The sequence below is a fragment of the Lampetra planeri genome, chromosome 2 (assembly GCF_965212315.1).
Source record: "Lampetra planeri chromosome 2, kcLamPlan1.2.h2, whole genome shotgun sequence".
Taxonomy (NCBI): Eukaryota; Metazoa; Chordata; class Hyperoartia; order Petromyzontiformes; family Petromyzontidae; genus Lampetra; species Lampetra planeri.
In genome coordinates, this window is record NC_136108.1 from 11,160,209 (window position 1) to 11,280,402 (window position 120,194).

The following is a 120,194-nucleotide window of genomic DNA, read 5'->3' on the forward strand; positions in this document are numbered from 1 at the left end:
CCGGCAAGAGCCGACGCATGGCCGAAGGCACTAAAGACCTCCCTCATTTATTTGAGAGAGGCCCGCCAAGCAGCCGAGGCCGCATCGGCCGCGAGCCAAGAGAGTAATGTACGGATACGGGAGAGGACAGTGACAGCCAAGCCCTTTAAAGTTGGGGACCAGGCATGGCTACACTGTCCTCAGGTGCCGGTTGGCCTCTCACCAAAGCTGCACCGACCCTGGAAAGGGCCGGTCGAGGTCATCAAAGCACTCCGACCGCAGTGCGTCCAGGTCCAACTGGGTAAGCGACGATGGTTTGTACACCCCACCCGCCTTAAGCCATACATCTCTCCACCGTCATCTTCACCAACATCACCACCAACATCACTGCCAACATCATCATCATCCCTACCCAGGCCAAGGTCGCCGACCACCACGCGCCGACCGGCAGGGGGTTCGGTGCCCTGTGTTCCCTTGTCACCTACAGCACCCCATGTGAGGCCTGACGGAGCGGCGGCACGAGCGGGGGCCGGAGAGACAGCGGCGCCAGGCAAGGCGACACCGGCACCACCGAACCAGGGACCGCGACGAGAGGGCCTTCGAAGGAGGGGGCCGCCACGGTCATCTGCTGCCTGTGGATGTCCGGGCTGTTACGGGATGCTGGCTGGAGACCTGGGCAGGCCGCGCAATTGATTTGTTGTGTTATATTGCATTGTAGGGTTGTGGGGGGGGGTAAGGGCTGTCGTCACTGTCAGTGGTGGGAGGCATGGGGAGACTTAAATGGTCCATGGGGGAGGCAGAACCGAGGACGGTTATTTTTTCTCCGGGGGGGGGGGGTGATGTAGGGGTGTCAGGGGAAGGATTCCCACCAATAGATGGGTTAGGGGGAGGGGTGATCGAGGTGATATAAGGGGAGAACGGGCGGGAAAGGGGGGCCTTTGGCGGGAACGGGATTGGGACGGCTGGCGACAGGTGTGAATGGAAGGAAAGGAATAAAGGACGAGACCCCTGCAATCTCGTGTCGGCTCCTCTCTACACTTGCTTGCGTGCTTTCTTGCTTGCGTGCTTGCTTGCTTGCTTAGGACCGTAAGAATCTTTCGCTCGTTTTTTAACCCACTTCCCGTGATCCAATCGAGATGACATTTTCCACACAGACTCGTTGTGACAGACAATTCATGTTCGTGAAAATAAATTCCCAAAATTTTACACTTTTTAGGCAAAAAAAAAATATTTTACATATATTCAAATATAACTCATTCATCGCTTTGGCTGAACGTCACAGTATAAGAGCCCAGAGCGTAACCCCTCCACAGGCCGTGGCGGAGTAGCGCAGTTGGTAGCGCCTTTGCTTCCCATGCCAAAGGTCGCGAGAACGATCCCCGCGTCCTCCACAGGCGAATATATTTTTAAATCCTTTATATTAAGTTCGCTGCCACGCATATAAAGGATTTATAGTGAAAAACTTTGTTTTTACGGGTTTACTTGTTTTTAGTCTGTTGATGGTTGGCGATGCGGCAATCGACTCATCTCGACGAGATGTACACGATGAACTATTCAAAGTTGAAAATTTCGATAACAGATTTTTTAATGCTAATGTTTGAAGTTTCGACATCGCGGAGTAGCACTGATTTCGGATTGATTGTTACCCCAGTCGAGGGAATTAAGTACACCCCTGGAAAAATTAGTGTCCCAGAAATAAAATATTTAATTGCCTCGGCCATTTTGTATGATTTGGTACCCCGGGGTACCACCAGAAGGATCACTTCATCCCCCTCCTTACTCGACACAATTCCTCTTCTCTCTTTCCCATACTTATCGCTCCCTCTCCCACTACTCCTCATGTTTCCTCCCCAACTCGTTCTCTCTTCTCTGCTTCCCTCCCTATTCTGCAAATAAACCTTCGCGATACAGGCCTACAGGTCTCTCTACCCAGCGACCTTTCAGCAGGCTACTTGTCTTGCTTCTACTCCTTCTAGGTGAAATAGAAGGTAACCCGGGGCCTATACCGCTTCTTCCTACCTCTTTATCATTTGATACTTCTGAATTTACTATCTATTCTAGTCTGGATATTCTTCATCTGCACATCCATAGTCTCTCAAAAATAGCAAAACAATCTCAAAATTAATATTTACAACCCCCACCCGGATATTGTCCATGTTACTGAAGCCTGGCTCTCGCACACACACACACACAAAACATGAACTCACTTGGTATAAATTTCGATTTAAAGCTTTCGTGACTGCAGCGATTCATCTTCTTGGTTCTTTCGGTAAAGTCACGTAGATTGGAAATAATAAAATAATAAAAATAAAACATAATAAAATCACTTGGTATAAATAACTTAAATTCCTTCCAACTTGACAGACTCCCCAAGAAAGGCAGTGGCATCCTCATGATGTCCAGAGTTTTTCATTCCCAAAACCATCTCGAAGCCCTCTCACCGAGAATCAACCTCCCTGGCAACCAACAAAATCATCCTCATGTGCTGTTGTTATTGACCGGCGAAAAGCCGTAGCTCTGAGTCACCGCCAACTCCTGTCGGTGCTCCATCTCAGCCCTACCTGATAGGGAGCCGATTATCACTGGCGACTTAAAATGGCTCTGGGACAATCCTCCAGCTGAAGCCGAAGCGCTCACTGACAAATTCGACACATCAAAGCAATTAACTTATTCAAATCCGAACTAAAGGCGTATTTTTGTCCAGGCATACGCTGGATAATAGGCATTTATATTATAGTCCAACTGGCTCGTAACTTTTTGGCCACTCCACCACCCCTCCTGTGAAAGTTCCCCTAATTCTGGCGAAATGTTGGGATTGTGGTGTGGGGTATGGAGACCGAAATTATTTATTTATTTTAATACATTTTCTCTGTGATGATAATTTTCTTGTTACGTGCATTTTTTCTCGTAATTTATGTATTCAGATTGGCTAAGTAGTGGAGTATTATTTTGTATCATCTGTGTAAGGGACTGGCTAATTGATGTGCAGGAATGGCACGAATGACGCGATATAAAATGAAGTTATTATTACATTCAACATCTCCCAACTCATCTGCTCGCTGATGCAGCCCAACTTGAAAAATACAGATCAATATTCAATTCTCAATGTTATTATTTTATCAAATGCTTCTGAAAAGTTTGTGACAGTGGTGTACTGGGAAACTACCTTCATGACCGTTCAATTGTATGTGGTACCGGACACTCAAAGTACCTGAACTTCCACATAAAATTTTCTTAAAATGTTCCTTGAAATAGTTTTGCTCATCATGATCCCAAACGTTTCTGTAAAGCCACAAAGACCGTTAAAGGATAAAATTTCTGACTATGGAGTACCATCGAGGCTCTGCCTTACTGATGAAGTTACAATTACGAATGGGTTTATTTATGTATGTATGTTGAACTTTTTATGCACCGTACATACCCAACCGTGCTAATCGGAAGTGTTTAACTCACGCTTTGCATCTGCAGCCCATATTCCAGATCAATGTACCCCTTTTGACCTTCCAAACACCCCCCCCCCCCCCAAGTAAATTGATATTTAAATTCCTACCAATCTCAGCCCTTGAAGTCTTCACGATGCTCTTCTCATTAAAACGTCTCCTGATGATGGTGCCAATAGCCTGCCTCTCTTTGCCCTCTATCATGCGACAGAACCTCATGGCAGAAACCTCTAGCCCATATATTTAACCTTCCATTCTTGAGGCATCCATTCCTCTTGAATGGCAAACAGCCTTGGTACGCCTGCTGCACAGAGGTGGTGCTACGTATGACCCAAATAACTACCGCCCCCATCTCAATCCTCTCTCCTCTCCTGAAAATATTTGAAAAGATGTTTTAAATTGCTAAATCACCAACTGCATTTTGAACAATGACCTATTCATTCCCAAGCAATCTGGCTTACGAGAAAAAAACACGGCACAATATCTACAGTACTCTAAACACTTTAACTAATCTTCACCAGTCTTGAATCTCGTAGCCAATATACAATTCTGTTCCTCGACCTGTCCACAGCATTTGATACTGTAGCTCATGATATACTATTACAAATGTTAAATGCTTACATTTTTCAAAGTGTGCAATCAACTGGATCCTCAGCTACTTGTCTGACCAGTTCCAATATGAATATGAATTCTGAAAAGACCCCCTTTGTTAAAGGGGTGCCGTGCTTGGTCCTCTCCTGCTCTCCGTGTTCATCAACAATCTTGGTATCTCAAACTTACACGCTGCCATTAATCCATTTGCCAATTATACCGGCTTGATGGTCTCGGGGAAGTTCATGGATAATTTACAGCTACAGCAGACCTTTGATAATTTACAACCCCATCTTAATTCCTTAAAGATAGTCCTCAGTGCTGTAAAGATCAAAGTCATACTGTTCTCTGGCTACTCCACACCTAGCTTGGGCTTCCTGTGCTTTGTGTCTCTGGTCTCACACCCCATTGAACAGGTCGATAACTCGAAGTATCTATGTGTCATCATGGACTCAAAACTATCCTTCAAGTCCCACATCGATTATATGGCCAATAAGATAATATATATAAAAAACAATTGGATTATATTCTTTGTTCTTTGGGTCTTTCGGTAAAATCACGTAGATAAGGTCGAATTAATAAAAGTAAAATAAACAAAAAACTACGACGTTTCGATCGCAACACAAGTGGTCGTCATCAGGCGGAGTTAAAAGCGGGGTAAGCCTCTAAATGCAACTGTTTACAAAGGTTTACAAGTGGGCGTAGCCCAAGTGTCAGAACGGAGTGGGCGGGGCACAAGAGTCTAGGTCAGCAGTAAATAGAGCATCCTATAGAGATGGAGTCTAGGCCATGATAGAGCAAAAGATATAGAGATGGAGCCTAGGCCTGCAGTTGATAGAGCAAGCTATAGCCAGTAGTCTAGGCCAGCAGTGGATAGAGCATCCTATAGAGATGGAGTCTAGGCCATGATAGAGCAAAAGATATAGAGATGGAGCCTAGGCCAGCAGTGGATAGAGCAAGCTATAGACGTAGTAATAAGCACAGCATCCCACCTCGCCTCCAACTCGATATAGTAAAAGCCGCCATCCTCCAAATCTTTGACGATTTCGACATCATCGACGCCGACAACGACTTGTTACATTTTCTCGCTCGGCCCCCGCTTTGCTCTGGCCGCCCCCCTTCAAAACGCATCATTGCAACGTCGACGTCACCTCCGATTCGTCCTCCCTGAACATCATGAAAGTTCTTTAAAACAAACTCGCCAAATATCTAAAGGACCTTATAAATTCTGCTAATTCCCGGCCGCAACCTCAGGGAGTGCCTCCTCCCTATTCCGACTAAAAATACCCGCTGTTAAAACTCGCTTTGGCTTCATGTCCTTCCGCGTTGCTGCCCCCCATTACTGGAATGCCTTCGCCTCTCAGCTTCGTATTCTTAGGTTTTTTCGGTAAAGTCACGTAGGTAAAAAAAATTAATTAATAAAAGTAAAATTAATAAAAGAAACGTCGTGATTTTTTTATTTTGTTTTATTTCACTTTTATTAATTAAACAAATTTTTACCTACGTGACTTTACCGAAAAAATCTAAGAATATGAATCCTTGCAGTCACGAAAGCTTCAAATCTAGAATCTCAGCTTCGTCTTGGCTCCCTCCCCTCCCTCCTTCCACTTCCCAGATCAGAATGCACAGTTCGGCTGCACCTGCACCTGCTCGTTTGCAGTTACTTGTCGCATTGCCGTGATGGTTGTTGTTTCATTTGCTTGATCGGTTTGTTTCGCCTCACTGTCATATCCCGTCAAAGCGTTAATACCTTGCCCTTCTTGTTGGTGCAATATGCTTGTTCACGGTATATTGCTAACATTATTCCGAAAGAAGCAAAGAGTAAATATTATTCTTGTTTGTTCTCTGCCGTGATTTTTGCCTGTATCTCCCACGCTTCATGTGTTGATGTTGCCTGTCCCTCTGCACAGATCACTTTCAGAATCAGAATATTTATTTCGACTGGAGGAATCCGATGAACTATGAAGCTCTTTTTCACAGATGTCTAGGAGAGTGTTGTTGCAGTTGCTCTGTGCCCATCCGCAATGGGTCTCCCTGGCAAACTACCTGGTTAACTGGCTAAGCGGGAGTTTCCGTTGAACAAATAAATACTGAGTTGAATTGCTAATTTGCGCAGCGTCTTAAGATGCAGTTGCTTTGAGACTCTTAATCAATGCAAATTCTACCTATGCGACTGTGGTCTTTGGAATGAATATATGTTTGCTCTTGCTGCAGCTCAGTAGCACATGCACCACTTCATTTTTTATTGGAACTGCTTAACAATAACAAAACACAGATTGAAGAGCCAGCACAACCCCAAGTGTGTGTATGCTTCGAGTGAACGGCACACAATGAAGTGAGCATATTTTACAGCCACTTAATAAAAGTCCCATCCTAAGCTGTTTACAGAGCAAGCCATTTTAAAATATGTAGGCCGGTCTGTGGTGCATAATATTTATGTGTACGTGTTACAATTTGCTGAACATTTCTCAATGTATATATTGTAAAGTGGTGCATTATTCCCCTTGGGATCGACGCCGGTCTAAAGTTATTCAATCATCAAAATCTATTTTATTTTGCCTCTTATAGCTTGACACACGACTTTTTAATCATCGGATTAACAGTTGCCTGAGTAATGTGTCAGTGTTGGTTAACAACAGGATGAATTAGGTTTACAATTATATGTTTCATTACCATCCATTTCAGGCCGCTATAGATTAAGTCAATAAAATCAATGGCACAATTACACATCTATATGTGGAGCGCTCCCATTAATTTGCAGGGTTGGGACCCCTCAAGAATCAACAGGGCATGAAAATTATCAGTGGAAAGTAATTAAATAACCAAACAGAAAACCTGAGCAAAAAAATACAAAACACATTTCATCTGTGGCCATTTGCCAGAGCGCGTGCGTGTGTACTTGAATATTATATTGACAATCGTAAATCATGCTGTGAGTAGATGATGTTCTTTAAGATCATGGTAATCTAAGATGTTATTATTTTTCAGCCTCATGTGGGAAATCCTGCATTTGTGTTTATTTTTATTGGCACTGTATTGCGTTTAAGGTTCCTCATTTTCTGTATCTCTAAACTTCTGCTGCCCCTGATTGGGTATCGTTTACGGTGTGTACTTAAAACAGACTTGTTATTTTTATATTCCCACAATGCATATTCCCATGTTTCTCTCTCAAAAAGGACGATGCTACCTGCATGCATTGCAGATTCCCCTTCTTTTTTCAACACCAATCAAGTGATTAACTCGTGCATTGTACAGCTTGAACACCTGTAAAGTGCTTGTTCACATATCATCGCAAGTAACTTAAGCCAGAACTCATTTTAAAATGATTGCTTATTTTTTACATGGATAATTTCTGGCATGTGTTGGGTCCACAAGTCGGAGCATCTAATAAGACCCTCAGACATTATTACTAAATGGTATATTTATTGAGGGAAGTTTTAAAAACATTTTTAATAAAACGCATAATTTTACAGCCGATGTGAGTATATTGCAAGCTGTAAATAGAGCCACATTACTTTTCCCAACACATTTTTGTTCCAACTTTCACAAATTATCAGGACACACTTGGTCATGTGGGTTGGGGGTTGCTCATCGCATCCGCATGTACACATGACAAGAGCCTCATCACATGCCTCAATCATGTGATCGGGTCACTTTCAAGATCACGTGGCACGTAGCATCCAGGATTATGGGGCGATGTAATGAAATGTCAGCCCAGATTTGAGTAATAACCACAGCAATATTCTTCTGTTTGGGGTCCCAGGAGCGCACTGGGAATAGACCTTTTCCACTGTTTATCCAGCGCTGCCTGAAATTAAACGATGTTGGTTTGCGAGCGCCGCGCGGTGCCATCTGGCGCCTCTCTCCTTGCCCAAAGCGTATGTTTAGCAGACGCGTATTACACGCCGTGAGCAAGGCCCCCATATGTGTGCAATTTTGTCCCTGCTTCGGCCCGCCGATGGACAGCCTCTGACTTTTTTTTGATTGTCCAATGCTATCCCTCTTTGCCCCCGTCAGTGTGCAGAAATTCTCGCTGCCCACACTGACGCAAGTCGGTGAAAACCAACGATGCGATTACATCACACGCGGTCGCACACTTCGCGATGCCGTTAAAGTACATGTAGTAAAGTAGAGTTCAAGTTCGTACAAGATGGATTTTGTCGACTAAAACCGCAACAGTATGTATCAATCTCTCAATAGCGCGCATATTCCTAAAATGACCCCTGCACATGAGCACATTTTTACAGCATCCATAAACATTGGTAAATTTTTATCGCGTCAAATTTCCACAATGTTTCAGGCTGAATCTGCGTCTGTACTTTGTAAAATGAAAGAAATCGCAAGGGCTTTATGGCCTGAAAATTTACTCTCATAAATACCATGTTTACGCTGTGAATACGTGTGATGTTATGACAGTGTACATTAATGGTTGAGGCTTGAATGACTCCTACTAAGCTTTAAGCTGATCTGTGCTGGATAACATTAGTCACCCTGTTTGCCTTGGCTCTAAGCGAGGAGCTTTGCGTTAAAGAGACACCGTACGATCTAGTTATCTCCACAGGGAGGGCTGCTCACCATTGGATGGAATTAATTGCATGGCACAAGCCAAGCACAGAATTACCCGTGTGGTGTATGAATTTTACTTTAAACCATTGCGAACCTTTTTATAATATTTTTTTACATTTTATTTTAGGCACCAACGCTTATGAGTATTAAAAATGTACCCTTGCAAATAATCCATTATATTTGCTAAAATTACATTTGAAACTTGACGTAAAGCACATGTTGTTGTAATCGCATTCTGTGGGCTTAAAATCAATACGTAATTGGACATTATCCATTTTTCCCACGATATTTTAGGAGGTTAGCATTTCCCTGACTTACTGAAATGTAGAGTTGTGATGGTGTCATTCTATTTTTACCTAATTGTTCGTTTTAAATTCTGATTTAATTACGCATGGTTTGATGGTGTTGCTTTACTCTGTAATAACTTTACATTAGAACTTTAATAAAAATGTATTCTTTTTAATATCTATATTTTACTTGGGAGTGGTGGCAGAGTGGTTACCTCACTGGACTATAAACTAGGTGACGTGAGTTCGCTTCTCAATCCCAGATGGCATCAGCAGCATGTGGCGTCTAAACGTGCCATGCGCTGCCTCGTTCACCAACGTGCACTGACCAGCATGGTGAAGTATGTTGACTAAGCATGTGGACGCCTTCAGCAATAGATAGACAAGTTATAATTATTTTAACTTTGTATCAGATCCTACACGTAAGTCATTACTTATATCTCATATTTTAATGTATTTTCTTACATCATCCATTGACCCAGTTTTCAAAAAAATTGGGATAAAAAAAAATAGTGGAACATTTTCAAGTGCACAGCATGAACGAAACATTGGCCTTATATGATAATAATATTATTTGTCAATGACCTTCATTTTGTTTTCCATCAATTAATTCAACACTCGCTGCGTGACGGATGAGAAGTCGGAGCACCAAACTTTGCTCTCACTTTGGGCAGCACAGACTTAGCCCGTAAATTCACATTTTATCATTCGCTTCAGCCTGCGAGAGCACGCACACACACACACAGGTGTGAGTGAGAAAACCCTCCTCTCCCCCTCAGGTCCTCTCCATGGCCCGGTGATGTAGTGCCGTCCGGATTAGCAAGTTAAATATGGCGGTAATCTATCGCCGCTCCTTATGAAAAGGACCTAATTAATTCCAACTCTCGCACTTTATGGGGGCATTTCATTAAACGCCTGCCTGCAGTAGGCTCCTAAATGGGGGCTCCAGGGAACGGGCTAGAATCGCTAATTTATTACCCGACCGCATGCTTCTTTGTCAGCCGCTGGTGCCCGGTGGAATCTACTGCGCGTTCTGCCGGCCGTGGGCGATGAATCTGCCGCGTGCTGCATCATGTGTATAAGGGCGGTGCTCTCTTTACGTTTGCGGCATTTAAGAGTGCACCGCAATCCAGCATGAGTAACTGCCGCATCATAAATGCAAAAAGAAATGCATTCTTTTAATATTTTCTGCAGGTGACTGCGGTTCTTTTCATAGCAGGGAGGCCATTTCTGTGCAAAATAATAATCGCGAGCACTTAACATCGCCACTCGTAAAAGAAAAATTATGTGATTTGATTAAATGCAACCGTAATTAAACCTCCCTCCTATTACAGGAGTTGATTGTCGCTCCGTTTGGAACGTGTTGAGGTTGTGCACAATAGGCACATGCCGTGCATTCTTACCTTGCAGCAGTTATTCTTATATTCATTAGGCACATCTGGCTCAGGGACATATGGAACGTAATTACACATCCTCTCGTAGCAGGTGATGATTTTAAAGTTGACTAAGAGCCGCATATCTTTGTTTTTACCGCCCGCGGTGGACGCATAGGAAAAACAGCAGTTGATGACAACTTATGAGCGCGGCGTAAAAAATGCTGAACTCTGATTGTGCACACCACTTAGCAGCCATAGATAAGTTTAGAATAATAACGAGGATTTTATAAACGATGTACTGAAGAGGGGGGGGGGGCGGGGTGAGGAGGGGGGAGAAGAATATGGGAGGCACAATCATGTTCACAATTTTGCAGATGAACCGTTGGCAGTGCCTTAACCTTTCTGACGGCCTTTTATAAAACGGTGTGTGTTTTCGCATATTTATTTTTCATTATTAAGTCTAGGGCAGTTGAGGAATGGCTGACATTTTGGGACCGGCACATTAGGCGATCAAATCGTGCAGTAGCTGGCTGCGAGCACGGGCGTTGTGTTCTGCACCATCCGTCGCGCCAGCCGCCACGCGCTCGCAGGGGTTCGCGTTGCCACCGGCGAACTCCAGAAACAACAATGCAGCAGCAGCGGCGGCAGCAGCGGCGGCAGTAGCAGCGGCAGCAGCAGCAGCGGCAGCGCCAAACGGCGTCAGCTCCCGTGCGTTTGAAACCCACAGAGTAGGCACAGCGAGAGATTTACAGACAATGGCCATGTGGCTCAGAAGGGGGCTAACTCCCGTGTCACGGAACTCCGTCGGCACCGATGAGCTCCCCGGGCTCCGGGCTGGGACGAGCATAAATTGGCACAGCTGCCCCCAGGGTCAGAGGGGTTCTCAGCGCGCTAAAGCGATGATGACTGTAGAGAGAGAAAAAATACATAGCGTTGATATTTGCATTTCATTCAGCCGCACTCTGAAGGAACAAAAGAGACATCGGAGACGCAGCTAAATAGGTTTTACAGCTTAGGTGCACCTTCTGCAGGGCAGGTAAATGGTGTCTGGGTGGACCAAAGGTTTCTGGAGATCTTCCAAGTGTTATGTTTGCTGGTCTGTGACCCAGTTTGAGTCTTCACCTTAGCCTTCTTGATAATACGCTGCAGGAATAGCATGCAATCAGCTGGCCTTCCTGCCGTCTTATGGACATCCCATTTGGTCACTGGTATTTGTGGAAGATTCTATGGTATTTACTGTAAGCCTAGAAGATTGGGCACGAGCGGCTCACCCGACTACAACCCTTAGGGGGGGGGGGGTTACAATTGTTTCTCCAATGTTGTACAAAGTCACTCAATTTGGGAAGCAAATTTATTTCATATAAAATATGTTTTCATGATGTACCAAATAAATGTATCTCAAATGGACTAAATATCAAGAATGATAAACGATATGTATTCACAATTTTACATTCATAGTAATAGGTTTTTACCCTTTCAACTGGTACAAAACTGACACCTTTATACAAGGCATCATGTTTGCAATAACCAATGGAGACTAGGCTCTAAGAAAAGCTTGCTCGGGTGTGGACCAATCAACTTCAAGGACAGTGCATATCATTATCATCATCAGAGTTGTTTCTTTTTGTTTGCATTTTGACTGCTTGTGTTGTGGTTATTGCAAACATGATGCCTTGTATAAAGGTGTCAGTTTTGTACCAGTTGAAATGGTAAAAACCTATTACTATATTTTGCCACTGGTAAAGGAGGTCTCATAATTTTACATTCGTTGAACATGTCTTTGACGAACAAAGGCCCTTTAAACACTTCCGTGGTGGGGCAACTGTGCCGCTGCTTTTCCTCGTGAGTGCAGCTCTGTTGGGCACCATTTTCTCTGCTCGTGTGGTCTGTGTGCAGCGAGTCTCACGATCCTATGGTACAAAGGAATATCAAAAGTAACTTCTCCTTAACTTGCTTTCAAGGATCACGTGTCAAAGTCGCGCAAGATCGTGTCGTCCAATCGACATCAAAGGCAAGGTAAAGGTTCTCACTGTGAGTGGAAACAGTTTCAACAAATTTGACAGAGAGGCCAATACAATAGGGGCATTGTGCAAGTCACTGTGCACACATTGCTGAAATATTATAGCCCGGTGTGAGCCGTGACAAAAGAAGCACAGACCAACGTTACGAACATGTGACGGAGACGGTGACGGTGGGGACATCATCAGCGTTAATGGTGCGTTACGTTCCTCGACATGTCCTTAAGCCGGCATTTCCTGAAATTCATTCTCATTGGACATGATAATGACTTTGTCATCAGAAAATCTGAAATGGTTTATTGATAAACACATTCCTGCGGAGGGAGCTGGTAGGAACGTTGGGTTGCTCGGTCAATGGCCAGGGTCAACGGCGGCGTGGTCTATTCCGCAAATATGCCCGACTGTGAGGGCGGGCACAAGCCGGCGTGAGTAGGTTAAACGTTGAGTTTTATAAGGGTACCACGGGGTGACCAGCCCCTCCCCACCCAGCCTCATCCCTCCCACCCCCCACCCAGTCCCACACTCCCCACCCAGCCCCTCCCCACCGTCCCCACCAAGCCCCTCCCCACCCTCCCCACCCAGCCCCTCCCCACCCTCCCCTCTCCACCCAGCCCCACCCCTCCCATTTTTGGATGCACGACGAACGAACACAATAATCCCCTGTGGGCTGGTGTAACCAGGAGGTTCCTACCAGTATAATTGATAACAAAGAGGGTTATAAAGTTGGGCCCAGGATAAATACGAGCGAGCCAAAGGTGGTGCATAAAAAGTTCGCTAAACAACTGGAAAACAGAGCAGAGTATGTGTACAGTACCTGGGACAGCAATTAAATGCGGACTTGAATCAAGACTGAAAGAGAGACGTGGACGAGAGCAGATTGGAGTGCTTTGGGAAAGCTGAGCTTGATGATGAAAAGCAACACACCAATCTGCCTAGAGATTAAAGCGAATAATCAACATGTACTACCTGTCTTCTTGGTTCTTTCGGTAAAGTCACGTAGAAGGGAAGTAATAAAATAATTAAAATAAAACATAATATTTTTATTATTTTATTACTTCCCTTCTACGTGACTTTACCGAAAGAACCAAGAACATGAATCCCTGCAGTCACGAAAGCTTTAAATCGAAATGTACTACCTGCTATGATGTATATGAATCATAAACATGGACATGAATGAGGCAATTAAGAACTAACATAAAAACAAGTGCAATGAAGCGTAAAGGAATGCAGACTTGGAATTACTCGTGCCAGAAAGAGTAGCGTGTGGATTAGAGCAGGGGACCCCAACCCCCGGGCCGCGGACCGGTACTGGTGACCGCGGCCTGTTTGGAACCGGTCCGCACAGCAGCAGGAGGTGAGAGCGGTAAGTCCGCGCGTGGAACCCGCCCCCATCGTTTTATTATTGACCACTTCCGTCCGCGCCTCTTTCCCGCACTGCGCACTGGTCACAGTGTTGGTAAGCCCACAAGCTGCTAACCCCTAGTAGCCACAATGAGTAAAAAACAAACGTCGCTGGAGAGCTTCTTTGAAAAGGGGGAAAGACCCAATGATGAAGCCCCCCCCCCTCCCCCCAGTCCGTGAAAAAATTGTCTTCCACGAAACCGGTCCCTGGTGCCAAAAAGGTTTGGGACCGCTGGGTTAGAGGACATACGCAAGTTAAATGCACAACACCAACGGTTAGGGAAAGTAAGTGGGTTTGGGCATCACCAGTCACTGGCAGAGATAATGACCGATGGTCAAGGGGAATGGGAGAGTGGCAGCACGCTCATCGATGAGTTGGATCTATTAAATCAGCTCGTGTGCAACGTGGATTGTTACGTAACAATCCACGTGCAACGTGAATTGGATCATGAGAGGTGGCGGTGGTGAGTCCGCTTCATCCAACAGTGGATTGATCATGGCTGACTGATGATGTAAGTATTATACATTTATAAAAAAAATATGCCCATTATTGCGCACGAAAATTTTGTCTGTCAGTATGTACAACGTGTGGTTATCAAATGTTCCTCAGTGTTTCTGTCAAGTTAACTTGCATGATAAAGTCCCGTCTGATCGTTACAAATACGGTCATTGAATATTATACAGAACTCCAATTGAAACCATCGTGTGCGTGATACTATGTTTTAATGACAATACATCCCTCGGTTGTCAAAGGTATTCTCTTCATGCATCTAATTGTGATAATTATAGAGCGTTGTGTGCGTAAATGGAGACACTCAATCCTGTCGGCGTTTGTGTGGCGTTTAGTAAAGTGGAAGAGTCTACTAAAAGATGTCTATACAGTATAAATATACGTGGAAATGTAATTCCATCAGAAACAATATTGTGTCGATTTCCAGATAACAGGTAAACTCAGCGGTCACCCACTTTGCGATGCAGAGATGCGTCTTGAAGAAAAGATTAACCCTTGACATACTGTACTTTCAGTTAGATAAAATAAATAACCCGCTTCAAGACTGCAAAGGAATGTTTCTTGTTTATTCTGTACAATCTTAACACTCTACTCTCCACTTATCGACCAATGTTCTTATTGCCTGTTTTATTTCACGAAATAAACACATTTATGAGCATCCCTTTAATATCATTCACAGCCACGTTTCAGCAAAGGTTGCCTTTTCTCCCTGTCAAGGGTTTAAAGGAAAATTGTGACATTGGCAAAGGTGAAAATAACACTGCAAGATTTAGCCAGGAAATATGCTACAGGGCACTGAAGCCGTGACTCTGGGATGGCACCACCACTTGAACGGTGCGTTACCAGACACGCAGCTTAATTTCCGCCTTAAAATGACCCACCAGCCATTGCTCCAATTGTCATCGCCGTTTGCTGTAGCGCAGCTGTACTCGGGCACAGAAGACTCCACTTGCCAATTGGCCCGGGAACATAATATCGCGTCGAGTGTCGGGTGTTGTGTCTGGCATCACGCTCGCACACTACGACATGGGTCTTCTAGTCGGCACTGCGTGAGAGCGAGCACTCCGTGGAATGGAGTTGTATGACACGCGGTGTAATCTGTGGCTAAAGCTAATGGCGAATGTGAGTAGCAACCTGCCCCAGGGCGGAAAGTTGTAATGATACAGACTTTTACAAGGACATCTGATGCAATGGCAAGCCCACAGCTCATGATAATGATGAAACTACAATAGATCACAATACATATAAAATGTATACATTAAAATGTAACATGCGCAAGGACAACTGTAACTTAATATGCCGAAAGTTTAAACAATGCAACTTATATTCCGTGCATTTCACTGCCGAAAGTCGCCGATGTTGACTAAACACAAAAAAATAATATTAAAAACAAACTTTAAAAAAACACGCTTTAATGAAATGTACCGTACTAGTAATGGAATAACTCCACGACTCCAGGAAGTGGCCCAGACGCTTGCCATAACGTAAGTGGCCGTGGTGATTTACAGCCAACGTCAGTTGAGCGTGGACAATTAGACCCAAGCCGAAACATAACATGTTAAAAATAATGTTTAAAAATATATATTTTTTTTATTTTTAATTATATAATATAGTATTATCATCAGTATGACATAAGTATACCAAGTTTGCAGTCGATACCACATTGGGAAGTGGGTAAAAATTTGAGTTACAAGATTTGAGGATACAACAGACAGAGTGAGTTCATAAAAAGCGTGTAAATAAATCATAAAAAGAGATGCCAATTAACGAGGCCCGGTTGTGTGCAATCATGCTGAGCGTGGTTGCCTACGTACGGCGCGAAAGAAGTTCGACTTGCATTCAATTGATCCCACAGTTCGGGCACCGCCCGGCGAGATGCAAGGGGCTTCGTCACAATCACGGCAGGCCCCTTCCAGGGCCCCTTTCGTCGCACGATTCCGACAATGAGCTGCGAAAGTAATCGGAGGGCATCACATTTGGGCATCGATAGGTCGCTTTGCGTTGGACAATCATTTCTTATTCCTTGCCCAATTGAGTCAATTTGGACATTTTTACCGCATGTTCAATAGCCGCTGCTGCTGCTGTGTAAACATCTGCTGTTGGCAACACAGAGAAGTCAAAACAGTTTATGAACACTGATGCCTGAAAATAACATCCTCCTCATATTCTTTACTTAATTACAATTTTTAACTGCCGTTACAATATTGCAATGTGTACTTTTCGAATGAAAACAAAGATTGCCATATTGTCAATTCATGCCACAATTGGCACAACTCCGGCAAAGAACCCATCAACCGACATGATAAGGCTTGCTGTGTTAAATAAAATAGTATCCGTTGCCTAAGAGGATTTCTCATTGCGCAGATAGGGCCAACAGAGCCTTCTAACCGGCATCACCATGTGGAGCAAGCATCAGCCCCTGTAACGCCGCTTATTTATTTTGACAAATTATGTATTTAATCATCCGCGCTGGCAATGAACGGAATCCCCGGTGGGCTGATTTGAGTAAAAGCGTTAGCACCGCAATTAACCCCCCGGCATAACAGGCGGGGGGGGGGGGGGAGAATCGCTGCAGAAACAGCTGCCACAGTACGAACCCTGCGATATTCTGCAGCGGCAAGTGTGAGAAGAGGCGCGTGCGCTCGCGCGCCCGGCCAGACGCGGGCGGGCTGGGGGGGGGGTGCAGCCTCACAGCTTATTTACGCACATGTCAGGAATATAAACCTATTTCGCTAACTTGCGTCAGGTTCTTGTGGTTTTTTTTCTTCTTCACTTTCACGCACCTATGCACGGCACTCACGTCTGTGGAATTAACGCCCGCGTTCCAATTTTGACAATTGGTGTAGAATTATTTTAGTCCGGATTTATTGTGCATGTTTGTGTAGATAGGATAGATATGCGGCCATGGCGTAATGGCTAACACACTGGGTTTTATCTTCCGATCTGGCAGTTTAAACAGGTAGTTAACATTTTGCCACGGTGTTGAGATGTTAAATATCTCGCCAGGTATACAGGAGGTTATGGGTTCAATCTCGATCCTGACACCTGCATATTTGGAGTTTGCATGTTCTCCCCGTAGTCGCGTGGATTTTTTTTCCTGGTCTTCGTTTTTTTCCCCTCAACATTTATAAACATGCATTTTGAGTATTTGACTGCGAGATATGTCCACGTTGAGCTATCATCTGTGGCCAGGCTGCTGCTGAAAAAAGAGTTATATGGCTGAGTGGGCCTTACCTGGTACAATAAAAACAATTGTTTGGTTGAGTTTAATGGGACAAGTTTTTGTTAAAGATCAAAAGCTCTGTCCACCCAGCAGCATAACTGTGTACACCACGGCTGAATGGCAGGCTGCACGTGGTGGGGTAAAGTGTGGGTACTTCCATATGGCCAGTGGTGAAGAGGTGCGCTAGAACTCTCTCTAGTAGAAGCCCTACTGCCAGCAGCAGCGTGAGTAAGCACTGGCACGACTGCATCCCGATGTTTAATCCCACTTCTATGTACCATCGCCTCCTTCCCTTGCCAAGTCATGACGAAGGAATCATTTTTGATTTATTGTGTATCATATGCATAATATTACCCTAACATTTTGAGGAATAAAACACATTTTAGAATGTATATTTAACCAATTCCAAAGATCACTATTACAAAATAAATACATCTCAAGATGCTGGGCATCATGGTTAAAAAGGAGGCTGATTTTTTTTTATGCAAAGACTTAGTTAAGGCAAAAAAGTTGAAGATCATGATGTTCAGGGCCAGGGAGTCGAGAGCGTGGACGGCTTGGAGAAGGAATTTTCAGACCTCTAGAGCAGCAGAGGAGAATGAGCGACCTCACACGGAGCGAGCCTTGGTCACTGCAGTGGAGGTTCCGTGAAGATGAGCCGAGTGGGATAAGTAACGAGAGTTTTTAGTTAATTCGCAAATTCACATTTCCTCAACATAATGTGCTTCCATTACAGCCACATTTCCCCGTTCCGGGAAAGGTTTTTTTTGTCTCGTCAAAAAGCGTATTCACATGTATCAAACCACATTCATTGAGGTAGCCAGAAGACAGAAGCAGAACAGCAATGGATTATTTAATCTATACAATGTAAAGCTTTGAGTGAAACCCCCGCCCCTTATATGTGTGAGTTTACACAAGATACCACACTTTTCTTTCCCATACTAAGCATTCAATAATTAAAGGAGTGCCCAAACATCCATTGCAAGACCCTCCTGCAAAAAATATATGTATGAAGACTTGGTGAGGCTTTCCTGGGTAATGGGACTGAATATTATTATAAAGTGCATCCCTGCCTTATAATGAGCTATGGGCAGTGCTCATCTCTCCAGACATCCTTCAACCAGTGGTGGAAAGTCCAATTTCCCAAGACAAGATTCAGTCCTCTCCACATGACAATTGTTGACATCTCACAAAGGTACATATTTCATTGACCATTGAGAATAATGGTGCCGAATCGACCCCACGATCTGGATGTGAACTTGTAACCTTCTCATTTGCAAGTCCACCACTGCCACGGTCCTTGCCAGCACAGCTGATCGAATCGAATTCCCAGCAGCCCTTCCCTTTTGTCCGTCAGATCCCCTCCTTCAGTCATTGTTGTTTGCCTCCCAAAATTTCTGCTCTCACCTGGATCCCATTGTCCGCTTACCTCCCCCCTCTCTCTCTCTCTCGCTGCCTCTCCCTTCCTCCCTCTCTGTGTAGCACCAGGAGCCAACCCTCCTCCCTGTCTCCTTTTCCCTGGGTCCCCCCCGATCACCCCCCCCCCCGCCACCACCACCACCCACAATGACCCTCGACGCTCCCCACCCCCTGAAGCGGACGGCACTGCTGCCCCAAGCCGTGACACCGTCATAGATCTTCCTGACGGCGGCTGTCTCTCCCACTCATGACGTGGGACAGACAGCCGGGACCCCCGGGGACACGGCCTGACAGTGAGCCTCATGCTGACGGACAGGGCAATAATGAAGGTGGCTGGCCGCACGCCTCCCCTCGCTTGCGCCACCCTCTGCACCCCCCTCTCCTCCTTCCCTCCGCGGCCGTGCAGGGACTCATGCTGCTGTTTAACCCCACATCAACCGCGCAGAGTCCCCCTCCCACGCTTAACTATTATCATTGCCTTGGGGACGTTCAATCTACTTCGCCGAGGAGGCACCGAAAATACAGGGCCATTTCCAGGCACTCTTCTGAATTTTTTGCCCACGCTTTCTGAACGCCTTCTGCAAGCGTCGTTAAGTTGATGAGGCATCGCTGAGTTTTCCCCACACCGAGACACTTTTGAAGCACTAATTAATAGCCTTTTAAAAAGGCCTGGCCGTGGAACGAAGTATATATCGCGTAAATGTTGACTCCGTTGCAGTCGAATTTAAGTGGGCGTTGGCTGCGCACGTGTTATTATGTGGTTGGTCAATTTTCGTCCGATTATTCTATTTTCATCGGGCGAACACTGGTCGAGACAAGACGTTGACTACACGTAAATCCCTCTTCTGTGCTGCCAAGCTCACAGGCCCGGCCACGAACACAGGTTACAAGCCCTGTCGCCTGACGTGATAAATCACTTACCGAGGCAGCCAGAGCAACCCATACCCGACAAGGGATTTGCCTTCACTCTTCATTGCAGGGTGCCGAGCAGAGAGGCGCAGTTGATATTCAGTCGCTTCGTGTACGGTGCAGCAAGGAACATTTCTGAAAGAAAAAACCTGTTTGAAACAAGGCAGATGTAACGTAATCATTGCCCAGTGGCTTCATGGAGTCGAGCTGATAGCCCAATGCAAAAGCTTCGTGCATTACATCACTGCCGTGTGCTCCTTTGTGTGTGGTGTGTGTGTGTGGATGTATGCTTGCTGTACAGGATGATGATTGTGTACTAGACACTGAAACAGAATATGCGTTGCTGATAAATAGTCTAACTGTCTAATTTTATGTGAATGCACCGTTTATAATATATCACGAGCACAGCAGGCCCAAAGATCCTAAACACCAAGTGACTCGCCACACGCAGCGCCATTGAAGGTGTAATAGGAAAGCGTTTAATACATTTATTGAATTGAGCATGGTTACTTTAAGAGCTTGAGAAAAGAGATGACAGGAGGGAATTTCGAAATCGAGTTGTGCAAGGTAAGATGCAGAGAAAATTGTATTGACCGGCAGTGTGCTGGGTGAACACAGTGTGCATGAGATCAAACAATGTGTGATTGTTGAACTTCTTTCGCACCGCACATAGCCCACCGTGCTAATCGTAAGTGCGAAATAAAAAGTCTGGAAGACAGAGAGTCCTCAACATGGGTTGAGGAGTCAATGAGTTAAGTACACAGAAACAGTAACCATGGTGGTAGCAATAGAAGAGTTGATAAAGATACAATTGATCAACGGTGAGCGAACAACTGTTGAGTGAATCAGCGAGTGCTGGATCAATCAACATTACTGCATTACGCTCGGTCAGGGTACAGCGACGAAGGCAGGAGTTGCTCCGCCACAGATATGACGACTGGAGTCCAACTTCGGCAGAATTTTTGCAGTAAAAATTGTTCAGAGTTTAAGAAGACCTCGGCTGTGTTTACATCCTCACGAGGCACTCATCCTCGCCACACGCACAAACACACATTCGCTCTCTATCCACGTGCTGCCAATTCCACTCACATCGTTTACAATTGACCACATGGACCAAGATATTTGCTCAACCACTTACTCTGCAACTCTGTACCGGGCCAGTACCTGTGAAGTGGCAGCCTGCACCCGTTCCTCCTCTCGTGCTGTCCCCACAAATCACCATATACAGATTCATCCACCCTGCGATTCTACCAATTGTCACGATTAGGGGGTCACAATTGGATTTGGGACTGTTTTCACTTTCCTCCCGCTTTTGCCATCTCATTTGTATTGTTTTTCTATTTTCCGTTTCATTTGAACGGTTTTGCGAACGGAGTGGTCATGATTGTTACATTAACATGTAATTTGCATACAATTAGTATTTATAATTAACAATTGCTACTTACACACACCATTTTACGCAATATTTCGTGAGCATCAGAATGGATTTTAATCAATGAATCATGCATCGTTGTATGCTGTGTCCCTATACTTTGCAAATTCTGCAATGCACTTCCATGACAGTGTGCATACTTGCAACGCAGAACATTGGTCATTTAGAAGCCACACAGAAGGTTACGAAACAAAAGTAAAAATACCGATTGTCTTTTTAAAAAAATCTCACGTGAAATATATTACGCATTGAACAATGCATTGACCCATCTTAAGCGTATGATACATGTGTAGTGTAATAGCGCCGGCTGGTGGACCGCAGCGGCAACTGTGGTGGACAGACAGCACACACGCCGGTGAGGGTGTGCATGGTGTGTGGGCAGAGAGGAGGAACTGGGACAAGGGTCACGGAGGACCCCGTCTGGAGACCCCTGGAACCTGCTAGCGGGTTCGAGAAGGGAGGCGCGGTCAGGGCGGGGCCAGGCCGCGCTGCGAGCATAAAAGGAGCTGAGAGCAGGGGCTCGAGGCCTGCGGTTTCTGGAGTGGACTCATCGTTGCTGTTGTCTCGTCGCCGTCGTCGCTAAACGTCTCCGCTAGATATTGCGCTACAAGATAGTAGTTGGCTAACTCAGTCAGGGCCGTCAGTGTTAGACGGCGAGTGTAATGTACAGGCTAGGTTGAGCTACTGTGGAGAGTGTGTGGACGAGACCGTGAAAGTTGTTCATAAAGAAAGTGCCTCCTCGAAACTCTGTCTCTGAATCATTAACACTACGCATGCATCGAATCCTGCCAGAGAACCAATTTTAATGTGACACAAATTAAATGCTGTCCTAATAATGCTAACAGAGTGGACAATACTTTACAGACGAGACTAATCCACAGAAGGAAAAAATAAAATAAGATGGCAACAGAAGCGAGATATAAAAATAATTTACTTTTGAATTGAACCTCAACCCACGTCTTTACAATTTACTGGATCAGCACGGTGTGGTTTTTTACATGACCTTGCAGGGACAATTGCGGTGGAACGCATGTGTACGCTGACAATTTAGTTCCCCAGTTGAATTCCCCCTTTTCCTCTTCTCCAATGGTTAAAAAGGTAATGATTTATAATCACAGCTAATTTATCTTCCTGAAAACGCAACAAGTATGTAACCCCTTGGTGTCTATACCTCTAACCCTGCCCTCTCTCTTTAAATAGCGGCCGTGACAGACAGCACCCCAACTGCTCACAGGCTTCACAGGCTCCACAAATACCGGTGTTGTCTCTCCATTCAAATCTGAAATTTGGGGGTGGGGTGGGGTTATGCACTGCCTCTTTCTTGTTATGGCAACCACCATAAGTTGAGCCCTGTCTGAGTGTGAAGCAACCCATGCTATACATCCATGTTGTGTCTATAGATTGCAATTTTAACTCCTCAAGTTAACTTTTCCATTTCAGTAATTAATTCAACTGCATATTTAACAAATTTAACTTCGTGGGGGGAAAAAACAGCCACTCCATGAAACTATTGATAAAAAAACACGTTTAAACATCACAGTATCACAAATACAGTAATACTAATTTAATTACATGATTCAACAGATGCATCTGCAAGTTATAAGAAAAAAACATGGCAGCCCCGTAGAGAGGCTTGCAATGTTTCTCCTGTGATTCTCAAAGTTTTTAAGGAGGCAGCAATACAGCTAATAGGGTTACTGGCCTGTCCGTGACAAGTTTCAGTGATATTTTCTCATATTTGCGGGTTTTCTTCAGGCACTCCAATTTTGTTCGCAAAGTAAAGTAATCAAAACAGAACTGGCCAAAACATCCCAAAGCCAGTCCCCCTCAAAGAGACTCAGCGAGACGTCGCTGGGTAAACAAATACGTTGTGGTAAAGTGTGCAGGAATCTGGATTTATTGTGACGAAAGTTTTCACATTTTGCCTACATCAAAATCACCGTTGATGCAGCCAATCCCGTTGAATCTCGGAGACTTGGGAGGATCAAGTCTGGTGAGCACTTGGATGAATGACCACCAGGGCTTGCCAAGTGTTGTGAGAAGGGGAACTGCAAGGTTGCCAGGATAATTCGGCGTTGAATGTCATCCCTTAGTAATATCCAGGTTTGCTCCCGCATGATATCAAACACGCATTTATGGCATTACCCAAACATCCCGATGCAAAATAGTCATGAAAACTCAGTGGGGCTTATTGTTATCCCCCCCCCCCCCCCATTGTATACATGCAGCAATGTGCAAGTGTAATCTGGCAATGTCGTGTAACAACTCACACCGATAAATCATACGCAAGAAATGCTCAAGTTGCACGCGCCAACACAAGACGATATTGGAGAAGTGAAGTAAGCCTCATGGTCCCCCAAAATGTCACGATATTGGAGACCACGCATTACCACCAAGTCTCCTCATCCTCCTGGTGGGTACAAACACAACGTGGTGCAAAGATCGGGAGTCCTGCTACTAGCTTAATTAAAACTACACAGACAGAGATTTCATAACACTGAGCAGCACTCACTATTCTCTGACCTAGATGTACCAGTTGTCCGTCCTTTTCCTGTCAGCTGTTCTATTCCCGGCAGCGAACGTGGCTTTGTTGCTCAATGCGTTTGGTAACGAGCAGTGAAGTGCTCTCTTTGAAAGGGGCATTTTTTTAGCACAGGCTTAAATAACAAAACGTTTTTGAATACACCTATAAAATACAGAATGTGCATTCGATGACCGTGCATCCCTCCCCCTCCCCCCCCCAGTTTACATAAGCGAACGGATGTAATGCCAGCGGCACACTTTGGGTTTATTTTCATTTATTTCCCGAGGGCTTGCTCAGCAGCTTATTTCAGCGTGATTACAAACTTTACATTACCATGCACGCCATCAGTCTATCTCCCTTTTTACTCCACAGCATGCTCACCTCCCCCAACCCTGCCTTGCCTCTAAGCGGTGTTACTGGGGCGCCTTATGACAGAGGTTAGAGCAGGTGATAGAATGATGGATGGCAGGCACCAAAATTTCCCTTTATCCAAAGCCTTCATCTGAATATTAAGAGCCGCACACTTCTGTGAGTGATGCATCAGGTATGAAGGGATGCAAGTTTAAGGATGGGTTGCTTTGTGCATTGGTATTTTTGGAGCATTGCGTACGCCTTTGTCTCCCTTCCCCTTTTCCCGGCACGTGTTAATGGCGAGACGCGGCGCGGCAGAGAGACCGGTGCAGCCACATCAACGCGGCCAAGATCGCCCGCGCTTGTCAACGTGGGGGCACACAAAGCCGCCACTCCGCGCCCGTGCCTGCCCCCCCCTGTACGTTGCGAGTCCTCGCTCATTCAAGACGATGCATCGGCTCTCCCCGCTGTGGGTCTGGCTCCTGCGGCGCACGTGCCGAATTTAGAGAGAGAATATGAATGTAACTTTTTTTTGGGAGGGGGGTGTTTTACCCCACCCCTCCCCCCCCGCCAGTCTAATTAATTTCACGGCAAAAATAACGACTGGAGGATGGGAAAGTTTTCGGTGTAAAAATAACGTTTACATTTTTTTTTCTCCGAAAAAATCTCTACATTTCCTGTGTGAGTTACCCACGGTAGTTCACACTTTGATTGATTAAATTAACAGGAGGCATTTTGTCGGCGCTGTTTCCCCCAGGTAAAACATGAGCCTCACGCCGAATTACACGTACATCATTTTCAGAGCCCTAATGATTCCCCTCACCCTTACCCTCCCACGGTACCTGGCCTCCACTAATTAAGACAAAGCGGTGCTTCTGATGGCCCAGTGGTATGCAAATAGACCGTCTGCTGGTGAGCACCCCCCCCCCCAAATTAACGGCTTCTTTGAGTAGGTGGCACAGCGCAAGGACAGGCAAATGAATGGAAAACGGGCTACAATGCCCCGCATCGATGATAGTACGCAGTCCAGTGTGTGTGCATGAGCTCTCTGAGAGCAACTGGATAAAAAAAATCCTGTGTGAGGGTGTAATCCATTTTACCCACAATGAGGGTTTCAGGTAAAAGTTCTAACGTTCTATTTTAGGTCCTCCACACGCACTGATCGTTTGAGTAAACTGTCTCCTAGTCGATTAGGAATGTTCTCATTTTTCACGGCACATGCATGCACATGTTCCATTCAGATTGAAACCCTGAACTCTGACAAATAAAAAAAAATACAATCATAAATATTTTAATTTAATTTAGAATTCTATTCAATCCTCACATTTTAATAAAATGTGTTAAGATTAATTCTCTTTTGGTAAAATATCACGGATGCAACCGTTACAGTTAAATTCTCAGTCTTTCTAACAAAAAAACTATTCATGAATAAGGCAAAGACAACCATAAACTACGGCACGCCTATATAAGAAATCTGGATAATTGAATGGTTTTATATTTTTTATTAAAATTATTCAAATACTTCATGCGAATTTAGTTCTCTGAAAATAATTATGAATCCCCTATTGGATAAAGACCTGTCCACAGCAGAACGGTCATCAGGATCGTTCGACCATACTTGACCATAATGGTCAGTGTGAATCAGTAAACGGGGAGGGGGGTGGTCGTGACCAGTTCAGATATATTGTCACTCATGTCAGCTGTGGTCAGGAATTGAACTTGGGTCACCAGGTTCATAATGTAATGCACCAGCGCTCTCCTTTGTCAGAAATAACCATTGTGAAAGAACGCTTGCTAGCTTTTTCATTGAATCAAGGTACTCAGAATGGAGAGCTAGCATACACATGAATAAAATGAATACATTTTTCAAAAAATGAGTCTACAATGTAGACATGTAGGAGTAGGAGCCTAAATGGAGAAATTTAAACCGGAATTGATAAATCCCAAAATGTCAGGCATGTCTCTGTCTTCAGTAAATAAGGATCAGATAAATAGCTCCTGGACCAGTTTAACACGTAGGCTTTCGCGACCAGTATTACTCATGATAAAGGTGTTTGGGTGGATTCACTCTTTAAACACACCGATGGGCTGAAGAAGTAACTTATTGGCGTTTTCTTAACGTGACACATTCCTTACTGATTGGCCGTGTCGGGTGGTGGAGGGTTGCAACACATTTATACTTAGGCGATCTAACCAAAAACCTTTATTATGAGCTCCTGGACCAGGTGGAATAACTGTGGACACAATAAACATAGCGGAATCAGCTGTTGAAACACAATCGATTGCACTTTTTTTCAATGAAGACCGATCCGGATAAAAGCTACAAAATAAAGAGAACAAGAGCAGGGTGGAGTGACTTTGGAGCATCGAAAACGATCATGAAAATGAGCAGAACAATCTTTCAGAAAAATATCGTTTTCAAAAAGCGCATACAGCCACCTGTAACTGGCAAAGAAAATAGAACAAAAGTGAACATGCTTGAAATGATACTCAGAGAGACACAATAGAAACACCTAAATCAGAGAACAAACACAAATCAGACGTCGTATTGACATTCAAGAATAGGCTTGGGCAGTGAATGGGCTTGGGCAGGACACATTGGCGCGTCGGGATGACGGCCGATGGACGAGATTGGTGATGGAATGATGTCCACGCCAGAGAACGCGCCCAGGAGGACGAGAGATGAGATCAGTTCTTGCGTAGGAGTGAGACGGATGGAAGCAGCACTGGGTTGTGAGGGTCAGTGATGGCATGGGGAGGCCTTCATCCAGCAGTGGATAAGTAGTGACCGCCGCCACTGCTGATTATGATGATGGAGGCAATGCTACTAAACCCACCTGTTTACACACGGCGAAAAAAGCATGTAAATGCCTTATGTTCTGGAAGATGTAAAAGGGGATAAAAAAAACAATCTGGCCTGCTTATTCGATAGGGCTTCTTTAAATAATTGGATTTTAGCCCAAGCCATCGGATTATTCATTACATGTAAAGTGGCGTGTTTTACAATTGGCGGAGCAAACATAGATGCATTGTGTGCGCCCCTCCCTTACTCTTAATATCCTTTTGTTTGACTTTAATCATTTTGGGCTTTCATTGGATCGGACAGGAAACGCCGGATTTGTTAAAACTAATATTCAGTTGAGTCTTTGCATTTTGCACGGTTTGTGATGTGACACCACATATAAAATTTCGGACCCTCTAATCCAGCAGAAATTGTGGAGATTTCATATTCATTAATTTCTGTTGTTGGCTTTTTTTTTGTTTAAAAATTGTGTAATCTAAATGATGAGCTGGGTCTTTTATTGAAGACCATTAATGTTTGGCAATAGCACGTAATTTTCGAAAGTAAATTAAACATGTAAACTACATCACGAGCATCGAATAACACGTAGAGCCCCTTTTTAATCCACTGCTCGATGAGAGCCACCTCACACCATATGAAGCATGGGAGCGATATGACCATAATTCACCACACTGATGGGTGCATAGAAGCACAGTCCGACCATGGATGTTGCTGAATTGCCCTCTGCTACCCGCAAATGTAGCTTAGCGTCATAATTTGTAAAATAGTTGCTTTCCAGCTTAGGAAATATCTGATTAATATTGATATTTCCAAACAAACAATCCTGTTACAAACGTAATTCTTGACGCACTGTGATAACAGGTGCAAACTTAAAAAACCGCGGCAATAAATCATGCAACACTGAATTAGATACAACGGCAGCAGTGCCTTCATCCTCAAGAATGAGATGCACATTTAAACACGCATAGGCCCTGACCGTGTCACGGGATATTAATTGTCTCCAAAAATGCAAGTGTCAACTCTGCAGTAACAGACAACGGCAAAAAGTGTGCAACCAGTCACGTAGGTAGGAGGGGGCTGATTCATGCAGACTCAAGGGGGTGATGGTGGGGGTGCAACAGAAAAGAAAAGGGGTGATAAATAAAAAAACGGCCTTAGCACCAAGAAGGCTCATGTTTCATACCTGTCAGCGTCTTACGATTAATTTTTGGATGAAGAACGGCGAGCTCCTTTTTTTTGGGGGGGGGGGATGCATTTCATAGCCCAGTGGCCACATATTGTTGTGTCTGATTGAGCCTTTGGCCAAGGAAGTGGCCTCTCGGTTAGGAAGGAGGGGAAAATAAAACCACTGCCATTCACGCTTGCGTAATTGCAACATTTTGAGGCGCCGATCGCCGCTCACCGCCACCATCCGTCATCTCGGAAAAAGGAACCGTGGCACGACGGTGCACTGTAATTATCTGTAAGTCATCCTTTGCGCCAGGGCTCTGTTATACGCAGATGAGAAATTCCACAACTTTTAAATACAAATGAACGCATTCAAGGAGAAAAATGGATTGTCTTTTTTTTACTATAGCCCCCATCCGTCCTCCCCCCAGGATCTATGAGTGAGAAGATGGGAATATGACTTGCATGTGTTTTAATTGCCTCTTCTCTAAATCGGCAATAACGGGTGCCGCCTTTGTATATGCATCCGCCAGGTGCCATCACAATGGCAGGTCTGGTGAATTTAGGCAATTACTGCACTTTTTACAAATGCTACTTTCTGATGTCCCAAGTTCAAAAAAAATTATCGGAGAGGAAATTTCAATGCATCAAATGTATTCAAATTATGTATGCCCGTACTATCTGTTATATCCAAGCGATATTGATTTCACGTGTTGTGTTTCTGAGCGGGTTATGAAACTCTCACGAATAAAAAAAAACTCGCACTGACCAGCGTGGTAAAATTTGGTAAAAACAACCCCGGTGACTGACATGTTCATAATTTACATCTAGAAAAACAAACGGTGGAAAAGTAATGTGCAGTGACTGCTGATATGCACAACATCACACCACAACAAAATATCTCTGCATATAAGGGTATTTCCAATTACAGTAGAAACTCACATCTTAAATTTGCTGTCCATTTATTCGAGCATTATTCAAGCAGAATAAATGTATTTTTGTGTTTCCGCTACGTTCTTGCAAGTGTTTCACGCATCATAATACAGTTCTCTTAAAACGCAGTCATCCTGACGTATCACATCGGGCGGTGTTTTTTCTGAAGGGTTTCTACTGAAATGAACTGGTCCACGTGGACTTTTAATGGATTAAATGAATTATATATATTAAAAGAAGATGCATCTAATTTACCTCGCTTTAAGTCCTTGTTACACCTCCGTCCTAGAAAGTATACGACGTCACATTTGTCAAAAGCTGGTTTGAAGACAGGAAAAATAATTAAAATGCATAGCTGGACGGTGCCTTTTTATAGGATATTGGTCATTTGGAAAGAAGAGTAGGATAAATGGAATAATTTTAGCATTATAAATGTTTTTATAATATATTTTTAAAAGGTATGCATTAGTGGAAAAAAAACTGAATAAATTTTCTGTTGATATGTATACAATATTTATCATTTACAACCTTGTCATTCCAATGGATATTGTTATTCTGAAAATTACAATTTTGGCATTGCATTACATTACCGCATTACCGTCCACCTTCTTGCTGTTAACTTGCTACGTTTCAAAAGTAGCGTCTGAAATCGCACGCTGCTCGGCTTGGCGAGCAGTGGTATTGTCATCGGCCGAGCGGTCAGCCCTCTCACCTCCTCCCGTGCCCCAGTGTCACCGTAGGTGAGCTGCCAGGAGTATTAGTTGAGAGTGGCCAGGGTGCGTGACGGCACAAAAATGAGCTCAAAGTGGCTGCCTTCACTTCGCGCAGGACGCACGTGGTGTGCGTGCCATGGGCAGTGACGGCATTTCTGAGTTTTCAATTATTCCGGGTCATTGACAGGTGTTGCTGGGTGCAGATCGCGATGGTAAAGGTTTTGCACGATCCGCAGCCAATATTACATTCTCTTGGCTGATGCGGCGTGCCTTCATATGGCCGGGCTTTTTCCATCACAGCTTTTCACTTTGCAATCCACTACCTCAACATGCCCTTTGAGCTCAAAAGAATGTTACCAAATTTTTAGACATCGTTTTAATATTAACATTATTAAACCATAAATATACATACGCATACAAGTAAAAATATAATCATCGGCATCGTTAATATCAGCAGCGGCAGCAGCAATGCTCTGTCTGATCCTGGATGAAGACCTCTCCTATAGTCGCAACTCCCCAGAGTCCCTCGATGCCAGAAACATCTCACTCCTGCACACGGGCTAAGCTCATGGCTCCAGTTCCACGGTAGTCATCCTCTTGGGTGCAATCCCTCCCCTGGCTGCTACTCCGTTCCCAATCACAAGCCGATTTACTTTTCTTCATTGCTAATATGATGCCTCTAGTTCACATTCCCTGTCTGGTCCATGTGTTCCTCTTCCTGCTTCTTAATTTAATTCCCAGCGTGCATCTCTACCATGCTTCCGACTGTTTCTGCTTTTGTTCCATTTCCCTTTTCGTTGTCCATGTTTCTTATATATTTGTCATTTTTGTCAACTTTCTTCTTTGGAAATATTGTTACGTTGCTTCTGATTAACATCATCATGTTCAATCTTCCAAAAAGTGATGCAAACCTTCCTTCGCACTTTTCTCCATTTCATAAATTTGTTTCCTAAATTTACTTTTCTTCTCTTGTGCTTTCCAGTAATGTCCCTCTAACATTTTCTTTCATCACTTTTGTTCAGGTCATATTTATCTTTAGCATACGTATAATGACCCTTGTCAACAAGCCTGAGATGTATAATCTTTTCTACATTTATGCCGAAGCCTTTAATTCTGCAGTACAATAATCAGAAAATATCTTCTGTCACTGTCAATTACCTTGGTGAGATCGTATCTACTTGCGTGACTCCACTTCTGATTTTTTATTTTGTAAAATTCTTCACGCAAGCTCAGCGTAGCTGTGTCATCTTCATAAATGGTTTCATAATTTTTTATACACTTTAATTTATTTAAGACCTTTGTTTGTGAGAGATTGGATGATTGCGTCGGGTTTCCATTGAATCATGCCTTTTTGTGAACTGAAAAAGACAGGCATAGTGGTATTTGATATTAATCTGTATTATCTATAATCTGATCAATCGTATGGGGTTAGTCTAAGAAAGAAAAAAACAATTCGAATTCCAGCTTGTTCCCGTGGCTGTCTACATCAGTAGTTCTCAACCTTTGTGTTTGCCTTTATACTTTGCCTGTGCAGTCCATTATAATGCGACTTACCTCACTATTTACAGCACTTGGTGACATCTCATTCATCAGTTTGCCTCTAGAGGGATGTGGATATTACTTCGAACCAGTCTAGATTCTCATTCCCCTTGAACTACATCGTGTTTTATGCATCAAACCATCAAACTTTTCCCTGTAATTGTCCGTGCACTCTCATTGTCTATGATCGAACTTGCATTTCACCACCCGTGACCACTTCCTGCGTGGAATGAACTAAAGACAAATACGTCACGTGTCATGCCTTCATATGGACTCCTCCACGTCCGTTACTTGGATCTATTTTGAAAGAGGTGTCCGTTGTCATTGTGTCGCTGCTTTCTACGAACTCGTAGGCTTTAATGCAATGTACGTACAACGAGCAGAGATGAGAAGATGTCAACACATGGCAGTGCATTTGTCTAAATGCTCTGGCGAGAATTACTGGAATAATATGAACGCAGTTGCAGCAAAGCTGCATTGCACCGGCTGTACTCACAATATAAACGTGGGCACGTGCACACACGTACAACGCTTTGCCACAGTGGTCATCTGTGTTGAGGTCAGTACGATTAACTCTTGATTATTCATGGCAAGATTATCTGGGGTTCAGATTAGCCATGCTTGTGTAAAAACAATCCGTTGAAATGTTTCAATGCACACCGGTTTCACTCGTCGAGGGTCAGTGACCCAGTGCACGTGAAGAAAACACCAGCAACTAAACCGATTAGTCTACATCTTCCCCTCCATTTAAAATATTGAAATAATAAGTGTTGTCTAGCCTAATTTACATGTTTTGCATTAATATTTCTTTGTTTTATTTTTCAAGACCCCCCCCCCCACACACACACAATCCCAGATAATCAGTGCTGGTTGTTTTTACTTTTGCTGTAGATGTCAGTGCATCACGTTACGAATTTTAAAACATTACAAAAGTCAACACGATTGCAATGTCAAACATATTTTAAACGTACCTCATTTCAGATAGTCTCATTTGCTTTTGAATAACATGGCGTTTCTGTGTCAATAACTGCAATATGGAGCCCTGTGTAAGTTTTATGAGCACTGATTGAAAAATCAATAGACTTGCGTGTGGCTTTCTTTGAAGGCAATGGACGCATTGCTTGGGGACTTTTGTTTTGTATTCACACACTGGTATAAAGGAGGGGGGGGGGTTAATATGTCACAGTGTATTAAGTGCTACACGTATTTATCTGCATGGGTTTAAACCAATTCCAAGCTCAAAAAGAGAGCAAGGCTGCAGCACACAGGGATCTCAGTGCACGCGGTCCGGCTGTAAGCAGAACGCATTACACAATCATTTATTCTGTACGCATTATTTCCTCATTTTAGATGTATTAATAGAGTCAAAATGACACGATTAATCCTATTTTTCAGAACACAATTTATCCCCTCTGAGCCACATGGATTTGAAATGCCTTACAAAGCCATTTAATCCAAACCATTTGTTTTTCTCTCTCCCCCCCCCCTGCTCAGCTTTCCGGTATCTCTCATCCCAGCTATGTCCCTGGGTCTTTGTGTGCCACTGACAGATTATGTAAAATAAAAAAAGGGATTTTTTTTTATTTAATAGGTGCGGCTACAGTGGGGTGGGGACGGATGGAGAAGTGTGCATGGCAGTGTAACAACGCGGGATTATGGAAATTCTCGGCCAGCCAAGCGTGGCGTGTTGGGTGCCGGTGAGCCCCCGCGGACGAGCGAGGCGTCACCGCCAGCCCCGCGATTGAAATGCAAATGGTGACGTGGGGGGCTGGCGGGTGCCGTGCCACTCAGAAATTGAAAAACGGGCTTTATCTATGCAAATGCATGCGGCGTAATTGAAGTTAATCAATCAACGCCGGGCGCCGTGCCGAAAAACCGGTGAGCATGATTGAATAAAGTAATTATCGCGCTGTGGAAAATGATGAAGTTGTCGACAGCGCGGACCTGATTAAAGGAGGGGTTGGAGGCGTGGGAGCCTTTATTTAACTAATCAAAAGACGGCGAGCCGTGGCGAGGCCTGACAAACGCGGGCCCGGGCGGAGATTTGTCTTGGTGCCGTGTCACAACGCGGCACCGCGGATTAGTAACACGTGGCCTATCAGATGCAGATAGGTGCCACCCGTTACCGTTTAAACAGCTGCAACCCAAACTGAATTGTCTCTCATTTGCCAAGTGACAAATGAAATTTTCAGGATTTTTTTTGCAATACCAGTCCATCATTACTGCTAAAAAGTTTGACACTGTCTCTCCCTAGGTTAAATAAAGTATTTTTTTTTATCCTTATTAAATCAGTTTTTTTTTATCAGTTCGCAAGATGTGTACCGTGTGTCACGTAGATGTGGAGATGGGTAATTAAACACAAAAAAACCTTCAAAAGTCAACGCGTGCAGCAAGGCGCCAAATGGCTCGTAAATTGCTTGGCATAAAAACATTTCACATGTTGGCATTCTAATTTTTTTTATATACAAAACCAGACGTAAAACTTTCATATTTGATAAAGTTACAAAATAAATTGAAATTCCAAAAGGTATGGCTTCAAAGCAATTTTTTTTATTTTAAAAGATATACCGGAGTGATAAAATATTTGTATGTACAACCAAAGGCATAGCGCTCTTTCACATAAAAATATTTTTTCAATAAATAGTTTGTGTGCAAACAAAACCAGAAAGTGCTTATCTCGCACCTTTCAAGTAATGGCTATTTGTTACTCCAAGGCTGAATATGACCACAATTACAATAAAGTGCTTGGAACGCACCTTTTGATTAATGCCCACTTACTTTATGCAAAATACGCTGAACAGGATGCAAAATGCTATCCAACGCACCTTTTTTAAGCATCGGTCCTAATAAATTATACCCTTGTCTTAACTGCCGCACGCCTCCACTCCTCGTGCTGTATTTTCCTGACACGACAGATAATAATGCAGGCGTCACAGTGCTATTAGGAGTCCGACTGAAATTAGCTTGGGATTAGGGTTGGCTTTTTGGCACAGTAATGTTAATTATAGGGTATGTTTGATTGTAGACATAAGATCTTCTCCCCTAGATATTTATATTTGAGCTCAGGACAAAGGTGTATAATTGTTTTACGGAGGGGTGCACACAATGATTTAGTAATATGTAGTTTGCGTGCGTTTTTATCGGACAAAATATGTAGACTAAATGTGAATTTGACAAAAATGTGTTTTATATTTCCGATCCACACGCAGGAACTTGGAATCAAGGAGTCAACGCATATGTACAGCCATTTATGTCAATCCACTGCTGGATTAGAGTCTCCCCAAGCTTGTGCAGGTCACTGGAGTTGATTTGCTTATAATTCATGACCGTGGTCAGTTGGTTGGTGAAAGCATAGAAGTATAGTACAACAATGGGGTTTGCTGCAATGCTTTGCACGCGCTCACCACGTAGACATGCATTCCGATGGAAACCTGTTTGTGCGTGAGTAGTCAACCCATCCAAAACTATCCAGGCTCAACTTAATTTGGCTTCCATGATCTGGTGAGATGAGGTGAGCATATCCTGGGTGATTCGCTGTGGGCAACAAGACACAGGGCCCATCATTAAACTGGTCAACAATATTCCCCCGAAAAAGTTAAAATATCTGATACATTTTCAACATTGCAACAACAAAAAAGTTGTGATACTTTGCTGACTGGTGGTGCACAAGCGCAAATCAGCAACAAGAAAACAAAGACATTCGTCAATAGCACTGCCCAAACAATGACGTACAAGCGCTGACGTTACGGGCAACGAACTTGCGTGGTGCCATTACCCAAAAACGTCGCATTTGATATAACTTTACTGTTTAGAGCAGTGTCGTTGACGAAGGTGTTCAATATTCTAAGTAATGCGTGTTCAGAGTAAGGAGCGTATTTGTAAATGCAGTACTGTATTGCTTTTGGCGATAAAATGACAGTCTCCCAAGAGAAGAGCAGAGAGGAAATGTGTTGTCACGGTGACAAACCAGAACACTCGACAGACATCCGCAAGCCCAAGCCTGCCCTATTGTTTGGTGTGTGTTGGCCTTCCAAAAGTTGTTATTTTCTTTCTCTGTACACATGTCGACGAGCTGCACGCTTACACTGTGAAATTCTTTGAGTCGTAATTGTTAGCCACAGAACTCAATTTCACTGCTTGGGAACAGTTTACATTTATTTAGCAATTTTGGGCCGATTGCCTATTTAGAGGGGATTTATCGTGGAAAAATAAACTTGGTTCTTACAATTGAAATAGAATGTTACATAATATAATCACAAACTCATGCTTCTATTTACCAAACAAGGCTGTAGCTCTGGAAATGCAACAAATCAACCTCAGCCAATTCCCTTCCCAGATGTACAACCTCGTATAAATGTGTAACAACCAGACTTTATGCAATGCTACCACAGTATTTGTTTTCATCATGCTTTTTTGCGATTCGTGAGAACTGCTACAATGAGAGCTCATAACAATTCTGATTGCCAAAATGTCATTACAATTAGGACCAACCTGTGAATACAATTTATTAAAATACAATGTTCTAAAATAAAAGGATATATCCTAGATATATATTAATGAGATCATTGCCTTACGTAGAATTGGTCAAGTTGCCTCATAATATTAACATTTAGTGAGGGCACATGAAAGCTAAATTGCATTAAAACTCGCAACCATGGCAACGTGTAGAGGGGTAGTGCACTCTAACAAATCAAGATGCCTGCATTTGGCAACAACTTCAGATTACATTTAAATATGGAAAATTAAACCCCTTAATGGGCATGTATAGTCAATTGTGTCAGTCCCCACTGTTTGATGAGGGCCTTGCCATCCTATGAGTCGTGGATGTAAAATAACCATACTTTACCACGTTTGTAAGTGCAGGTTGGTGAACGCGGGGAGCAGATATTGTATTCGGGTACTGCGATGGATTGATCGGCACTGCCCTATCACATACGGCAAATTATTCGTGCGCTTCACATATAATTCTAAAATCAAAGCACAATGCCCACTGCACATATGAAATAAAATACAGTAATTTACACATGAATTGGTACGAATTAGCAAACTATTCCACTGAAAATATGAAAATATACATAAAGTAGTAGCCCTTGAACATTAAGATAAAAGGGACACAGGAATGAAATGTGTGCAAATATTGAATCATCTGGAAGCAATCGGGAGATCATACATTGTTAAACAGAGAAAGGGTGACCACGTAACAATCGTTGCTGATGACGCTGGTCAAGCATTTTACTGAATAAAACTGGGCTTGAGTTACGTTCAGCCTGTATACATGTATTCCTAGATTTACGAACATTCAGTTAACGAATTTTCACGTAAACACAATTGAAAAACTATAGACACTTTTCGATTAACGAAATCGAATTTCCGCACGGATGAAATCTCACACGGCCGAAATTTCACACGGCATGCACCACATGAAACAAGAAGCATTCGGGAGGCCTGCATCATCCATCCACGAGTGCCACAGTATCCCTGCAGTGCAACAGGAACGCCTCCACATCGCCTTTCCAGTCATTTTGGTGAGTTCCCTGAAAAGTTGAATGTCATTTTATTTTAATACATTTGTATACAATCGCAAAAATAGTTCCTTATTATTTTTTAGTGAAATTGTTTGCTTAGGAGTAGGGTTGGAATGACTGTCCGAAACACATCCCTAATTTTGTATTAAATTAATGGGAAAAATCATTCCGATTTACGAAAATTAGTTTTACGCGTGTTTTTTGAAGAACGCATCCCTTTCGTAAATCGAGGGACACCTGAATTCATGGGCAGCCGTCGACACGCTCCTTATGAATAGTACAGGAGTGCGCCACCTGGTGTCTGCATCCAGAAATCTATGCTCACACAAGGACCCTCACCGGGGCATCATCGCATTACCGTCGTATACGCAACAGCTCTGTCACGTGAGCCCATAAAATCACTATCCTAGCCACCAATCACCTTGGGTCACTGAAACTCGCGCATTGAAAACAAACACCCCATAATACCTCATGACGCCCCACAAACCATCAACAGGGCCAAAGTCCATCAAGAACGTGAACAAATGTCTTCATCTACACCAACACTACCCACCCAGATGAAGCGTTTTTACAAAGAAGCTGGTAGGGAATGAAGCGTGTTAACAGTCACCTCCAAAAGTCGGGCGTGACGTAAGTGACTAAAGCCCAGGTTTTCTTACGATGCTCCTCAATATGCTCCTCATGACGAATGGGACCAGTGCCAAAGCCAATATACCACTTGAGACAAAAACCAAACACAACCGAGATTAATCTATTTGATTACTTCAAGTAGATTAATCTCGGTACCGCCGTGGGAGAGAATCACGATTCCAACACAGCCACCCTGACAACCCACTGTCAAGTTTGTAATGTTTTGTGAATGTATGCGACAAGCCTTCACACTGCCACTCGACAGATGTCCTCCAAGAATACGCCGGACCTGCTTGCCCAAGACACTGCCGTGGCTCTGGTGAAATAGAGGCTGCACCTGCTAATCCGACCATGACCTCTGCTTCCTGGATACACTCTCGTACACATCAGGCAATGTGCTGCTTAGAAGCCGGATCCCCCATCTTTATCAATCAGCACAGAATATAAATCGGATCCTACTTGCGCCATGCCTTAGTCAGCCAGAGGTAAAAGGAACGTGCCCTCATTCGATTGAAGCAATGCAAGCTGGCTTCTACCGAATACCAGCAAGGATTCGGGCAAAAGGCCTGAAATCTCACGTACCCTTCTCACCGATGTAATGGCCACACGACTGCCTCGATGGTCAGCAGCTTCTCAGAACAAGTAGCCAATAGTTCATGCGACGGCCTGCAGAGTATTGAAAACTGTGCTGGTTCTAACAGCCTTTGCTGCTTAATTCCCAAGCAAACCTTGCCATTATTCATAAAGGACCGATCACCATTCCTTTAAACTGCAGAAAGCCGATATGGCTGAGGCCCTCACTTTCAGGATGGCCAAAGAGAGGTCCCTCTGCCACTAAAAACACAGTCCACAATTGTTTTAATAGGATACATCAAACAAATGTCTCTCAGCACATCATACAACAAAACCCTTCCTGGTACAGTTATAAAAGCACCAGAGGATATCCACCACTTCAGAATCAAACCTTGCACCTCTCATAGTGGCCCTAAATTATTGAAATCTAAACTCGCCCTTTCAACTGCCGTTAGGCAATCAAACTTAGAATCTGAATTCATTGATATCAGACGAAGAGGCCAATACTCATCCTCGAAGAGAACCATGGGATCTGATACTCAAGGCGTCCTGCCTTAGTTTAGAGTGATGAGGATTGCTCGTGCCCCTTCCATAGTCAAGTTTCTCCAGGACCTTGGGGATCAATGAAACTTGAAGGAACATGTACCACATGGGGAAATCAAGGAATTCGTCACAAACACCCTGAAGTGGAAGAGCCAATAAACGAACTAAGATATTTTCACGTTGTCTCTTTGATGGGAACCAGTTAATTAGTGACTATTTGAACTTGGAAACAATGTGAGCAAAGGTTTTTGGATGCAAGTCCACTCACCTGGGTTTACCTTCTCCCGTCGATCAAATCTGCCATGCAATTACACTGGTCAACAAAAAAAACATTTTTTTCTGGCCTGGACTTTTGCAGCTGTTTTAGACTAATTTCAGGGTGCTGATTCCAAATTTGATCACAGGTTTGCTCTATCACATCTCATTTTTATGCTATCGGCATACCCCATTTTCATTGATTTTACCCGAAATTAACACTTAACACTTATGATTGCAAGTTGTTGCGAGTCAGTGACTGCTTTAGTGTTAAAATATGGTGCTGTATTTTTAGGATAGTGTGTTTATAATATGATTTTATGTAGACATCCACATTTATTTAATATTTTTTCTGCAGCTTTTATTGAAAATGCAATATTTGATATCTCAAAAACCTGATTTGATAGACAAAAACTGATGCCAGATTTGGAATCAGCACCCCAAAATGACCTTAAAACCGTTGGAATACCTACCTTATGCCAGAAAAAGTGTGTTGACCAGTGTTATCCACCCATACCATATGTCTTGCCTTGAATCGAACGTCGTGGCTCACCACCCACCAGTCACCACCACTACGGCCATACTGACATACTGGACAAAAACATAATTTCCTACCATCACTGCGTGGCCAACTATTGTAAAACCAACATGATGGAGCTGTGCTCCAGCATATTGATGCATGAGCTGTCCTCTGCTTGGAATCACTGGCCTTGAAGCACAACCCATTCACAATGGGCCTACTAAACTGAAAAGACCTGCATCCATTTCTATCCACACCTATTCTCAGAAAAAGATTAAGGGTTTCCTTTTGAAATACGCATCCACGACACCAACCACCGTCTCCCATGGCCACCTGATACATTGTCTAATGTATCAATTTTTTCTAAATGTTTGGAAAAATAAGCTTTTTAGAAGTCAGAGATAAGTTAACAAAGTAATGAAGGAAAAAAACTAGGGGTCATGATGCCCTTGTTAACGCAAAATAAAGTAAAAACAGGCAGGTGACATCTTGAGAACAACGAGAGATGAACAAAGCTATGGAGCGGATATCAAGATGGAGCAAAAGAAGCAGAGTAAGACATGAGATTATATCAAAGAATTTAGAGGCCACTGGTGAACAAGACTCAGAATCGGATTGGAGGAAATTGGAAGGAGGCTTTTCGCCTGTGAGCAGTGGGGAGCTACTGACTGATAACTGGTCGAACAGACACCACTTTAGTCCCCTCATGTGCAAACACACCCAAGACACCATCTCTACCAAGACGGCCTTGTGATGAGCTACCAGGTAGGTCTTTATTCGCCCACCATCTCGAGACAATAAACACGTTCCTTCGGAGTGGGCAGGTAGGAACTTGGTTGGACAGCGCATTCGTGCACGACACAAAGTTCGCGGTCACGTGACGCACTTCAAACAATCCGGGAGCGTACATGTTTGGGAGGGGCTATGCACGACAGACAAATAATCCCTGGTGGGCAGTGTGGAACTGTTGTTCCTACCTTTAAAACTGCTTTGCCCAGTCTGTCATCCTACTTTGGTGACCGAAATGCCTTCCCTTGCCAAAGTGTCTTCGACAGCACCCAGGGGCATAGTCCATCCAGGTGTTATCAGACAGATGGCCCCATGAGCACACTGGCCCTGTTTTGATCCAGACTGGTGTCGAAGGGCGTAGAGGCCCAACAATCGAAGCATTGCAGAGGGTAGTTTTTTCCGATGTCACGTGATGGGGCTGTTGTGTCTCAGGGAAGCCCGTGCATGTTGTACATATTTCTGGGCGCGTGCAACAGGTGACGTTTTAATCTACTCTTCATGAGAAGTGTGATGGCAGTTGTAATAACATCTGATATCGCCGACCTGCACTGTGTGAAGTTCATAATAATAAGTGAATCTTGTAACACGCACAGTATTGGCTCACTCTCAAAGAATTACTCAGAGGCGTGAGAAACCATAGACAAGCAGTAAGGCAGCAACGTGGTTAACCGGCACCAACAATCGACCAAGCTTTAGTCCTTGATATGTGTTTTCAGCCGAGTGTGTACGTGTACAGAAACCAGTGCACCGACAGAAACTCCAGATGTGAGGGGGAAACCCTTCCATATAGATGAAACAGATGGAGACGAGCCCACTAAAATATCAGATTATTTTACCTAGCCTAACACTGAAATATAATTTTATTTAAATATATTCTTTGGGTCTTTCGGTAAAGCCACGTAGATAGGTAACAAATAACACTTGTTTTCAGTTCCAAAATCAGTTTAGGCATTTCTTAGCCAAAATAAGTTAATGTCATAAGGAAATTGTATCCGTAATTATACATGCAACAAATTGTGCAGCTATAAGACACAGCATGGAAATGCTTGTTTTATTTTAGAACAATAACAAAACCAACTGCATACAGTAGATAATTCGGCTGAAATACAGCGCAAAATTAGTTTCATGCAAAAAATCAGCGATGAATGTAGCAGTAGCCGAGACCCTCTCACCCAGTGTATTTTCCTTGAGCAATAGCTGGCGTAGTGCTGCAGACACCATGCACTCGCGCGTCACTGTATGTTCACGCAACATCCTGAGCGCTCAATCAGGAGCAGGATTCTGCCAAGCCATCCAAATCCTTCGCTCCTTAAGCTGGAACCCACCTGTGCTGAAGCTGGATGTCAGGCACGTTGTGCCACACCACAGTTCACGTCTTATCTCACCAGACTGCATTCACTTATTTTACAAAGAGCGGATTCTCAGCCAAGTGAAGCAGAATGATTCCTCTGGCTAAAGCAAACACAACACGAAGACTGACGTGAGATCAAAACGGCTCTCTACGAGTGGTTTGCCTGCAATACAAATGGGTTGATCGTATTTCCATGCTCAACTGTTCTCACGTCGTGCACTACAGACGAGAGACGTGGACATATTTGGATGAAAGAAATGCACTCGGTGAATGTAATAGAAGCAAAAGTGAGCCTCAAAAGCATTACAGCAGACAATCATGCATTCAGCACTCAGTCCTAATCAATCATAAATCAAGTTATGCAGTGCTTAGAAAAGTTATAAAATCATAAATGAAAAACAATCAATGGAAATATATTCATTTGTTCAGGCATTCTCTTGTGCGTTTTGTTGCTATGGCACGTGAAATGTATGAATGAGCAATTGAAATTGCATATAATCTGGCAACTCTATATCAATATATTATTACATTGAGATGAATAGATACCCAACCCTAAAATATCATAAAAACAAAAACATAAACTACTTTAAGCAAAATGAAATATTCCAAGCAAAGAGTTTAAGACTTTGTACCTTCATGCAAATAAACCTCAATAGCCACAGCTTGAAACCATCAGATGAAAGTGAACCAATGTCCGCAAAGAAAACTGCGCAGTGTAACCAATGATCTTCTGATAACGTACATGCATCACACACATGCACACGAAGATATTCTTATGGCACTGTCAACATATGAACAATTTTGGCACCACGTCTGGCGTTGGCCATGCAAACAATGAGCACTAAAGAAAGGCCCATTGCAGCAGATGCGACAATGCTACTAAATTGGTCACCAGAGCGAACGGGGACTGCAAAGAGGCACTGCATATGCCAATTTCATCGTCAAGTAAAGCTGCCTTATAGTCGGTGTGTGCGCAATTTGAGAGACTCAGAAGAAAATTGTGGTGATGACACAGACTAGAGTCCACCTCCGCTCCGGGCCACGGGGATGGCTTCTCTCTGCGGCTTGTGCTGCTGTTCTGCTCCCGAGAAATTCTCTGCCAGCTTCATCAGAGTGGCCAACCTGCTCTCCGATACCGAGCCCATCTTGACCGCACTCATCAGCTGTACAGTCGGGGCGGGGAGGGACACAGAGAGCTATTAAAGAGGTACAGGGCTACTAATGGCCATCAGCATAGATTTGAAGCTTTCGTGACTGCAAGGATTCATACTCTTAGGTTTTATCTGTAAAGTCACGTAGGCAAAAAATAAAATATTACATTTTAATTAATAAAAGTAAAATAAAAATCACGACGTTTCGGAGGTCACAGCACGCTTGCTGTGACGGTTCCACCTGAAGACGGAAGCTTGTGTTGCCTCCGAAACGTTGTGATTTTTATTTTACTTTTATGAATTTAAAATTTATTTTTTATTTTTTACCTATGTGACTTTACCGAAAAAACCTAAGAGTATGGCCATCAGTATTACTGAGCGTGTATGGTATGTGCGATTTGTAGGTAATTACTGCACATAGACGAGTAGAATTTAATTCAAAAAAATATTCACATTAGGGAGTTGTGAATGCAATGCTCATTTCATGACAATATCATAATTAAAATGTTAAGCGGATTTCTTGTATTTGATTTAGAAATACATCCCATTGTCATTCGACTTCATATTTTTGATGATGGGAATATTACGATCTATTGAATGACATTCATAAAATGCATAAGCACACGTGTTAATTTTTGGTAAATGCAAAAACAGATTTTTTTATTGTTTTTATTTTACATATGAGAACCTGAATAGTATCCAGGTTTTCCTTGCATAAGAGAAATTGGTTTGCACTGGATTCCATGCACGATGCATACAACGGGGTAGGGAACTATGATTTATTTTTTACTTTAACCTTTGGCCGTTGGTGGGTTAATAAGGGGCAATCGCTCACCTGAAGGAACTCATTCAGCTCCACTTGCCCATTCTTGTTCAGATCCACTTCGTTCAATATATCGTGCAGTGTGTTTTCATCAATCTGGTCACCGGCACTCTGAAGATGGCAATGAGAACACTTAAGCTCTCTCTCTGCCTTGAGTGACAACTCTAACAAGCACTTCTGCAGACCTCTACATCTCAACACAAAACTCATTGGAGACTTTTGTTTTATGCAGATTCTGGATGTGTAAAAAAAAAATTAACCTAAAAATATTGGCTAAATTGCTGCGATTATCATCGCAACAAAAGGAAAGGTAATCAAACACAGGCCAGTCGATTACAAAGTGTATCAAATTTCATCCGCAACACAGATAATTGAAGTAAATAATTATAATTTTAAAAAAAATTCCCGTTACAAATGTCTTCAGCCATTGTTCAGATAAAGGATAAAGACAAAAATGCAGTTTGTGGAGTGAAATTCAACGCGAACAAGAATGTTACATTCACGGAAATATCCACATCCAGACAGCGAGCAGCTCCCCAGAGCCACTATGCAGTGAATGTGTGATGTGAAAGAGGGGAGAAAACTACTCCGTGATAGGAGAGAGAGATATTTCATTCAGCATGTTACACAATACACCATACAACTTCTGCTGCATATTAGAACACCGCACAACCTTTGGTTCACAACTCACTCGACTCACTTCTTTCTTCAAACGTGCCGATCGTAACAACGCCCCATACATAATTATGGGAAGCAATTATATTCACCATAAATGCTTCTTCTCCTTCTATAACTGTGCAGCATCTTGAGATAATGTATTTCGATGTAATATATCTTACACATTGTGTTAAAGTATCCTGTGTGGCCATGTTGCTATTATGAGAATACACATGTAATAACCAAGCCTATGAAGCAAACTCTAATCTGCCTCTGATTATGCAGGACAAAAGAATTGTGGAGATTAAAAGGGACAAATGAACTGGCGATATTAAGGCAAAGAGATTTGACAGAAATGCTCAGCCGTGTCTACAATTTGGTTATTTGCAGAGCGTATAATTAAAGCTCAACACTAGAGAAATAATTTACACACCATTTCTATGATGTGGATGTTCACAATTTTGGCCAAGAAAACGTTTTCAGGAGTGAAGCTTAAGTTACCGTTCTTGTGTACCCGGTATAAACGTGTGACGCTGATGCATGCCTGTGGTTAAGAAGCAAATGCCACCACAATCGGACAAGGAAGATGCAATGTGGGACAACAGCACAGGGTGCACTTACTTCCAGAACTGCCTGCAAATCTACGGTGGTGATGAAGCCCTTATTTTCTTTGTCAAACTTTAAAAATCTTTTCTTGTATCTGAACGCATCACAAAGCAAATATGAAAATACAATTTGGTAAACGCAAGCAATGGCAGCAAAATAAAACGAATAACAAAACATATTTAAAAAATAGCAGTGGTGGAAAATTATAAGCGTACAAATTAATTAAAAAACGATAAAGCGCATTACCGGTCGATTTCGGCTGGGTTGAGGTTTATTTCGGAGGTGTCTGTCAGTTGCTCCCAGCGTGCCTTGTAACCCATCTCAGTGTAGAGAAACGTCTTGGCAGTTTCAAGCTCCTCCTGAAATTCAAATGAAGGAAGAATAACAGCAGCATCAAAATCTGAACAGAGATTTATCCTCGAGAAATCCGATGAGCTATAAAGCTCTTTTTCACAGATGTTCAGTAGACAGGGAACAGAGTAACAGCAACAATATAACAAAAAAAACGATAGGAGTGCAACGTATAGGAAAGGTAAGCAAGTACATCATCACATATCCGACCATCAATAATGATCTGCCCTGATCAATTACCCACCCACAACCGAGGGTGGTTTTGTGCAAGGTGTGACTGCCATTGTTTAAAGATATTTATTACCAATCCGTCCTTTCCAATCACAGTCATGTGTCCCTCTTCTTGCATTACATATTCGCTCACTTCTAAAGCACAGTCAAGCTCCTTGCCCACAATCTCGACGCTTTATCCTTGTTCACTAACCTACGTGTACACAATGGTGTAAAACTGCCACTTTCGATAGGTGTTCACGTGATCTTTTCACATATTTTCATACATCTCAGTCCTCCCAGTGAGTCAGCTATGCAACATATTACTGTAATTAAGTAAGAACAGTGGCACGCTAATAGATGGATGGGCTAAAAGGCTGCGCGGATGCCCTCTGCACTGGACCTCCCAACCCCCCGGGGGGTCCTCCCGCCACCCCACCCCACCCTCCCTCCCATCCCCTCCTCCCACCTGCTTGCGCTTTTCGCTCCAGTTCAGCTCCTTGCCCATGATCTCGATGACGCGCGGCAGGGCCTCGTCCGCCGCCTGCACGTTGAGGAAGGCCAGGCGCGTGCGGCGTGCGATCACGTCCGTGGCCGTGCACGCGTACTCCTGGATGGCGAACTTCACCTGCCCGGGCGTCACGTGGGGAAAACTCGTGTGAGCGTCCTCTCCGACTTCACACATTACAGAACGAGCACAACAGCACCGCACGCCCACCCCCCCCCCCTCCCATGCTAACACGACACCAGGAATATGTTTATACTGGTTTGTGTCTTACTCTGCGATGTGTTTTCAGGTTGTGCCGCGTGTTGTTCGGCATTATTGTCGATGTTTTGCTCCATGTGCTGGTGGGAGCTTGTTCAGGAACTGGTGGCTTTCCTCGCGAGTTCGAGCTGGGCCATGAAATGTCTGCGTCTTCTTATTTACTCATCTTCCAATGTACGACACTTAGAAGATTTTACTTGTCTTTACGGGAATTAAAAATTATCAACGTGCGTCCACATACCCATACAAGCGTCGGGGCGGTACTCATTGCCGTTGCTTGTCCTTGGCCAGTGGTGGAAATGCCACACTGATAAGGCAGGGAACGAGTCTGATCCTATTTCATTCGCACCTCCGATTAGCACGGTTGGCTAACGTGCGAAAGAATCTAAACATACATTCATGTACCCAGAAAAGCCTCACCAAATCTCGAGAGACGTCTTTTCAGGGGAGTCTTGGATTGGGATGCTCGGCTAATTCTGTTAATGAGTGCTCGACTTTGTGTGGGGAGGAAACCGGAGAAAACCCCAACACCCAAGAGGGTGACACTCAACACTGCCACCTCTGAGTCACCACACACTCCCCATGCCTACATCTGGTAAACCATAGTGGTCACCCATCCAAATAGTAACCATGCGACAACTTGCTTAGCGTCTGAGATCGAGAGGACAACTACTTGTTAATTTCCCCCAAAATGGCAGTCATTACATGACCCCAGACAAAATATCAACTGATTCAACTCTTACATGTGATTAAAATTCACAACCTTCCAATTGTAAGACTTGTACTTTACCACTGTGTCACATAGCCAGATAATGAAATTAAAATGTAGTCGACATTTAATGTTACATTTGCAACAATAGTAAGTCAATTGAATGGCTGGAAAGATAGCTAGTTCACCCTTTGATATCGGTGTTTATGTCACTTAATCGTATGGAATGATACATTAAGAGACAGAGGCCCATTGCCATTGGATTTTAATAAAAAATATTTTGAGCAATTGAAATTCAATGTGGATAAAGCAAAATACGCGTACAGGCTTTTGTCAATCCACGGGTCTGTGCTGGTCACAAGGGTTATATGGCCATGCTATCATTATGGTGGTCAGGGCTGTTTGGTGAAGGCAGGCAACATAGCCATGAAAGCATAGAAGTACAGTAATATGTTTATTTTTCTTCAATACCCTCTACTACTCACCACAAAACCCCTATATGATAACCTGTTTGTGCAGGATGGTCACCCATCCATGCGCTATCCAAACTCAAACCTGCTTAGCTTTTGGGATTTTTCAAGATTGGGTGCGTTCTGCGTGATTTGGCCACAGGCGCGCATTTAAAAAAAACACTTCAAAGCCTTTTCAGGCTGAAAACGAAACATTACATTCTTGTATTGAAAACCCAAAGTTTATATTTCATTAATTTGAGAGTAAAAAAAACACGAAATGCTTCCTAAAATGTTAAGCAGCCATTTGTGACCACACATACATACAATCATGAACACATCAACTTGTACATACACAGGTGAGTGCCCTGTGAGACCAAGTCTCCCTTGCAAAGGAGACAGAACACAATACCTCAGCCTCGATGTACGGGAACTCCGAGACGAGCCTCTTGCCGACGATGGGCCACCGCTTCCCGGTCACCTTTGCCATCTTGGCGATTTGAAAAGCTTTGTCCCCATAGCTGGAGGCCAGGTGCATTGCCACCTGCACACGAGCCAGAGGCAGGACGCGTCATCGTCCGGTCTCGGCCAACGCCCGGCGCAAAAGGTGTTGTTGTTCGCACGGCGAGCTGACGATGTCTGTTAAAGATCCAATCTCGTCAATTAAATTTTGATGGGGTTTTGCAAAAAAGAATTAAGACTCGGGGAAAAAAATCACGGCGCACGCTCCCCTCTGCATGGAGGTCGTTCGCACTCAGCGGACAAAGGCTGAACAGTGTTATTAATACTACTCTCCCCTCTTGAGTGTTCCCTTCCAAATCACATAGGCGGAGAGCAATCACAAGACCCGGGTACGTCAGAGCTGGGCAACCCCGAGCGTATCAATGTCAGGCGAGGAGAAGGGCAACCATGGGCGATAAACATAGCGGTGTGGGGAGAGCACGCCCGGGCGCACGAGTTTCCCCAGGAATGTACACGTATGCACCACGTGGCCTGGGTGGCGTGATTGGCAACTGATGCTAAGGCACCGCCGGTCGGATAACCATAGCGGTCGACTGTGTGCTGGCTTCAGAGGCGGAGTTGAGAAGGGGCTTCGTGGCGACTGGTCTCGTGCAGGGAGTCACAAGTCACATGCCTATAAATATACGCACGTGACAGAGCGCAGCTCGGGAGATGCTCTAACTCGACAAGGTATTTTTGGAGCGCGACATTATTTATAGGAGCTGTGTTTCATATTCACATATTATCGATGGTTGCTGTGCTAATTTTATCATTTACGAAACAGGGGAGGGAAAGTACTTGTATTGTCGCACACTGCGTATAAGCCACGAGATTGTTGTCTCCGTGTGTTCAATCATCACTCTCTTTATGTACGCTGTACCTTTGGCGGCAGTGCAATTAAAACGCTACACTAATTGCGTGCGCCATGAAAACCATTACGAAATAAATGCAATTATAGCATCATAAATACAGTGCACCAGCGATGCAACCATAATCCCATACTTAATGGCATTCTTTAAGGGGCTTTTGCATTTTATTTTTTGTTTGACAATGATTCATGCAATGATTTAATTCCACATAAACATATTTTAACATGCGAGTAGACGGATGGGTCTAGATGCTTTAAAACAAAACAGTGTACCACGTGTGTGCAAAAAAGCGACTTGAAATCACGATTTGAAATGAGCCCAAATCAGGTCCAACTCTACTGTACATGAACATATGCTAAAATTGCAAGTGATTAACATGTCTGACTGACAGATGCTGTGTTTAGCAGCGGAACCATTATTAGAAGCGCAAATTTGTTACGTCTGTCATCTATAAAATCTAAATCTGGTTAACAGTGCTGTAAAATATGAGCCCGTTTTAGAGCTGCAGAGAAATGAAGCGATATGTTAAAACGTAAACAAAATTCATTAAATGTCTGCAAATTAAGTGTTATACATTTAACCTTCTGGCGGAACATGAGTGCGGTTTGATGCATTCAACGGCAAATGTTTACTAGTGAAGACACAGCACATGCAACTTGGTTCACGTGTGTAACTATGACGGCACATGCGCTCAGCGGATATGGAAGAGTCCCACTTTTGCAGAGAAAAAAGCAACAAAGAATATCAGCGACAGTCATTACAATAAATCGTCGTTGTTACGCTCCAATGCCAATATCAACTCTGCAACGCATTCAGAGATTCTATACGATCAATGCCACGTCTGTGATACTCGCTTAAAACTGAGCCACGTAACACATAAGCAAATCCTTGCAGCAAGCCATCACCCTACCTCCCAGGTCATTACCACAATCAAGTCCATTAAAACTTGGCTTGTTGAACCGAAACCAAGCCTCGGTCCGTGTCAACGCAAGCTCCACACAGCTTCTTTTGTGTCAGGAGCTAACTTGTGTTGATCTGCCAGGAACTTCAAAATCGTTTCTCATCTCAAGATTTCTCAGCAGTGATAAAACAAAGGTGCTTTCCTTTGAAGAGCACCACTAACGTCAGGGCTGACGCAGACGACGGGCTGGATATCTCCCCAACGAACACATTCAACACCCTGCCAAGAGCTGGCAAAGCTCTCGGTGACATCGTCCAAGCATTGTGAAGTTGTTAAAATTAGCCAACAACACGTGCCGGCAAAAGCTCATTGTCAACAGCTGATAATACGGAGTCACGTCGAAAAGTTTTACGGTGCCGAACGCAAGAGGTGACCCACACATCTGAGCAAATATGCCCCCCCTCCCATTTCTATGCTGCATGCCGTTTGAGTTCAATATGACACATGCCACCGTCGCAGCAGCCTGCAGTAGGTAAACGACCCTCTTAAAGCTTCCACACCGTCTGGTCCCATGACTCCGTACTTTCATCTTATCTCAAGCTGAAGGACAGCCTCTGAGGACATATCAAGTTATGAGAGAACGGAGCCTCAAAGAGATGTCCAGCAACAGAAAGACGAGCACCAGAAGGGATGGATTATACTGGCAAACCGAACCCAACCGGGCGGCACACGTGTGCATCCACGAGGGGGGAAATCCTTTTTTTAAAACGAACATCTAGGGGAGGTGACCGGGTGGCCCAGGGGGGATGATGATGCCTGTGTTAGAGAGTTGGGCCCAGCTACCGTGGCTTCAATTAAACCAGGTTACCAAGTGAGGCGAGTTCACTGTCTCAGCGCAGTAGGCGATGCGTGTGCACAGAAGCATGCCAATTTAATTATTCACTTAATAAGCCTGATAAATGTAAGCGTAGTCGCTTGCGTAATTTTCTTTCGCACAATGGACATTCGACCGATCACTCTTAGCACAGCATGTTCTCCTAAAACACGGAAGTTGCGATCCTGAAGAATACCGCGTCATGAAAAAAATCGAGTTATAATAAATAATATAGGGTAAAGCAAAGTCCGCGATAACACGCGAGATGTGTATGCGGGCCGAACAAAGACTTGAGGAGCGTGTGTAGCAATCTAGAAGCATCCAGCAGCATCCCGCCTTGTGATGCTACGCCAAGGCAGTCGTACGAGCACTTATTCCTACTCGCACGACGTTGTTCCGTTCACTGAATAACGTAACATCCAATTCGCGTCCGCGTTAGAAAAAATGTGTTCCCTTATATATTCATCGCGTTATGTCAAAATTCGCGTTACAAACAACACCACGCGTTATAGGAGACTCTATGTGTCTAGTTTGCTGGTGACAATATTACACACAAAACAGAGAAGTGTTCTATGCTCAAATAAGCAATGGGATGGCAAATCCTCTCTGCTCACATACCGGAGGTACATTAGCATAGTCGGGGTGGGGAGGGGAGGTGGAAGGCAAAGTGGTTCCAAAAGGATGACCGAGACTGACTTTGCACAAAGTGGCACTCATTTTAATAACCCCAGAGGGATAAGATCTGATATCAATGCCCATGTTATGCGAGTTTTTTTTTCTGCAGGGGTAAATTCAATGTACATGTGTGCACCCTGTGCATTAACTCACACCTGGGATCGTCAAAGTGAAACATCATCAGTGCTAGCAGCCGTGTTCTCTCCACTGTTGGACGAGTGACTAACATTATACTTGCCACTCCACAGGGTTCCATGATGCCTCGATCCATCTCACTGCCACACATTAATAGCATATGTGTGTGATGAGAGGCTAATTCTGCAAATTAGTTTTATCTCCCTATTTTGAATAGGATGATGAGGAATCGTTCCAGATTGAGGTACTTCTTTTCTGTCGAAAATATGAAAAGGTCCACTAATTTTGATTCAACAGTTAGGCCTCATTCTTTCATGATATACACAGGTGTTAAGCATCTGGTTCAGAAAGGTTCCTTTTATTGATATCGAATTATTTGACAACTGGTGGTGTAAACCCACAAATATGAAAACATCATTTGAATGACACCCCCACGGCACATGTGATGTGCTGTTTTAATTGCTTACATTAGTTGCAGAATATGCTGAAGCAGCCTGTTAATATCCTGTCAGGAGGGAACAGTATGAGCCCTGTCGCATCATCTGCCACACACCCCCTTCCCCGTGCCCGCCCATCTCACCACCAAACATAGTCAAGAATAAGTGAGCTAACTTTAGACCATATCATGTAACAATAATACAGATCATGATGAGTTTTAGAAACACTGATCTCGACATTTTAAATTAGCTCGTGTGCAGGTGCTAGGCGGGTTATTACATCGTAGGGCCATGAGAGATGATGGCAGGCTTGGGGAGGGCCTTCATCCATCAGTGGATTGACCATGGCTGATGATGATTACAAAATGTATATTCTTTGGGTCTTTCGTTAAAGTCACGTAGATAGGTTCAAAGAAAATAACAAAAAATTTACAATGTTTCCATCGCAATGCAAGCGGTCGTCATCAGGCTGATGATGACCGCGAATATGAATTCCTGCAGTCACGAAAGCTTTAAGTCAAGAATTACAAAACGTCTTTTATAAACCCAAATTTGACAATTTTCTTTCAAACAGGAAATGCTTTAAATAAATGTGGGTAATGATGCATTGTACATTTCCATTTAAAAACCGTGAGCAGCCTGCACGTCCTCTGGACGTGTCCTCCTGTCCAGTCGAATGGATGGCCAGCCAGCCAGTAAAACTTGTCTATTATAGTATGAAGTATGATGGTACAATTTAATATCCCGCACATATGCGTGGGATACATGGCCGTGGTGGAGGGTCGGTAGACGGGAGAGGTGTGATGTCAGCGCCACGCGAACATCAACCCAACTCCATGCTGTGGTATGTGGGTGATGTGATCGAGCAGATGTGCGTGGTGACATCATCACCGCGCACGTGCATGTGACCGCCAGCCAGGAATCCAGCCAGAAACACCTTTTTTCGAAAATAGCTTTTTGATAATCATGGGACTTTTCAAAACATTTGGTGTAAGCGAGGGACAAGCTGGTTCCTGAAGACATTTTAGAATGTACCGTTCTCATCAGCCGCGTGAGCCCTGTTCCCCATATTTAGTGAATGTCTTCACACCGAGCAGGGAGAGCAGCAAAGTTGTGCGCGATCGTGACAGACTGTGCGCGGAGGTGGTGGCGGTGCGTGCCCCACCTCGCTCTCCAGCCCGTAGTCCTGCACGAGGCGGATGAAGAGGGTGGGGGTCCAGCCGTGCGCCCCCTCCAGCAGCAGCCCCACGGTGCGGCACGGCGACGTGGCCCGCAGGCCGTGCGCCGCGATCGCCGCGTTCAGAGTGTCCTCCGCCATCGAGCGGTACGTCGTCCACTTGCCACCTTCACCCGGGTGGACAGGGCTTGTGAGATACCATCTTTACCGACGGTCACCCCCCCCCCCTCAGGGCAGCGACTGTAAACATCCCAAGCCTTATAGGTAATATACTCTTGTTTACGCCGGTCGGGGATGGATTCCTGGAAGGTGCAACGGCGAATATCAAAACGACGTAAATCAAACGATTCACTGGGAAGCAGGTGGAGGCAAAGGCCGAGGCGACGGAAGGACGGATGATGCTGTCGGTGACGTAAGTGTGGGTTGAGGCGACACAAATCAGGTAGCGGTGTTAATAAAGTGACGACATATCTGCAAAACGACGTAAATCGGGGTATTACTGTATGTCGAAGATTGAGAAGGACCTGCACCAGAGGGAGTTCTGGAGAGCCATTCTAAAGGGTATTTGGCTGATTCTTTCACACTGGCCGGACACCTTGGAAGGTGTGGGTAACCACACTTTATTGCATCACATGCGACCTGCCGATCGACTGACTTATAATGGTTTTTAAATAAAAGCCCAATAGTCGAAATATTTTTCCAAATTGGCTGTTTTTTTATGAATACATATTGGTGGGAACGGCAATTAAGCCAATGCAGGTGTTAGTTCCTTGTTTCTTCAAATGGATCCACTGTAAATACTGTATATGAGAATAATAGAATATGTAAAGGAATACTCAAAGAGAGGTACTATCATGAACCACGAGTAAAACAAAATAATGAAAGTTAAATATTTAAACTGTGCCACATTGAAAGTAGGTCTCAGCCTTCTATATATATGTAAAATAACATATCCAAACAAACTTTGACAAAATAAAAATGTCAAGAAGAAAGAGGGACTATCAACTGCTGCATAACGTAAACGTAGTTGCAAAGCACAGACCATTTGTTTGCAAAAAAAAAGACCGTTAAATGTTTGGCCTCACATTTTGCACGCACAGTATTAACTTTAGTTCCCTTCCAGACGCCACGTACATTTGTGCACGACAGCCATGTGTTGGTGAAATGACTGTGCGTTTTTAGTGCACCTTTTGCCATTCAGCACCCAAAATGATGCCACGTGATGATCAGTGCGAGCACAAAGTTTGCTGAGGATGGGTTTGGGAAAACAGTGAGTGAGGTGTGAGTCGCTGGAAGGCCCCGGCTCTCTGTGCACTGCTGGGTTCATTAACTCCGCTTTATTCCCTAATCCGGGCAATCTGTTCCCTATGCCCCCCAGACTCTCGTCCCATCTGGCCGCGGCGCGAGCCAGTTTGCGTGCATTCCGGATGCATTAACTACTGCCCATCTGCGGTGCAAGTGATCCAAGCGGGGCGAAAACCCTCCTCGAGAACCAACAGGGTCAAATTCCAAAAACCGCTAAACGAAGTTTTTTCGTGAACAGCGTTGCACGAAAACAGACCTGGATGGCCGGCCTACCATGCCAGCCCCAACAGGTGGAGTGCGTTTAGTGCAGTTCCTACTCCTGCGGTGAACGCATGTTATTCCATCAATTCTGACATCGGTCATTTGTAAAATTGAAGCTATTAAATCAAACAAATATTGAAATATCATAACAATGTGTCTCTACCACAGAATGTATAACGTTCATCTCGCAATTAAATAATCAGAATGATAATTGAATTAATTCTCTTCACGCGTTAGAATTAAGGAAGCAGAGAAACATTGTCCAAATCATAGGTGCCCGTGTTAACTTTTAACATTTAGAATAAAATAGCTAACAATCAACACTGCCAATGTCCTGTTGGATTCCCTGCCCCTAGCTACCGCTACCGCTAGGGGCAGTGGTAAACAACAACTTTGGCGCTACCACCAAAGGACACACTGCACAAGAATCCACTACAGAATTAAACATGCAGCATATGCTTTGGTGCGATTATACGGCGGATTGTTAACATAAATCCTGATGTACTTAACAAGCCCAGTATAGCGTTCGTAGTTTGTATTTGCAACGGGTATATATTTTTTCAGCAAAGACAAAATGACTGAAAGACAAATGCTGAAAGCTACTCCGTGATATTTGTCAATATAATGCACTTAAAAAAATTATCAAAATACCCTCGTGGAAAGTTGTAGCATCTGTGTTGATTCCACGGCTGTTTTGTTTGCAGACACTCACCGGCAATGGTGACCATGCCACTCTCGCTGATGTGCACTACGTGGTTGCGGGAGATGGACTGCGTGTCCTTTGAGTTAGGGTCTGTCACTAGAGGGCGAATCCCACTCCAGGCCGCTAAAACGTCTCCTCGACGAACTGCAAGACAAGCGCCCGGACAAGCAAAATCACTGAAGCAGCCCTCACGAGACGGCTGGGGCCATTCTGAAGATCAATGGCAGTGACACCAGACACCACAAATGAGTGCTGCAACAATTTCGGTCAGAAGAACAGACTGATGGTCAGCACGCTCACCGCTGATGCCATTCAAGCATAGAGGAGCCAATGAATCGAATCCTGTAATAACTGCATGCAGACGTTACCAAAGCACACAGCTCCTGTCGCACTGCGAAAACTACATCGCAAAAACGCAACCCACCGTTCACAAATGTAAACCACTGTGCGCCAATGTCATAATCAAAAACCCATGTCTTAAAATCAAACCCGATAAAAAAAAGTGTATTCTTTTAATCCATAATTTCCAGTCCTCCATTGCAAAATATAAGAAACGTCAATGGGTTCCCAATGGTTAAGGTAGAGCACTGCTAGCAATCCACTCTCAAGGGTAATATTGGCCTACTCTTCCACGTTGGTCATACATTTTGGAATAAGAAGCATGACCCAATATTTCCAGCAATACACATGACCTACCATTCGGCTCATTGTGGTGTTACGTTGGATGGACAGAGTCGGGGGAAACTTGCCCATTGTTATCAACTGCCGTACTGGCAGATCTACGCCAGGAGATCGAATCGTATCGGCGACCTCTGGATCGCAAGTCCAGTGCGCAGACTCATTACACACCACGGCAGCATCTTCAACGTAAAGCACACCGGTTCAACGCATCTCGCTTATCACACAGGACAAACGGCGTCCCTTTGCCCCCCATCCCCACACCTTCCACGTCGGGGCTGAGGTAGTTCCGGACTTCGTTGAGGATGAACTGGATGTCCTCCTCGCGTGGGGAGGGCGTGTCCGTGATTTCAGTGGGCGTGTCGGTGGTTCCCGCCACCGTCGTCCTCTCCCACGGCAGGAAGAAGATGACCCGGCCATCGCTGGTGGCAGGGTCCAGCAGACCCATCTTATCTGGGCTACAGGGAAAACGTGGAGAAGGGTGCACTCGTCACCGGACGGACGTAACCAGGAAACGTTTTCACGTCGTTTCACCTACGATGTTGACTTTCGTAGTGGCGCTGTACTATTACGTGCGCTGCTCCATTCAGTTCCAGAAGAAGCTTCCAGCACGTAGAGGGAAACGTCGGACATCGTGCCGAACAAAACACGCGATGCAACGCGGACAGACGTCAGAGCTACACTTTACCACTGAGAAAAAAAAAAATTGTTAATGGCTGGGCAGTGAAATTATTTGAGTTCCGTCCTTAAGAATTCAAACTTAACAGAAGCACAATGTGTGTGCATGTTATAACAAATTTATGAAAGCAATATTAATCACCTTTGAATTGCATTATTTTCTAGAATCCTGCTCATATTTAGCAAATCAAGCGGATGCACGATGCTCCAATTGAACATTGCACTAATCATACGCATAAACATTTGATTTGCATGCAGCCATGCATTGATATTCCGGATGTAATAATTCGGCAAGTAAAAGCATAACCGTGAACACCCAATGCACAATAGAAGTGCCTCCACTTCGGCAGCACTGTATGGGCATGCAGCCACATTGTGCAAACACGGGTCCCCCTGAGATGGAATTTCAGGCTGTAACGTTAGCCCGAGCACTCTGTTGGAAACCAGCGACCTTCACAAGTCCGCTAAGAGTGCTGCAGACGTAACTGAATCGAGGGACAAAAGAAGGACAGGTCTGGCCCTATTTTAAAATCGCACTATTTTCGGGTTATTTTTGTTTTCCTTTACCTGTAATAGCCGGGCATTATTATATGGACACCAGCACTTGGCTGACAAATTTTCGGGGTATCTTTGTTGTCCATCTGGCGCAGTATGTCTGTGAAAGGACCCGTTGCATTGATAACGCACTTGGCGCGAACATCAAATTCCTTTCCTGCAACAACAAAAAAACGTACAAGAACATTTACAAAAAATTCTAACGCGACTACTGATAATTAAAATATTATACCACGCAAATTTGTATTTGTATTATAACACTGCAAAAAGTAATCACTCGTTCAAAATTATGACACTGTATTTTCCACACCCCACTTAATACTCGTTAAAATTATACACTAAACGAATTTGGAATTCAATGAGCAGTCTTGCCACAGCCCGTGGTGCACAGGGAATGACTCCAATTTCTGACACTATAGTTCCTCCTGCGATTGCTGATCACCATGAACCTCTTGAATAACATTGAGCGTTTGGTCTGATATTCACAAAGTCAAGGCAAGCAGCGTGGACCACAACTAGGCATATTAATGATGCTTGATTCATCAATTAAAGTCAATTCCTACTCTTACAATACATGCATCTAATTTTATGCATGAGATTTGATTTACGACTTCAGCCCATGATATGCAAATTATATGTTACATTTAACATAATGGGATGCATAATACTACATAATAAATAGAAACAAAAATCATAAACAATACAAATGAGAGTAAAAAGAGAATAGTGGCGATTTAATCAATCACTGGGTAGGTGATTTAATAAATTAACATGCCGAATACAAATGGAAGCATACACATTTATATCTGTTAAGTGGCATGAATCTTACAGAAATGAACCATGTGTCTTCTGCGGGTAGTGGGTTATGATATGCCCCCTCTACAGGAATGACCCTACCTGAACCCATCATAGGGCTCTGCCTTTCCAACCTGCCTGGCCTGCCCTTGGATGGTGACTTTGGCAAATTCCTGCCAAAACTTTTCCTTGCATGCCCAAGTGAGCATTCCCACTAACCACAACTCCTCGTGTCCACAATTTAGGGGGGTTTTGGGCTTCCACTAATGCTAATTGCAAACATGGGTATTTCTCCCGTTCGTCCATGTGAGCAGAACACGAGTGTTACTGGACTGAGACAGGGAAGCCAGCACGGCACTCAATGCTCAATATCAGTCGAGTGCTAATGTGGCTTGCTTCTGTGGGTGTATCTTTCTGCATATTTTACGTTTCCTGGCATTAACAGCAAGCAAATCATCAGCACAAGTGGTGAGAAGAAAAATGAGCCACACACGAAGCAGCCAAAAAATCCACCGCGTCACGTACATGCAATGAGTATTATCGGATTACCAAGCAGTATCTTTTATATATTTGAATGCCAATGACGAGGGCAAGAATTGATGTCATCCACGAGATGGGCAACACAAACATTTACACTTGCTTTCTCATACATTTTACAAAAAAATATCAAACGCAAAGCCACCTGTATAACCAACACCATGCTATCGTGCCATCTAATGTGTGGGCAGAGAAACAATGCAGGGCCCTTCTTATAAATACTTAGAGTAATTGAGGGTATGGGATAAAATTGCACGATGCACCTCAATAACAACCCAGACCATACGTCACAGGCCTGTAACGCAACACCTACGTGCCTCTACCCAGATAAAGGCTTCCCCGCGGCCCTAGCAGATTGGTTACCGTCGATAACAGTGCACGTTAATGCAATGCCTAAGTAATGAGTAGTGTGGCATACACTCATGGTCGGAGAGAGATGTGAGCTCCTGAGACCTGACGGTCTTCAATTTCTTAATATACCTCCATGCAAATTATACCTGCCAGGCCGTGTTCAGTTATTATTTATTGAGCCCGTCATAGAAAACACTGCACGCCTATATCACGCTACTTTTACAGTGTTTAGTGTGTGTTTTGTTAATGAAAGAATGTGATGACTACAATATTGTCCAGCTCTCCTTTTTTTTGGGATGACAGAATTACATTTGAACACATTCTCACATGCGCTTCAGTTGCCGAGTTTTGGAAAGAATATCCAGTACGAATAACAGCATACCGAACATGATCAACATTATGAATACTGAATATAAGCAGGGAAAGTGAAATGTATCGAATTCAAATTCCAATAGCCATTTTGACTAAAACATTAATTTTATATTGTAACCTAAATGAGTACAAAATATGGGGTTAAGGTACGCCACTCACCACTGTAAATGCAAGTCTCCACTCGCATGCATTACATTTACCTTGATTTAAAATCCCAACGATTTGCAGCAATAGACTCCCAGTTGTGTCGACGTTTACCATTGTGTAATGCATTTCCCCCTGAAACGTCCCCCTGGCATTCTACTTCCAGGACCCTATGTACACAACGTATCTCCCCAAGAGATTATTTAATTCTCTTCGGGTTCATGCCAGATCGCCCTTGCTAATGAAGACTTGTCTCAATGCACTTTCTCTGCTGGTTATCAAACAACACCCTTTGCTGTTCTCTTCCACTGGCATCGCAACTCTGCTTGGGTCGACAACAATGACTGCTGAGCAGACGGTTCAACAACGCTGGCCACATCGTCAAGGAGTCCCCAGCAGAATACTTCAGGAATAGAATGTGGAGAACCAGAACCTAAACCTGAACCTAAACCTGAACCTGAACTGGAAAGGGAAGAAGCAGTCACAACGGAGGCTGCTAATGAGGAAGATGAAATTAGACAATCCCATCGGCGTGCAAACTCCGATGCCAACACATGACCCACAACCCTCCGAGCATGTCCGCACAACACGACCACAAATAGAGCAAATAAATCATTAAAGGACACAAGCCAACATCTTCCAATTCCATTTGGAACACGCCAGGTCACGACACACGTGCTAGACCTAGACACGGCCGCACGATGTACGGCTTTGCTTCACGTTGGCACAAATATACGTCCGGCCGACAGACAATGGTCACCGAAAAAGGCCATGAGCAGTGACAAATGAGAATAAATAATGGGAGTCGAAAGTGTAAATAAAGGTCTTTATAGAAGAAATATGCGAGAGCATTCACGCAAGTAATTGGCAAATATGAAAGCGTTAAATATGTTGGATTTCCATAATTTACTGCAAATCTGTCCTGTACCACAGGACATTTAGCATATCATTATTTGAAAACGCGATGGTCTAATGTTATTTTCATGTTAATTGGGGTGAAATTTCACACATTGTGTGCTCGTGCACAAAAAAAGACAACTAACCCCCATATAGCATTAAAGACGAACGGGGAAAGTGGCTTTTCGTGATCCATCAAGGCCGACACGTCGCACAAGGAGTAGGTCTGGCCAGCACCACGCCTTTGTTTCCACACAGTGCTGATGTTTGAACATTGCACCAGGCACTTGTGTAAGATTGAGACGACCTAAGGGAGGCCCAGGACAGGTTCGAATTTCATACTCTGCACTGATTTTAGCCATGTCCTGAATTCAAAGTCATGTCATTGGGTTCGTAACACTCGTGGCGCAGATTCACAACAGCACCCCTTCCCCACTCGTACGCCCGTAGGCGAAATTCTCGCAAGGGGAGCCATACCAGTCAAGTTGTCGCGGCATCTTGCGCCACAGATTTTCTCCTTGCCCGTCTCTGGGTCTGCAATTTTGAGCAGTTGCATCACCTCCGTGTGATTGGCCACGGCCGCCCCATACCGTGCGGCCGTCAGAGCGATGGCGATGTTCATCCGCGCGTCGTTGTGCTGCCCTACAGACACAGGAAAGGAAACGGACAGCGCAAAAAGATACCAGGTGGATGTTTGACCTTGCATTTTGTGGGGTTAGAACCATGTTCCAATAATACTGGAAAAACATTAACTTCCTGCTTTACTTGATAGCACAGATATATTTTTGGAATCATAAGTAGCATAAAAAATACACGGTAATAGTATACAATTGAAATAGATGGAAAGTTTCCCTTTAAGATTGGACTTGTATGTGATGGTAGCAGAATTAATTATATGCATTTATAGAGATGTCATTTCAATCAAATATCCTAGTTAGCTGCACTGATGACTGATTATCGTAAAGCAATCAATGACCATAATTGTGTCATCACATTGCGTCTTTTTCGTTTTTTTGGCAGCATACTTTCAAAGCCAAGTACGGTAAAAAAATGGCAGCAGTAGCAAAAACAAGAGGATGAGAAATTAACGATTGGACACAGCTGGTGATGAAGAGCAGCAAGTGTACCTGGGCTGCCAACAGCCCCTCAAGGTGCCCGTAATGTGCCAGGACAAGATGCTCGTTGAGACTGGCCAGCAGGGAGTACTAGTGCCATGGCAATTTGGGCAGAGTCGCCTTGACGGGTGGAGGATCAGCACCCCCCTCCCATGCGGGAGCATAGTGGTTTCTGCTCGCCGCACTTGCCGATCACCCCACTGTGAAACCCGGCATTGCAGAGTAAGAAATGTAACAGAAGCACAGATGCCATGTGGCCACAAGCAGTGATTGCCCACATTGAATTCTAAATAAAATTGCGTGGAGAAGTTGAACTTACAAATTTTGAGGCTAATTAGTTGGGTTTTTTTCTTTCAAAAGTGAATGATTCTGTCTGATCTGGTGAAATATGACAGCGTTATTTATTTTCTGCCAGAATTTTTCTAAGAAAAAAAGCCATTTTGGCTAAAACCAGAGTCATTGGGCGATTTCACTCCAAATGGTGTTGAAAACTATTTCAGCCAACACACATATAAGGCGCAACATATTTTCTCTGCCTTTTGAACAAACTAAAATATTAAACTGGTATTTATCACTTGGTGCGTAGTGATATAAAATATGGAACATGTCGAAGGAAACACATTCATTTCAATAGTATAAAAGAAACACGGAAATAATTGAAATATACAAAATAATCCATGGGAAAATGACGCAATGTGAAGCGACAGCAATCATTTAATAACAAAAAACATTTACACAAATTTAACAAGAAAAAAGATTGTCAAAAATAAAAATTAGTAGTAGGGCAAGGAGAGTGGAATGTCAGGACATGGGACGGGCTTAGTGAAGGTAGGGTTATCATCAGATAGAACTCGCAGCATGTGCACCTGTCACGAGTCATCAGTAGCAGGGGGACACAGAACAGCAAGATCCAAGTGGGGGGGGAGAGCCACTGCCTGTCGGCTCCCATTCCCCCTCAAATGCCCACACTCGTTCTATAGAGAAAACCCCTCCGTGGCTCTTACAGGCACACTTATCGGTGAATGTTTTGTAGAAATGGAGTGAATATAGTGAGATGCATGAAAACACCTTTGAAGGCTTACGCTAGCTCTAGCTATAAGCAAAAAAAAAGCACGTCATTTCAATACATTAAAGAGTAACCCTCCTTGGAAACATCAGACAGACAAGCTGCATTGTCGTGATTTTTGCTAGTTTTTTTTTTAAACAATAAACTCTTCCGTGTATCTTTTACCACCCATTCTACTGCCTATTAGTATGTGTGCATTGGCCACTGCCCTCTCATCTAACAAATCCCCCAAAGACAGCAGGGGACCGGCGGAAGAGTCGCCCGGGGTTACAGTAATCAGAAGTGATGTGCTGGCACAAGCACGGGTTGGGGGGGGGGTGCGGTTTACTGGCTGGCTGGCCGGCCGGCTGGATGCCTGGATGGCTGGATGGATGGCTGGATGGATGGCTCAAGGCTCGGCTACGGCTCACTGCGCTGGATGCATTCCCATGCAACCACTGGCCCCTGGTCACCCTCACCTCCCCGTAGCCGGCTCCACATCACACCGACAGCACGACCGAACTGAGGGTCACCCAGACCTCGCCCTCCCACTGCCTGGAGGCATCGTCTCATGTGCAATCGAGAGCCTGAAATTTCGCTGCAGGGATGTAGACCTGACTCTCAGGAGGCCGCCACAAAAGCGTTATCACGTAACTTACATTGCTGCACAACCGCCGTACGACCGAAGTAACTCAGTGTAAGAGAGCATTTCTATTTCCGAATCTGTGCAAGTGGCCGTGGGGTGGCACAGCGGTTGTCGCACTGTGCCAAGACCCGGATAACCTGAGATAGGTTCTTGGCCACTGTTAACACAATTGTTGATACATCTGCACCAGTCCTGGGCACCACGATCACACCAATCCGCACTCAACAGCATTGTGAGGTATGTTTACACAATCCGTATGGGTGTGGGGAGACCTTCAACCAGCAGTGGATTGACAAATGGCTCTAAATCATTACATTTTCATGTATTTTAATGAAAAGCAGCATACCGATGTGGCTAAGGAAGGACTTTTAATCAGTTAATATCACCTGCTCTAAGATATGAATCAGAAACATGAACATTGACAAGGAAATTGAAACAAGAGCTCAAGCGTCCAAAGAAGCATGGAGAGATGCATACACATCGCACAAGTAAGTGGGCTTGGGTAGGACACGTCTCTCGAAGGGTTGATGGCCGATGGGCAACATTAACGATAGAGTGGCAGTCAGAGGACGGAACACACCTGACAGTACATCCACCGCAAAGATGGGGAGTGATAAAATCAGCTCGTTTGCAGCTGCTAGGTGGATCACTAATAACTGCAGGACCATAAGAGATGGTGATGGCTGAGGGATGCATTCATCCAGCAGTGGATTACTAATGGCTGAAGCTGATGATGATGGTGAGCATTGTGCCAGAATATTCGCACAACAGTTTAAAGATACACCCGATTCATTACCACTGATTTCAAGCACACATACATACATGAACAAATGCAGCTTGATCTGTGCTACATTCCAAGCAAGAATCAAGGCAAACCCATGGCGAAGGTGCAGACCTGCAGTAATAGATTAATTGCGGACAAGTTGCAGGCACACACACACGCACAAAGGGACAAACGTGCCCAACAACAAATTGGAAGGGTTTGGCAGCGGTCTTGCGGCACCATGGCAATTTAAAACAAACTTTGAAATGGAATCTGCAAATGCACGATTGTGTGTTTCACAGACAGCCACTGAGAGAGCTTGTTGTTTAACAAAAAATATATACAGATATTTGGGTGCTCATTGTACTCAAGTTATCTCCAAGAATGTATGAAAATAAAAAGATGTTCTGCTATTTAAAAGTAATATGTAAACAAATGTTGTGTACAGTCCACTCTTATTTAGACTTATGGGATAGTCCATAGTCTAGCATAATACAATGATGATTTGGTTCACAGCTCTTTATCAATCCACTGCTGCATGAAGGTCTTCTCCAGGATGTGTTTGGTCGTGGCAAGTGTTTGTCCAGACTTCATCAGGGTGGTGAAAGGAAACTAGCACCGTTTCTAGACATAATTGGACACTAATTTTAGCCATGGCCGGGAATCAAACTCAAGTCACCGGATTCACGGCACAGCGTGCTCTTCACTCGGCGAATGCTCCACCCGCTGCCAGAATAAACCTTCGACAAACTTGCAAACTCCTTGCCAATGGAAAATATTAACTTAACTCGTTCGGAGCTGGACTAACACCATAATTCCCTCAAAATGGAATTTGTTGAGATTCATTCTAATTGTGGGGCACCTACTCTCTAATCCTCTACAGTCTACACCAACAATGCAAATGCCGTCACAGCAAAATTGCTGTGACGGTTTTACCTGAAGACGGAAGCTTGTGTTGCCTCCGAAACGTCGTGATTGAATTTATTTGTTTTCTTTTTTAACCTACGTGACTTTACCGAAAAAAACAAAGAGTATGAATCCTTGCAGTCACGAAAGCTTCAAATCTAGAATTAATGCAAATGCGGATCTAGCCTTACACACAAAACGCATGCAAAACTATACAAAACTTTCTCAATACATTTTCAGAGCATTTATGCAAGTTTTTAAATAGATTTTAATGCCTGTAAATGCTAAAACAAAAATACACCAAACCCTTGCCTATTGCGAGGGTTACGTTCTTGAAAGTAGCCGTAATCAGAAAATCCGTGAAACGCAAACTGAAAGGCGAACGGGAAACTAGGGTTTGGTTCATGGTTCGTAATACGACAACCCCCACCTTTTGTATTGCCCTACATTAACCAAAAGTAGAAACTGGAAGTATCGTTCATGTAAAATGAGGAATTTGTTCTAAAGTGTTAAATATAACTTATATACAATAAATGTATAGTGGGAAAAATATTATGTAGAAAGAAATATTGCGGGCGGCTAAACCTCACTGCCTCCTCACTGGACACTGGGAACAACACGTGACGACCTGGGCGTGTGGATTCTTCAACAGCAGCATCATCGCGAGCAATGTGCAGTTAGAGTACCTGTACGGTACTTATTTATGATGCGTACTATACAAGAATCTCGCGCTCAACCGCGACTTGTCGAACCACTTGGGCAAGATCGGTAAATTGTACTGCAATAGATTTGGCACAATTGGTCAAATCCGCGATGGGAAAACCCATGATGGGTGAGGTTTTGGTGTATATGCAATATATTAGAGGTATATAAAGTGTTGCCGCCCTGGTGATTCTATTCATTATCACGATTCAGGGTCGTTATTCGCTATTTCAATTCGGCATGTTATTCTGATTGGTGTGTGTAACCCCTGCAATGAGTGAGTAGTCATTGTCTGTCCGTGTTAATTATTTCAAATATATTTAGAACATTTTATTATAAACTATATTAAATCACTTTCCATCATAAAACAAAAACTAAAAAACCTTGCAATAAGATGTAATTCTGATCTCCAAAGTAATCCGAGTGAAATTTACGCCGATTATGAACATCACATGAATATACATTTATACAAAATCCGATTATAAAATATATAATCAGTGTGACGGGAAAACAGAAAGGGATTGCAATAAATCAAAAGAATAGTCAACCGGATAATGGCAAATAGGGGGGGGGGGGGGAGTAAGTGAAGGGGGAATTATGACAGAAACCAAGCAATGGCAGCGGCGCACGTGCAGACACCAACGGCACCACATTTGGTCAATGACTCGCCAGTGTGCTCGGAAGCGCTCTCGCTCAGTGGGCATCCTGCTAAATCACAGCACGGAGCCTGTAGGACAGCCATTGGCAGTGGAAGGGCAGGGGGAGAAATGCCAACAATGATGTGGGGGGAGAAGAACCATACAGGAAGGGAAAGAAAGAAAACCCCGTATAGTATGTACATATTGGAGATGGCACGAGCCTCATTATTCCTAGAATGTGTTTACGATTGCATTCATCGAATCAAATACAATTCCCTAACGGTATCATGGGATCAATTCCCCAACGGTATCATGGGATCACCGGAATCATAGAATCGAGGAGGAGCCAAGACGTGGAGCCCAATGTGGTGTTCAGGTAAGATTGAAGAGCCTGTGGCGGCCTTGCCAGGCCTCATGGAATTGCCATTGAAACATAAAAAGGCTGTTGCCTATGCAGTTTGTTCTATGGCGACTATGGTCTATACTGGCCAGCTAATATGACGGTCGATTCCAGCCGGCCAGTACCGCCGCCAGAATCGCCACTGGAATATACGACTTTGTCCTTAGCTATGCTAAGCATGGCCGAAGCTTAGCTAAGCCAGATTCGCAACAAAATCAAAAAATAATCCTATTCTACTTTTCAACGCTTCCATCACAGAATCCCTGAATGGTGGAATCACAAAGTATCGAACAAGATTCGTGTATATTCATCCACTTCACATTTGTATCACAGGATTCGGATACAATTCTGGATGGAATCACCCAGCTCTGAGATACATACGCTGCAATACGTGTCCCTATGTACACGTTTGAGGCCAAGACGATGTGAATGTACGTAGGGTGGCTGTCTCAGTGGAAGCGAGGAGGAACGGCGGTCCCCTCGTGCGAAGGGGCCGGCCGCACCAGCAAGCCTCCACGGGGAGCGCAGTAATGGGGACGTGCCAGCGAGCTAACCACTGGTGTCAGTTCCCTCATTAGGCGCGTCCCTCACGCGTCAACCCCAATCAATTTTACCGACACAAACTGTGCGCCCTTGCTCCCAAACTTGAAAACCACGCTCCGGGGATATAGGACCCTCCGACTCAGTTTGGATAATTGGCTCTTACTCTCGTATTGACATTTTTTGTTATTTTTAGAGGCAACGCTGATAAATCTTTTATAGGTAGGCAAAAGGTACGCTTGCTACCTTCAGAAGACCAGAATTTGCATGAAATTGAGCTGGATCGTTTTTAAACGTGATCATAAACTGTTTCATTCTTGTAAATTCATAATAAACGTTTTTGGGTTAGATCGCGTTATTTATAAATGTGCCGTAAATTGTCTTCCCCTGCCAACGCAGACCTCGAAGTGCAATCCTTATCAACATGCATTTACTCAGCAGGTGAACGTATGGCCATGCATTGACACATGGTAAGACCACTTTAAAAATATATATATAAACACTGTTGACCAATTGTCAACATAGTTTTAATATCATGCACATGATCATTGCAATCACTTGTTTGCATATTCCAGTTGATAACAGATTGTGGAAAAATATCATGTGAATGTGGCAATGACTTAATTTCAAGAACCAACTGCAAATTAACTTCATATGTATACCATCTTTGTCTTTTTAAATATTGATATATTATGAACAATAAAATATGCACTTTTTAGCCACAGTAAAAAAAAGCTTCATAAGCCTCGACCTTAACCTTTTCTCAGGCCTCCAATTAACATTCATTAACAAGAAAACTAGCAACATAAAAAACTTCCCTCGACAAAAGAGCGGGGGAAGAGAAAAAGGGGGAAAAAAAATACCACACAACAGAAACACAGGGACCACTGGGGAATGATCGCTCTATGGGCACATCCCTCCACTCTCGCTGCCCTGCCTTTCGCCAGCCACTGGGGAGAAACGCAGCCGACCACTGTCGCAAGAAATCTGTCCCTAGCCCAGCGGCTTCTGTTAAGTGGGGTGGGCTTGGCAGGCTGCCCAGTGTGGAAAGAATAACAGAATGGATTGGCGGTGGTCGTTTGGTTACGTTGTGCGGGGCCAGTGGTAGGGAATGCGCAGTCAGGTTGGGGTGCCTGGCGATGGAGAGAGGTGGCATCCGTAATGATTACCATCGACAGTCTTGATGCAACTTTTCTCGACAAAAACGTGTGTTCACATGCAAATCACAGAGCAGAACCAAATGCAATGCTCGTGCCCTTCCTTTAATTTGCATTCATCTGGAATCATATTTCTCCGATTCAATGTTCAGAAATGTGTCTTCAGTGTCACTGTGAATACCTTTGGTGTGAGTGCATCTCTTTTCTTGACTCTTGTGAATTGTATTTTAATACTTAATGCAATCTCTGTGTAGCTGTTCTATCTTTATAAATAGTTTTGATTAGATCTATAGATTTGCTTTTATTAAGGTCTCGGTTTGTGAAAGCTGGGATAACTCCAGCAGCTTCCACTGAATCAAATGCCTTTTTAGAGACAAAAAAAATCCAGACAGTGCCATTTGATATGCTTGTATTTTCAACCACCGGATTGCTCATATGTGGTCAATGGTAGAATAATTAGTTTTTAGAGCACTTACGTTTTGTAACATTTCATTCTCGCATGTGTCACTGCCACTCTCACCAATCCCATACAACGAATTTTGTGTCAAGTGCCACGAAGCGTGGGGAGCAGAGGAGACGGCTTGGTCCTGCACTCCTGGAGAAACTCACTCCTCCCTCTGCACTTTTCTGACCTTCCACATTGACTCCACCTCAAGGGCCTCGAATGTTCTCCTGAGCCTCGAAGTTGCTGGGGAGGTGGACTTCAAAACCTCCATTGTTTTCTGCTTAAATTTGTATGTTGAACTTCTTTCGCACCATACGCAGCCAACCATGCTAATCGGAGGTGCGGATTTCACCCACGCAGGAGACGTATATACGCATCTCATGAGCATATGTATTGCTAGCTTACCCTTTAAAGGCCGTCTAGATGTTTAAAAAAACACATGCGGCATACCAATCAACTGTCATTTATATTGCTGGGTGCAGACAAGAGGTGGGGGAATATAAGAAACTTGAACCAGGAGATCGGACCAGCGACCTCAGCGTTACAAGTCCAGTGTGCACATCATTACATACCACGGCAGCATCATCAAACTTTATAACATATACCCTTTTCCGTTATTAACACCTTACTTATATTTTCATGTATGCCAACAGACAGGGTGTGATATGGAGAGCGGCCTTCTCGGTATACACATCACAAAGCGTTTGTCATTAAACGAGGCTGCCAGTGCCGCACTTGTTCAAAATGCGATCAAAGATAACTAAACAATCAGTAACGGGTCAATATGTGGCAGTGCCATCATTTTATTAGGTTTCCTTCCTCGTGCCTGCCAAATTGAAAGAGAACAGCATTTTGTTTCAAATCTTTTTTTCCTCTTCTTGAGAATGTGTCTCTGGCAACTTGCCTGGGTGGCCGTGCTGAACTAATGAGTCATAACGAGGGGCCCCAGGGTCATTTCCAAGGGTTGCACCCTATGGAATTTTCCAGGTCATGAATTGCCGACACAACGCTTGGGAGACAACAACAGTCACTGGCAAACAAACTGGATGCTTTGAACAACATCAAATGTGATAGTTCCTCACACGAGATGCAACGGAATGGGGAGAAACAAAGCAGGGTGTCCTGCAATTCCAACCACTAGCATTACCAAGTCTCATCCAGAATACCTGCTTATGTGTGAACGTACATTAATACTGAGTTTATTATTATTCTTCTTCTACTAAAAATCCATGTTTTCATAAACAATAACATCAGAGGACAAGGGCCTTGTTTGAAGTGCTTCTATACCATTTAGAGACCACAACTAGCCAGGCGCTTACACTTGTTCAGACACTTTAAAATACAGGCACAATTGAACTCTTTTGCTGACCACATCTACGCATTGCGTACACAGAAGTAACATATCATGTAAATAATGTCATTCCTACTACGACCTAATTTAATTCACTGGAAGTATAGCACCAGACTACTGGCACCATTATCCCATTTCAAAAAGAGCACTTTCCAACAGACGCTCGGGTAAGACTTATTAATGATAATTGTTTAGTAATTCCTAAAGCTCGTCCACCTATGTACCCTACCTCCTGCTACACACTGGGTAACACACACCCTCATCATTCGGAGGCCGTCACCCCCACCCCCAGCACTCTCCTCCCAGACGCTGGCGCTTACCGTCGTAGTAGACGATAGCACCAACAAGCTTGTCCCGCTTCAGCATGGGGAAGAACTCCAGAGCCCGGCTCTTGCTGATCAGGTAGCTGCTCCGAAGGCACTGGCTGCCAGCAACCAGGTCGTACATCTTAATCCCAAACCAGTAATAGGGCAGCTGCCACCATCTGCCAGAAAAAAAGAGGCAAGCAGACGAAGGCAAACAGCCATGTGAGCGGGCGAGTGGCACGGTATGATTGACGTAGACTTATCAGATGTTGCTACTCCACCGAGCGATATGAAAGAATATGAAGAAATAAACTTTAGCCACCCAATGCGAAAGCACAAACACTTTGTCGTATACAGCAAAGAAAGCACAATAAGGTATTGTCCTGCAACATTTGTGGGTGGCATTAACAACTGAACCGTAGACCCCATGTAAACTGGATTCAGTGGCTGATATAATGAACACAAGGCAATGCACAACTCAATGCATTTAGAGAAATTGGAAACAGCTTCTTTGAAAAAATTATACACATTTACTACGCAGGATTTCAAGGTTGCACTGTATAGCACCATGATGTGTCTTTGGGTTGTACCGCGTGATGTTTGGAATTACGCCCAATGTTTCACTCCGCATGCTGGAAGCTTCTTCAGGAGGTGAATGAATGTCGATTCACTTCCTCAATAAGCTCCCAACACACGGAGCAAAACGTCAGACAATGTGCCAAAGAATAAAAGGATTAGCCAGATCAATTGTCACCAAAACTGTCGCGCCAGAGTTAGCATTCATCGCTGGATCACTTTGCATTGGTTGTATTTAGCTCCGCCCACTGCCCGTAAACTCCGCCCCACTGCCCGTAAGCTCCGCCCCACTGCCCGATAGCTCCGCCCCACTGCCCGATAGCTCCGCCCCACTGGGCAGTCCTACCCAAGGTTTTACCTAGCACCGACAGGGTTGGCAAAATGCAAAGATGAGACTTTTTATGACATGTTGCAGCCCCGTGCATCTATGAAAAAACTCCACCAGCCCAGCTGAACTCTGTTTCTGGATCCTCTTTACAGCATTGTGCAAGCTAGATCGTTTGAAATAAAGGGGACAAAACTCAACTCACACTCCGAGACCTCCGGGTGACAGGTGGTTTAAAATTGTGAATTATTATCACAACGCAGTGCATTACACATCACTGGGCATTTCTGGCCAGTAGCGTATTAGCATACAAGCTAGACGGCACAAACTGAAGCCTCATTAGAGCAATCACACCTACATTGGCGGCACACACTCAACTAAACTGATTTACCATGAAACTCAACATTGCGCTCAACAGTGAGTGGATGCCATGAAAATAGTTTTACCATTCTAATTACACGATGGCAGTGAGAAATTAGGCACCAGCCTCTACTGCCATATTGTTACACGCACATTGCATTCGGAGCAACGGAGCCCAAGTAATCTCCACGGCAATTTAAGTTGACCGTGCTCCATACATAGTGTTTAACCCACAGAAAACTGGACGTGACTTGTGATGGAAAAAAACATGACACATCTTGAGTCTTTATGGCATTTGCAAGATTTTTTTCTCTCTCTACAGCTGTTAAATAATTTAATTTAACGAAGAAACTAGACAATGTTGAAATATAGAGGGGCGTTGGGGGGAGGGGGATTGGCAAATGATATATTGACACATTACAATCATGTGTTCCATTTAATGCTGTGGATTTGCAGCAAAAGGCGGTTTATTAATAAACTGGCAATTTGAAAGAGCCGCATATAGAGGGCAGCAGGGTGTTGGACTAGAAAAGTTTCCTTATGATAGAGGTGTCACATCAATTCATTGATTCATATCTATTCTTATTCTCACCACACATGCATTGAAGTGTGTGCATACACACCTACGTATTTTGATTCTTCAATGTTGTATGTAATTGGTTTTATTACCCCTCTCTCCAGCCACTAAAGGCTGCTATATTCACCAGAATGCTAAAAGAGAGAATTGGTGCTGAATCCAATTGTGGCAATTTATTGAATCGCAAAAAGGGCCATTTTGTTACTCAATTCGCATTTTTTCCCTTTGTAAAATATAGGGTAATCCATTTCTCCTCGGCAGCTGATTGAATATTGTGAAGCGATGACTCTATCGTATTTTACAAATGAGAGTGTTAAAATATATTTTCAGTGTATTGACATTAGTGAGAAACACGTAGAGGCTTTGATATAAAGTGTATTTTTCCCTACAATTCCTCCCTGTTGTTTTGGTCGGGTATCTATAAATAGACAACCCTGCATCATAATGGTAATTCTTTCACGTGTAGGTGCAAATCTTTGAAAATCTTCTGCAAAGCAACAAATTCAATCTCCCATCTGTATTACTTTATATTTACAAAACCGAATTGCTTTTGGAAAAGTGTGTCTCCTTGTCCGACTCCCCTTCTGAAATTTTTTTTTTCTCGCAATCTCACTGGAGCTCTACCAATTTTCATAACTGGTTTTTATTACCTCAAACTTGTTATTTATTTATGCTTTTGTAACACTTTGGATGGTTGCATCTATTTCCACATCAAATGCCTTTTCATAGTCAACAAAGATGATGCTTAATGGTATTTGATTTTCAATAGTCTCCATTTACTCACTCAGTGAGGTACTTAATAATATTAGGTCATATTGTAATCAACTCTAAAATATTTCTTCTCATCTTATCGTATACAGTATACCTTAACTTCACAAACCAAAAACGATCATTTGCATTTCGTATTTGTATTACGAAACAATTTTAGTGATTACCCCTCATGTAAAACAATTGTAAAATGAAACAAAATATAATGCACATGGTAAAATGAACACACTAAAAAACCCACCATCATTATATTCATTATGCTGGCTAACACAGCATGAAGTTCCCTCCCTGCATAGAAAGTGCACCTGAAGTAAAGCTCTCACCAGCTGTGGTGTCAAAGAATGGGGTCGATCTCAGCTGCACATTCTATACAACAAAAATGATTATCCTCTCATGCACGAGGTTTCTATTGAAAGAGTTAGGCATCCAGGCATGCGCCTAGGACACTGCCCTTGATAGGTGATTAGTGTGGCTCAGCATTCATCATGATCTATCCACTACTGGATAAAGGTCTTCCCAAGTCATCATCAAATGTTTCAAGGTCTTGCAAAGCAAAAACACATCTATTAGCTCCTGCAAAGAAGCTGGATTTCATCACTCCATCTCCACGGTGGACATTGCTGGAGTCCATCTCAATGGTCGTTATAATTAACCAGGTCATCGTCAAATTTGGAATATTTAATGTTTTTTACAAGAATATGTATGCTCTAATACAATATTTAGAGAACATCTTCGGTGCCACTGTGAATAACTTTGGGAAATAATGGCACCTTGTCTGACGAGTTGTTTTGGTATATTCATGTCCCCTTAATGTGGATGTTTAATTTTGATGGTTTTCATGATCTCTAAATCTTTATAATTTAGGCAGTTTGTGACAGCAGGGATGACTGGGTAATTTCTACCGAGTCAAATGATTATTTTTAATAGTCTACAAAGGCCAGGTACACTGTTAATTAAAATGTGTTCGTGTTAGGCACATCTATTGAATTTCCATTTGTGCTCTACGTACAACATTCCGCTTAAACACTTTGAGAAGTGTTTAAGAACATGAAACATTTGGCCAAGTCACCAATGCAACAAGCTAGTTAAAAGCACAGTTGTCCTATGGATATAGAAGGATCTCTCACCATGGCAATGTGGAATTCACACCATCGGCACAGGATGGTCACGGAGATGAGCATAGTCCAAATGTTCGTTTGAAAATTGATATATTTTGACTTCTCAGTAATAATTACAATAACATTAACACAAGTAATACATTCAGGAAAATATGAACAAGTATTAAGGCTAATTTGAGGAGCGCCCTGTATAAGTTGAAGAGTGAATGATTTAACCCTAAAGCTATGATGTGTTTGGGCACATATCAACCTCCACACATTATCCCACATCACACAGACTCTAAAAAACGTACACTGGTTACCAATAAAATACAGAATACACTTCAAAATCATCATATTAACATACAAAGCAACACACAACCAAGCTCCACCTTACATCAGAAACGTCATACAGATCAAGCAAAAACAACGGATCACTTCGCTCCGTAACCCAAACGCTTCTCCAAACAGACAAAACCAATCAAAAACCACAGGGACAGATCTCTCTCAGCACCACACCTCTGGAACAACCTTCCCGAATCCATTTGCACAGTCGACTCCATCGCCACATTCACAGTCACAACCCAACAACGCATCTCTTTGCACTTGCATACGACAGCTGATGGCCACAACTTGATGTTTTTTTTTTAAACAACTATAGATAGTATTGATTTGAAGCTTTCATGACTGCAGGAATCCATACTCTTTGATTCTTTCGGTAAAGTCACGTGGGTAGCTCAGACCCCGCTTGCTTGCCCATCGCCACATTTATAACCTCTTGTTGTAACAGCTTTCTCGCTGGTTCAGCAGTTCCACTGCTGGATTATTTTTTCTGCCTGAGGACGACCGCTTGTGTTGCGATCGAAACGCCGTAATATATAATTTTTTGTTTTATTTCATTTTTCTACCCACGTGACTTTACCGAAAGAACCAACGAGTACAGATAGTATATTTTGAATATAATTGTTTACGTGTACGAGTACAGTAATTAATGTGATGGCACTTTTAAGTGGAAGATTTTTTGCCAGAAAGGTGCCACGTGTTTCAGCAAAAATAAAATTGACTTGATTATCACGGGGGTTAACCTCACTTGTAGACAGGCAGCATAATCGGCAGTGGGGTGGAAAGATGAGGTGCAATCTCCAGCAAGTTGGCTCGTTCGTGAAGAGCCTCCTTCACCATGCGATACTGACTCACGGGGAACACAAACACAACGATCCTCAATATAACTTTAACAGTATTCTTAGTGAGTAACATCTATGAAGGCCGGCATAGCACACAAGGAGGTGGCCAACACCACACCCGGCCGCCTTTGTCTCTATAGTGCTTATGTTTACACAATGCACAAGTTACTCATTAAAGGCTCAGTCAACTAATGGGAAGCCCCAGGACCAGTTCAAATATTCACCAGTTTCTGGCAGTGAGCAGGACTGATCTCGGGTCACCAGGTTTGTAGTGCAGAGCACTAATCACTATACTTCCACTCCCAAATGATAAAGATCCAGGGTTAAGCCTTCCAGACTGTTGGGGCAAGTGCTGTTAGCAAGCACCTACGAAGGCCAGAACGGTAAACGAGGAAGTGGGTCCACAGCAACTCGATCGGCCAACATTTTCTTCCGAGTGGTGATGTTTACAAACTGCACCAGCTACTCATTTGAGGCTGCATCGATCTAGGGTAGGCCCAGGACCGATTCAGATAATGGTCACTGGTGTTGGACGTGAGCGGGAATCAAACTCTGGTGGCCGGGTTCATTGCGCAGCGCGCTAACCGCTAGACCGTTCCCCACACATGCACACACGGGAGTCACACAGAACTTCAATCTCTACCGCCACAGCATTTTCAACTCAGCCAGCCAGGCAAGCAGTTCTAGCACAACAATGTGAATGTACACAATGTGTCCAGCACGTGCACCGTGAGCTCTCAATGAGTGTGGGGGTGGGAGAATGGATAAACAATGGGAAAAATACAAGTTGCCATTAGGACTTCATCAATCCAGATAATGAGTATAATGGTTTTAAATCTGCATTACATTCAGGAAATATTGTTCAGACAATTATATCCCAGCTTCTTGCACACTGCCCAAAGAATGTGCTTATATCATAAACAGTTTTTCTTTATTGTATTTTATTGCAATTATAATTTTGGATACTTTTTTTAATTTCCATGATTTAAAGCTTACAATTGTGAAAAGATACATGACATCTACTTCGCGTGGCAATCTGCTGTCACGTACGTGGTTTACATTTGAACCTTATGGCGGGTCCCCGGGGTCCCATAAGCCCCCGGCTCTCGCATAAACATATTATAATGTAAACAAATACTTTACTCTTTTTCACCAATGGGTTTGAAGGATGGTGGCAAGTGTTGTCTTGTTAAATGATGCCTTTAAAACTGAAAACTACTTACCTGCAGTACCTCTATTTAAATACACTATCGAAAAAAAAATGTACACCCCTCTGTCAATCATGGTGTTTCTCAGTGTGGATTTGTGAACACACTCTGTAAACAGTACATAAAATAGTACGCGTTTTCAATGCGCTGTTCATATTGTAACAAGCTTTTATACCAATCTTACTCTACAGAGTAGTGGGTCGCAGCTCCTCTTATCCGCATTGATATGAGAGGTATGTGGGGACTATGGCTTAACCGCAAAAAAAACCTATCTCCATAGATGCATAAGGACAAGAGAAGTATTATCAAACAGGAAGAATTAACAGTGCAACGCATTTCATCTGTTAAATATCTGCAGGTAACAGGATTGTCATCGACTGATCCTGCTGCAGACATTGGTAGGTCACGAATAATAATGAAGAGAGCAATTTCACTGTATTATGCATCCCGTGATGACAAATAAAGGACTTAAGTCGTGTAGGCAGTTTGAGCAGCTTTGGATAAGACTTAATATGATCCTGCCCATACCCAAGCATGGAGTGTATTCGCTTGTTCAGCTCTTCTGCGCATTCGTCCTTGCTGCTGCGCTTGGACGACATGACAACAGAATGATCCGCGCCAGGTGGGTCGCGGCGTTTATGTGTGCGGTGGGATGGAGTCGCCAAAAAGAAATGCATTAATTACTATTATGACTTCTGCTTATTCGAGACCCGGGGTCCCGCCATAAGGTTCATTTAACCTTAGCTAAAGCCTGCCTTTGTCTCGCGAAGGGATACAATTGTAAATACACTTACAGCAGCTTTGCAATACAAGCCTGTGAATGTTACAAATCCAATGCACGAATAGACGCGTACCTGCTCAGTGTCCAGCCTCATGATGGCTTTCTGGAGATACCGGACACCCCCATGAATGAGCTTTGTGCTGCGGCTGCTTGTCCCAGAGGAGAAGTCATTTTTCTCAACCAACGCCGTCTTCAAACCTGACAGCGGGAGGAGCAGACGGCCACAGGCAGAGATCATCACCACCCAAGCGATTCGGGGGGCACATCTCACCAACATTATACAAGGATCGTTTAGGTGACATTTTATCATCATCAGCAGCCATGATTAATCCACTGCTGGATTAAGGCCTTCCCAAGCTGCTGTCGTTATCTCTTGATTGTCCCACGATGCCGAGCGGTAATTATGCAGTTTTATTCAAGTCGGTGAGATTAGATCAGCAGTACTGGGCAACGGCTCTCGTTGAGACGACCACCCCACACCAATGAAAGATTAATAATATTGAATATAAATTAAAGTTAAATTAACTGAAATCAGTTACTACTTAAATGTATATGAGTTCACGTCTACGATATGTCAACAAATGCATTGAACAGTCATGGTGACACAGATGATATCTATGTTGATATAAAATACATCAAATCGATATCAAAAAGACAAGTAATAAGCAACTGAAAGACATCCATGGCATTCAATGTGGTTTTTTTTAGTTCATGAATTGATATGCTTGTTGGTGGGAAATTAATAAATAATTGTCTGTTTCTTTTGAAATGCTTCATCATTATAACAATAGTGCTGGCATCCCACCCTGGGCTCCGGACTGGAATCGTTTAGCAGAAAAAGAAAAAAAACCGAGGCCTGTGAGAGTGCACGCCTTGCCTACAGCAAACAGAGTGGCGCTCGGCAAAACCCAGATGTTACCATTATTAGACTTGGATAAGTTTCAACTATCATCTGCTCAGCCCTCACTGCCATCCGGCTTCGAGGTTGGTGGTTATTTTTAGCGCGGTGTGATGGCAGTTTGAACATGTTTTAAGTCAGTTTTATAAACCCGTGCTAGCAGAGGAGTCAATGAGTCAAAAAGCCGTTAGCAACAGGAAATTGACTTCAGACACGGATAAAAACATCAACGTGACGAACACGTACCGCAAACAATAAAGGCAATGATGTTCATCGTTACCTAAATTTAACAATAGAAAGAAAGCTTCAAAATAATACCAGTTGGTTAAGGTGTTTGGCCAATAAAAAAATTAAAATCCATAATTTGCACTCCTGCATTAAAAAATTGATAAAAGCCAACGCAGAATTAACTCTTCGAAATAATACAAATCTATCCTGCGGAAACAACAAAGCTTCTCGAGAAGCGTTCTTCGCCTTTGCCGCACGGCTTTTTAAGAGGCGTTCACGCATGTCGCACGGCTTCCAGTGCGGCCGGCGTCTCTCTCCCTGGAGCCGCCCGCTCGCTTGCCTCGCGTGACGGAGTCAAGCGCGCAGCCGCAGCCTGTGGCGCCCCCGCCAATGACGAGGACGTCAAACTGCTTGGTGGTGTGCAGGCTGATGAGCTGGGCGTCGCGCGATGGCATCCCTGAAGGGGGCAGCTCGTGGGTCAAGCGCTCGGCAGCCGCCACACTCCTGAGTTGCGCCTGCACGAGAACGAACAACGCTCAGCCGCAGCGGAGAGCCCAGCCCGGACGAAGGCGATGCAAGCGCGTCGCGCCTTTGACGCATATATTAAATCATTGTCACGCGCGATGTCCGTTAAATGAGATTCAGTCTTTTTGTGAAGGTGGAGCGGTGGAGTCGTTGGTGCTACTGCGCTATGAACCCAGCCACGTAAGTAAATCCGATTGCTAAGTCGTGGATCATTTTGGCGGTGAATGGTATCTCTGAAAGAGTCCCGGACTCCCGTTTAACCAACCTCCACCAACTCACGTGGTGGTGGTGGTGGTGGAGGTGAAGTATGTTCAATACAATCTCCAAGGACAACACAGCGTGGAGAAGACTTCATCCAGCGGTGGACTGACAAAGGGCCGTAATTTTTCTTTTCTTTGATTTTAATATTAACAGCTGTTATTACAGCCTCTGGTCATTTCACAGCTGGATGAGGGGCTCTCCACACTGTCAGCCATGGGGACTGTTTGACCATACTTCATCACGTTGGTAAGTGCAGGTTACTAAAGTGGGAATGGGGTTTGGGGAGGGAGGCAGAACTGCTCCAAAGATCAATCTCCACTGAAGTAACCCATGGCTGGGGACTGAAATTCAGGTTGTCGGGTTCACACTGCAATCTGCTAGGCACCGAGCCACTGGTGTGCCCCTAGCCATATACGATGGCTGTGCACAATGAATTTTCTTATTTGTGTGTAGGTTTTAAATAACCTCGCTTAGTTTTGGAATCGTGTCATGGGCAATTTAGAATGTTGTGATTTCAACTGGGACGCAGTACACAATGGCCTGCTGCTGACAACGCAGTCAACCGGCTGTTTAACAGATATTGTGCAGAGGAATTGCCCATTGCAACTCCTGGCCAAATGTGGGAGTCAATCTACAATAATACTTTTTTTCTTATTCACAAAACTAACGGACGTTAATGCTGACTCGTCTTACTAGCTGTGCACATTTAAAACATCTCGCAGTGGCAAGATGTTAACTACCTCACCTGACTACTGTCTATTTGGAGTTTGCATGTTCTCCCTTTCGGTCACGTGGATTTTCTCCAGGCCCTCCAGTTTTTCCCTCCACATTTAGAATCAACATGCTTTTAGATTATTTGGCTGCTATAACATCCCACGTGATGACAAGCCACTTCGCTGAGCTATGATTTGTGGCCAGGTCGCTTCTGCAAAAAGAGCTATAAAGCTCAGTAGGCCTTACCTGGTAAAATTTAAATAGTTTATTAAATAGTTGTATAGTTTAAAACACCTTTGAAAACACAAGTCGCTTGCTTTTTGTTCATCTACACTGCCTAATCGTACCAGGCCAACCATATATAGCATTTACTTACAATATTAACTATTTAACTAAGTGCATTATGTGAACAAATGCAGTAAATATCCTGTTCTGGATGGTATTTCAAAGCCAGAAAAATAAATTACAAGCTAAACAATCAAGATTATTTTAATTGTCTTTGCTAATCCCAGAAATGGAACAAAAATTACATGTTATAATAGGGTTTAATTGTACAACAATACAAATTAAATTAGTGCAGTGGGAATAATTATGACCTACATTTAAAAAATGTATGAGAGTCCTCATATGCCTAATCTTTACAAGAATTTAAGCTAATCTTCACATTAATGCTACAGAAGTTTAATTAAAAATAACTGTGTAAGTAAGTGATTACCATATGTTCGAAGAACAAAAGTACAAAAGTAGGCCCTGCTACAATTCTTCACAATACCGTATATTAGCATTTTTAAAAATCAAATATCAGTAAATTAAAGAGAAAAAGTAGCATTCATATAAATGAAAATTGAACAACCTAAAAACGATTTTTTTTGTAAAGAATAAGCTTAAAAAATTTGATTAGACAATGCAAATTGACTTGTGTAATGAATCACATCATTTTATCTACAAATGAAAAAAAAATTGTCTTCTTTACATTCATAAAATAACTTATGGCTAATAAAGTAATGTTAATTATGGTTATGTAAGAGTAAATGTGAAGTTAACAAACCACGTTCAACAGATGTGCGGCGCTACGACTTATCAGAAAAGTTTTACATGGGGGAGTTATTTTCCATCCATTCCAACGTTTGGACTTGCTTCAAACTTTCGGCAGACCCTGCGCGTCTGCTCTTGTTTACCTCCCCATTACGCATAGGATGTTCTGGAATTTATAAATACCAAAAACATGCGAAGTCCACGGTTCTGGAAATACCAAATATAAAATGTTCAAACTTTCACATACGTTTTAAATTAATGACCGCAGCATGTCGCTAATATCAGACGTCAAACAGACCATGTTCCACTTCCCTTCGCTTGTGCCGCACGTTAAACGAACTGCGAGAGATCACAGCGAGTGCCTTTGTGGTCGAAAGCACGAAGGGGCCGTGGTGACTTTTTCCCGGCTCTGCAGAGGGCGGCAGCTGCTGGACAGACGCTGCCTTGTCTCATAGCATCCTCTGACCCACGCGCGGGTTTCCCTGTGACGTTGTAAGAAATCTCTCCTCGGGTACACCCACCTTGTGCTTCTTATATTCCATGAGCTCCGAGAGTCCATACACAGTGACGAGCGCCCCTCCGGCTGTAAGCAGGCTTCCTGTCACCACTTTGCGGAACGCCATGATTGCTACTTTTTTTTTTGCAGACACACGCAGACACGCACACGTGTGCGCGCACACACACACACGCGTGAAACAAAAAAATAAGCTGAGGTCAACGTCGCGCATATGAGAGCCTGGTCAAAGAGTTTAGAATGAGATATGAACACGCAAGGCATAATTTGAATCCTCCATCTCTGTCTAAATAATTGATTATGGGATACAATATTGAGGATTAGGTAATAAATGTGACCTTGTGTATACCTTTAGTATCCTATTCTTGGAAATCGCAATCTTTCAACAAGGAAATTGTGATATTTATATTATAGACGAGCAGAATATTTCTGCGCTACCAAAATAAGCACCGGAAACGGAATCTTGATTTATCCTGGAAAAATCCGATGAGCTATCAAGCTCTCTTTCACAGAGCTCCGGTAGTTGACTCTTTGTATACCAAGGTGTATGATTTTAGTTCATAGCAGTCACCCATTGGAAATGAATTCAATCCAATCACGTAGAAAACAAAGATTTTCAAATCTCCGGTGTGTGACTGTGGTGACCCAGAACAGACCGTGAGACATTTAACAACTCAATGCCCGATTCGCAAATACAAAGGAGGCATCACAACGATAGCCTCCGCTACCCCTGACACAATTGTCTGGTTCAACCATACCAATGTAATATTTTATAGTTGTTGCTCGACATCAACATCAACCAAATGAAAAATGAGAACGTGCAGTAGTGATAACCATGTGGTAGTATATTTAACTACTCTTATACGCGGCCAAGGCAGAGCCGACCGTGCTAAACTTTAACGAGCACACAACGATAAATAATAACACTGGCAAATGAGGTTCCAATGGTGGAATAATAACACTTTTTAAAAAGCATGTAAAAGTACTCCATCATTCCGATGTCCAGGTCAGCTGGTTGTATCTGTTTCCCCAGGAGCGGTAAATGAATAGCGGGAATATTCGGCACACACCACATCAGTCATCAGAAATCATTGTCTGGTTATATAACGCGACAAAAGCAGCATTAACCATGGTAAACTCTCACCCGCTGCTGAGGTTTCAATTGACTGCCAGGCCCACATTAGCCATTTTAACATGCATACTTAACACACATAAACAATTATATACACACACTGTGTCAGTCCTACGGGTGTAAGAGATGCGACTGTTTCATAAAATCAGACGCTTCATTTGTATGTATTGCTCGCAGTTTGTGTCATTTGAGCCAGAGAAATACAAAACGTACAGATCTGAAAAGAAGATGGCTTTTTTAAAATTTTGAAAACATTTTATATTACATCTTTATTTGACATGCTATTTGACCACGTTACAAAATGTTATACTTGCAAAAAACACAACATGGAATTCCTTTTAATACACGAACATGCAATTCTAATATCAAACATATCAATACATTGAAAACGTATGCGTTTAAAAACGATACTGCAAGGCCATTAATTGACAAGCTGAAATAAGACACTTCTGCTTAATCAATCAAACATTTGAAGAACAATTATCACTGCGATCATACATTCTCATTAAGCGTTGTTAAAACCGAATACTGGTGAAAAGGCGGTAGACTTTTGATTAGAATTTTTTAACAAGTTACAGATTCTATATTAATTCGTTTGAACAGTATTTACTTTATCATTGAAGAAAAACGAATGGTCAAATATTATGTAGATATGAAACCAAGCATTTTGCTGCTAAAGGGTAATTGTGATCAACGTCTCGCAGACAAAAGGTCAATAAAGGTGAACCACCCCCATGTAAATATACAAAGGATATCCGTATTTCACAGAATTCCTTTGTCAAGAGTGGCTTAGTGATGATGACAAAGCATTTATTGGTTGATTGGCCAGAGACTCCTGAGTTGAAGTCCCGGGAAGACCCAAGAAGGAGTGTTTAGATGCTGTAATTGAAATTAGTTAAGATAAAACAGACTGTGCAAGATCGCGCATGCATGGATTCCAGAACTCGTTCCAACTCACGTTTGTCCTCAGAGGTATTTAACTGGTAATAATAGTTTACATTTCCAACCACAGAAGATAACGTCACCACAGCGTAATGACGGGTGGCGTCGAGCAAGAAATTATACCATCAGGAGGGCAGGAGGAGATGCTTCCTTTTACCGCTGGATTTTGTCTCCTAGTGTTTGGAAACCCTTTGATCAATGTGGCCGGTTTTTCTATTAAGTCCATAATAGCAAGAATACTTGATACAGTACTACAGTTTGGTTCAAATTGTAATCATCCTTACGAGAGTTATTGTGCCTCCCCTCTCCACACCACCACCACCACCCACTCTTCAGACAGATGGACGGAGATGTGCATAAAAATATCGTATTTATTTGGTGACCATGACTTATACAGGCTCAAGGGGCACCTCGTGTCACTCAGATTTCGGACAATGTTTAAACACACCATGTAAACCGACTATGATAAATCACCTCGTGTATGGAGAAGCAAGGCCTTTCCCCATTTTTACTTCCATGTTGCACACTGTACACATGTCGAACACGCACCAAATGTTCCCTTATTAAGTTGAAATATCCGCCTGGCGTATGTTCAGGGGCGAAGACATTGCAACCACTGTTTTTAACAGTACTTGATTGTTTATTACAGCAGTTGTATTGTGCGGGGATGGATGGAGAACAACGTGCACCGTGTTTTACAAGTTGTGGATTCACAACGGAGTGTGCAAGGCTGCTGAAAAGAAATCTACATTTCCCACTCCCCTACCAAAAAAGACTCGCTTAGAGCCCACGATACCTACAACATAGACAAAGATTTCCCATATATCTTTAACAGATTGTTAGGGCAAGTGAAGGCCGGCATGGCACACGAGGGGGTGGATGGCCAACACCAAGCCAGGGCCGCCTTTGTCTCGCCAGTGGCAATGTTAACACACTATACCAGGTACTCATAGAGTCCCAGGACCGGTTCAAATAATCGTCACTGGTGTTGGCCGTGAGCAGAAATCGAACTTGGGTCGCCAGGTACTCATAGAGGCCCAGGACCGGTTCAAATAATCGTCACTGGTGTTGGCCGTGAGCAGAAATCGAACTTGGGTCGCCGAGTTCATAGCGCATTGCGCTAACCACTACAGAACCACTCCCCACATGATATCTATCACAAACTTGCCAACCCTAAAGACCTAACAACAAAAACCTCAATGCATTTTACAATAACGCTGCCTTAAAAGAAAGACAGATAAATTATATATAATCGATGATGCTTCAGGCTGTGGTCCTTTTTCACATGACATGAATCGCCAATTTAAGCAGCAGGCTCTTGATGGTTTTTAAACAAATTTTTCTTCTATACCGAATTTCAAAAAGTTTAAACTAAATGCTGTTTTTGTTTTAAAAACCTAAACATTGTTTTTTTTACGGATTTAACTATCGCCAGCATACAACAAAAATCAGCCAGGTTGGTGGGTATTGCTTACAGCACATTTTTTATATAAACATTCACACTGCAGTACCGGATATAATCAATATGCAAGGTAACTACGGGGAATATTAGCTCATTTTGTCTCTGAGTACAACCTGTCCATTTTAGAAATCAGCAAATCCACTCCAAGCATAAAGAAAGAGCATAAACTTAGAAGCATCATCAACTGGCAGAATAAACCCACGTGTCAATGAGTGTCTTCAATTGCCCACTATTCCCCTACCACCCCTGCTCCCCAGCTGTGAATAAATGAAGTCATGATTAAGGTTCACAATTAAACTTTTTAAAAAGTCTCGCCAAATATCTCTTATGTATAAGAAATGTATTATGTCTCGTTTGTACTTTTGTTCTCTCCATATGCCTAAATGTAACATTAGCTATGTGAATTATAAACATGAATTTTCAAAAATCGAAATAATCAAATCTTTTTTGGTGTTAATTTTGAGTGTACAAACCAGTTTTAAGTGATGAATGGATGATGCATCACTATGTGCCAAGTGACCAACCAGCTCCAGGTTTGTTTCAAGAATCGCTGGGGCGAGAGATGGATGCAGGTGCAGTCCAGGCAATGCTGAGAATTTGACTGACTGTGCTGTCCTCAAGATATCAGCATCTTCAGCCAATGAATCCACTGCTGGATATAGGCCTTCCAAAACTGCCGCCACCTCTCACGATCTCGCGATGTAATAATGAATAGACCGAGAACCAGCGCAAGAGCTGACTTCATCGCTCCATCTCCTCGGTTGCCAAACCCCTTGGACACGGTTCCATTCCTTGGATGCCACTTGGCCATTTTATTCATGATTATCGGCTGCCATCCCTTCTCACGACGTGCTGCGCCTAAATCCACTTCTCGTAATAATCCGAATGTGAGATTTACTGATTTTAACAAAAATGCCCCAATGAATTGAAATTGCTTGCAGGGCCCCGGAGCCTTAAACGTAGCCTGTAAACGTTGCCAGTTAACACAAATGACTTGTCAGCGCACGCAGCTGGTGTTATTTATCGTGTAGCCGAGGTTTTTTTTAATACTAATAATGCACATGAATTATGTGGCAAATTATACTGATTTACGTTAAATTTTCTACTTCTGTAAATTTTTTAAATTGAGATATCTTGTACCTTACTTTGTTGGCACACTTTGTTCGGTGTTAATGATGTTCTGTTTTAGAGCCCCAGGTCTCCCTTGAAAAAAAAGACGCGTTCCTGTTCATCGGCTCTCACCTGGTCATAAAGTTCGTGCACGCCGTGTGTGTCCCGTTCGAGTGCGACCGCCACACAGCGTTGTTTAAGAGGTAAAACTGATATTTTTGAGCCCTCAGCATATTCCTGACTTTTGTAAATGGAAGATTAATGTATGTGGAATAAGCAAATTATTCTACCCAATATAACACCCATAACAGATATATAAGACACTCTTGATAATACCCCCATTGAGGTATTAACTAATACAGCGACTGTATAATAAAGAACACAAACTGTGCACTCTGTGAATTACACCGGCATTTACGTAACACAAATGTAAACAAAAAACACTCATTTACAACTCAACTGCACCCATTGAGGGCAATACATTTGCATTTTCCAATGGTTAAAATGTTGTTGTTGTTGGGTTTTTGTTATTTTACACGCAATTGCTTTTTGACGGAATAAAAAAAGCATTAACATTTTGCGCTTTGAACATCAGCCGTGGAAAATAAACACCGTACTTTGATCATATTTCAGGAACTGTGGTTCCTAGAGCCAACAAGTATTGGTGTCACAACTCTTCCACAATGGGGCTTGACAACCTCAATTCTATTTCGGCGCTAAATATCCAAGCGTAATTTCATCCGAGAGGCGTTTAGTTGCTAAGAGCGTTTCTTAGCGACCCACTGCCCGTGCCAACCACCTCAGATTTAAGAAAGGTGCTATGTGCAAGCCTCGCAAGCTTTCGTCTACCGACCAACCTAATCGCTTCAATCAAAAATGAGCAGCATCATACAATTAATTCACTAAGCATTTTTGTTTCGACCATTGCATGCTTTATGTGCAACCATCTAATGCAAGAATAATTGACGCATGTGAAGTCCATGGGACTAGTGCTTACAAATGTGCAAAAAAAAAGCTGACAATGTCCATTTTCTGTTATTTTACCACTAAACGAACCAAATTTCAAACTTTAATTTAAGTTTGTTTTATTTGATATATTTAACTCGGATATAAGTTAAAAAAATAAAGCTATAATGAAATAAATAATGACTATTAATGTATTGATTGATATTATTTAACAACTGCCATGATTAACTACCCTTCAAATAAACTACACTAAAGCCAATACGTCCCCTGAAAAGATGAAAGAGATTAAACACGAATATGTTGTATTGAAATGCTATAAAAGACACGCATTTCACTAAACACGTTAATAACGTGGCGGTCCATACAAGGATGAGACTTCCGCCGCAGGTCACATGATGATGGACACACAAAGAAAACAACATTTTGCATTCCTATTTATTATTCATTCATTTATGCAATGATTCACGGACGCACGGAGCCGCAAGCCCCGCCGCTTGCGTGCGTCTCTCTCTCTGTGTGTGCGCGCACGCGTGCACATCCACCGCCTTTCCATTGCGTCCCCGACCGCGTGGCCAAGGCACCCCCCTGAAACCAGCCCCGTGCGGGGATGCGCGCCGATTTTTCCATGACGCCCGTTAGCGGATGAAGTCATTCATAAGCTGGAACTAACCCTTCTCAACCCCTGCCTGCAAACGCACAGACCGCGCAAGGCGGGGGACGGGGAACAACGGGGGAGGTTTCGAGGAAGCACGCAGGGGAAGTGAGAAACAAGGAGTCCGAGCGATCCAGGGCCGAGCACAGCCACTGCGCTCGGCACGACTTGGTGTGAGCAAAAGGACCCTTCCGTTCATTGAAGCCAAGCACGACGCACTGATTTGGCCACGCTCACAATATGGAGTTTGAGGGGTGGGAGAATGAGAGAAGGGTTAGGAGGTGGTGGTGGTGTGGTGTGGGGGGGAACCTCAGGGAGATGACAGTGTGAACCCCAGCACTGTGAGCTTGTTTCCATGGAGAAGATAGAGCCACCAAACACAATTACGCAAGCATCTGCTACAAACGAAGCACGGACAGCCGTGCAGCAGCCTGCGCAGCACCCAAAGTTCGGAGCAGTTTGAGAAGACGGGCGAATGGTTCTCAGAAAGAAAGAAAAAACGTAGCCAGCGAAAATCGGGAAATTGTGTCGAGCAGACACAAGGAAAAACGTAAAGGTATAAATAGCAATAGATATAGTAATAGGTTTTTACCCTTTTATCTGGTACAAAAACTGACACCTATATACAAAGGATCATGTTTGCAATAACCACAACACAAGCAGTCAAAATGCAAACAAAAAGAAACAACTCTGATAATTATATCATTAGTGTCAGTTTTTGTACCAGATAAAAGGGTAAAAACCTATTACTATATTTTGCTACTGGTAAAGGAGGTCTCATAGAGCAATAGATATTTCAGTCATACTGTAGATTAGTCGTGTAACAAAATTATGTTCCCAGTTTTCCGTTTAAAAAAAATGCTTCGTGGTAAACATGACCTCATTTTGCACTTTTACTATTCCACTATGCGGTGTGCTATACATAGAATTTATTTTTTTACCCGTGATGGGGTTTTTGTTTTGTTCCTACAGCGTACCTCGTCATTCCTCCAAAAAGGAAATGCACGGACGACGACGACGACACACACGGACACCAGAGTAACACGCACACGATTATCTCTCACGGCTCGGCAGTGCGTCGAGCGCGCACAGGAAGCAAGTGCATACTTGCACGCACACACATCCACGCGTCGCTCTGGCACTGTAAGCGGTGGAAGGATGTGATCTTTTTTTTGTTGCAAATGTGCAATTGCGCAAGAGCTCTGGAAGGATAGCACCTTTCGCAGAGGATGCGCAACATAAAGCATCTCCCCCGATACCAATTCCCGCGACGCAGGGTTCAAATACGTGCAACTCACGGACATTCGTTTCCAAACCTCTGACCTAACCAAGGCCATCCAATTGCCTGCGTCAGGTGAGCCCGGCTGGCACAAAGCATGGCGGGATGGGGGGGGGGGACCCAATGGCAGATTGTAGTTGCCAAATCTCAGACGATGGGCCACACAATACACCACTGCCCGCTTAAATCATTCACCGGACGCATTTCAGATATTCGTCAGGCTACTACTGAAGCCATCCAAATGGCTCACGAACCTTGACCTGAGCATGTAAATGTTGTTGATCAGCCCACCAAAACTACCGAAGGAGAAGAGACTTGAGGACAGTACTAGTGGACCCCAACGGGGCTGAAAGGACAGGCCAGTCAAATGATGAGCCGACCTCATGCAATAATATGACTTTTGGCTCAGAAGAAGCTGCTGTCCAATTGCACCTCTAATTGTATTATTCTCTTACTTCATGATAGTGCTTGCTTTCAGCATTTGGATTGTCAAGCAACTGTAAATATAAAACCCACTAAAAGTATAAACAAAATCTACAGAATTCGTAAAACCACTTAAGTTTGATTCCACACTTCCCAAGGGCCTCCTAAGGTCATGCAACTGTACAACTCGGGACCGCAGAGAATGCAACATTTGTTGGAGTTGGTCTTTAAGTGTCCAGTGATACTTTTGCATTTTGCCACCATGGAAAAATAAGCGAATTGTATTCCAAACTGTCGTCTACATTTCCGTCAGAAGCTAATCTCTCTCTTCCGAACACAAGTTTGCTTTTGACTCATGCAAAAAAAATTGTGAATGAAGAGCCCTTAGTTCCAAAAGCGTAGGCAGTTGATTTCATAAAAGAGAATTGATGGGAGTCATGAACTAGCATCCACTGCCAAGCATCAACACAAAAAATGCATCAACAAGTCCCTCATACAAGCAAAGACACAACAGTGGCACTAATGTTCCAATGTTCCAGGACCACACTCCGTATAGCTTGTTTAAAGTAAAGAACTGGGGTGATATTTAATTTTGCTATGACACAGAAACGATTGTACATCTCTCTACAAGTATTTGGGGCTTGGCAGAGGTAAATACCAGTATTCATCTGAATTACGTGCAAGGAATGATAAATACAGAATAAACAGCCACTTTGTCGAATTGAAATTACCGAATACATTTGACAACCGGAGGTCCCAGTAGCATCACTTGCGCATAAAGCATTGTATTATAACACAGCACAATGCAACGCTTAAGTTTGCGGACTGCATTGACGCTGTTGATGTGTTTGGATACTTGGCACAGCAACAGTACAAAGAGTCGAATGTGGCTCCTTCAGTTCCGACCTATCAACATGGTACTCGTTTCATAGTGAAAACTAAATAAATAATATGCACAACTTTGTTAATTTACAGAACGATGAAGGCCTTCCCACCACCATTGGTCATGAAGGGGTTATGACTAGACTTAACCACACCGAACAGCATGGGCGAGGGAAGAGGGAACCAGAACCAGTTCAGATATTACTTGCCAACGATGCTCGGAGTGGCCGGGAATCGATCGCAGGTCGAGCGCAGGGCGCTAACCACTGATAAAATGCTCGAAAACTCCACCCCAACACTTGTAAAAGCATGGAATGATTGATAAAAGAGTAGGATGAAAGGCTACATGTTAACCGCGAATGTACAATAGGACATTACAGGAAATACTTGGAATTCATACACCATATGAAGTCGAGACAAACAGAGTTCATACAAATTTCAGTGCTGCATAATCAAGACCACAGTTAGGTCCCTATGATTTGCAAGTTGAATCTATGTTGAACTTCTTTAGCACCCTATGTAGCCAACCGTGTCAATCGGAGGTGCAGAGTCATTATGATCATGTTAAACTTTGCCACATTAGACAGACTAACCATAACATCTTGCTGCAATGTATCTACGCTTATAAATTATGTTGCAAACGTTTTATGGTCAATGTTACACGACACCCCCAGACAAGTGCCACCCATGCAATGCTTATAACCCCCCCCCCCCATTCACAAGATGACACAGACACCGTGTGCTAATTCAAAGATCATGTTTTGTACATTTAAACTCAAATTTTGAAACATCAGAGGGATGGGTGGATAGGTGGGGAGTGAGAGACAAGAGATCCATCCCCAACTCAGCTTCATCCCCTAAAACAGTGCCGCTTCTTCCCATGCTGTATGGACCCACAGATCGCTGTCCATCCTCGACATTTTTTCACAGACTACCATGCAGTAAGAAACACGTGTTTTTTTGCGAAAAAAATTAAATCTGCAACAGTTTTGTAGACCTACCCACAGCCTTGAGAAGACCACAGGTTGGGGATCACCACCCTAAAAAAACACGTGAAGATTCTCATGCAGGACGCCCCTCAATCACATGACCCGACCCACGTGACCTCAGTTTTGCCTGTATATCTAGCGCCAGTGTTAACTCACCCAATTGACATTAGATGTGGCTGGGAATCGACCCTAGGTCACCATAGTGAAGAAAATAATTTGATAATACATGAGGAGATTGTGTTTGTTGCTGTTTATTTATTTATATCCGGAAATGCTTTTCGGTATTTCTTTCTCATTGGTTAATTTTTTTTGTCGACAATTTGTATAGCATTGGGCCAGGTTTCTATTCGTCCCACATGGCTGTGGCCACATTTCCAGCCAACATTTCAACTGATGGGAGAAGGCTCAAAGCGAGCCTGAATTGTGTACAAGGGGCCTCTGAAGACCGCGGACACCTGTGGTGAAGGGTGCGGCTGCACCCCGACCACAAGATGCCAGGGTGCCAGGTAGATCAAGCCTTGCCCCGTTGGCTGTTCCAGGCATGAACAGTGCAGTGGGTGCTTGTTCCAGGCTTGCGGTGGACCTGGCTGACACAGGGATCTCCCGAATTCTCGACTGCGGGTCAGATATTGTAGACCCAAGTGACGGAGCCATGTGATGCCAAAAATACAAATGCTGTTGACTTTCTATAAAACTGGTACTCATCGTATTCACCCTGGAGGAATCGCACTTGACGGAGATGGAGCAAAACGATCGCTCTATGTGCAAGTGTGAGATGGATGGGAGGAGCCCTGGGCCATGATGGACAACAACAGCGTGGGGAGACATTCACCCAACATACATAGACAATGGCCAATGACGATGACGATGCGGCTCATGATACTATGCCACTTCTTACGATAACATTTCAAAAACCACAAGTGGGTTTCCTGATCAAACAAGGATGGGAAAAAGGGACTGCTCTCCTGTCCATGGATCTGAGCTGATGGCTAACATTCTACATTCCTATGACAGGACAAAGTAATTCCATGAGACCCCTCTTGACTTCCCACACATAGGTACTCATGTTACGTTAGCTCAGTTTCTTGAGCAGCCAGCGACCTGTTGCTCTCCCTCCGATGGCGATAAGAAACTCGCCACCTGCTTAGAGGTTGTGCACTCCAGCCACTAGACCACCTGGATATACATTGTTACCATCCTATTTATTCAAATCATTAGGGGGGATGCTGCTGTGGTGTAATGGTTAACGCACCAGACTTGCAATCCAGAAGTCACCAGTTACATCTCATTCCACTGGTTCGATGGAATGTTATAAAACATGCTTGAAATGTATTAACTACACAGAAATGTAGACTGAAAGCTTTTGTCACTGCAGGAAATCATATTCTTTGGGTTTTTCTGTAAAGTCACATAGATAGGTTCAAAGAAAATAAAAACAAATTTGAGTGTTTTGTTATTTTTTGTTATTTTATTTTTATTTTCTTTGAACCTATCTACATGACTTTACCAAAAGACCAAAAGAATATACAGAAATGTATCAATCTATGGCTGTATGAATGCCTCTCCACACCGTACTGTTATGGGGGGCTGTTTGACTGTACTTCACCACACTGTTTAGTGTATAATTGGTGAAGGGGCAGGGGAACCCAGGAATGCTTCCAATATCACTCGCCGATAAGGGTAGCAATGGCCAGGAATCAAATTCAGTTTCCTAGGTTCAGAATGCAGTGAGCGATAGCAAAAGGGGGAAAAAGAGAAACAATCTATGTTGAACTTATTTCGCACAATATGTTTCCAACATTGATAATTGAAGGTGCAAGGGAAGGACAACACACTAAACACAAAAAGCATTTCTAAAAAAAAAATGTTTCTATTAATTTAAGAGTGCACAGCTCCAGTGGCTTCCAAACATCGGAAGGAAGAGCGTTCCAGACGGCCGCAGAAGTGCACCATATTTTTTGGAAAAACAAGACAAAAAAGAAAAACTTCTTGAATCGATAAGTGATTCTGAACAGTGACGATTAATCAACGTTCTGGCAGGAGCAACATGGCGGTGAAGCATGGCATGCCTACTCATTTGCATTCACTCCCGTTTGAGAATCACGACCACAGCATTCTCTGCAACCAACACCTTTCGCAACGGAATCTGCTCAGAGATTGTATAATTTCGTCTACGTGTACAACAATTTGACAAGAGGTTCAAAACTGAAAACCCTGTACAACACTTGGTACATTTTAAGCACACAATGTCAATATTCTCAATTTGTTGTGCGTTCGTTTACGAATTCACTCCAGGGTAATACGTTACCAGTTGTCTTTGTTTAAATGTTCATCATTCTAAGTCCATGCGTGCTTCTGCCTGTGTGCAGTGCTTTGTTTAGTTGCTCTCTTTAAATTCATTGGCACTTGAGGGCTTGTATACCAGTGTGAGGCACAACATCAAGTAGTAAATGATAAGGATGATAGCTCGAGAAGGCATTTTGACAGAACTTGACAAACACAATGTAATGTAACAAAATATATGAATGGATTGATTCATTTAAAAAAAAAACTTTCAAAAACATGTTCCGGCAGGCACCAGCGTCGCAGTTGATGCGGCTGCGAGACACTGAGGGTGCGGTGCCTCTTTTGGCACCCATAGAGACATGCCTCATCCACGCAGCCCATAAAACGCACACGGTGAAACCCACAGCCTGATGACACATGCAGGGGAACGCACTCGAAGGGCGTTAAAACTTGTGCAAAGTTCAAATTGTGCACCATCACACTATAGTGGCGTACTTGTGGAACGTGCCTTTTACTTTGTTCATCTTTAGCATGAGCCCCACGCTGCAGCCTTTTTAATTAAGTCCTTCTGTCATTCTGTAGGACATGACCATTTTTTTGTGAAAATCATTGTTGTCCGCTGAACAACTGTGGATATGTGTAGGTGGAGCACAACTGGAAAACACATCAGAGTGCACCAATGACGTGCGGTGAGGTCAATGGCTGGGGAGGCAATGGCTCGTGTCAGAGCCAGATTCACACACTGAGGGGAGCGTGGCCTCACGGAGGGGCGTGGCCTCGCTGAGGGGCGTGGCCTCGCGGAGGGGCGTGGCCTCGCGGAGGGGCGTGGCCTCGCTGAGGGGCGTGGCCTCGCGGAGGGGGCGTGGCCTCACTGAGTGAGGCAGATGTGATAGCTGCCTCCCCTGGTGCTTTTTCATTGCAGTTTCATGACGAGACCAGCGAGCCTAAATATCTTTATACACATACGTGAAATAAGTTACCTGGAGTATGGAAGGTGAGGACATGAAATGAAGGGGTCTACAAACATTACATTAGTGACATACTGAGATAGTAACAGGCACGCGCTTATTGCCCGCGCTCCATCCAGTTACTGAGGTGTTGTGCAATCAGAGGGGAGGCTGAGCTCGTCGCTGCCTCACCTCTCGTCTCTTCCTTTATTTGCAGCGGAGCTCCGCAAATTTGGCGATTTTGACTAGAAAAATTATTGGAATCATACAGAAATGGCATTTATAACACAAATCAGTGGAAAATCTGAATATTTACTTTATTTGATTCTTTTTTTTTTACTTTTCGTCACAGCTATTTTCATTGGAGATGACAGGTGAGGCTCTGCCTCCCCTGCCTCCCCTGACCGTACGTCCCTGGAGTGCACGTATCTATACTTGGGGCACCTATTGGAAGGTAGACCGCAGTTAAAAGTTACAATTAAATGGCATACAAGAGCAGCGTGGAGTCATTTTTATTTTAAAACTGAACTCCAAAATGAAAGGAATTATAAAAAAAAATGCCAAAAGAATCACTTTTTTTTAAATCAGAAACACGCAATGGACACTGACTAGAAATACGGTACGAAGGCTGAAAAGTGAACAAGAAGCGTGGAGAGGTGCATGCCTGTAGTTACACTGTGAAACAAATAAGAGGAGAGAACATACCCATTGTATAGACACAAACATTGACCGCTAACAAAATGTAAGTGAGCTTATGCTGGGCAGGTGGTGGTCGAGACTAACGGAGGAGTGGCAGTTAAAAAAGGGAGGACTATGCCCAAGAGTAAAGCCACTGCCGAGATGGGAGTGGTGAATTCAGCTCTTACGCTCGAGACACATGGATTGTTGCATTGCGGGACCGTGAGGCATGGTGACGGTATGTGGATCACGCACCCTACGAGTACTGTTTTCGGCAACAATATAATAGTCTGCCCCTCTCAAGAAGAATGTGGAATTTCCACCACTTAACCAGAGCCACCGAGTGGCGAGCAACGCCTTGATCTTCATTTCATTAGGGAGACATTGTGACTTGTAACCAATTAATGCACTGTGCATGAAAAGTGCTACATGGTGTAACCCTCATTTAAACAAAGGTCTTTCTTCTTCTTGGTTATTTCGGTAAAGTCACGTAGAATGGAAATAATAAAAGAAAAAAAGAAAACATAATTAAATAATTCTCACAAAAATATGGAACGCTTCACGAATTTGCGTGGTCTTTCTTGCAAGGGAGACCCGGGGGAAACACAGCGACAAGAAAAAAACAAATCTTCATGATTATCTCCATATATATAAAAGGCAAAGTCGTGAATGTGTGTCTGTTCAAAATGTTTAGTGTACTTCCGGACATGCAATAAACTGGAAATTTGCCATGTGGGTACTTTCCAGACTGTACACCATGCAAAAATTATAAAAATAGACTTTTTTTTGGGGGGGGGGGGATCTGAATAATGCATATATTTTTTGCACGGCAAGTGAGCTGTGACGTCACATCTGTCACGTGACCCGCGCACGTGAAGCGTAACGCATTGTAGTGTAGTGGTTAGCGCGCCGCGCTACGAACCCGGCGACCCGAGTTCGATTCCCGCTCACGGCCACCACCGGTGACGATTATTTTAACCGGTCCTGGGCCTCCCCTAGGTCGACTCAGCCTCAAACGAGTAAGTGGTGTGGTGTGTGAACATCGCCACTGGGGAGATAAAGGCGGCCGGGCGTGGTGAATCCAAGTACCGGGCGAAGCCGGGTAGTAAAACTAGTTCAGTATAAAATAAACACTCATGTATTGCTGCGCAACCCAGCTGTACATTTGTGACAAGCTTGACTGCCGATGAGACCCAAAAAGCTTGAAACTGGTCCAGGATGCGCAGTTTAAAAAAATACATTCTGGAACACATTGTTCTTAAAAGCAAAATAGGGTAACAGAATAAAACAAAATATGTCATTGAATGCGGAGAGACAAACCAAGACGTGGTTCTACATTTTCCGACAATTAATAATTACAATAAGGCTCGCAATGGAAGAAAACAACTATAACAATTAAAAACATTTTAAAAATATATACAGCAATAGTGTTGTACAATACGTAATGTACACCATGTAACGTACACGTAAATATATAAAAAGTGAACGCACAAAAAGCTCGCCTTACCGTGGAGTCCCGTGTATTGTCCCAGTTGTATTGTGTCTCGCCAATGCAACGCACACGTTACTGTGTATGCTGTTGCAGCAGATACCTTGGATGTATATGGGAAGCGCAGAATGAAACGAGATAAGCGACATCACAATGGGAAAGACCAAGTCCCTGACCAAGCACCGGCTGTTTTATAGCGTTCGCCCAATGCGCAAAAGTGTCACAGCTATAACCCTGAGCAGTTAATCCACGTTCACCCATTCAAGTTCAAGATCACGGCTATTTAAAGTTAGGAGCATTGGGCCAATGCAGCACAGTCCCTGTGTATTATGCGCTCAACACAAACACAACATAATTGTATAATTCCACAATACTGTGTACTGCATCAACAGTTCTAAATTACATTACCGTATTCGTTGTTTAAACAATAAAAAGTATACATGTTTGTCTGCTCCACCTCAATTTATAAAACGTGTAGATATCGTAGATGTTTTATTAATCAGGCTTCATCTATTGTTAAAACGAAAAGCAATAACTAAGCTATGGCCAGACAGCTTATTAATAGCATTACGCTCTGATAATTAGACACTTGGAGCAGAATTCACGCTCAAGGGCAATTAAGGCAATTCAAGCCACTTGTGCTTTTGGTTGCGTGTGCATTTCATTAGCCCGATTTACACCTGGAAATCTGTAACAAATTGAATGTGGTTTCACACGCATGTGCACCGCTACGAGTGTAACAATTAATGCCTTCAGAAAACAATACTTTACAGGATTATATTTGGGTGGGTGGGGGGGAGGGTATCAGTCCAGGCCGCAGCTAACATCAGTGTCGAGTGGTATCTGAAGCGGTTCTTGGTGCCCCCCCACCCTTAACAAATCCACACTGACCAGTGTGGTGAAGTATGGTCAAAACAACCCCCCCGTTACCGACATATGGAGTGAAATGGCCTTCATCCAGCAGTGGGTTGACAGGAGTGTAAATTTAAAAATATATATTGTTTAATCATTCACATATGAATACGTGTCTGCCAAAAATGAAAATAAACCTTGCATATAAGACAGCTCCTTGTAGGATGTAAAGTACTGTACAGCAAAATGTGAAAGATGCGTACGGTTAGCCAGACCCCAACTAGCCAGATTTTGGCATTAAAAATATACACAAATTAAATCCCCAAAAAGTTAAGATAATAGAATAAAGTACATACTATATACCTTACAATGTTACGTGGTATATAACGTACGGATAAAATCCACGAGAACGCATTGCGTTATGTGTGGTGGATATTCAAAAAATGTAGTTAAAAGTATAATAAATGTACTTGGGTCAATACGTCTGTACAATAACACACAATAGTTCATTGACAGTCGTACAAAGACAAAGACCCCCCAAACTGTTGGGGGAAATGCTGTTAGCGAGCACCTATGAAGGCCAGCATGGTGCATGAGGGTGGTGGGTGGCCAACACCACGCCCGGCCGCCTTTGTCTCCCCAGTTACGATGTTTACACATCATACCAGGTACTTATTTGAGGCCGAGTCGACCTAGGGCAGGGGTCGGCAACCTACAGCTCCGGAGCCGCATGCGGCTCTTTACGGGCTGCTTCTTGACGATATGTACGTATGTACAGTAGGTACTCAGATGCATTGCGGCTCTTGAAATACTGAATTTTGTACCGAATTGGAAAGAAATGGCTCTTCTTGTTATTTTGGTTGCCGACCCCTGACCTAGGGGGAGGCTTAGGGGGGAATTAAACTCGACTCGCCGGGTTCGTAGTGCAGTGTGCTAACTGCTACGCTAGGTATATATAGTAACATAGGGATGCTATTTTGTAGTTTTACATTGATTTTAATTGGTTTTGCAGCTATCTGGACTTCACAGCGAAGCTGGACCAAGCCCCCCCCCCCCCCCCATGAATCTGGTCGAGTGAGAGGCTTTGCTGTCCTGAACAAGGTGGTCCAGGTGCCCCTTGTGACCCCCCTTTAATTATATGAAACTAAAAATTAAAGGTTTATTTAAAACACACCCATTTCAAACCTTTAAATTTTAAAACATCCTGCCTCACCAGCTTTCCCGCTATTTTTGTTTCTCCTGATGACGATTGCTTGTGTTGTGATCGAAACGTCGTAGTTTTTGTTGTTATTTTTGTCATTTTGTTTGAACCTATCTACGTGACTTTACCGAAAGACCCAAAGAATATGAATTCCTGCAGTCACGAAAGCTTTAAGTCAAGATTAAATATGTTAGCGAACAATGATTTAGGGGAGGCGGGGTGTCACAAAGAAAACGAATCCCCATCCTAACCACACTCACTCATGGTCTCAGTGCCATGTTCCTGTTGACGTGACATCCAGCTGCACCAGGTATTCACCCCCATCGTATTTTAAGACTTCTTAGGTTTCGTGTAGAACATGCCAAGTGTTCTTACTGCTGTCAAACAAAAAAACTATGCCATGAATTGTACAGTGGGGAAAACATTGAGAAAAAACATTGTCGAAACTGTTGAAAGAATAAAACACTTAAACACAAATGTTGCTATAAACTGTGTGAAACATTTACTTTGGCCTTTATAGTTAACATTATGCTTTTCTTTCCACGTTCAAGTTACTGGAATGGCAGTTGCGCACAATTCTACAAAATGCAAATGACAATGAAAATATGACTATACTCAACGTGGATATCCTGAAAGATAAGATTTGGATGTAATTCGATCATTTGCATACAACGTGAAAAAAATCGATTCTCCGATGCTCAATTCCAGGCATGTATGGTAAACAAAGAAATCAATTACTGCATTAATACACGTGAATTGTTAGAGGCGAGGGACATAGGCAAGTCTCCGAGGGTACAACACCTCCCATTTGGTGGTTAACACGCTGTAATTAGACACTGCATAATGATTGACCCCCCCCCTTCCCACGTGCTGCCCCCCGACAAATTGTAGCAAGTCAAGGGCACGATTTGATCAAAAAAAAGAAAGCAATTATTGTCTTCTCTTTGACTCATTTCTAGTTTAGCTTGTTCCATTAGCCTTTATTACGTAACATTCGCATATGTCCATATAATATTTCCAGAATCAAATGCAACTTGGCCCTTAAACAAGTGTTCGCATGCATATACAGCACTGTGAGCTTGCGAATATTAATCGAGAGAAATGGATTTATCGTTACACCCCTAAAGTCTTGCTCCTCATTTAATACCTAACGATGTCTGTTGCTGATGAGGATTTTTTTGAAAGTGTGTACATGTATAAAATTGTAAGCACTCTTCTGATGGTAAAGTGAGTGCACTAAAATGAATGCTCCGTCCTTTGAAGTCTGCGCTATGTCTTTGTTGTGTATTTTTATTTCCATGGCTGTCAAGGTCAATATCACAGCGAACGCCTTTGAATCATAGCAACAGCCGCCATTCACCACTAAATGGTGGTGACGTCACCACAGCGCTTGTGCCAGGCTAGGTGCACTCTGAGGCTGCGTCAAGTGTAAAAGGCTTGCTGACAAGAGGTCACGGGACAGACCCAGGCATTATGGGTTGACTGCCTGCGATGACTGGCAGATGCACCGCCTGTGCTCCATACTGTGCCATCTTGATGTGTGTTAGCTGCCCGGCGCTCTGGTCGTTGTTGCGAGCGTCACTTCTCTGCTCTCCGCTGTTGCTGGAGGATGACTGCCTCAAACTGCCCAGTAGCATCCTTCAAGTGCCTCCTCCACAGAGACGGATCTTGACACTTCTGGTAGCAGTATTAGCAGGGCCACGCAGCTCTACATCCTGCTGTACCACATCAACCCATCTCTTCTCTAGTCCATGCCACACCCATAGAGCCCCTCCCTCCTCTCTGTCTGGCCAAACAGAAGCTGCATGGGCATAATCACTCTGACTAGGTATGGGAACTCCTCCACTCTCTCCACAATTGCCCCATCAGTTAGAACCAATGAGGCTCAGCAGAAGAGTATCCAACTCCTCAGAGCGAGCAGCAAATACTAGATCATTAACATACATAACATGATTGACTTATAGGAAGCCATCCCTTGACCTCACCCGGGCATTGATCAGTTTTCCACTGTATCTGTAACAGATAGAAATTCCTCTGGTACAGCCATGGAAGCTTCTAAAACTATGTGGTCAAGAAAAGTTGTTAATAATGTAGGAGTCGGAGGACATCCCTGTCTCACCTTAAGGTGAACAGGGAATGGTTCCGACTCCCAGCCACGCAGCCTTACCCAAACCTGCTCAACATCATGAAGGTCGTTAATTATTGTGAGCAGTGGTTCATGTATCCCGAAAGCAATGAGAATAACCCAGAGCCCTAGCCTATTGATGGTATCAGAGGCCTTGACCAGGTAAATAAAGCAGAGATGTAGGTCTTTCTGAAATTCCCTACACATCTGCTGTAGCAGACAGACAGAGAATATGGCATATGTGAATGATGGAGCAGTTCTGAAGCCGCATCAGGGCTCTACAAGCCATACCTAATTTCCTAGTCTGGTAAAACAACTCTTACATCCTCAGTGGTTGCCAGTCGGTTACACTGTGGTGTGCTGTGAGAAATGCCATTGAGGGAAAGGCTAATAGTAATCTGCTGTTACCCTCATGGTGTGCTTGCAGCCACCACAGTGGCCAACAGGGACTGTATTGGTGCAAGGGGCTGGTAACATCTCCACCTTGCATTAAATGACCAAATTACCATGGACAAAATACCATAATCTTGTTCTGGACGGTCAGGCATCTGAGATATTTACCGACTAACCCCCCCCCCCCGCCCCCCACGAGATTTTTCCATAAAAAGCAGAAAACCACTACGAGTCGCCACGTGGAAGTTCAAACACACTGCGGATGAAAGGCTGCAACTCCTCTGTCCGTAGCTCGACCAACACAACCTGAACCTCTGTGGACTACAAGAAGTCTGGTGGGCTGCTTCTGGCTCCAGTTACTACGAGGGATGGGCAGTTCCCCACTCAGGGCAGGAAATGACCAAACAACAGGGACTGCCTCTTCTATTGAACAAAATAATGAAAGGGGCGTGGTGGCATGGGGTGAGGTGTGGGAAACTGCGAGTCTCAGGCTTCTGCGGGCTTGCTTCTCCATTAATGGGAGGCAAGCAATAGTGGTGGTGGTAGCTTACACCCCCACTGATGATGAACATCTGTGGAGAGATACAGGCAAAGCTGAAGAGTCAAATGCCTCCTATGGTCTCCTTTCCCAGGTACTGGTTAAAGTGGCCCCTCGGAATAGTCATCCTTTTGGGTAACTTTAATGGGTCCAAGCAAAAACATCTGCTGGATTATATAGGGATGGAACAGCAGATGCGGGCCCATATCCTTAACACCAGGACCAACAGTGGAGTTGATCTGCCCACTGACCATCGGCTTATCAACTGTATGTGCCTGCCATTTTTCGACTGCCATTCTTCGACTGTGGTGGGTGTCCACCTAGGACCCCATTATTACCCAAAAACAGCTGGTCTTGGTTAGCTGATGAAAATTGCAAGCGAAAATGTCATCATCGCTTGCAGCTGGGGTTGGCATCGTCCCCCCCTCCCTCCTCCCGATACTGATGGAAAATGGGTTAGGTTCAGGACTGTGGCTCATGCAGCTGCTTTGGCTGCATTGGGTATGTAGTCCAGACCTCAACAGAAGCCCTAGCTGATAAGAAGTGATGTCACATCTAGCCGAAAGTGACAAGCCCACTCCCACCGTCTACTGGACATCTGTGAAACTACTAGACATCTGTGAAAAAAATATTTAGAGATCATCGGATTCCTCCAGTATAAATACATATTCTTATTCTGATATTCTAATTGTCTACACATCCCACATCGAAGAGGCTGCTCACAGTAACCTTCGCTCAGTGGTTTGAAGAACCGCACAGTGCTGCAAAGATGCAGCACTGTGCTGCCTCAGTAGGTTGCGATCGCAAATCACTTTTTAAGTCTATCAAAAAAGTAACTTGCGGGACCACAACTATTACCATCCTTAAGGGAAAGAACAGTGATCCTATTTCAAAACCTCCCAAGAACATGTCTGAAGGTGTGCTGAGCATTGATGTGAGGTCTTGGGGGAGGGGAAACCCCATGGGGCAAGGGGGGGATGACCCTGCTAGCTGGGGCTGCAGTGCATTAAATATTGGAGGAAGTAGCCACCCCCAGTAAGTGGCTGGCTGATGTGCCATCTTTTGAGGATGTACGAAGAGCGATCCAGAATCTGAGCACATATACATCGAGCGCAGCACACTTAAGATTAACAAAATATTGTTCGTCATTACATGAAAATTGGCGTAAGCATGTATTTAGTGACAAATCGAGCAAAAGTTACGTGTATAAACAGTAGCTTAAATGTAGGTGAGGGGAGCGATGGTGCAGCCGTTAGCACATTGTGCTAAGAACCCTGCGACCCGAGTCTGCTTCTCAGGCACAGCTAACATCAGTTTTGAATGATATGTTAACCGGTCATGGGTCTCCCCTTAGGTAACTGACACTGACAAGTGAAGTGTAATTAAACTCCCCCCGCCCTTCCCCTAGTTCGACATAGCATGTGGAAACCTTAATCCAGTAGTGGACTGACAAAGGGCAGTAAATTATAAAGTATTACTATAATTATATGCATATCAACTTTAAACCAGTGATGATAATAAGAAAATGCTGAAACATGAATCTCAAGATAGTTGGGAGCTCCACCATAAGGAACAGGGGACTTGGGCAAAGCATCTAGGCAAAGCTCTGAGTATTCAGTGGCTGATCAAATAGCCCCCACTGGGAGTCCAGACGAAACATGTTGACCTTTGGTTAACAACCATCAACCTTCAGGTCCCATGCTCATCTAGGCTAACAGCTGCTTGAAGCTGTTAGTCCAAAAAGTGTCAGAGAAATGAAAATTATGGTTGTGTCTTACTTTCACCCACCTTCGGAACAGCGAAAAAAAATAACACCTTTCTCACGTTTTTAAATCTTGCAGTGTTAATTATAAAAACTAAAAGTAATAATGTATGCGCAAAATATGACATGGTTCATGGTAGAGGTGGAACAATTCAGCCCCGAGTGGTTTGGTTCATTGGCGCAATTAGGAAATGTAATTCAATTCAACAATGTTTTTTTTTATTACTGTGTAAAATTAATGCCACTAGTGGCTGAAGGGTTACTGTGAAGCCAATACATACAATGTATACACATTTAAAACATAAATTCTTATACACGATTCAATAATTAAGACTTCCTATTAATCGATGAACTAATTTATCATTCCATCCATACAGAACAGTGATTGAGTACTGTATAGTAAATAAGTCATCAACTTATTCGCCAATTACATTTTACCGTATTTTTTTTTCAAAATGTATTCGACTGAAATAAATGTTTGTCTGAAATGAACATGAATTCAGATTTTTTTACAAATGTTCCTTAATTGCCAATGCTGATTATTTAAATTATAAACACTCAACAGATTTATGATTAACAATGCCCCAAGAGGAAAAAATGTATTTAAAATATGCGTTTTGGGCATTGGCCCTTCTTCACAATTGTATACATTTATATACCCCATATTTACATTATTCATCACTGCACATGCTCTTTAGTAGGCATACAACGGTGCATCACTTCATCGATCACAATCAATTTTGATGATCATGATGCATATGCAGAGTTGCAAACTGTCCAGATTTAAGTGGTAGGCTGCCTATCTTTAAACAATTTCACCGCCGTCCGGCAATGCTGAAAAGTGCATTTCTAATAGCTCCTGAACAGGGAATCCACCGTGACGGATGAGACCCTGCAAGCTATACCGCAAAACCCCATCGAGCACCACCTTGGTGAGCCATGAACCACCAGTGAGCTGCGGTGTGCCATCAAGAAGATGAAGTCCAAAAGAGCCTGATGGCATCCCAGCTGATGTATTCCAAGTTGGCAGCCACCTGCTCACTTCAAGGCTCCACAAGTTGATCCTCCGGATCTGGGACGAAAAAGACCTTCCCGGCAACCTCAGGAATGCGACCATAGTAACAATCTTCAAGAAGGGGGACAAGTCTTGCTGTGGAAACTACAGGGAGATCTTCCCCTTGTCCATAGCAGGAAAGATTATGGCCCCTATCCTGCTCAATCCAGTCCTGTTGCTGAGGAGGTCCTGCCGGAGACACAGTACGGATTCTGACTATCCCAGGGCACTGCAGATATGGTCTTCGCTGCCCGCCAGATAACAAAAAAGTGTCGGGAGCAGCATCACGAACCGGTGTGCTGTACTAGTGACGAATTGGTACGTTCTGTTTACGTGACAACCCTTACTACTTGGCTGTCAGATGGTGGCGGGTTTAACGACACATTTATATATATTTACGCTATCTAACCCAACAAAACCTCTATTATGGATGATAATGGTCGCGTAAGCCTACGTGTTCAATAGTGGTGTACTTTTATAATAAATGTAACTCACTGCGTCACTAATACACACCATGCTTTCAACACACCCATAACACCATAAATCTGCTCTTAAATATTTCATATTACAGTGAATCGACACAGAACTTAAGTAAAAACAGTATTTGATAAACCTGACAAAAAATGAACTGCAATTAATCACTGAACACGATAACAGCAACTTTAAATTCACACCACACTATTTACATCCAATTTACATGATGCATTATTTAAAATATTTTAAACAATGCATCAATTACTGCAGCATATTCGGTTATATGCTGAATATTTAAGGTGGCATTGCTGGCATTGTTGGATCATCAACGTAAATGCTGCGTTCATACTTGAGTATCTTAACAGTATCCACTGAAACACCATCACATTCCTGCAATCACAAAGCAGTGCTGGTGCAATAATATCTTTACAAATACTCATGGCCAACCATGATCATTGAACTCAATCTTTAGACAGTCTGATTTTGAGACATCTGCAGCATTTTAAAAACTGCACAACTCCTCTTATCTGTGGCTATTACCCACGCTCTCTGTAATCGATGGAGCCTAAAGAGTCCACTAAATCTATTATCCATGGTCCCATTATTCCTATTATCTGCGATTATCCGCAGGTTTTTTCTCTCATCTCGTTTTGCCACTAATGATCTGTTTTAATGGATAAGAGTACATGGGCAAATTAATCCTCTTATTCACAGATAAGTTCAGCTAAATTGCAGATAGCACCACAGATAATGGATCCACAATGTTCATTCTCTAACATGACTGTGAAAAACAAGCGTTATCTGGTAACTTTATTGAAAGTGACACTTGGCTTTGAGTAGCTATGCAGCTTTGGCCACTTTTAAGGAGCACCCTAACCTTGTGTAAGATGAAATGGATTTTAAACAGGCTCCATTCACTGAACAAGATATTTTACCGCCCTTTGAAAACAACAGGATATTCTGAATGTTCAAATAAATGTTATTTCTGTCTTCAGTGAAATAATAGGAATGTGTTCGCAAATTAATTGCTTTCCACAATTTTCGCCAACTTTGTAAATTGCTCAGTTAACGAATTACGGATAATTTGTAACACATGTGGCAATGGGCTTCTTCATCATTTACGACACCCGGACGCAAGAAACTAGGTGCAGAGTCTGGTTGGTGTCTTAGCAAGCATTTACTTTATATGCAAACGTACTTTTTACGTACAAGTAAACTGCACACTAGTTGAATATTTTGTCACAATTGAGACCTTTCCTGATACGGCTCGAGTTGGTGCATTTAGATGCTAACTTCTCTCTAAATAGATTACTAGGTTGTTCCACACCACATAGGACTGTGGACTTTTTCATCACATTTTGTAATGGTAAACGCAGCAAGCATTCCCTCCACTACAAAATAAACCAATCAACACACCATCAGCAGGAAAAGGAAGGAAACACCTTGTTTTACTACAATTTTCCAAATACTGTAATACTGTTCAATGTTTTAAATTGTATTGCAGTTCATGACTGGGTGGTTATTTGACCGTGACTAATATTAAAGTAAAAAAGAGACGTGTCACGCGTTATTAACCCTCACAATGTATAACATGCTATATCAAATAGTTTGGGTAGAACAAAATCTAAATCAAATTCCTTGACGTGTATACTACAATGATCGTATAGCTTTTAAAATTACATACCATGAAATTACAATTACTTGATATTTTGCTTATTTTAAGACACCATTCTTTGTATGTGAATGTACATGTATTTATTTTTAACTTCTTTAGCACCGTTTGTAGCCAACCGTCCTAATCGGAGGTGCGGGGGAAGGACAACAAACTAAAGACATGAGTTGTCAATCTGGTGGCTTCCTAATATCCAAAGAGCGTTCCAGACGGCTGCAAAAGCACATTTGAAAGCACATGATACAGTGACTGTCTTTGTCCGATGGCTAGCCAAAAGCCGCTGCTAGGATGACCGGAGTTTTTTCTTGTCATGGTTTATGCTCCTTGTTTGATGTTACTTTACTTTCAAGAGAAGTGGCCGGGGGGGGGGGCTTCGGGGGGTCAGAGTACTGAGCTGCTATGTATGCATTTATGTTGAACATCTTTCGCACCGGAGCAGAACTATGGCTGAGAACATGAATTCGATTCCAAGGCAGTCTCATGTCATCAAACAAGGCTCTCAACACGGATTGGTCACACCACTGACTGCACGCACAAATACAGTTTTTTTTATTAGTTTGGCTTCTTCCAGCTCGAACACTTAACCATGTTTAGTTGTATTGACATGCGACAAACATTCCTTGCAGGTCTGCCCCTAGTGTGGACAGAGACCTATTCAAATAATTAAGGAAGCAGCTCTGTCACTAAATATTCTTTGACACAATGTGTGGTAGGTACACCACTAAGTTCTCCGTGAAAATGTAATCATGACATGACACTGATAATACAATTAGATTAGAATAATAAAACATAATACAAAAAAAATGTACCCAACAATCTTTTGATGACACTTCCTTAAAATATTATTTTTTTACTTTGCATCGTGGAAAATGCTGACAGTTTAGTTCTATACACGGGGTGGAGAAATTCCGACTCGATAATAATAAAAAAGGAGGGAAGATGAAGAGTCTGGCACAATGTGCTCACGTTTCCAAAACGCCTAAAGACAATTTTTCATGCAAGGATAAAGCTATAATAATAATATGCCCAAGGTTAACAGGACTTTCAATACAATAACATGGTTATTTACATCTTGTCTTTGGAATAAAATACCATGGGAATTAACCTATATTCTTTTTTCATGTGTAGCTACGTAAGTTTTCATATCAAACTCGTTCTTAGAGGAAAGCTGGAATTTCGTTAATTATGTCAGTGTCCAAACCCTTTCTGTAATCTACAGTATGTAACGTAGCAAGTTACGATGCAACAATGAATGTGAAAATCCATTTTCATGTTTTCAATGTTACACTATTGTACTATGCACAAAAACAGGACAGCACCTATGGCCACGGGGAAATCTAAAATTGTCCACAAGAGCAACATTGGCACTTTTCCTGCAGTGGTGTTGGATATCCTTCATCTTATTTATAGCACAAAGGAATGATGTGCATGTGACTGGTCAACATTGTCTTAAAACGCGTCTCAAGAATGGACCACGATTACTTGGGTTGTAAAGCCCAATCAAACATAACAAAGAAGATATCCAACCTGACCTGAACGGCATAATTAAGTATGGTCAATCAACCCCATGACCAAAACGGCATGGGCAGGTCTTCATCCAGCAGCGGATTGAAAAATATCAATGTGAGGTTGACCACTGTCAAGCTAGATTCATTCATCAAATTCTAATTAAGATTTGATTCCCATCTGCCATGTATAGTTTCACGAAGATGACAACACTGGAATATACCAATTGTATAAACAAGACACTGCTGCGACTGCAAGTTATGGAGCTCTGTAACGAATGACAAAAACCCACAGGTCTCACATTTAGAAATAAACCCACCCATTGATGTCAGTTAATTTATTATTAATGGTGCTGATATTTCAACTTTTGTTTGAAACTAACATGACATTATTTGTTAATATTGTATTGATGTTTCAGTGCCAGCTTCAACAATGTCTGTGCCTTATTTCTAGAATTTCATGTTTTATTTAAGCTCAGAGTGATATCTGAACTGGTGCTGAGCACCCCACGCCCTCGCACCATCATCAATCCCCACTGAACACCATCGATAGGCATTATCAATCAACTCCAACAGCCGGCAGGGAGTGTGGAAGAGGCCTTCATTCACAAGTGGTTTGACAAAGGGCTTTAAATTAGTATCATTATTATCATCACGTTGAAGTAAATGTCTACAAGTAGATGTATACGTAGATTGACAATGGAATGAAAATTATGACGTTAAAGTTTATATTCGTAAGTACAGTACGTGTATTGTAAAATCAAACCACAAAATCAAGAGATGATTGAACAATTGTAGAAAGAGGTTACCCCAAAACAGGAGTGAAGCAGACAAAATCGGGTCAGGCAGCAGAAATGCGGTATTACTGCCGAAATGTTGAAAGGGGTCACAGAACGTTAGAGGTGATGCTCAAGGTAATCAAAGCTGCCTGAAACAGGGAACAGCTTGACTGCCACAGGACTGAAAAAAATAATCATTCACCTACATAAAAGAGGGACCGAAAGGAGTGTGACAACTCTACGGGGGTAAATCTGATGAGCATTTCAGGTTATGTATTTATCAGAATCTTACTGAATAGAAAAAATAAACATAGAAAAACATGGGCAAATTAGTGTGGAATTTAGATTACGGAGTCTGTATTTATCAGACATTTACAGTAATACAGCCGACAGAGAAGAGTTGAAAGAGTATGGGGAAGATTTCCTTTGTAGATTTTAAGCATGCCTATGATCCTGTCTGGTGAGAGGCTCTGCGGGAACTGCTAGACGGTTAAGTAAGATAATGTGTCTGCTTCACACCTTTTTGATGGCGTCTGCATGAATAAGATGAGACGTAGGCATGATTTGATGTTGGACAGGTATTTGTCAATGTTGCATTCTGTCTCCAACATTGTTTCATGTTGTGCAGGTCTGTGGAATAGGACTTGGCTGGAGCATGTACAGTTGTTGGAAGCCTTAGGCACCAAGGCAGGCTAATGGGGTCTTAAGCAAAATTCATCACAGTTCCTAGAAACTGGACTTCTGTAGCAGGATCACAAGTTCTGGTCGGAGGAGAGACGGTTGAGGTAGCAACCGACTTTGAGTCCTTAGGCAGTAATGTCCATAATGCAAGGGCCTGTGAGGAGGACAATAGGCAGCATAGGTTTTTGGTGGCCAGTAGAAACGACTTTGCAAGACAATAGAAATGAGTCCAAGTGAAAAGGAAAGTGTATTTGAGGCAAGAGTGTTTGCCGGGAATCTGTATGAATCAGAGAGCCGGACCCTAAATAAGTAGCTCAAAAATTTTTGCTGCCATTTGAGCACAGGTGTATGAGATGGATGCTAGGAATGTTGTGGCAAGATAGGATAAGCAATGCAGAAGTCCAGAAGAGGCGACGACGGTTAAGCGTTATTAATATGATCAGGCTCTGGGAGAGCCGATTCAGGATCAGAATCTTGATTTCGACTGGAGAAATCCGATGAGCTATGAAGCTCTTTTTCACAGATGTCCAGTAGGGGCGGGTGAGAAAGGTATAACAATGCCGAGACAGACACTAGAGGTTTGGCCACCAAGGGGAAGACCTCAGGCTAGATGGGGGAAATGATGCTGTATGGGCCGATCTTGGGAGGCCACATGTCGACTGTGCAGCAGCTGTGGGATTTGACAGTTGATAGAAAGTGTTGACGAGGTATGGTGGCATCAACATTTATGGACATAACATCTTGATATTATAAAATGAGCGAAAACATCTTATGCTTATACTTTTTCCAAAAATGTTCTAATTTTTCACAGTTATGTAGTTAATTTGTCATAAAAGATTGTTTTTACATAACATTCCCAATTCAATATAATTGCCTGCTCTATAGGTTCCAAACAGCATCTACTGTATATATATATGCTGTTTTACTGTTCTGGATTGCATTGCATCATTGCACAACACAGGATGTGAACTTGGACTTTGAATAGCTATGAGTCCACAAAACAATTACCGCATTCTCCAGATTATAATACACTCCGGAAAGTAAGATGCATCCCACACTTGTGCCCGGTGTTGTACAAATCTGGATTATAAGACACACCCTGACTTTTGCTTTAAAATACAGGAGGAAAAAAGCGCAGTCTTAGAATCTTGATAATATGGCAATGAGCTAGGAAACATCAACTTTCTAGAAGCACACCCACTCGCAAACAAAACATTCGTGGTAATGCCAATAGAGCAATAAACAAACGTTCGAGCAAAGGACTATATGAAGGTGCTCAACATTAGCAAAATTCAATTTGTGCCAATTAAGTCGAATATTAACATTACCCTTATGGCAGCAGTCCCAGTCAACATGATTAAATAATACATCGTGTAAATATTCTTCGATAACGATGACCAATGTCATTCTGCAAGGGACCTTACTCAAGACTTGGCACACAATTCCCGGAGTTAAGTATCGTAACTTGTACGGCGATTTTATTCTTCAGCATCATCATTCATGATCAATCTACGACTGGATAAAAGCCTCCCCAAGTCATCGCCATCTCTCACGGTTCTATGATTTAATGATCTACCTTGCACCTGCACATCAGCCCATTTCATCACTCTATATCCTTAGTGAATGTCCTCTCGAACACGATCCATTCATTGGCGGCATCTGGTTGGATAGGCATGCGTTAGTTGTATTTGTAGGTGTTTGGGTGATTTATTTACCCTTCTTGTACTTTGCACTAGAATGATGTTTTTGTACTTTTGATGCAGCAACGTTCTTACCCGCCTCTACTAGACATCTGTGAAGAAGAGCTTTATAGCTCATAGGATTCCTCCAGTATAAATACAAATTCAGAATCTGATTTTGACTTTATCACTATTCTTGCCACGTGTCCTTCCCAAACCCACTAACTTTTTCTAAACGATTAGAAGTTTGTCTTTAATCTGCGTACATTCTCTAATCCATATATTCCTCTTTCTGCACCCCTAATGTAATTAAAAAAATAATCCATGCAATGTATTTTAAATAATTAAATATCTTCACCCAGAATGATACACTTGGAGGATACTGTTCATACATAAACAAAAACTGGAATCCTGACACTTTTGCGAGAATATAATTCATGGGAGTGTTACAAACGTATTCAAAACATTTGGCTTATCTCCACGAATTTCTTGCAAAACCGGTCTCCACATGCACTTCAAATATTTGGATAACTGTCATTGCCAAAGTATGTTCTGAGACGATGCCAAAACACGCCTATGTTTTGTTGAACAAGCTGAGATTAAACATTTTAAATTGATCTGATGAACTTTGGTGATACAGTGTGCCATCGGAGCAAAGTTTTCAATCAGTGTGTATTGCCTGATTTAACCTATACTATACATGAGAAACATTGACGCTGATAAGGACACTATAACAAAAACATTAAAGTACACAAAGTATGGAAATATGCATGCTGGGAATTACATTGAGAGGCAGAAAGAATAACACATGGATCACGTAACAAATGCAAATTAGAGACATTCACATTGACTCTTGAGAAAAGTACTTGGGCAGGACCCATTGTAAGAAGGGATGATGGCCCGATAAATGAGAATGGAGACAGTGGCAGCCAATTAAAGAGAACACGATGGAGAGGATGACCACCATAAATAAACATAACCATTAGATTCAAAGCATGAAAAGTTTAACAAAATTACGTACGAAATAAAAGACATGAATACCGCAATAACAATGAGCCCATTACTCAATGATGCTATTTGGAGAATGTGGGTTTGGACTTGACCAATCTCGAGAGATTACACTTGTAATTTTGCCATAGCTTTTAGTCGATTTCAAATAAGGATACACGGCCACGTACCTATGTTTTACTGGCACAAAGTGCATACAACAATTTCCTCCCAAAGTCTCTTGTTTAACCCATATATCTGTGACGTTTACACATTCATGGAGGCTTACCTAACATGAGGCAATCAGTAGCAAGATCACATTGCTCTTGCTGCAACTTTATGACCTGCCCCGACTGACATCTGTGAAAAAGAAATTCAAAGCTCATCTTCTTGGTTCTTTCGGTAAAGTCACGTAGAAGGGAAATAATTGTCAAGGCGTCCCCCCCCCCTTCCAACCCAGCGTATATATATGCTCCAAGCACGTGTGCTGTTTCATTCAGACGCTGTCGCCTCGACAGACCTGGTTTCACCTGAGGACGGCTGCTTGCGTTGTGGCCGAAAAGTCGTGAGAATTATTTTATTATGTTTTATTTTTATTATTTTATTACTTCCCTTCTACGTGACTTTACCGAAAGAACCAAGAAGATGAATCCCTGCAGTCACGAAAGCTTTAAATCGAAAATTCAAAGCTCATCGGATATCTCCAGGATAAATACAGATTCTGATTCTGACATCGCCTTGTGTTAACGACCCCTCGATGAGATGGCCTGCTATTACTTCGTGGCCTCGGCGTGCAAATATCATCACCAAGTCTTAACCATCCACTTTGCAGTACTTACACACTGCTTGCTGGTGTAGCAATAATATTGAGCAGAAATGACGCTGTGGTTGCAGAAACTGAAGAAGAGGAAAACAAAACCTCTAGAGCAGTGTTTCTCAAAGCGTCGTCCCCAGCCGACAAGTGGTCCTCGACAGGCCTCCAGGTGGTCCGGGGGCTGTGATGCAAATGCAGTTGATCCAGAAATAATGACAAAGCCTCTATCTTTTGTTTCGGACATTAATTCACATCTAGTTATATTTAATTTTGGAATAAAGTTAGATAGACTACCCTGATTGAACTATCTCAAGCCTAAGATCTAAATTCCCCCCCCCCTACACAAAAAAACACGTATAGCTGCGTAAAAAAAATGTTTTTTTATGAATAATATTGTATTACTGGTATTTAGAGATAAGTGAATGAATTTTGTCACAGGGGTGGGGGGCTGTGTGGTCCGCGGAATTGTTTGCATCGGCCGAGTGGTTCGTGGGCCAACACATTTTGAGAAACACTGCTCTTGTGGTATCACCAGACTATCCCAGTCTCTACTCCCTACTCCCGTAGATAAAAGCCATGGCCAGGAATCAAACCCGGGTTAGGTTACTGGGTTCATAGCTCGGCGCATTAACCTTCGTGCTAACATTCCAGCCAGGTAAAAGTTACTGAGGTCAATATCTTTTTAAAGTTAATAATAGACTGGCAAAAATAAATGCATATACATTTGGTGTCATTAGAATCGTAGACATTAACACTGCTCTTTGGACAGCTGAAATTGCTTCTCAGCTAAACTGGTGGACTGCAAATGAGGGTCGTGGGAAAATGAAAGTGCCAAATAAATAAATCAGGACTGTAACACAACGGTTAGCAAATCATAATACAATGATTAATCAAACACTCTGCACAATTATAATGGAGGAGAATGCAAAGGGTGTATTTTCAGTTTGGGATAGAGCCACGTTAAGGATGATGTATTTGCCCAGGTCAATGGGTTCAGCTGCCTGACAAATATAGGCCTGAGAGCCAACACAGAATTGTACTGTGTTGCCTACGAAATGAAGGTCACAAGTTATGGCAGTGCCATGCAGTACAGGGAAGGACAGTATTTTCCTGCCCAGAATAGAGGGCAAGGCAATGCTCAAGATAGAGCAAGAAAGGCTCCCAAGGTTAAGTAACACGGCAGAGGTCAAGGATACAGGAGAGAACAGTCCATAAGATCTGAGACACTGAAGAGGGTATCACACATTCCCCCAAAATACAAGATGCATATACCCATGGGTACAGGAAACATAGGGCCAGATAGGTAGAAGGAAACTGAGATATCTTTAAGTTTAGGACAAACCCAGGGGCACAGCGCAGGTCAGTATACTTGTTAGATACACAAGAAACTGTGCAGTAGACACTTCCAAGATGCAGGACAGACACGTCCTCGAGATCAGTCGCTGGCCACGTGGCCGACTCGAGGACATCTTATAAGTTCTTGTCACTGACCTTGTCCTCAGGGGTGTGCCATCGGTTGGGGGATTTTCTTAGAGGCATTCTACCTTCATACCGGCATCAGACTAAAGGATCTGTGCCTGGTTTTATCAAACACTTTCAAGTGTTTTAGTGTCCACTTACGGGTAACTTTGTATTTCCCTACAGGGAATGCTTAAGGTGTTTTATGCAATGATCTTAAGTGACTGCACATTTCTTTCCAAAAGTGCCACGTAAAAAAGGCCATATCGGAGTACAAATGTCTTGCTCCTCTTCAATCCCTGTGCATATTCCTCATTTTTTCCTCAATGTGGAGGCCACGCTCCATTTAATGTTGAACAACGCCGCACACGCAGTTATTATTTTGTTGGCTTGTTCAGGATTTATACCAAGTTCCATATGAAAGTAATGAAAAATGTCCCTTAAGCTGACAAGAATCCTGTTTAATGACGACCCGTATTATTAAATGAGATTTGACGTTATCATGCAACATACAGAAAGTGTATATGCGTCAATGTATGTACTGTAGTTTTATATTTTAATTAATCACGCTATTTAAAGAAATTACTTCTAATTTACCTTCCCGACTGACTTAAAGGGTTAAGCTCAAGATGGCAATGTCATCTAGCAGCAGCCCGTTGTAGATTTCTGCCACAAAATCTCTGCCATTCTTACTTTCCTTTAAAAGCCACAAACCATGGGGTACACCCAGGCCAAGAAGCAACAATATTTGTAATCATGCACTATATATATTTATACTGTACATCGTTATTACTATTTACACAGGTTTCTTTGCAGTCTTTAAAGCCCGCAAATCCTTAAGAACTCCAGCAAATTTGTAAACAAATCAACAGTATCCACTCTCTGCCTTTTTTATTTGGAAATATTATAAAATCTCCTTGGCTTTGAAAATAGCGCATTCGCAAACTTTGTGTACAATTCGGCTCATGGTGAATATGTGGATATGAAAATGTATCTTCAACTTTTTTGCACGGAACCTGCCAGTTGGAAAACAAAGTGCAAAAGGTGTTCCTTCTTTGTATGAAGAAGTAAATCTTCCTCCCGCATTGCACACGTTTCAAAGACAATATCTGTCAAAATGATCGTTTTTTATCCGTTGATCATCGTCCATGATTTCGAAAGGATTTTCCCGGTCGATAAACACCTTTTTTGAAACGTGGCTCCTTCATCTTTGTAATTTAAAAAAAAAGTTGTATTGTTAAATAGCATAAATCACAGATGTAAACACGTGTTATTTATTGTATCTCACTTGAGCTACCCGATTTAACCTTCAACTCAAGTCTTACTTGTGCAATGCCCGTTCCACTTTGGCAAAAAACCCTTACATTACAAATATTTAAGTGGGACCACTCAAGCAGAATTTCATGAATGTTCACTCAAGGAGTTCCCTTAAGTTGTCTCATGCAACGTACTAAAGCTGAGATAACAATAAGGGGGACCACACTGATTGAACTTGACTTAACCCGTCTGGGCAATGCGGCCTTGACTGGCATTGACACTGGCCTCGACCTACAAGGCTCTCCCTCTCGCCCTTGATCTTGTCTTGAATCCAACAGAGTCAGATCCCAGTGTGTAGAAAGCATAACCATGCGCGCACAGGGGCCGGGACACCTTACACGACAGACCCAAGTGCGACTCTATATCCGGCTACACTCCCCTGGGTTTATATAGCACATGGGGGCCTGAGGGTTCCTTATTCTGCTTTGATATTCACAGGGCTCTGTCCTGTACACAAGGGGGGGTTCCGGTCCTGTACGTACACAACTTCATCTTCCTGTGCAGAGGAGTACCGACCTGTTTAGACCCCCATGTACACACACACACCTTGTAAGTATACAACGCAGACTTCCCTGTATGATGCAGCAAAGACCCACCACCCCCACGCGGAAGGCAGCCTCGGGGCTGCCTTCCGCGTTGTGGCTTGCGTGTTTATCGATCACGTGTAGAGTTGTGTGTGTGTGTTGTTGTGTGTACACGCATGGGCGCTGTGCCCGTGACACACAACATACACACACACAATACAGTACACACCACGTGTGTCTTGTCTGCACGGCGCGCACGTGTACTACATATAACGCGGGCACAAGCGCCTGCACTGTACGCAGTGTGTGCTGTGTATATCCGCTTGCATAACTGTAGGCAAGCGTGCAAGCGTGTGTCTGTCTGTGTGTATCTGTGTGTGTGTGTATCTGTGTCTGTGTGTGCGTGTCTGTGTGTGCGTGTCTGTGTACGTGTCTGTGTGCGTGTGTCTGTGTGTGTATCTGTGTGTGTGTCTGTGTGCGTGTGTCTGTGTGTGTATCTGTGTGAGTGTGTGTGAGTGTGTGTCTGTCTGTGTGAGTATTTGAGTGTGTGTATCTGTGTGTGTGTATCTGTGTGTCTGTGTGAGTGTCTGTGTGAGTGTATGTGTGTGTGTCTGTGTGTGTATCTGTGTGTGTGTGTCTGTCTGTGTGAGTGTATGTGTCTGTGTGTGCGTGTCTGTGTGTGTATCTGTGTGTGTGTGTGTCTGTCTGTGTGAGTGTATGTGTCTGTGTGTGCGTGTCTGTGTGTGTATCAACAGCACGCACAGTTGCGGTGTGTGCACGCTTCACGACGCGAACGCGGCCTGTAGGATTTAAACACGGGCGCAGGGCACGTTGGCAATACCGTGGTAGTAGTAGTCGTAGTCGTGTTGGGGGTCTGGCTCTGTAACGTGGGCCACATAACAACACACGCCACACAACAACAACACACGCTACACAACAACAACAACACACGCCACACAACAACAACACAGGCCAGGCCGATTTACTTCATGCGCGGCACCCAAATCGCTGCGTCTGTGTGGAGGGGGAGCGGTGGCGGAACGGTTAGCGCACCGCGCTGCTTTCCCGGCGAGCCGAGTTCGATTCCCGCCAGCGACAGATTTATGAACCGGTTCTGGGCCTTCCCCCCTAGGTCGACTCGGCCTCAAGTGTTACATCAGCATTGGGGAGTGCAGTGTATGTAGTAGTGCATGAACAGCACGTACAGGTCTTGCCATTATTAGTACGGCGTATGCAGCGATGTGTAGCTGTGTACTCTATGCGCAGTGTAGTGTACGTGTGATGTGTGTAATGTACTGTAGCGTGTGTACGCGTGCTGTGTGTACGCTACAAGAATGTCCACGCGGTGGTTGACATGTGCTGTGCGCACGATGAACACGCGTGTACTGCACGTGTACATGTGTACCACGCGTGTAACATGGGTACCACGCGTGTAACATGGGTACCACACGTGTGCCAGGGTGAGCCACGCGCACGGGGGGTGGGAGAGAGGCGAGGCACTCACCTCGAGGCGCGCGCGCTCCTTCGTCTCCCTCCCACTCTCTCTCTCTACTCTCCCTTCACTCTCCCTCCACTCTCTCCCTCTCCCTTCACTCTCCTCTCTCTCTCTCTCTACACTCTCCCTCCCTCCACTCTGCCTCAACCGCCGCCTCTCTCCCCTGTCTCTCCCCCTGGCGAGTCACGGCGCACGCGCGCGAATCCAGGACGACCTGGGGGGGGGTGGGGGCACTGGGGGGGGTGGGGGCACGGGGGTGGGGGCACTGGGGGGGGGTGGGGGCACGGGGGGTGGGGGCACGTGGGGGGTGAGGGCACTGGGGGGTGGGGGGGGCACTGGGGGACGGTGGGGGCACTGGGGGGTGGGGACGGGGCACTGGGGGGTGGGGGGGCACTGGGGGGTGGGGGGGGGGCACTGGGGGGTGGGGGGGGGGCACTGGGGGGTGGGGGGGGGGGCACTGGGGGGTGGGGGGGGGTCACTGGGGGGTGGGGGGGGGGCACTGGGTGTAGATTGAGGCTGGGTGGGGCTGGGTGTAGGTTGGGGCTGGGTGGTGCTGGGTGTAGATTGAGGCTGGGTGGGGCTGGGTGTAGATTGAGGCTGGGTGGTGCTGGGTGTAGATTGAGGCTGGGTGGGGCTGGGTGTAGATTGAGGCTGGGTGGGGCTGAGTGTAGGTTGGGGCTGAGTGGTGCTGGGTGTAGGTTGGGGCTGGGTGGTGCTGGGTGGTGTAGGTTGGGGCTGGGTGGTGCTGGGTGTAGGTTGGGGCTGGGTGGTGCTGGGTGTAGGTTGGGGCTGGGTGGTGCTGGGTGTAGGTTGGGGCTGGGTGGTGCTGGGTGTAGGTTGGGGCTGGGGGGTGTTGGGTGTAGATTGAGGCTGGGTGGTGCTGGGTGTAGGTTGGGCTGGGGGGTGCTGGGTGTAGATTGGGGCAGGGTGGTGCTGGGTGTAGATTGAGGCTGGGTGGGGCTGGGTGTAGGTTGGGGCTGCGTGGTGCTGGGTGTAGGTTGGGGCTGGGTGGTGCTGGGTGTAGATTGAGGCTGGGTGGTGCTGGGTGTAGGTTGGGGCTGGATGGTGCTGGGTGTAGGTTGGGGCTGGGTGGTGCTGGATGTAGATTGGGGCAGGGTGGTGCTGGGTGTAGATTGAGGCTGGGTGGGGCTGGGTGTAGGTTGGGGCTGCGTGGTGCTGGGTGTAGGTTGGGGCTGGGTGGTGCTGGGTGTAGGTTGGGGCTGGGTGGTGCTGGGTGTAGATTGAGGCTGAGTGGTGCTGGGTGTAGGTTGGGGCTGGGGGGTGCTGGGTGTAGGTTGGGGCTGGGTGGTGCTGGGTGTAGATTGGGGCTGGGTGGTGCTGGGTGTAGATTGAGGCTGAGTGGTGCTGGGTGTAGGTTGGGGCTGGGTGGTGCTGGGTGTAGATTGGGGCTGGGTGGTGCTGGGTGTAGATTGGGGCTGGGTGGTGCTGGGTGTAGATTGGGGCTGGGGGGTGCTGGGTGTAGGTTGGGGCTGGGTGGTGCTGGGTGTAGGTTGGGCTGGGTGGTGCTGGGTGTAGGTTGGGGCTGGGTGGTGCTGGGTGGTGTAGGTTGGGGCTGGGTGGTGCTGGGTGGTGTAGGTTGGGGCTGGGTGGTGCTGTGTGTAGGTTGGGCTGGGTGGTGCTGGGTGTAGGTTGGGGCTGGGTGGTGCTGGGTGTAGGTTGGGCTGGGTGGTGCTGGGTGTAGATTGAGGCTGGGTGGAGTTGGGTGTAGGTTGGGCTGGGTGGTGCTGGGTGTAGGTTGGGGCTGGGGGGTGCTGGGTGTAGGTTGGGGCTGGGTGGTGCTGGGTGGTGTAGGTTGGGGCTGGGTAGTGCTGGGTGTAGGTTCGGGCTGGGGGGTGCTGGGTGTAGGTTGAGGCTGGGTGGTGCTGGGTGTAGATTGGGGCTGGGTGGTGCTGGGTGTAGATTGGGGCTGGGTGGTGCTGGGTGTAGATTGAGGCTGGGTGGGGCTGGGTGGTGCGGGGTGTAGGTTGGGGCTGGGTGGTGCTGGTTGTAGGTTGGGGCTGGGTGGTGCTGGGTGTAGGTTGGGGCTGGGTGGTGCTGGGTGTTGGTTGGGGCTGGGTGGTGCTGGGTGTAGGTTGGGGCTGGGTGGTGCTAGGTGTAGATTGGGGCTGGGTGGTGCTGGGTGTAGGTTGGGGCTGGGTGGTGTTGGGTGTAGGTTGGGGCAGGGTGGTGCTGGATGTTGGTTGGGGCTGGGTGGTGCTGGGTGTAGGTTGGGGCTGGGTGGTGCTAGGTGTAGATTGGGGCTGGGTGGTGCTGGGTGTAGGTTGGGGCTGGGTGGTGTTGGGTGTAGGTTGGGGCAGGGTGGTGCTGGATGTAGATTGGGGCAGGGTGGTGCTGGGTGTAGTTGGGGCTGGGTGGTGCTGGGTGTAGGTTGGGGCTGAGTGGTGCTGGGTGTAGGTTGGGGCTGAGTGGTGCTGGGTGTAGGTTGGGGCTGGGTGGTTCTGGGTGTAGGTTGGGGCTGAGTGGTGCTGGGAGTGGGTTGGGGCTGAGTGGTGCTGGGTGTAGGTTGGGGCTGGGTGGTGCTGGGTGTAGGTTGGGGCTGAGTGGTGCTGGGTGTAGGTTGGGGCTGGGTGGTGCTGGGTGTAGGTTGGGGCTGGGTGGTGCTGGGTGTAGGTTGGGGCTGAGTGGTG

At 43.8% G+C, this 120,194-nt stretch overlaps 2 protein-coding genes across 8 annotated transcripts in view; one reads left to right on the plus strand and one right to left on the minus strand.

Moving 5' to 3' along the window:
* Positions 1 to 795, plus strand: part of LOC144727799 (uncharacterized) — a 6,562-nt gene extending 5,767 nt beyond the window's left edge. Inside the window, exon 2 of the mRNA XM_078606914.1 lies at positions 467 to 795. Within this exon, the coding sequence (XP_078463040.1) occupies positions 467 to 478 (12 nt within the window). The 3' untranslated portion in view covers positions 479 to 795. The remainder of the gene's footprint in view (positions 1 to 466) is intronic.
* Positions 796 to 41,052: 40,257 nt separating this feature from the next.
* Positions 41,053 to 117,726, minus strand: LOC144727809 (glycerol-3-phosphate dehydrogenase, mitochondrial-like). Of its 7 annotated transcripts, none has more exons than XM_078606943.1 (18): positions 117,556 to 117,662; positions 96,255 to 96,339; positions 81,007 to 81,113; positions 78,291 to 78,465; positions 76,898 to 77,022; positions 74,742 to 74,839; positions 69,964 to 70,127; positions 60,413 to 60,577; positions 56,852 to 56,996; positions 55,871 to 56,064; positions 54,938 to 55,072; positions 52,648 to 52,826; positions 47,503 to 47,634; positions 45,636 to 45,794; positions 44,852 to 44,964; positions 44,621 to 44,699; positions 43,355 to 43,453; positions 41,053 to 42,531 (listed from the first exon to the last, which is right to left on the minus strand). In XM_078606943.1, the coding sequence occupies exons 3-18, from the start codon at positions 81,106 to 81,108 to the stop codon at positions 42,385 to 42,387; spliced, it is 2,211 nt and encodes a 736-aa protein (XP_078463069.1). In that variant the 5' UTR covers positions 81,109 to 81,113; positions 96,255 to 96,339; positions 117,556 to 117,662; the 3' UTR covers positions 41,053 to 42,384. The 7 variants fall into 7 exon arrangements, with proteins under 7 accessions (XP_078463069.1, XP_078463080.1, XP_078463050.1 ...); XM_078606954.1 differs by having other exon boundaries at positions 81,007 to 81,116; XM_078606924.1 differs by lacking the exon at positions 96,255 to 96,339 and having other exon boundaries at positions 117,556 to 117,726.
* Between the last annotated feature and the right edge of the window lie 2,468 nt (positions 117,727 to 120,194).

Excerpts from the sequence above, each read along its gene's own strand:
- LOC144727809 (XM_078606924.1), bottom strand. The coding sequence starts at position 81,108 with ATGGCGTTCCGCAAAGTGGTGACAGGAAGCCTGCTTACAGCCGGAGGG. Across the intron at positions 44,965-45,635 it reads GGAGCGAAAAGCGCAAGCAG|GAGGAGCTTGAAACTGCCAA; the intron begins GTGGGAGGAGGG and ends TTTGAATTTCAG. Across the intron at positions 44,700-44,851 it reads AACCCAGCCGAAATCGACCG|ATACAAGAAAAGATTTTTAA; the intron begins GTAATGCGCTTT and ends TGATGCGTTCAG.